The sequence below is a fragment of the Haliotis rufescens genome, unplaced genomic scaffold (genome assembly GCF_023055435.1).
Source record: "Haliotis rufescens isolate VD_foot unplaced genomic scaffold, xgHalRufe1.0.p SCAF_15, whole genome shotgun sequence".
NCBI classification, from domain to species: domain Eukaryota; kingdom Metazoa; phylum Mollusca; class Gastropoda; order Lepetellida; family Haliotidae; genus Haliotis; species Haliotis rufescens.
The window spans coordinates 17,633,670-17,777,848 of record NW_025963835.1 but is presented as its reverse complement, the minus strand read 5'-3'; the positions used below and the strand labels follow the sequence as shown (position 1 = coordinate 17,777,848).

At 41.6% G+C, this 144,179-nt stretch overlaps 7 protein-coding genes across 15 annotated transcripts in view; 3 read left to right on the top strand and 4 right to left on the bottom strand.

The window, feature by feature from the left end:
• LOC124138666 (transmembrane protein 134-like) overlaps window positions 1-13,015 on the top strand; it is a 14,323-nt gene extending 1,308 nt beyond the window's left edge. The window contains exons 2-7 of the mRNA XM_046505426.2: window positions 1-12; window positions 727-825; window positions 1,970-2,046; window positions 2,847-2,891; window positions 3,627-3,680; window positions 7,811-13,015. The exon at window positions 1-12 is cut by the window's left edge and continues 41 nt beyond it. Coding sequence (XP_046361382.1) covers window positions 1-12; window positions 727-825; window positions 1,970-2,046; window positions 2,847-2,891; window positions 3,627-3,680; window positions 7,811-7,890 — 367 coding nt within the window. The 3' untranslated portion in view covers window positions 7,891-13,015. The remainder of the gene's footprint in view (window positions 13-726; window positions 826-1,969; window positions 2,047-2,846; window positions 2,892-3,626; window positions 3,681-7,810) is intronic.
• An 18,007-nt stretch (window positions 13,016-31,022) lies between these two features.
• LOC124138667 (TRAF-type zinc finger domain-containing protein 1-like) lies at window positions 31,023-55,595 on the bottom strand. Its single transcript, XM_046505427.2, has 12 exons — window positions 55,511-55,595; window positions 53,005-53,137; window positions 49,415-49,607; window positions 44,288-44,777; window positions 43,585-43,770; window positions 42,010-42,077; window positions 40,983-41,158; window positions 40,280-40,394; window positions 38,095-38,659; window positions 37,017-37,128; window positions 33,100-33,241; window positions 31,023-31,624 (listed from the first exon to the last, which is right to left on the bottom strand). The coding sequence occupies exons 2-12, from the start codon at window positions 53,043-53,045 to the stop codon at window positions 31,580-31,582; spliced, it is 2,133 nt and encodes a 710-aa protein (XP_046361383.2). The 5' UTR covers window positions 53,046-53,137; window positions 55,511-55,595; the 3' UTR covers window positions 31,023-31,579.
• A 72-nt stretch (window positions 55,596-55,667) lies between these two features.
• Window positions 55,668-59,900, top strand: LOC124138668 (mitochondrial import inner membrane translocase subunit Tim10-like). The gene is made up of 2 exons (XM_046505429.2): window positions 55,668-55,832; window positions 58,944-59,900. The coding sequence occupies exons 1-2, from the start codon at window positions 55,756-55,758 to the stop codon at window positions 59,146-59,148; spliced, it is 282 nt and encodes a 93-aa protein (XP_046361385.1). The 5' UTR covers window positions 55,668-55,755; the 3' UTR covers window positions 59,149-59,900.
• A 3,264-nt stretch (window positions 59,901-63,164) lies between these two features.
• Window positions 63,165-69,633, bottom strand: LOC124138669. 7 transcript variants are annotated; one of them, XR_006861675.2, is made up of 5 exons: window positions 69,279-69,632; window positions 67,938-68,109; window positions 66,580-66,702; window positions 63,791-64,336; window positions 63,165-63,756 (listed from the first exon to the last, which is right to left on the bottom strand). XR_006861675.2 is itself a non-coding variant. In XM_048396240.1 (5 exons), the coding sequence occupies exons 1-4, from the start codon at window positions 69,557-69,559 to the stop codon at window positions 64,124-64,126; spliced, it is 789 nt and encodes a 262-aa protein (XP_048252197.1). In that variant the 5' UTR covers window positions 69,560-69,633; the 3' UTR covers window positions 63,165-64,028; window positions 64,097-64,123. The 7 variants fall into 7 exon arrangements, 3 of the variants coding, with proteins under 3 accessions (XP_048252197.1, XP_046361387.2, XP_046361386.2); XR_007221041.1 differs by having other exon boundaries at window positions 63,825-64,336; XR_007221042.1 differs by having other exon boundaries at window positions 63,859-64,336.
• Window positions 69,634-77,939: 8,306 nt separating this feature from the next.
• Window positions 77,940-120,742, top strand: LOC124138670 (N-alpha-acetyltransferase 25, NatB auxiliary subunit-like). The gene is made up of 28 exons (XM_046505432.2): window positions 77,940-78,003; window positions 85,256-85,341; window positions 86,109-86,247; window positions 88,030-88,226; window positions 88,843-88,948; window positions 89,629-89,709; window positions 90,555-90,666; window positions 91,796-91,885; window positions 92,874-93,031; window positions 94,910-95,022; window positions 96,557-96,625; window positions 97,417-97,552; window positions 98,092-98,181; window positions 100,214-100,324; window positions 101,189-101,258; window positions 101,577-101,676; window positions 102,840-102,887; window positions 103,086-103,189; window positions 103,803-103,855; window positions 104,322-104,394; window positions 104,831-104,873; window positions 106,442-106,642; window positions 107,410-107,533; window positions 108,452-108,511; window positions 109,365-109,462; window positions 110,030-110,140; window positions 111,481-111,630; window positions 113,806-120,742. Exons 1-28 carry the CDS (start codon window positions 77,949-77,951, stop codon window positions 113,926-113,928), a joined length of 2,901 nt encoding a protein of 966 aa, XP_046361388.2. The 5' UTR covers window positions 77,940-77,948; the 3' UTR covers window positions 113,929-120,742.
• A 1,166-nt stretch (window positions 120,743-121,908) lies between these two features.
• LOC124138673 (microsomal glutathione S-transferase 3-like) lies at window positions 121,909-133,711 on the bottom strand. 3 transcript variants are annotated; one of them, XM_046505435.2, is made up of 7 exons: window positions 133,586-133,711; window positions 132,071-132,212; window positions 130,673-130,737; window positions 128,574-128,631; window positions 127,784-127,856; window positions 126,217-126,349; window positions 121,909-122,789 (listed from the first exon to the last, which is right to left on the bottom strand). In XM_046505435.2, the coding sequence occupies exons 2-6, from the start codon at window positions 132,203-132,205 to the stop codon at window positions 126,222-126,224; spliced, it is 459 nt and encodes a 152-aa protein (XP_046361391.1). In that variant the 5' UTR covers window positions 132,206-132,212; window positions 133,586-133,711; the 3' UTR covers window positions 121,909-122,789; window positions 126,217-126,221. The 3 variants fall into 3 exon arrangements, with proteins under 3 accessions (XP_046361391.1, XP_046361393.1, XP_046361392.1); XM_046505437.2 differs by lacking the exon at window positions 126,217-126,349 and adding an exon at window positions 125,787-125,911 and having other exon boundaries at window positions 133,586-133,702; XM_046505436.2 differs by lacking the exon at window positions 133,586-133,711 and adding an exon at window positions 133,170-133,335.
• Window positions 133,712-138,243: 4,532 nt separating this feature from the next.
• LOC124138672 (4-hydroxy-2-oxoglutarate aldolase, mitochondrial-like) lies at window positions 138,244-139,622 on the bottom strand. Its single transcript, XM_046505434.2, has one exon. It carries the CDS (start codon window positions 139,332-139,334, stop codon window positions 138,372-138,374), a length of 963 nt encoding a protein of 320 aa, XP_046361390.2. The 5' UTR covers window positions 139,335-139,622; the 3' UTR covers window positions 138,244-138,371.
• Between the last annotated feature and the right edge of the window lie 4,557 nt (window positions 139,623-144,179).

The window sequence follows — 144,179 nt, the reverse complement described above, 5'->3', positions numbered from 1 at the left end:
AAAGTCTTTCAGGTAAATTGTATTCACATCAGCATGATCACAGCAGGTTTAATAAGTACCGTATTTCCACTATTAGATGCCAGCCTCTAATAGAAGCCGGGTCAATTGTTCAGTGCAAAAAATAGAAGCCCGGCCTCTAATAGACGCCGGGTCGATACAATTAATGATCCCTTTTTGGGACCTAAATTCGTGGTCATAGTGAAATGGGGGTATTAATAGAAGCCGGGCCTCCAATAGACGCCGGGCCCCTATTTGACGCCGGGTCAAAGGCTTGTCCGAAATAAATAGAAGCCTGGGCGTCTAATAGAGGAAATACAGTAATTGCTAAAAAACAATCAGTTACAGAGTTGCCATCTTCCTAATGGTACAATTGGTTGCCCACTAGGAAACACCACTTGTCCTTCCAGAATTTTCCTAGTCCCAGACACAGGAGTTCATATCGGGTTATTTTCTTGGAAATTGACTGATTGTCAAATAAAATGTCTTAGAAATTGATAATTGGTTCTGATGGAGAAGAATGTTCTTCCAAATGTCAATAAAATTATGAAAATATTATGATATATGTTGTAGCAGGATCACAAGGGGTACATGGGGTTTTATGCATCCCGCATTAGGTTTTATCATGTTTATGCAAGGAGCTGTTGGCAAGAACAATGCAGAGGTTCTCTTCAGTCATCATGATCATATAATCACTAAATGTAATCCACTACTTGTTGTACATTTCAGACCAGGGGAACTCTTGCCGGGGGGCGTGTCCACCCATTCTCTCTCCACGTGGTCAAGTGAAACCATTGTGTCCACGCGGTCATTCTCAGATAGTGACAGGTATTGTTTATGTGTATTGTTTATAATCCTAAATTCCAGGGTGAAGCTTGTTGTAAGAGCAATGGCGAACTTGGAGGAACGGGTAACGTGGTTGTTTAAGGTGCTGTTATGTGTTGTGCGGTCATTTTCAGATAGTGACAGGTATTGTTTATGTTTATTGCTTATAACCCTAAGTTCCAGGGTAGACTTTGTTGTAAGAGCAATGGCGAACTTGGAGGAATGGGTAACGAGTAACCTGGTTGTTTAAGGTGCTGTTATGTGTTGTGCAGAGTTGTGTCCCTTATTCATGCCAGGATCTGTTGATTAGGGTCCCAACCTGATTATCATTCTCAAATTCTACCAGGTCTCATGGGTGTTGACAGTGGCAAATGTCTCAGACAAGTGTCAGTTTGTGGAGTCCCCTTGCAGCATTATTATTATTATTATTTTGGTTGTTAATTGCTACACTCAGCAATATTCCAGCAATATGACTTCCTCTCACAGGAAGCTAACACGCCATGAAATAACTAAAATACTGTTCAAAACAGCTCTGAACACAACACTTTCATTCACTTCAGTGAGACTTACAAATAACGGGAAAAGTTGCAGAGTTGCATCCCTTGGGCATGCCAGGATCTATTGGCCATAGGTTCCAACTGTGACTTATTGACTTTTGCCATTGACTTATTGCATTTCTTGGTGTGAATGCTGTCCAAACTGCACGAAATTGTTTAAAATGCAATCAAATGTATAAAAGACACACACACACACTACCCCCCTAGACTTTTCCTCTTTTTTTTATCGGGACTGCTCACATCCCTGATCTTAACCAATGAATTTTAACTTAATAAATTTTAACATTTCTTAGGCTGTGAATTATTAATTTAGTATCAATATTCACAATTTGTATCACTACTACATGAACATTAAAAAATTACTGATACATCGATATCATGATATACAGCAACACTTCTACCTTTACTGGCTATAGAAGCTGCAATAGTGAAAATATTCTAGATTGTCTTGATCAAGATTATGGTGCTCTTGAATTCCTTGTTTCAGGACAGTCTCATTCTTCAGTTCCTTAGCAACACATTGATAATAATGTTCTGGAATACCTTGATCAAGACAATTATGTGCTTGAAGATGTGTTGCTCTCTTTCAGTTGGCTGAGGCACCCGAAAGTTCGAGAGAATTGGAGAGTGGTATTGGGTTCGTTCGTTCTTACCGCAATTGGTTTAGGTGAGGATTGGTATGATTATGATGATAACAGTCTTGCTTAATCTAAGGATTTAGGATTTAGCAATAAGATTGGGTACGTTCAACCTCCTCCAATAGCTCAACTTGTCATGTATTATTATGCTTACAACACTGCTGTCGAACCCATTCGACAATGTGTCACTAACATGCATCTGGGCTCACTTGCACAAAGCGATCTTAGCGCTAAGACTATTGTAAGCCTATGTTGAAGTATGGGAGTTATGATCATCTTAGCGCTAAGATCGCTTTGTGCAAGTGGGACCTGGGTCCCGTTCCACAAAGCGATCGTAGCGCTACGATTGTCGTAAGTCTATGTTAAAGTATGGGAGTTACGATCATCCTAGCCCAAAGATGGCTTTATGGAACGGGACCCAGGAGGTGAATAGCGTAAGGACACACCCAAATAAAACTTGCGATAACTGTTTACCAAGGAGGTTATCCATATTGTTTAAATTACGTATCGTATGCTTTAACGATCAGGATACCATTGTACAAAACAAACTTAGCGCTACGACTGTTGTAAGTCTATGTTAAGGTATGTCAGTTACGATCATCTTAGCGCTAAGATCGCTTTGTACAACGGCACCCAGCTTTATAAATTTTGAAACTTTAAGTAGTATGAATACCTGAAAAAGAAAATCCTGCAAATTAAAAAGTTGTTGGTCAAATTTCTCTGCACCTGTAATGGCCTGTTGATGTGAGGTGCCTGCACTTGTAATGCCATTTTGAACTTGTTAATATGAGCATGATCAAGTTCCAATGATTTCCTCCATCTTTTTCAGTATTGTTTTTTGTTGGCATTGGAATTTTGGCATCACCACAGAGAGGTGAGTCATGCTGTGTTGTATCTGTCTCTGGTATTGCTTTACAGTGTGCAGAGTTGCATCCCTTGTGCATGCCAGGAACCTATGATTGTGGGTTCGAAATCCCAGTTTGCTCAGATTAAATTTCTTGAATTGTCAGCACCATACCTGTGCTCGCAGGTGGTTTACGACCCCAACATCAAGCTGACATGCCGCAACATAGATATAACACTGTTAAAACCTTGCTCCTATTATGTATGTTTGTCTGACCTTGCTTGGCTCAATGACTTACAGTTTTGTTCCTTCATTGTTCTTTAACGCCGCACTCAGCAATATTCCAGCTATATGATGGTGATCTGTAAATAATCAAATGATTGACATCATAAGATCGATCTGTGCAATTGGGATATAATGACATGCATCAACCAAGTCAGCGAGCCTGACCACCCGATCCCTTTAGTCGCCTCTTACGACAAGCATAGTCGCCTCTTTGAGCAAGCATGGGTTGCTATCACAGATCTTCATCGGTACGATGATTACGGACTGCTGTAACATACAAGGGGTGGTTCATGGGGCAACCTCCCCCATCCCTCCCCTCCCCAATTGAAAGTAACATATACAATTATTTTGAATCCCAATGACAAAAGAACAATAACACATGATGTAGCGTAGGATGATGGTGATCTGATTGGTACATTTGTGTTACCAGAGCTCCCAGGCAGCAGATCCTGGTACAATTCCTGTGTTTTCTATTCACAGGTCTTCACTGTTTGGTCTTTTTCATCATCGGTCTGCTGTGTTTTATACCCGGTGGTGAGTATGTAATAACGTTGTCATGAATATGTACATAAAAATTCAAAACACTAGTTTTATCATCACCTTCACTATCATCACATCACGTCACGTCACGTTACATCACATCACCACCATCACATCACCACCATCACATCACCACCATCACATCACCACCATCACATCACACCACACCATCACATCACATCACACCACCACCATCACATCACATCACACCACCACCATCACATCACCACCATCACATCACACCACCACCATCACATCACCACCATCACATCACATCACACCACCACCATCACATCACCACCATCACATCACATCACATCACATCACACCACCACCATCACATCACATCACACCACCACCATCACATCACATCACACCACCACCATCACATCACATCACATCACATCACATCACACCACCACCATCACATCACCACCATCACATCACATCACACCACCACCATCACATCACATCACATCACACCACCACCATCACATCACATCACACCACCTCCATCACATCACATCACACCACCACCATCACATCACCACCATCACATCACATCACACCACCACCATCACATCACATCACATCACACCACCACCATCACATCACATCACACCACCACATCACATCACATCACATCACATCACACCACCACCATCACATCACATCACCACCATCACATCACACCACCACCATCACATCACATCACACCACCACCATCACATCACACCACATCACACCACCACCATCACATCACACCACCACCATCACATCACATCACATCACATCACATCACCACCATCACATCACATCACATCACACCACCATCACATCACATCACACCACCACCATCACATCACACCACCATCACATCACATCACACCACCACCATCACATCACACCACCACCATCACATCACATCACATCACATCACATCACACCACCACATCACATCACATCACATCACATCACATCACACCACCACCATCACATCACCACCATCACATCACACCACCACCATCACATCACATCACACCACCACCATCACATCACACCACATCACACCACCACCATCACATCACACCACCACCATCACATCACATCACATCACATCACCACCATCACATCACACCACCACCATCACATCACATCACATCACACCACCATCACATCACATCACACCACCACCATCACATCACACCACCATCACATCACATCACACCACCACCATCACATCACATCACACCACCACCATCACATCACATCACATCACATCACCACCATCACATCACACCACCACCATCACATCACATCACACCACCATCACATCACATCACATCACATCACACCACCACCATCACATCACCACCATCACATCACATCACACCATCACATCACATCACACCACCACCATCACATCACATCACACCACCACCATCACATCACATCACCACCATCACATCACCACCATCACATCACGTCACATCAGGGGACACTGGTGGCCCCGTTGTATAAGGCGCCGCAGTTCGCTGTGCAGAGTTGCGTCCCTTGGGCATGCCAGAAACCTATGATTGTGGGTTTGAATCCCAGTTCACCCTGATTATGTTTCTAGGTTTGTCAGCACCATACCGGTACTCGTGGGTTTCACCGAAGTGGTAAACGTCTGAGACCTGCATTACTTCAGCTTTCCTCCCACATTAAGCTGACACGCCATGATATAACTGTAATACTGTTAAAAACGTTGTTAAACCCAACTCACTCTCTCACTCACTCACTCAATCACATCACATCACCACCATCACATCACATCACCAACATCACATCACATGGTTGTGTTTCAGTGTATCATGTGATTGTGTTTCAGTATATCACGTGATTGTGTTTCAGTAGATCACGTGGTTGTGTTTCAGTGTATCACTTGGTTGTGTTTCAGTGTGTCATGTGGTCGTGTTTCAGTGTATAATGTGGTTGTGTTTCAGTGTATGACATGGTTGTGTTTCAGTGTATGACAAGGTTGTGTTTCAGTGTATGACAAGGTTGTGTTTCAGTGTATAATGTGGTTGTGTTTCAGTGTATGACATGGTTGTGTTTCAGTGTATGACATGGTTGTGTTTCAGTGTATAATGTGGTTGTGTTTCAGTGTATGACATGGTTGTGTTTCAGTGTATGACATGGTTGTGTTTCAGTGTATGACAAGGTTGTGTTTCAGTGTATGACATGGTCGTGTTTCAGTGTATAATGTGGTTGTGTTTCAGTGTATGACATGGTTGTGTTTCAGTGTATAATGTGGTTGTGTTTCAGTGTATGACATGGTTGTGTTTCAGTGTATAATGTGGTTGTGTTTCAGTGTATGACATGGTTGTGTTTCAGTGTATGACAAGGTTGTGTTTCAGTGTATGACAAGGTTGTGTTTCAGTGTATAATGTGGTTGTGTTTCAGTGTATGACATGGTTGTGTTTCAGTGTATAATGTGGTTGTGTTTCAGTGTATGACATGGTTGTGTTTCAGTGTATAATGTGGTTGTGTTTCAGTGTATGACAAGGTTGTGTTTCAGTGTATAATGTGGTTGTGTTTCAGTGTATAATGTGGTTGTGTTTCAGTGTATGACAAGGTTGTGTTTCAGTGTATAATGTGGTTGTGTTTCAGTGTATAATGTGGTTGTGTTTCAGTGTATGACATGGTTGTGTTTCAGTGTATAATGTGGTTGTGTTTCAGTGTATGACATGGTTGTGTTTCAGTGTATAATGTGGTTGTGTTTCAGTGTATGACATGGTTGTGTTTCAGTGTATAATGTGGTTGTGTTTCAGTGTATGACAAGGTTGTGTTTCAGTGTATAATGTGGTTGTGTTTCAGTGTATGACAAGGTTGTGTTTCAGTGTATGACAAGGTTGTGTTTCAGTGTATGACAAGGTTGTGTTTCAGTGTATGACAAGGTTGTGTTTCAGTGTATAATGTGGTTGTGTTTCAGTGTATGACATGGTTGTGTTTCAGTGTATGACATGGTTGTGTTTCAGTGTATAATGTGGTTGTGTTTCAGTGTATGACAAGGTTGTGTTTCAGTGTATGACATGGTTGTGTTTCAGTGTATAATGTGGTTGTGTTTCAGTGTATGACAAGGTTGTGTTTCAGTGTATGACATGGTTGTGTTTCAGTGTATAATGTGGTTGTGTTTCAGTGTATGACAAGGTTGTGTTTCAGTGTATAATGTGGTTGTGTTTCAGTGTATGACAAGGTTGTGTTTCAGTGTATAATGTGGTTGTGTTTCAGTGTATGACATGGTTGTGTTTCAGTGTATAATGTGGTTGTGTTTCAGTGTATGACATGGTTGTGTTTCAGTGTATAATGTGGTTGTGTTTCAGTGTATGACAAGGTTGTGTTTCAGTGTATAATGTGGTTGTGTTTCAGTGTATAATGTGGTTGTGTTTCAGTGTATGACAAGGTTGTGTTTCAGTGTATGACAAGGTTGTGTTTCAGTGTATGACAAGGTTGTGTTTCAGTGTATAATGTGGTTGTGTTTCAGTGTATGACAAGGTTGTGTTTCAGTGTATAATGTGGTTGTGTTTCAGTGTATAATGTGGTTGTGTTTCAGTGTATGACATGGTTGTGTTTCAGTGTATAATGTGGTTGTGTTTCAGTGTATGACAAGGTTGTGTTTCAGTGTATAATGTGGTTGTGTTTCAGTGTATGACAAGGTTGTGTTTCAGTGTATGACATGGTTGTGTTTCAGTGTATAATGTGGTTGTGTTTCAGTGTATGACAAGGTTGTGTTTCAGTGTATAATGTGGTTGTGTTTCAGTGTATGACAAGGTTGTGTTTCAGTGTATGACATGGTTGTGTTTCAGTGTATGACATGGTTGTGTTTCAGTGTATGACATGGTTGTGTTTCAGTGTATGACAAGGTTGTGTTTCAGTGTATAATGTGGTTGTGTTTCAGTGTATAATGTGGTTGTGTTTCAGTGTATGACAAGGTTGTGTTTCAGTGTATAATGTGGTTGTGTTTCAGTGTATGACAAGGTTGTGTTATAGTGTATGACAAGGTTGTGTTTCAGTGTATGACATGTTTGTGTTTCAGTTTATGACATGGTTGTGGTTCAGTGTAGGACATGGTTGTGTTTCAGTGTATCACGTGGTCTACATCTATTTCGCTGTCCAGGGCCGCCCCGGCTTCAGTTTCTACAACCTGCCGGTCCTGAAGTAGACAGCATGGATGATGACAGATACTGCAGTCCACAAGCCTGTGACCACCATGTGACTAGGACCAGTTTACTCCCCTCGTGGGACTCTGAATTGGTGATCTCAGCCTTCAAATTGACATGACAGTTATTACAGGGTGATCTCTGTCAGAGGTCCCTTGGATCGATCGATTCCATTATTGTTTGTTCTGATGATGAGGTTGTTGTTAATATTTGTTTTCACCGGTGTTCATTTCAAATGAAGTAACAAACATTCAAAATGTGCAAAATTGTCGATAGGGTTGAGTTTTCTTGTCCGAGACTGGTAAAATTATTTGTAAAACTGTCAGTTGGGTTTGAAATTAAAGTGAGTTTGCTTGTCCGAGACGATTAAACTTATGTGCAAAATTGTCCATAGTTAGTAAGGCATCTGTTCACGTTAAGGTCTCCTTGGCTGAGATTGTTAATGTTAATAACTGGAATACTGTTAAAAGCCGCGTTAAACCCAACTCACTAACATGGCCAGTTGGTGTTGTAAGCCCTGAAACCACTGACACCGCTCAAGGTGTAAAAACGTTGCCATGCTTGTAAGTGCTATTATACGTTATTAAACATAACTGGTCAAACAAATATCATAAAATTTAAGCCCATGGGCTTGGAAACATTTCCATTGTTCCATTTTTAGGCCCATGGGCTTAAACTGACCAGGCATTTAATGTGCATTCCTGGTAAGTCTTCACTCACTGTGGTGAAAATGCACTTTTCAATGAGACTGATTCAAGTTTAAAAACCCAAAGAGGTTTAGCTTTCTCTTCTGCTGCTGATTTCACTGTAACCATGGTAACATTTTTCAGAAAATAATGACCCCGTCATTCCACCCCTCTGATCTTGTATACACATGCTCATGTTAGTTGGTCACTGTGTTTTATGTTGAAATGTATGTTTAACGGTAATTGGCAGACAGAGTTACGTGTAGAAGGATTAAAAAAAATAAAAGAATTGATTCTCAGGCAATGACTTTTGAAAAAATTGTGCAGGCAGGCAATGTTTAGGTTTTTTTGGCTTGTGCAAACTAGTAACCAAATAAACAGTCGTGTGCCATCAACCTGGGAAAGGGCCAACCTACATAAACAAGCATACAAACTCCTATTGCCGCCATGACCATAACACGAGATGTGCAGTAAAGGGAAGTAACTCTGTGTTATTTTGTATCGCATTGTTATTAAGTATTAGGATTTAATTTTTTTCTTTAAAAATGGAAATAAAACTGAAGCGTGCAGCAGACTTTATGATGATGCAGATGGTGCCTGAGAACCAAGACTTTTTATTTTTTTAGCCTAATTGTAGTTGTTTAACAGACTTCATCAGACCGAGAACTATAGTAACACAAGTAATTTTAGATTGTTGGTAAAATGCCTCCCACCTCACATTTTTTCAAAACTTGGATGTAAAACAGGTAACCTTTGTCACTTAACATTTGACTTGGCAGTGTTTGATTTGGCATTAATAAGAGTACCTATTTATTACTTTTACTCTTAGACTCTTTTGGTGTTGAGGGTTTATCTTTGACAGAACATGTGCCAGAAAGCAGTTTAAACATTAAGAATAGCAATTAATTACCAAAGAGTATGTGCATGTCATGTGTGGGGATGATTGCCACTGTGTCAGGCGCAATGTACATGCAATGTACAAGTAGTATAAGGTGTCACGTAGGGCTTATCAGATGTCAACTGATGCTGTGTATTCCCTTTGATGGCTGGCCAGCTGTTGATGGGGGAAACACAGGAGCACTGTTGTTGAACTTTGATGTGTGGAATTTGTTGTGTCAAACCATTTGCCCCACCCAGCAAATTCCTCAAATTTTAAGATTATTTGACCTATAAACGGCAAATTGGGTGTCAAATTTTCAAATGTCTCAAACTTATTGTTTTGTTATGCAAGTACAAATTTACTTTTTCACTCAATGTTCAGCAATCTTTAATCTGGTAATGAAGGTCAGGGTTGGCATTCCCAGCATGCAACAGAAACTGAAACTATGTGCATCAACATCCAAACAATAGTTTGTATTATTATCCTTTTTAATAAGCAGCTTGGGTTGAATACTCCCCAGGGAGCTGAGAATGGCAATCGAGTGCACACTGATCTAATGACAGGGATAACAACAATAATGCTGCACTTTATCAAGCATGCACCTTTATTATTATTATTATTATTGTTGTTGTTATTTTCATCATCATCATTATTATTATTATTATTATTATTATCATTATTATTAATTTAATAATCTGTAGTGCATGTGCAATATAACTTTTATGGTGTTACAAATGCCTCAAAGAACTGTTTCAGACGCATTTTCAGACAAGAGCTGGACACGGTGGTGTACATCTGTATTTATCCTTGTAGAGTCTAAAAACAGAAGTGAACGTCAGAGTACCCTGGTAATATACTGTTTACAAAAGTGCATAGATCTCGATCAGGTGATGGATGGACGAGTCTCTCCACCTGATGCGGGTGACGTCAACTGTCACACCACATTTATTTATTGGGCCTTATTATGTATTTGTTGGTTTGCAAAACGTTTGGCCTACATTTGTGTGTAGGTGGTTGCTGAACATTGTCCTATAGCAAAGCAACAAAGCATTGATGACAAGTCCCATATGAGCATACTCACCTTCAGGCAATTATTGAGTCAACAAATACCTCTGCAATATAATATACCGGTACATATGGACTAAACAATGGCCATGAGTTCCTCCAACAAATTCTTGAATCAAAGGTTTAACAAAAACACAAACCAAAACATTTCCAAAAGTGTATATTTTGAAACACAGTATTTAAAAAAATTCACTTTTGCAGAAAATGAGTTTTGATTTATGTAAACTTGATAGTATTGTGTTCTGGCATTACAATACCTATATATGATTTCATTAAATCAAATCTGTAGAAGTTACTTGACCTGGTCAGCTTGTGACTCTCGTCACTGTACTATTTTATTTGAGGTTCTAGAATCCTCACTTTTTTTATTGAAATCTTAATAACATCTCAGTAACATGGCAGTGTTCTGTGAGTCAGTCTCGTCAGTCATTAAACACATCAGTGTGTTTACAGCAATATGACAATAGTACTTTTGAGGTTTTTCTTTTGAATTATATCGTGTGGTCAGCGATTCCTTGATCAACTGAAGACAAGTATCACTTGAGCTACATCAATCTGCTTAAATGATTTCTTGGGATGGTGTTTCGTTACGTTATTTGTTTCAAATACATTATATGAATATTGATCATAACACATCCTTGTTGCATCGATAAGTAGATACTCTTGAATCAGCCATCTTTTCTATGACAATTTCATAAAAATCAGATCTTAGTGCTCATTACCTCTACAAGAAGCAGTAGCGAGCACTCAGATCTGATTTAACGAAATTGTTTCATGATTTGTTTAAACTTGATAACTAAAACTGCGTTCGTAATAGAAGTAAGTAGAACCTTTCCTTGGTCCCCGTGTTGATTTTATATTGGCAAATTGATTATTTAATTAGAAATAATTAATGTATTATGGTCTTACACGTATTGTTTTTGAGTTTTTGTGCTCACGGACATGGAAATGTTGAAATAGCTTAAGGATTCACACAAACTGTCAACCACACAATTTGTATTTATTTTGTTTTGTTTTATTTTGTTGAAGTTGACAAATAGTCATTTGAGATGTAAAGAATATTGGTCAGTCTGAGACTATCAAGAATTCCACAAGATGGGCGCAGTGTAAGATCATGTGTGACAGCAGAATGGAGGGATTGAACAATGGACATAAGGCAGTGTGCCCATCATCTAACTGTCTTGACTGAATACTTGTCAAGCTGCAGTTTGGCGTGAATGTTCTTTACAAAAGATCTTACCATTGTTTGTTCAAATATTCTTTGAAAATAATTTCAGACATTTGTAGACCACACTTAATGACTTTACAATTATGTGTCCATCCCTTGTCATGATGTGTAATGTGAATAGCAGACGTCACAGAAGAAAGGGAGATAACTTCGTGTACTTCCTGTTTCACACTTCCTGTGCTACCCTGAATTACAAAAGTTACAATCACTCATTACAATCACTAATTTTACCTCCAAGTTACAAAACATGCAGATCACTGCAGCCATTTTGTGAAAGTACTAGTGGTCCATGGGTGACTATTTATTCAACATCATGTGCTGATGAACATGTTGCTTGGTTGTGGATGAATTGTATATTATTACTGTATTCGACATAATAAGCGCCTAGGGTGCTCTCAAAATTTGAAATAGGGGGCTCTTGTTAGAATATTATTTTGGTGAAATAAAACAGAGTTGAAAGATCTAAAATTTCGTGGTTTATGCTGACAGCCTGAAATGTTTATATACAACAGATATATCTTTCCAGAATGTAATTGCACATAATTAAGGGTGCATATAACACAAGACTGCGTATTATAGACGAATAAGTAAGTCTTGTGTACATTGATCAATCGGAAGGGGTGCTAACTGGGATTGTTCACACGCCAATATATTAGCAATAATATTAGTGCAGGGCGCTTATTATGTCGAATACGGTCATCATTCATTTCACTGATTGTTGTACTTACTATGGTATACCTCCGTTAGTGTTGAATAATGCACCATTACTACACGCAAAGTTGAGATTATGTATATTGTACCTTTGTGTATCTTGCTTTATTTATGTTGCAGCATTAACCAAAAAACACTAGCCTACTAGACTGTGTCAAGTAACATTTCTAAAGGGCTAGTGAAATGTGAAGGTCGCTTGCATTACTAGTTTGTTGATCTTGATTTTATGTTCTAGTTGACGACAAATTTGGTGCAAATTCTTTTCACATAGCTGTTTTCATTGCACACTTTTCACAGATTAGATCAAATATATTTTCAACAAAACCAAAATATAAATGCAGGGTTAGCTTTTCAGGACTAGAAAATGTTTCAGACGACTAGCCAACTTGGCTATTGTAGTTTTGTGTTAGTTTCTTTTTTGTAATCATTCCAGGGGGCACAGGTGGCCCAGTCGTCTAAGGCGCCGCGATTCCTTGTGCAGAGTTGCGTCCCTTGGGCACGCAGGAAACCTATGATTGTGGGTTCGAATCTCGGTTCGCCCCGATTATGTTTCTAGGTTTGTCAACACCATACCCGTGCTCATGGGCTCACTGAAGTGGTAAACGCCTGAGACCGGCATCACTTCGGGCTTTCCTCCCACATTAAGCTGACATGCCGCGATATAACTGTAATACTGTTAAAAGATTTGTTAAACCCAACTCACTCACTCACCCACCCAATCATTCCATGAACTTGTTTGTCATGTGTTCCTCCACAGGTAGCAATATAAGAGATAACATTATTTTCTTGTGTTGTGCGCACCTGGCATTATGCACACCTTGAATTGTAAAAGTTTTTGGAAAATTGCTTTTTTTATGTATTATGCACAGTATAAAAACTACACTGTAATGCTTCAAAAACAGGAGATAACGAATTTGGTCATTGAAAATGTGAAATTTCTGATAAAACATCACTAAACATGATCATTTACCTTTTCAATTGTGTTTCCTGTACTGCTAGGCAATGTTCTATATGCAGAGATTAAGATTACCATGTGTTTTTGTATTGTAAACTAAGACGGAAATAGCAATTAGGTGTGCACACATTTTCTCCCATATCTACCAGTGATTCAGTTAAAAATACTCAATAATGTAATTATACACAAGAAAATATGGTATCATCCAAATAGCTACATGTTTTACTATGCCTATACTATGTATCGCTTTAGAATCAGATTGTTTCCTTTGATTCAGTCAAGGTTCATACAGATATAGAACACTCAAATTCAAGGCTTTTGGTGGCGCTTCAACCAAGACCATAACTTCCTGCGTTGATCGGCAAGGGTGGAAGCTGGATTTTATACAGTCAGTTAATTCCCTTGCCTCAGGAAGATGCAGAGAGTATCAAATGAAAGTAAATTATCTGATAGTCGTGACATTGCCTTGACTTAATGATTTCTTGTTGATTATGTTCGCCAACGTGCCAGGATGTACGGGCTATAGAAAGGGCAGTTGAATTAATATCAGTAACATGCAGGGTCTTTTATAGAAAAGCCTGTTTAGGATGGATCCTCGGTTATCCAGTGCAGCATATCATCTTTCTATTGTGATAAAACCCACAGCTTCCATTTGGAAGTGCAGTTCGAATCTCCATCTCATGTACTACATACTTAGCACAGAATCTGTCCTCCTCATTAGCAGGAAATCAATAGCCAATCAAAATACACCAATGTGAGTTTTGCATATTCAAAATGCCCGCCTCATACAAGTGAATCCTCTATATATTTTGTCAATCAAATGATTAATTTGTAAATAGTCACATTTTCACTTTGTCTCTACTTTCTGTATCTACACACACATAGATCTACACTTCACTAAGATGTACACTTCCACTTTCTTTAAGATGTACACCAACACTTCACTAAGATCTACACCTACACTTAACTAAGATGACACTTCACTAAGATGTACACTTCCACTTCACTAAGATCTACACCTACACTTCCCTAAGATCTACACCTACACTTAACTAAGATGACACTTCACTAAGATGTACACTTACACTTCAGTAAGATCTACACCTACACTTCCCTAAGATGTACACCTACACTTAACTAAGATGACACTTCACTAAGATGTACACCTACACTTAACTAAGATGACACTTCACTAAGATGTACACTTACACTTCAGTAAGATCTACACCTACACTTCCCTAAGATCTACACCTACACTTAACTAAGATGACACTTCACTAAGATGTACACTTACACTTCAATAAGATCTACACCTACACTTCAATAAGATCTACACCTACACTTCACTAAGATGACTCTTAACTAAGATCTACACTTAAACTGAACTAAAATGTACACTACACTTCACTAAGATCTACTCGTCACTAAGATCTACATCTACACTTCAGTTCTACACTTCACTAAGATCTACACCTACACTTAACTAAGATGATATCTCACTAAGATCTGCACTGCACTAAGATCTACACTTAACTCCACGGTCATGTACACATATATCCACTGAAATCTTCACTCACACTCAAGAAGATCCCAGCTTACACAACCTATTATCTCTACTTACACCCAATAACACCTACACTTACACTCCATCTAGTCATCTTTGCGAACACAGCACTAAGGGGCTAAAACAAGGACTGGTCGGCTCGGAGTCAGCATACTGTGTCTGAGTGGGGGTATTCATGTTAAGCTGTGGCATGGTATCTCAGTGAGCTAGCACTATAAATCAGCATTAGTCAGGACTAGTACAAGTAGCCACACAAACACACACACACACATGCATGCACATCGCTATATCAGTGCAACAATCTTGGATGCAACGTTAAACCCAATTTCACCTCATCATTCAGACAGATAAGTCCTGCATAGATTAAGATAAGTGAGAGGGCCTACCCTTGTCAAGGATGTGCCTAACATGTCTGCCATTAATCTATGTCATTGTTACAAAAATATGTTATGAACTGAGCCTTGATCTTCCCTTGATAATTCCCTTTATAATTTAATTTGATTTGATTATTTTAATTTGATTTGATTTGATTTGATTTGATTTGATTTGATTTGATTTGATTTAATTTAATTTAATTTAATTTAATTTAATTTAATTTAATTTAATATAATTTAATTTAATTTAATTTAATGTTAAGCCTACTTGAACCCCAGGTTCACTTTATTGAGCTTATATCATGGCATACATATTGTTGGTCTTTATATTAAATTTAGCTAAACGATACTCCTTACAGTGATGTGACAGACAATGTCAGGAATGTCAGCTTGTTGAATCTTTAAAGCAGATTGTTTAGAATTTCATTTTTAAATTTCATGTTTAAAACACAGAGCCTGTCAGCTTTACTTTCAGCATTCATTATGTTTAACCAATTGTGTATGTGTTCTTTAATGGCCTCTTACACGAGTGTATCTAACATGACTAATGACATTGTATTGTATTATATTTCGCACAGAACAGGATGTTCACGTATACCCACCTATTGGCCGACTGATTAGCTGACCGTGGGTGATGTTGTAGAATCTACCAGCTGGTCAGTCCTCTGTAGTGGCCACTGGCTGGTCAGTCCTCTGTAGTGGCCACTGGCTGGTCAGTCCTCAGTAGTGGTCACTAGCTGGTCAGTCCTCCGTAGTGGCGACTACCTGGTCAGTCCTCTGTAGTGGCCACTACCTGGTCAGTCTTCCGTAGTGGCCACTAGCTGGTCTATCCTCTGTAGTGGCCACTGGCTGGTCAGTCCTCCGTAGTGGCGACTACCTGGTCAGTCCTCCGTAGTGGCCACTGGCTGGTCAGTCCTCCGTAGTGGCGACTACCTGGTCAGTCTTCCGTAGTGGCCACTAGCTGGTCTGTCCTCTGTAGTGGCCACTGGCTGGTCAGTCCTCCGTAGTGGCCACTACCTGGTCAGTCTTCCGTAGTGGCCACTAGCTGGTCTGTCCTCCGTAGTGGCCACTAGCTGGTCTGTCCTCTGTAGTGGCCACTGGCTGGTCAGTCCTCTGTAGTGGCCACCAGCTGGTCAGCCCTTCGTAGTGGCGACTACCTGGTCAGTCCTCCGTAGTGGCCACTAGCTGGTCAGTCCTCCGTAGTGGCCACCAGCTGGTCTGTCCTCTGTAGTGGCCACCAGCTGGTCAGTCCTCCGTAGTGGCCACTAGCTGGTCAGTCCTCTGTAGTGGCCACCAGCTGGTCAGTCCTCTGTAGTGGCCACCAGCTGGTCAGTCCTCTGTAGTGGCCACTAGCTGGTCAGCCTATGCAATAGTATATCTGTGATTGTTACAACAGTATACAACTAGAACCTCACTATGCATGTAGCTAGCCTCTTTGTGGCATAGGGTCCTCCATCTGTATACCGTATTTCCTCTTGTAAATGTTGAGTGTAATGCACAATCCCTAACTCCTGCTAATTGTTAAAAAACATCAGAAAGCTATGGTTAAATTAAAAATAGATGGTCATTCAGTGTTTAGCCATGCTTGTAAATAAATTGTGCAACCCTTCAGTGTATTCACTAAAGATAGTTCATTGGCATTTATTAGAGGAAATACAAATATCACCAACACTCTGCACACAGACAGGAGGCCATGAGTGGCCAAGAAGTATAAGGCACCGCAATTCACTGTGTAGAGTTGCGTCCCTTGTACAGGCCAGAAACCCAGTTCGCCCCGATTATGTTTCTAGGTTTGTCAGCACCATACCCGTGCTCGTGGGTTTCACCAAAGTGGTTAACGTCTGAGACCTGCATCACTTTCCTCCCACATGAAGCTGACACGCCGTGATATGACTAGAATAGTTCAAGGCAGCGTTAAACCCAACTCACTCACTCACTCACTCACACAGTGTTTCAAATTAAGAGTGGTCATGGGGACCTTGACATTTGCACCGTTCTTTCAGGCTTAATTTTATACATTGCAAACAAGGATTAAAGGGTCTCTATGAGTTTGTTACATGTGTATATATACATATTGTGGATCAGATGGTCACAATGGTTGATTAGCAAGATAGGATTACACATTGCTCTATATGTGTGTCTGGTCCTGCTTACTGGGATAGTGCTGAAATATTGCTGAAGTATTGCTAAAATATTTTGGTGATATTGTTGAAATATGACTGAAATATTCCTGGGATATTGCTAAAATATTATGGTATATTGTTGAAATATTGCTGAAGTATTGCTTAAATATTTTGGCGATATTGTTTAAATATGACTGAAATATTGATGGGATATTGTTGAAATATTATGGTGATATTGTTGAAATATGACTGTGGTGTTGCTGAATGAAAATGGCATTAATACAATTCTACACCTGCTCACTTTGAATGACCATGATTTGAATTGTACCAAAGGGACAAGAAGTAAATATATTCTAACCATTCAGTTTTTTTCAACGAAACTTGGCAAATGCATTACTCATCAGCTGAACTGGTGCCTTTTGCTATTTTAATTTGATTCCAAATTTTAACTTACATTTCCATGGAAACAGTTTGGTCTCAAACAACTCAAGGCTTCATTTCCATACATGTGCAATGACCACATGCTAAACTATTGCCTTTTCAATTTTTTTCCAAATATATTTTTTAAAATTTCTTGTGTTTCCATGGAAACAATTTGGACTTAAGTCTCAAACAAGTAGAATTTGTTTTGCCGCTAGACAAAGATCTGAGAACATCCCATTACGGGTCACGTCAGAACGACCTTGCACGAACACCGACCGACCATCGGAATGACTGACAAGAAGTCGACATTAGCCAATCAGAAGGCAGCTTTCTCGTGCTGTACGGCACTAATTTCAAATTGGCGACTACGCTTCAAAACATATTTTGACAAATTCTCGATTAAAAATTTGAAAGCTGAACAAAAGAACATTCTGGAATGGCAAATATATGGTCTAGATTGTATGGATTCAGTCGTTAAGCCTGTGTTACAGTTTTCGAGGTTACAAGATTAGAAATCTCATTCCGACTGTCACTTTCATGATGTGGTAAGCGAAGATGTGGTTGGTTGGATGAAAGGTCGTTCTGACGTGACCCGTAATGGGATGTCCTCAGATCTTTGTTTAGTGGTAGCGAGAACTAAGATCTGATTTTAATGAGATTGCATTTGTTTCCTGCCAAATCTCAACAGCCAATGAATATTTCTGCATGAAACCATTATCTTTCCAGGCTACAGTTTGCTGTGATTGTTTTCTGGATTTGCAAACACATTTACAGTAACAACTTGAACATTCTAGTTTCAGTGGCAGTGTTTTGTATTTACTCGAAGAGCCCCTTTAAGGAATCCATTTGTTGCCCACTGTATTAACCCGAGTGATCAAGTCCAAACATGTGTCCCTTGATTGTTGTTCAAGTTGTACAGGAAGTTACCAACAGGAGAGACCAGGTGTTATACTTCTCCTGCTTGAAGTTCACGTGCCCTATTAGCCGTATTACAGCACCGGACTTCACCAATCCAACTTACTAAGTAATCTTCATGCACCTGTAATGAGCCTGCACATGGGGGATGTTTTGTACATGACAATCTGAATGTGCTTGTGTATGACACCAGGCCCATGGGGGGTGTAATGGCACCGATTCCGAATCTTCATGACACACAAACCTAAGACAAAATTAAAATGAATATTTTTAAATCTAAACGTCTGCATATAAAATAATATTGATGTTTTGTTCTAGCAGCAGATACTCTGTCTGTATGGATGGAGACGGGTGAGCAAAATTCTGGTGAAAATTTCTTGTTTAAAAAAACCGTTTGGTGTGAAAAAGACCCCCTGCAATCCAACATTTTTTAAAAGGAATGGGTCCAAACTTAGACTAGGGCTGGGACGAGTCCAAATTTACTAACCAGGTACCTGACCCCCTATTACACAACCCTACCCGGGTACCCACTGCAAGTTTCAAGAGTTGAGAAAAAAATGTCTGATTGGTAACTGTTTTACCGCAGCCCTGGCTAAAACTATTTAGATACATGTATCAAACAATCAGATCATGCGTTCACTGAAGTTTACTGAAGCTTTATCTTTACTCAAACTTTTACAAGTCAAAAGGAATGTGTGCATCGTCAGAAAGAAATGCGAACACTGGTGACTTGTGCTTTTGTGAGTTTTTGTCATTAAACAGTATATCACGTGACTAACCACGGGTCCGGGTAGTCCTGTGGGTACCCGGGTCCTACTCAGGACGCACCTGAGTTACCCATCCCAGCCCTACCCCATCAGGATCCGCCTTTGCCCTGGACCCCCCAGCTTCTACAGGCCTGAACACAAGGGGTACACACAGACATTGAGTTTGTACTTACACCAAAGCAAACCCTTTAGCCGAATACCGCTAGAGTTTTATCATGTGAACAAGCTCATTGTAAACGCCTGTCAATTTTCTAAGTGCCCAGTGTACTTATTACGGTGAATATGGTATTTGTAAATATTTACACAATGTGTTGTGATGTACGACTGTAGAGTTGTGAAATTGCTGTTTACATGGCATCAGTATAGAGGAAGTAATATTTGGCTGTGCTCACATTGTCATTGTATCTCTCCCATTCCCAACCCAACTCTCAGAAACAACTCACCAAGAGTGGCTTGTAAATAAACTATACTACTCAAAAGACGTGAAGGACCACCAGTTTCTTTCATATCACTATCGTTAACCTGGCATGACAATAACTATAATAATCAATCTCATTAAAATCAGATCTTAGTTTTCGCTACCGCTAACAAAGATCTGAGGACATCCCATTACGGGTCACGTCAGAACGACCTTTTGCGAATTTTGACCGACCAATGAAATGACTGATAAGAAATCGACATTGGCCAATCAGAAGGCAGCTTTCTCGAGCTTTACAACACTAGTTTCAAACTGGCGACTATGCTTCAAAACAAATTTTGATGTATTCTCAGTTAAAAAATTTAAAACTGATAAGAACGTTCTGGAATGGCTAATAGATGGCACAGATTGTATGGATATAATCATAAAACCTGTAACTGTCGATCGGAATACCCCGTGTCAAATATATCATGGTTGCATGATTAGAAAGCACATTCCGACTGTCACTTTCATGCTCTGGTAAGCGATGCTCTGATTGGTTGGATGAAAGGTCGTTCTGACGTGACCCCTAATGGGATGTCCTCAGATCTTTGTTTAGCGATAGCAAGAACTAAGATCTGATTTTAATGAGATTGCTATAATATGAAAGCATCGGGTGGTCCTTAACTTCTTTTGAGTAGTAAAGCTTGGCTTAGGGCACAGTGTTGTGCAATCAGCCTTGTTGATGTGAGAATGGTTCAGTACAACCCATTCCACTAATCTCAGTATCTGAACACGCTAGTCTTATGCCCCATCCTCGTCATCCAATCCTACATACCCACCTCACTTTTTCTAAATTTTTGTCTGCATTTTATCTCATAACCCAATCTCCACATCTTACATTCCACACAACTCCTTGCAGACATCTTTCATACCATCACAGCCCCATATTAACCTCACATACCATAACCCCAATTTAACCTCATATTAATTCATACCATCACAACATTACAACATTACTTCATTGCATACGAAAAGATTTAATTCGTCAATGTTTCATAACATTGTGGGGGGCACGGGTGGCCCAGTCGTCTAAGGCGCCGCGATTCGCTGTGCAGAGTTGCGTCCCTTGGGCACGCCAGAAACCTATGATTGTGGGTTCGAATCCCGGTTCGCCCCAATTATGTTTCTAGGTTTGTCAGCACCATACCCGTGCTCGTGGGTTTCACCGAAGTGGTAAACGTCTTAGACCTGCATCACTTCGGGCTTTCCTCCCACATTAAGCTGACACGCCGTGATATAACTGGAATAATGTTAAAAGCGGCGTTAAATCCAACTCACTCACTCACTCACTCATAACATTGTGCTTATGATCGTGATGATAGTTTAAACTGCGAAACTGACAAGACAAGCTCAATTTAACAGACTTGGCAACATATTTGGATAGTTTTGTTTAGAATAAGACCAAAAAACTTTTTATTAAAATATCTGGTGTTATTAACAGTAACATCCCAAAGACCCAGCCTGGAAGTGCTGCTCCCTGCCCCATCCAATACCTGAAGCCCATACCGTGCGTGCCATTGGACCACACACCCCATCACAACCCTTTACCTCAAGTCAACTTGCCCTATCTTCATAGTCTTGCCTTCTCATGCCATCTGACTCTTCCCCATCAGGACCAAGAATTTCAGTCCACGAGATCTCATGTTGCTAATCACATGACACACCGTCTACACATCCATTCTGACACCACCCCCAACTCATCTCATTGACCCTCGCACCATCCACTTTCCCCAGTCCTCCCTCATCCCACCCCATTGATCTTCACCCCACAATGTGACCCTCACACCATCCACCCATCCAGTTTACCGAGTCCTTCCTCACCCATCCTCATCCCATCCCATCCTCATCCCATCCCATTGATCTTCACCCCCCAATGTGACCCTCACACCATCCAGTTTACCGAGTCCTTCCTCACCCCACCCATCCTCATCCCATCCTCATTCCATCCCATCGATCTTCACCCCACAATGTGACCCTCACACCATCCACCCATCCAGTTAACCCAGTCCTCCCTCTATCCACCCATCCACATCCCATCCCATCGATCTTCACCCCACAAAGTGACCCTCACATCATCCAGTTTACCGAGTCCTCCTTCACCCCACCAATCCACATCCCATCCCATTGATCTCCACCCCACAATGTGACCCTCACACCATCCACCCATCCAGTTTACCCAGTCCTCCCTCTATCCACCCCATCCCATCCAGTTTATGTAATCCACTCCCTAGATTTGCCTTGTGTGTGAGGACGCCACCACATAGCCTACATCTGGTACCTGTGGTAGAATATGCTCAGATATGTATGAGATTAATAGACATGTTTAATATAGACTTTGTTACTGTGTGTTTCATATGGCATATAGATTTCGGAGGTATGCACAATTATATCGTACATCAGGTCGTTGTTGATATATCATAATTTATATCATGCAAAATAAAAATACCTTGTTATCCACTTTGTTGTCTGTTGTTTGTAGATAACCATGGTAACGTAAAGAAGTGTATGTTTTATGTTTATTTGTTGTTAAACACCGCAATCAGCAATATTCCAGCTATATGACGGCGGTCTGTAAATAATTGAGTCTGGACCAGACAGTCCAGTGATTGACGTCATGAGTATCAATCTACGTAATTGGGATATGATGGCATGCATCTACCAAGTCAGCGAGCCTGACCACCCGATCCCGTTAGTTGCCCTATACAACATACATTGGTTTCCGAAGACCAATTCTAACCCGAATTTTCATGGAGATAAGTTTATATGAAGAAATAATTCACCAATATATGCTTAGTTTTATTTCAACCAAACCAAATTACCTGAAAGTTTGTTAAAAAATGAGAAAACAAAGTGGCATAACAAACAACAAACATTTACTAATTCAGTTGTCCTTTAATCTATAACAACTTAATTTTTTTTACAAATGATGCCTTAATTAAAGAATGACAGTATAAATATAAACTATACACCTGTCATAATCACTTGGAAAATAATTACTTGAATCAGCACACAAAGTATATTGGCAATGTCAAGCTCACAATTTGCATAATCTTTGCATTCTGTTCCGAAATCATTTCGACAAAATACAACAAAACAAGCCATTAAAACAAAATATTTACAACAGATATCCAAGGGTGCCTTAACAAACAAAATATTTCAGAATAATATATATTTGGTGAATAAACCATGTTTGGTTCTGTAAGCACAAGGATGCATAAATAATTAAATCTTTCTCGGTCATTTTTTCTCTCTTTCAAATTGGTGAGGCGGGGGAAATCAACATTTTCCTCAAATTGCGGTCAACTTATATGTATAATTTTTCCATTGAGACAATTGACTGAAACACTACACCACGTCATCAAAATATATACTACTCAAAAGAAGTTAAGGATAATCCAATAAATTCCTTAACCTCTTTTGAGTAGTACTGTCATGGGGATGACAGCAACACTGATATATGATGCAGGATATGTAACATATTATTTTTTAGAAATAAGGCAGGTGACATAGAATGACAGTTGATACATCAGTGGGCGAACTTACAACAGAACAACCAGCTCTCAGCTGTGACAAGGTAGATGTAGAGTGTACCCTCACTTTTGAGGGGTCTCAGTCAGTTGATCCATCAGAGGGCAAACTTACTACAGAACAACCAGAGCTCAACTGTGACAAGGTAGATGTAGAGTGTACCCTCACTTTTGAGGGGTCTCAGTCAGTTGATCCATCAGTGGGCGAACTTACAACAGAACAACCAGCTCTCAGCTGTGACAAGGTAGATGTAGAGTGTACCCTCACTTTTGAGGGGTCTCAGTCAGTTGATCTATCAGAGGGCAAACTTACAACAGAACCAGCTCTCAGCTGTGACTGTACCCTCCCTTTTGAGGGGTCTTGGGTTCAGAAGCCAGTTGATCCATCAGACAGTGTGCCCAGACAACAGTGAGATTCAAACCCACGATCACAGGTTTCTTACATGCCCAAGGGATGTAACTCTGCACAGCAAATTGCATTTCCTTTAGATGACTGGGCCACCTGTGTATAATAAAAGTAATCAGCCCTCTATTGCAAACAGCCTCTCTTTATATTCAGTAGCTGCATCCACGACAAAATATATGACAGTTTCCATAGTATTGCTATTTCGAGCACTTATAATGCCCTATAAATATATTCAATACATCTATAACTCTTCCATCACCCTGTTAAATCATATCAATCACAGCTTTCAGATGACAGGTCCAGCTGTTTTCTATGAAGCCTTATATGGGACAACTATTTTAACATGAAGTCTTGAATGACATTTAGAAATGATACACATAAGGAAGAGAATATATGGATGTAAACTTCTTTATTATGAGGTTGATAATAAAGAAGTTGACATCCATACATTTTCTTCCTTATATATTAACATGACTTAAAGGACCTGTGATAAGGATCTTTCTTTGAACAAGAAATTATCCAGGCAATGACAAACTATGTTTCGCTGAAGTGAAAAGATTTCACTTTCAGACATTTCTAAAGTGGTATGGATGCAAAAAGTAAAATGATGCTGCTACTGGTCTGCAAGAAAAATATGACAAAGATGTAAAATATGATTTTCTTTTTATATTTCAAAACAAAACTCCCAGGCCACAAGAAAATAAAACGTTCATTCCCTATTGTTTATTGATAATAATCTCATGATTCTATGACAAACTGCACCATGGTTACACACAGACAGAGCAACACACACACCAAACGATCAGCATATTTCTCCTTGCTGTAAGGTGTCAATTATGTCAGGTTACACAACAAACCATGGGAAGAAACAACATTGTACAAACTCCGACAAATGTACACGTGCTTACTGAAACAAAATTTATTTCAGAATATATGTCCTGAATATGACACTGTTGAAGAAATGGTATGAAAAGAATACCGTATTCGACGTAATAAGCGCCCTGCTCTAATAAGCGCCCACGGCGATATTTGCCAATATATTGGCTAGTGAACAATCTCAATTAGCACCCCTTCGAAGTGGTTTATGTACACAAGACTTATTTATTTGTGTATAATACGTACTCGTATGTTATATGCACCCTTAATTATGGGCAATTAAATCCTGGAAAAATATTTCTGTCGTATATAAACATTTCAGGCTGTCAGCATAAACAACGAAATTTACGATTTTTCAACTCAAAATAATATTCTAATAAGAGCCCCCTATTTCTAATTTTGAGAGCGCCCTGGGCGCTTATTACGTCGAATACGGTAGTATAAAACTGTGATCTCATGAAAAAAGGCAACAGTTTGAAGAGAAAATCTCCAGGCATTATTCGTTAAATCAAATCAAATAAATCTCTTGACATTGTTCGTTGAGACATTGAGTGCTACTGGTACTACCAGAACAACACAGAAACAACAGCAACAACACCTGATTATGGTTCCTGATTACAGGGCATGAGCTTCATAAAACAGTAAAACATCCGCCCGTACCCCCCGCCTCCAAATTATTAAGAATCATAAACCCTGGCTGGAAGTATTAAAAACTCCCCAGGGACTTATCTGGGATTCCACACTAAGTGCCGTGGCAGTCAAAATGGGGAAAAAACACTTTTTTTCAAAATTGAGACTTTCTTAAAAAGTCCTTATTTTAAAAAATTCAGGGGTATTTTAATGCTGTATTCAATGCAAAAATATAAAACTAAACATTAAGTCTCTTGTTTGTTGCTCCTGATGTGAAGTGCTGGTCACCTTCAGAAAGCCACAATGTAGTTACTACCATAACATACCATGGCAAAAACACTATTAAAGTTTGAAAACTTTTTACTGACAGTTGTTTCCGACTTGGGGCAGAATATCAGCCTCCAAGCAGGTGGAGATTCAGGATCATTAGGTAGGGTCAGGATCAGGTTGCCCTAACCCAACGACGTATATACGTCTTTGCCTAACCCAAGGAAAATTAGAAGTCAATCTCATTGAAATCAGACCTTAGTTCTCGCTACCGCTAAACAAAGATCTGAGGACATCCCATTAGGGGTCACGTCAGAACGACCTTTTATCCAACCAATCAGAGCGTTGTTTACCTTATCATGAAAGTGACAGTCGGAATGTTTTATCCAACCAATCAGAGCGTTGTTTACCTTATCATGAAAGTGACAGTCGGAATGTGATTTCTAATCATGCAACCACGAGAACTTTAACACAGGGTATTCCAAACGATAGTTACGGGTTTAACGACTGAATCCCTACAATCTGAACCATCTATTAGCCATTCCAGAATGTTCTTTTGTTCAGCTTTCAAATTTTTAATTGAGAATTTGTCAAAATATGTGTTTCGAAGCATTGTCGCCAATTTGAAATTAGTGCCGTAAAGCACGAGAAAGCTGCCTTCTGATTGGTCATTCCATTGGTCGGTCTAAGTTCGCGCAATGGGATATCCTCCGATCTTTGTTTAGCGGTAGCGAGAACTAAGATCTGATTTTAATGAGATTGATTAGAAGTAGGGGTTACGGTCGGAAATCTTTCCAATAATACAACACTTGTATAAACCTTGCATAGATACATTGAACCTGAAATACATCACAAACCTCATCTATTTCAGAGTCCCATCACTCACTGTGACAGACAGGGCAGCATGTGTGTCATTAGGGTGTTACATTGCACTCATGAATGGGTGCATCATAAATTTACAATCAATTGTAATTGATGATATGGTAAACAATACGTTTAGTTCAATTTCATTTTTTAATTCTGTATCTTTTCAAAAAGTTATCATTTATAAGTTTTGCATTTCAATTTCATTAAAATCAGATTTTTACTCCAGTATAATACGTCTCTGCATGACCACATGACCACACCTCCGTAGGAGGTCAAGGTCGGGTCAGGTGAACTTTCCAATCAACCAATCAGAGCTGAGGCTTCTAAATTCTCCAATCAACAACAAGGATTCAGACAAGAACATCTCATTTCTGTATAGCCTATGGAGGTGTCAGATCTTCATGCAAAGAGGTATCAAATCGGACTAAAATTCCCCAGATTAAAATGACTGTCAAATAATACAAAACCAAACTGATTTTTTCTCAGGTAGCTTTACCTTAAAGCCTGTCATGAAATACTCATTCTTATTGGATTAGGGACAATCATAATTAACCAATCACATGAGTATTCCCTGTCAGCCTGGCCACATGATCGTTTCACAAGTAAACAGTACAAATACATAGGACATTACTATATTACCAGCATACTGCAATACTCTTCTTAAAAGATCAGTATTGCAATATTTTTTCTGTGTTCCAGTATACTGGGTAGAAAATATGCAACAAGTTTCATGATCATTTGTATCGATTAACCTAAAAATTAACAGAAATTCAAAAGCCAGGACTTCCACAAAGCTATCTTAGCTCTAAGCTGATCGTTTTTCCCATACTTAACACAGACTTATGATAGTCATGGCTTATATAGTCAGGTTATACAAGGACCCACAGCCATGCAATCATAGAGCTATGGCTGTCGCTAGGCTATGTTAAGGTATGGGAGTAATGACTGGCCTACCACAAACATAGCTTCCTGAAATGGGGCCCTGTTTTTTTATTTGTGTTTTGATTTTAGGTTAACCGAAGATTACGATCATCTTAGCGCTAAGATCGCTTATTGGAACAGGGCCAAGGGCTCTGTTAGATCAAGCAAACTTTGCAACTTTCTTGTTCAATATCAGTGAATAAAATCCATGATAACACTTTAAGGTTTACAATAAATAACGCCGCAAATACTGAGAATGTCAGTGCCCGTTCCATAAAGTGATCTTAGCGCTACGACTGTCTTGGGTCTCTTTAGAAGTATGGGAGTTATGATCATCTTAGCATGAAGAGCACTTTGTGGAGCAGGGACCAGAAGCCTGATATACCAGCAGTTGTTTCAGATTAAATAACACAGTGATCATCATAACACACACAATACAATGTTTGGCATTTGGGTTTTCGCTCCATTGAGAAATGTTCACAGCCTTGTTTTGATCAAACTTATTCCAGTTACTGGATGTCATCTTAACAAATTCATTAGGAAAAATTATCAAAGATGGTTAACCTTATAACATTTGTAGGAAAACATTTACAATTAAGAGTGAGTGAGTTGGGTTTAACGCCGCTTTTAACAGTTATTTCAGTTATATCGCGGTGTGTCAGCTTAATATGGGAGGAAAGCCCTAAGTGATGCCGGTCTTAGACGTTTACCACTTCAGTGAAACCCACAAGTACGGGTATGGTGCTGACAAACCTAGACGCATAATCGGGGCGAACCAGGATTCAAACCTACAATGATAGGTTTCTGGAGTGCCCAAGGGACGCAACTCTGCACAGCGAATCGCGGCGCCTTAGACGACTGGGCCACCTGTGCCCCCTACAAATTAAGAAATTAAATAATTTGTTTGTAGCACTAAAGAAAAAGCATCTGCTAATATATTAAATATAAATACAGCACTCGTGTATGTAGTGTTTTCTTTTACATTTTTGAAATGAGTGTCACATAATGTGGTAACATCTTATTATTTCAGGCAGAATTTATCCCAAGAGGGGGACTTTCATGTATACGACTCAAAACAAGTAAAAGAACACCCACAATTGGCTGTCACAATACCCACCCGCCATGACAGATTAACTATAGTCATATGACAAAATCAGGTGTTCTTGAGCTTCTTATGAGTTGTATAATATAAGGAGGGACCAAAATTATGTTAAGTTTGGTAAAAGAATCACATCATTATCTCAGGAATACTGTTACTTTATGATGTCCATGTAGGTGTAATCGATTCAGTGAGTGGGTGAGTGAGTAAGTATTGTTTTACACCGCTTTTAGCAACATTCCAGCAAAATCACACGGGGGACACCAGGACACCAATCATTGCACTGGCAGACAAATCATTATCCCCACAGTCATATAGCTGGAACATTGCTGAGTGCAGCGTTAAACAACAAACAAACCTCTATCCCCAACATGAGATGGTCACAGTGTCTAATGATCTTCATCTCTAGGCTGTGCAGCTGAGTCGGAGTGTAGATTTATCAAGCCCAGAGACCTATATCGGTAAATGCTCTCTGCCAAGCTCACCTTGCCCATCTTCCCAAGGCAATAGAGTTAACTGACTTTAAAAGTCCAGTTTCCTCCCTTGCTGAACTAGGCTGGTATTATGGAGTTACATTTTGGCTGGACTAACGAGGCTATGCATAGTCCAATCACAATCGCGCTCCGAAATCAAAATCCGGTTCATAACTGTCATGCAGATTTCGGTCGATTGGAGGATTTGCAAAGCATGTGCACCGCCAACTCGTTGTCAACAGTTATTTTCTAAATCTTTTCATGTATTTAATCAAGGTGCTCACATGATTTGATGCACTCCGTGATGTGAGACTCGTTTTATCACAATATAGATCTTGATTATCGATCAGATCATCTTGACGGGGCGCCACCGTTTTGTTTGAAGCAAATGCAAGTGATACGAGAGGTGAAATCTGATTGGTCCATAGGAGAGGCATAGAACTCGTAACAGCCACTGGTGGCACTACGATTGAGCCCAGGAATTCCAGCCTAGTTCGGCAAGGGTGGAAACTGGACTTTTAAAGTCAGTTAACTCTCTTGCCTCGGGAAGATGATCTTGCCTGACCTGTAAGTTTGACTTACAGACAAGAAGATTTTTGTAGACAGTTGTTGTCATAAGTGACATTTTGACAGAATACGAGAACAGTTGAAATCTCGTTATTTGGCAAATCATGGACTAAACACATAGTATCTACTTGTGGTTTCTAGTTAGCCAGTCACTACTTTGAGATTTGACCGAGTACACTGAATTCCACTTACAGTCAGTGTTGGGTCATGACTTTGGAACATCCTTTCTCACATAGTTGTCACTGATATCATATGTCTGCACCCGTCAAGATAGGTACTACCAGACATTCGTTAAGGTGTGTAATGTTATTTAATGCCAGTCAGCAATGTTCTACCATATGATGATGGCCTGTAGGTAATCTAGTTTGGACCAGACAAACCACTGATTGATATTATGAGCAACAATTCATGTCTGCAACATTACTGCTTTGACTAGAAATCTAAGCATCCATAATTTTTTCAAGGATTCTAAACCAAGCGCCAATCACAGGCAAAGTAGGAAAAAAAATCATTTTGTTCAATTTGGGATTTCTTAAAACTTATTTTCCTAAATTCTGTATTTTAACCTTGCAATTATGTAAATATAAGCGCTAAAGCCTCTTTCTCTTTACTGGTCCTGTTTCCAGTGATATACAAGTTACCTCTATAAAGCCATCACATTAGATATTAACATGAAGTGGGATATTCTTAATGCCAATGTGAATATTGGCCTCTGATCAGGTCTAGATAAATCCCTGGCACAGGAATGATCACATCATCAGGCCATAATGACATACGCTCAACCAAGTCACTGAACCTGACCTCCTGGGTGCCGTTGTACACAACAACCGTAGCGCTACGACTGCAAAATTTCTATGTTAAGGTACAGGAGTTACGACCACCTTAGCGCTAAGAACAGCACCCTGATTCTTTTTAGCTCCTATTATACAAGCATGGGATAGTTGGGGCATATTCTACCCAAGAATCCCCATAGGGGACAGATTTTGTGCTGATATAGCTCACACTGTTAATTAATCAATGATGAAGCAGCCATTGTCTGACCAGCAGTAACCTAACATTGTCATTCTGCACAAGTTTGTATACACTACGTTCCCAACACCCGTGGACTGCCTCCGTGGTCTAGTGGATAGAGTGTCTGCCCGGAAAGGAGATCAGTATTCGATCCCCGTCTGGGTCTTAGGAAAGGATGCTGTCACCCTGTCTGGCACTGAGTATAAAAGGGTTAAAACAAGGACTGGTTGGCTCAGAGTCAGTAGACTGTTTGCAATGGGGCAGTCGGGTAGCTTAGTGGTTAAAGGGTTCACTTGTCACACCGAAGACCCGGGTTCGGTTCCGGACATGGGTACAATGTGTGAAGCCCATTTCTGGTGTCCCCAGCCGTGATATTGCTGGATTATTGCAAAAAGCGTCGTCAAAACCATTCTCACTCACTGACAAAAGTGCAATAATCTCCAACACAACATTAAACCCCATTCACCTCATACTCCCATGAATACATTGGGCCGACATGCTTGCCGTAAAAGGCGACTATGCTTGTCGTAAGAGGCGACTAACGGGATCAGGTGGTCAGGCCACACCAAGCAATATTCCAGCTATATGACGGCGGTAAGTAAATGATTAAGTCTGGACAAGACAATCCAGTGATTGACATCATGAATATAGATCTATGCAATTGGGGTACAATGACATGCATTGAGTCAAATCTGTAAACCAACTAAAGACAAAAGGGTTTGTTAGGGAACGTAGTGTATACCAACCCGTGAAGTACTGACAAGGACATACAATGGGAGGCAATGTGACCTTCAACTTCTCCTGGACACGACTGCAAGACTAAACGCAGGAAAATGCAAAATATTTGCTACTAAGAAGCTGACAGGTCATCGCTGGATTGGCATCTTGGATGGGCTTCATATATTATCATCATCCTCTTCGTATGGTCTCCGAGTGGGAGGCTGTAACACAGTCATCAGTACATCAGTATAAATTTGATAACTTTACAATAAATTTAATATTCCTCTTATTTGGAAAATCTTGTAGATAACCTTGAGAAGAAGATTGAATGAGTGAGTTTGGTTTTACACCGCTTTTAGCAATATTCCAGCAATATCACGGCGAGGGACACCAGAAATGGGCTTCACACATTGTACCCATGTCGGGAATCGAACCCAGGTCTTCGTCTAACAAGCGAACGCTTTAACCACTAGGCTACCCGACCGCCCCTTGAGAAGAATAAGTAGCAAGCACCAAGACAATCCAGTCATATATCTGGAATATTGTTAAACAACAAACAAACAAAACAACAGTGATATAACAAGTATTTGTCACAGAGTGACGAAATATCCCCCGCCATATACACCATAGTACCAAATATGAAGACAATCCAGCGATTAGTTCTTGAGATATTGTGGCAACACCGTTTTCCAACTCCAAAAACAGATTTGCCTGCTGTGACCTTGAAAATGGGATCAAGGTCACCAAATCTGACAGGTGTATGCGGTGTCTGTATATACACCATAGTTCCAAATATGAAGACAATCCAGCGATTAGTTCTTGAGATATCGCGGCAACACCGTTTTCTAACTCCAAAAGCAGATTTGCCTGCTGTGACCTTTAAAATGGGATCAAGGTCACCAAAACCGACTGGTGTCTGGGGAGTCTGTATATACACCATAGTTCCAAATATGAAGATAATCCAGCGATTAGTTCTTGAGATATCGCGGCAACACCGTTTTCTAACTCCAAAAGCAGATTTGCCTGCTGTGACCTTGAAAATGGGATCAAGGTCACCAAAACCGACTGGTGTCTGCGGAGTCTGTATATACACCATAGTTCCAAATATGAAGACAATCCAGTGTTTAGTTCTTGAGATATCGCGGCAACACCGTTTTCCAACTCTAAAAGCAGATTTGTCTGCTGTGACCTTGAAAATGGGATCAAGGTCACCAAAACCGACTGGTGTCTGCGGAGTCTGTATATACACCATAGTTCCAAATATGAAGACAATCCAGTGTTTAGTTCTTGAGATATCGCGGCAACACCGTTTTCCAACTCTAAAAGCAGATTTGTCTGCTGTGACCTTGAAAATGGGATCAAGGTCACCAAAACCGACTGGTGTCTGCGGAGTCTGTATATACACCATAGTTCCAAATATGAAGACAATCCAGTGTTTAGTTCTTGAGATATCGCGGCAACAAACAGGTGGGACGTACGGACGGACGTACGGACGGTCGTGAATACTATATCCCCCGCTTCGCGCTTTCGCGCGGCGGGGGATAAAAAGGAAATAGAATATGTATTTTCAAACTGGATCAAACATGTAGATGTCTTGAGTCATGGTGAACCTAGGACTTATTGGCCTGCTACACAATAATACTGTCCACTTATAGTTAACAACTTGTAATAATGTTAACCCTAGATTTACTCTCACCTTTCTCCGAGATCTGGTTTCACTATTCGGACCCCTGACCTCAGGATTAAACACCTGGGTCGTGCGATGTCTGGGACGAGGTTGACCTACAGCCTGGATTTGAAATGGTGGGGTGCTATCATCATTGAGGCTTCCATTTGTTCTGAAATCAAACAACAGTTATCATTATGTGTCATTCTAGGAATTCTTTCCCTATTCCATCATAGCCTTAAATTCCTATTCAGGTTGAGAATCACACCTTTAAATTTCATAATTTTTCAACAGACGTCCTCTTCACTGTCAACATATCTAAAAGTAAAACCCTATCCTTCGCTGAGGTAGGGCACTCTTCTACCCAGAGTTCCATGCGACCAGCATAGTACACCTGCCACAAGCCAGCACCATGTGATGATTCATCACATCTTACACAGTCCATTCAAGATATAAACCTATTCATTGGGATAGCTATTAAGTAAGAGACTTCTTTCTATAGGCATTAAGACCTATTGTGAGGTTTTACTTTCCAGTCGGTTTTAATCTCATAAACAGGGACATTGTAATGTCCCTGGGATTTTATATAATATCCCAGGGATTTTATATAATGTCCTGGGTATTTTATTAATATAACTTCCGTTCAGATTGTAACATGTAATGAAATGTAAAATCAAATGACAAATGTTTTCTTTATATTCCCGAGGATCGAACTCGCAACCTTCATATCTGTAGCCCAGTGAGTGTACCACGAGGCTACAGAGGTGTTGATAAGCCTCACTGGTTTTTAGAATGTCCTTTTCAAGATCCGTACGCCAGCAACTGATATTTTACGCGCGTTTCCTAAGGTTCATGGAAAGTATGTTCGAAACATAAAAATGTTGATAAATGTTTTAAGTTTCTTTTTTCGGTTTATAAGCATGGAAAAACACTTTTCCTTCGTTTTGGTAGACAGAGCAAAAAAACGCGGTTCGCCCTCTTGGTTTTTCCCTCTCCCCAGGGTATGCTCTGTCTACCAAAACCTCATGAGCGTGTTTTCTCCAATACATAGTACATCTGCCACAAGCCAGCGCCATGTGATGATTCGTCACAACTTACACAGTCCATTCAAGATATCAGATATGTGTTCCATCTGTTTCATTTTTTACAAGTCTACACATATAGATAAACACAGAATGGTTCATTGAGAAAATATCCTAAATGAGGGAGTGAAAAACTATTTCTATTTGCGTAGTTATCCTATGCTTACATTGGTGGTATGGCTCCTTGTACTGTCATCGAATCCCTACAGAGAGCTAGCGATACGGTAACTCTTATGTGTAAATATGTATTGTCATGCAACTCACTGTCGCAGTTGTAGTAGTATATCTATATAATTATGCAAAACATATGTAAAGCCCCGTCAAATACTTGCATTAGTCCGTTCTATTCTGATTTCTGAAAAAGCGTGTGTGTTTACAAACAAGAGAAAAGTCTGATCACGTGATATGCAAATTAGCCTGTGGCAGTAGTGTTATAAGTCACCGACTGCGCCGGAGTGTGGAGGTAGGGTAGTCGAAGGAATTATAAACATCATGGAATAATGAATAGAAGAACATTGATAATTAATTCCACAGCCCTTTGTTACACACGATCTTAAGCCTTATCCGATCTCATTTGTTTGTTGTTTAACGCCGCACTCAGCAGAATTCCAGCAACATGATGGTGGTCTGTAAATAATTGAGTCTGGACCAGACAATCCAGCATTCGATACGATAGCAACGATCCATGCCGTGGGGGTACGATGACATGTAAGAAACGAGACACCGAGTCTAACCACCTGATCCATTTGTAGCAGGGGGCGTGGAGTCATCCCACAGATGACATCCTTACCTTGTCAGCTTGCTGACGGGGTTAACCTCTTTGGTCATGTCGACAAGGTGTCCAACCTCGGATAAGAAGGTCCGTGGTTCGAATCCCATCACGGGACTCGGAAATTTTATGGCCGCTACATTGGCGCCCAACGTGGGGCTGAGCACTTTCATATTAAATTTGAGCAAAATAAGCCTCAGTACCCTACTATGCGGCCCGGGACGTGCCTTCTGTTGACGGGGGAGTATGTAGCAGGGCGTGGAGTCATCCAAAGATGCCCTCTTTACCTTGTCAGCTTGCTGACGGGGTTAACCTCTTTGGTCATGTGGACAAGGCGTCCGACCTTGGATCAGAAGGTCCATGGTTTGAATCCCATCACGAGACTCGGAAATTTTATGGCCGCTACACATTGATGACTCTTACAATCAGCAAAGGTTTAGGGGGACCAATTGTAACCCAGAATCCCCATGGAGTCGAATAGGTGGGTTAAACCACTGTCAGCAATAGTGCTGCTTTCTCAGACTGGAAGCACTTGAGTTTGTACAAAGCAAACCAGCAATTGTTTGTTTGTTGCTGAACGCCGCACTCAGCAATATTCCAGCTATTTGACAGCGGTCTGTTAATAATCGAGTCTGGACCAGACAATCCAGTGAATGACATCATGAGCATCGTTCCACGCCATTGGAATCGCTGACATGCATCAACCAAGTCAACGAGCCTGTCCACCCGATTCCGTTAGTCAACTTGTACGACAAGCATAGTCGCCTTTTGCGTCAAGCATGGGTTGCTGAATACCTATTCTACCCCGGATCTTCACAGGTCCAAACCAGCAATTGAAAGTAAGTAAGTGAGTTGTGTTTAATGCTGTTTTAAACAGACTTCAGTTGCATCACAGTCAGTTTAATGTGGGAGGGAAACTCAAAGTGATGCTGGTTTTAGATGTTTACCACTTTGGTGAAACTCACGAACACAGGTTTGGTGTTGACAAAACTAATGATCGTAGGTTCCTGGTGCGTCTAAGGGATGCAACTCTGCACAGTGAAATGCAGAATTTTAGACAACAGGGCCATCCATGCCAATGAACATCATGACATACCTTACAAAATCAGCAGTGATTCACAAGTAACCGAGGATGCTGAAATAAGTAACATGATGTCCCCTCTGATAACTGTACAAAGCCATGAACAAGGAAAGACCATGTCGTGCTATGTAAGTGCAGTGTTAGAAGCTTCTCCAGGAAACAACCAAGTGCTATTGTAAGTGAGGTGAGGTGAGGTGAGGTGAGGTGAGGTGAGGTGAGGTGAGGTGAGGTGAAATTGGGTTTAACGTCGTGTCCAAGATTATTACACTTTTATAGCAACGTTCATTCTTTTGTGTGTGTATGTGTCTGATTGTACTAGTCCGGACCGATGCCGATTTATAGTGCTAGCTCACTGAGATACCATGCCTCAGTTTAACATGAATATCCCACTTAGACACAAGTATACTGACTCTGAGCCGACCAGTCCTTGTTTTAGCCCCTTTATGCCGAGAGCCAGACAGGGTAACAACAAGTGCCATCTTTTAACGTCTTTTGGTATGACGCGGTCGGGGATCCAACCCCAGACCTTCCTCACTCTGGGCGGACACTCTACCACCAGATCACGGGGGCGGTCGCTATTGTAAGTACGACAACTCTTGTTTCAAGGAGCCGCCTGTCCACCAACTAGTGCACACTTAGTAGTATTGTATTTTGTCTTTGTGTCAGTCACCAGAAAAGGACAAACAACATGAGAAGAATGTGGGTTTTGAAGCCCTCTATTGGCAGTGCCTATCACTGCATATGCTGCCAAGATTTTAGCCACAAAAGATCGTGACAGCGTTTGCTTTGAGTCGTTGAAATGTGGAAATAGACGTGGAGTATCCCTGAATGTAGGTGGCAGCTAACCTGTCATTCAAACAACACTGGAGGAACACCAAAATGTCGACAATTTGCAGAAAGGGATCTGCGACCCCCCGATCGCCTCTCCAGCATGCATAAAGGGACTTACGACCCTCATATTGAAAACATGTAGAATTCCGTTGTAATGACATGAAACTGCTGATGTCAGTCCTACCTTCTCCTACTGGGCTTGTGACTGTTTGAAGGGGGATTGGTTGGACGGTTGAGTTCCCGCATCACGTCGCGGGCAGAGGCACTGGTGCTGGTAGCCAGCTTCTTCTTGGCACCTACAAAACACGAGTGAGTGAGTGAGTGAGTGAGTGAGTGAGTGAGTGAGTGAGTGAGTGAGTGAGCTGCTAGCATGTGCTATTTATCATAGAGCATGGACTATCTGACATAGTGCATGTACTATTTATCATAGAGCATGTACTATTTATCATAAAGCATGTACTATTTATCATAGAGCATGTACTATTTATCTTAGACCATGTACTATTTATCATAGACCATGTACTATTTACCATACAGCATGTACTATTTATCATAGACCATGTACTATTAATCATAGAGCATGTACTATTTATCTTAGACCATGTACTATTTATCATAGACCATGTACTATTTACCATACAGCATGTACTATTTATCATAGACCATGTACTATTAATCATAGAGACCATGTTGTTTGTTTGTTGTTAAACGCCGCACTCAGCAATATTCCAGCTATATGACAGTGGTCGGTAAAGTAATCGTGTCTGGACCAGACAATCCAGTGATTGACATCATGAGCATGGATCCATGCAATTGGGATCGATGACATGTATCAACCAAGTCAGCGAGCCTGACCACCCGATCCCGTTAGTTTTGCGACAAGCATAGTCGCCTTTTAGGGTAAGTATGGGTTGCCGAAGACCTATTCTACCCCGGAATCTTCACGGGTCTCATAGAGCATGTACTATTTATTATAGAGCATGTACTATTTATCATAGACCATGTACTATTTATCATGGAGCATGTACTATTTATCATACAGCATGTACTATTTATCATACAGCATGTACTATTTATCAAACACCATGTACTATTTATCATACAGCATGTACTATTTATCAAACACCATGTACTATTTATCATACAGCATGTACTATTTATCAAACACCATGTACTATTTATCACAGAATCTGCACTCTTTCGACCTATATTATAGAGCCGGTACTCTGTTTGATGACACCTGTGATCAACACACACATTACCTGTTGATGTAGATCCACGTTTAACCAAGTTGTCCTCATTTTTGGCTGCCTTCTTCTTTGAGCTTCCTACAGGGACTAGAAGGTCGTTGTCGGCATCGGGCTCCTTCAGCAACTCGTCCAGTGTACTCCGAGTCCGGGTCTCGCTGCCTCGTCTGGAGTTTCCTGTTCTCCCACCAGCCCTGTCTGAGTTAGATGTCCGACCACTAACATCATCACGTGACCTCTGGGATGGCCTTGACCCTTTCGTCAAATGTTCATCAAAACGATTGACTGCTGCACCATATTTGCTAGCAACAGACCTGGAACTTGGGGTGTTGTTCCGAGCACCACTGTTGCGAGGCCTTCCACCATTCCTTGATCCTTGCAAATGGTCGATGATCTCATCTCCCGAGTCCTCACCGAATGTTGGAAGACCTTGGTGCCGATGTGACCTTGACTCACCCATCAACATTTCTTGGGCAGTTAGCGACAGGAGGTTTTTGTTCCGCAAATGAGGTTTTCCTTGTGATGGGGTTGCTGGGGTTTGAACCCGGGGCGTCATGGTGGGGTTGAGGTCACACACAGACTAAAAATTCAACATTTGTTATAAACCTTTACAGAATACAGAACAATATTGATCTACACAATCAGGATACGATTGCTGAAGACTTATTCTTCCCCGGATCTTCACAGATCTTAACTTCAACTGCTTGACATGTGATCTAACTTCCAAAAATCAAAAGCAGGAAATTCTAAATATTGCATATTCAAATGACATAGCTTGTGTCACTGACAAATATTACACAGGTTCCACCTATGTTGTTTGTTTGTTTATTTATTCACCAGGACTGCTGTTGCTGTACTTGGCATGTTCTCTACATGGGTCAGCAGTGTTTTGTTTGTAATTATTACCGTATTTTCTTGAGTATAGTGCACACTTTTTTTTCCAAAAAACACAGCTGTGTAGAAGGGGTTGCGCATTATACACGAATTATGAGTTTGGATGTTTTTTTCCCCCATGGAAAGACATTACCGTGAGCACGTAACACCGGAAATACCATGTCAACAAATCCATACTGAAGTACGCAAATTAATCATGTAATTACACTGTCTGGCTATAAAAAGTGTTCTTTGTATATCTGGATTTATGTTTGTAACTTATTTCATTAATTTAATTAAAAATTCCTTTTAATATTGTTTTTATTAATTTCGGCGAAATCGTGTGTGAAGCGATCGGAAGATCGCACAACTCACCGTTATTAACAGCAACCACGGTCAGAATACCGCTATTGACGCCTTGAAACGAACTTTAGTTGACAGAGAATGGATACGTAGATCATAAATGACATACTTTGACTCCTTAAAAGTCATATTTGTTTTTGTTTGACGATTCTATGTCAACATGAAATTCTCGCGATCACGCGCGTGTTTATTGACAAGGTTACCAAGAACATGAAGAACAAAGAGATGAGATGAAATGGGGTTTAACAGAGTGTCCAAGATTATTGCACTTATATAACGACGTGTATTCACATGTGTGTGTAGCTGCTTGTACTAGCCGCAGTTTAACATGAATACCCAACAAAGACACACAGACACAGACTCCGAGCCGACTCCTTGATTTAGCTCCTTGATGCCAAGTGCCAGGCAGGGTAACAACAAGTACCATCTTTTAACAGACCTTCGCTCTCCGGGCGGACTCTCTACCACTAGGGTTAATAGTATTATCTCGCTAGACCGGACTAGTGTTGTTAATGTTACAGGTATCCTATAGGCTAGTAGAATTTCAAACATTTTGGAGGATATTGCTATATGCTATCACTATTTGGCTAGTAGACATAATTTCCTGGATGAAAATATCCTTACCACATTTGTCGCTAGCATATTCACTACATTTTGAAAGAGCAACATGAGTGGTCTTTTTAATAATCATGATAAACAAATTGCGTAACACTGGTCTGCATGTTCAATTCTAATGCAGTAAAACTTTGTGAACTCAAACTCAGTCAATGTCAGTTAATATTCTCAGCAGAATCCTTATTCCAGATCTTGGAGACATTAATGCAAATCTATTTTTCAGTTGAAAACCATGTTGCAATTTTCCAGTTTGTTCACACCAACATACACCAACACCCCGATATATTTACCCATGTCAAGATAATGTATACTAAACTGAACTTAAAAAAGTGATTCAATAAATTACTACCTGGTGTTGAATAAGAAGTTCATAAGGAAAAGGCTCCGCACAGAACTCGCATGGAAGAATTACCTCCCCTGCCTCATCTAAAAAGTCACCAGGGGGCGTGAGAGGTGGGCTCTCCCTGAAATGTACACAACACAAAACATCACTCACCCAAAATTATCGAACCAACAAAATCAATTGATCCTAAGTTACCATCTGAAATTAATTCCAAAAAGTTTAAATACCATTTTCTAAAATTATTCAGTCTGATGGAACAGCTGTTGCCATTATTGGCAAATAATTTGTATTGCAATGTATTATGATACTTATTGCGATATATCGGGAACTAAAGTGATTGACAATAATTAACACTGATTGTACATGCAGATCCTAGCTTCTACATACTAGAGTAAATATGGTCACTTGCCGCCATTTTGTTGTCATGGATACAGGGGAGATAACAACATGAGAGAAAAAATCACTTCAATGTTTCTGCTGTTTTGTCAGTCAATATGGAGGGGAAACATGATTAGTGAATGAATTTCTGGGTAGATTTTAGATTAAATGATATAAATAATAATGAACATGAAAAAATGAATCAGATTGAAGTATATATACATGGTATATCAGTATACCAGAAATACTGTACAGTTCTAACTGCCATATACCACTCCACTTGGAATGGTGGGATTATAATGCAGATATCACCCACAGACTTTGTCCCTACCATTCCCTCTGGATGGGGATTTCCCGAACCGGCGCTGTCCACTGGCTGTCCAGGTTGTTGATCACAGGTATTGCTATGCCCCTTCCTCGCGAACCCCCTTCCACCTCGTTGTTCCGCTCCCCCCTCCAGCTGGTGTCCTCGTTCCAGTTGCCAGTGGACAACGGGTCACAGGTACTCTGTACACAAACAAGCATTGTCAGGGTACAACACATTGTGACAAATGGCACCAAATCTTAGAACACTATGCCAGCTTGGCTCTCAGAGCCTTGACAAGGGACGGTTGGACAACAAGGGAGACTGTGAAAAGGTAAAACCTTCTCTCTCATCATTTTGCAGATAATGTCAACATGGTAACAAATATTTTACCATTTTCCCGAGGCAAGAGAGTTAACTGACTTTAAAAGTCCAGTTTCCACCCTTGCCGAACTAGGCTGGAATTCCTGCGCTTGATCATAGCGCCACCAGTGGTTATTACGAGTTATGTCCCTTCTATGCCTCTCCTATGGACCAATCAGATTCCACCTCTCAGTATCACTAGCATTTGCTTCAAACAAATCAGTTCAGTAGGTGAAAAAAATAGACAATTCTGTGATGACAAGGTACCAGGATGTGTCTGGAGTTACTTCCCCTTTGTGTCAACACTGCAATGTCATGTAAATCATTGCAGAAGCCATTCTTATTGCATATAAGTGAGTTTTGATGTCTCATTACTGAGTAGCAAGATTCCAGAAATATTTTTTTTCATATTCTATCCAAAAGATTTTCACCTCTGAAGTGATTAAAAGTATTATCTTTAAATGATGGTTTTTATTGCAACGTCTCCCCACCCTAAGAAAAGGCCTAAGTCAATGTAACGCATGGGAGTTATGATCATTTTAGCGCTAAGTTTAATGGTAGAGTTATCTCCCTTTGCCTGCACTCTTCTATATGATTGCTTATGAGTTTAAATTAGTTTTCTGCCTACTACAAACAATGGCCGAATCAAACTGCCCATCACCTACCTGATGAAGTAACTATCATCTCTTACCTGATGTTGCACCAAGATGTCAATAGGAAATGGCTCGCCACAAAATTCACAGGGAATTAAGTCATCATCTACAATGAAGAATAGAAAATTTTCAAATATATTTTATATTTATATACTTATCCTTTTTCACACTATGCATTTCTTCTCTCTTGTTTCGATCCTGTGTGGAAACGTGCTTCAAAACGTCTCCAGTTCAAAAAACAATTAACCCGAACACACCCAGCATCACCATGGTCACAACCCAAAGAAATGGGTCACACACATAGTTTGTGCATAGCGACCCATACGATCTGATCACTGGAGGAGACAGGTGACCCACCATCAGGACAGGTGTTGACATTAGCAGGGGACATGGCGGAGGAGACACGTGACACACCGTCAGGACAGGTGTTTACATTAGCAGGGGACATGGCGGAGGAGACAGGTGACCCACCATCAGGACAGGTGTTGACATTAGCAGGGGACATGGCGGAGGAGACAGGTGACCCACCGTCAGGACAGGTGTTGACATTAGCAGGGGACATGGCGGAGGAGACAGGTGACCCACCGTCAGGACAGGTGTTTACATTAGCAGGGGACATGGCGGAGGAGACAGGTGACACACCGTCAGGACAGGTGTTTACATTAGCAGGGGACATGGCGGAGGAGACAGGTGACCCACCATCAGGACAGGTGTTGACATTAGCAGGGGACATGGCGGAGGAGACAGGTGACCCACCGTCAGGACAGGTGTTGACATTAGCAGGGGACATGGCGGAGGAGACAGGTGACCCACCGTCAGGACAGGTGTTTACATTAGCAGGGGACATGGCGGAGGAGACAGGTGACCCACCATCAGGACAGGTGTTGACATTAGCGGGGACATGGCGGAGGAGACAGGTGACCCACCGTCAGGACAGGTGTTGACATTAGCAGGGGACATGGCGGAGGAGACAGGTGACCCACCGTCAGGACAGGTGTTTACATTAGCAGGGGACATGGCGGAGAAGACAGGTGACCCACCGTCAGGACAGCTGTTGACATTAGCAGGGGACATGGCGGAGGAGACAGGTGACCCACCGTCAGGACAGGTGTTGACATTAGCAGGGGACATGGCGGAGGAGACAGGTGTTGACATTAGCAGGGGACATGGCGGAGGAGACAGGTGACCCACCGTCAGGACAGGTGTTTACATTAGCGGGGGACGTGGCGGAGGAGACAGGTGACCCACCGTCAGGACAGGTGTTTACATTAGCGGGGGACGTGGCGGAGGAGACAGGTGACCCACCGTCAGGACAGGTGTTGACATTAACAGGGGATGTATTAGGTGAGACCAGGGTCTGGACCAGTGGCGAGGTGACCTACCGTCAGGGAAGGTGTTGACATTAGCGGGGGATGTAGCAGGTGAGACCGGGGTCTTGACCGGTGGCGAGGTGACCTACCGTCAGGGAAGGTGTTGACATTAGCGGGGGATGTAGCAGGTGAGACCGGGGTCTTGACCGGTGGCGAGGTGACCTACCGTCAGGGAAGATGTTAACATTAGCAGGGGATGTAGCAGGTGAGACCATGGTCTGGACTGGTGGTGAGGTGACCTACCATCAGGGAAGGTGTTCACATTAGCAGGGGATGTAGCAGGTGAGACCGGGGTCTGGACCGGTGGCGAGGTCTTCTCAATCTGGCGTATGAGGTGTCCGATGTCCTGGTCCTCCTCATGCTGGAGCCTCAGGGCCAGCATCAGGTCCTCATCCACGTCTTCATCATCTGCAGGATCCGGCTCCGAAACTGTAGCAACACATGTGTTACTAAACTATCTACCTGGGTTCCAGGCAGGACCATGTCATCTTATTTAATTCAAAGACAGAATAAAAGCATTATTACCATAATTAATAACCAAATATTGTCTGCAATATCTGGAATTATTTCAAGTGTTAAACAGTTACTTGAATAAACTTTTACACAGGGTTCAAACGCTTTTAGCATGATTAGCAAAACACATTTCCAGGGTATTATGCAAATTATCCATCGAAATAAATCACGACAAAACTTATTTACTTAATTAATTCAAACTTTATCACATTTGAACAAAGCATTTATTTGCCTGTCACTGATTGATCATCAGAAATAAAAAAAACTGGCATAAAAATATTATTTTTCAATGACTTTTCCAAATCGATTTAAGGACTGGAAAACTCAAAACGAAAGTTCCATGACTTCTCCAGGATTCAATGACCCATACAAACCCGATGCTTAATTTATGTAATTTTCAACTTCCCTGCCTGATAGAAAACCCCGACAGTACCTCTCTGCCTCTGTCTATTCAGTTCCGACTTTCTGTTGGTTGTGCTCTTCCGGGTGCGTGTGGTGTTATTATTGGTGTACGACCTGGCCTGTGTTCCCGGAACATTCCTCGGCCGACCGAACCCAGGAATATCAAGCTGGGAGTTGAGAGTCCCCTGCATCCTGGTGTTCTCCATCATCCTGGACAGTTCATCCATTGCAAACGCATTGTCAAACCCGGCATCCGCAAACTCATAACCATATTCGGGAAAGTCCACAAATCTGTCTCTATCCCGATCCCCCTCATGGCCGTTTGTGGCGGGTTTGGGGGCTGGATAGTCACAATTGCTGGCCTCGTGTTGAAGCAGGTCCTTCTTCATGATGAACTGGGCACACTTTGGGCAGGGCTCCGTCCTGGTGCCGCAGTAGTCCTGGTGGGAGTTCACGTCACACCGAGGCAGCTCCAGCTCACAGTAGACGCAACGTATTGGCCTCTTGCTACAGGCGCCCTCCTGAAAGAAAGCAACATTCGTAACTAGGGCTTTGACAGGCACATTTTAGCTGAACCACATTTTAGCCCAATCCCTAATACCTTCTCTTAGGGCCTGGACTGGTAAAATGCCCAATCGGACATTTTGTACCTATCTCTTAAGACCTACAGTGAGTACCTGGGTAGGGTTGGGTAATAGGGGTGGGTGGGTACCCGGATAGTAAATTCAGACTCGTCTCAGCCCTACCTTCTCTCCCCAACCCACCCACAACACCACACTTTGACATGACAAGCACGGGTAAATGGAAACCAGTTTACCATCAGTCTGTGAGAGGCCACTGAGTTACAAGCCTACTAAGAATCTTTCTTGTCTCATTATCTAATGTCTAATGTCCAGCCAAATCCACTACCTAACAACTGACAGTTGGAATTCTATTTTGAACCACAAATCATCAATGGCATCCATTGTGTCCACCTGATCCACACATTAGTACTCTCTATTCAGCCCTGACACCCCCCCTCTCACCATGTGCTCCCTTTGCCGTGTCTTCTCCTGTTCCTCCCCCCACAGACTTATCATTAGTACTCTCTATATAGCACTGACACGCCCCCTCACCATGTGCTCCCTTTGCTGTGTCTTCTCCTGGTCCTCCCCACACAGACTTATCATCAGTACTCTCTATACAGCCCTGACACCCCTCTCACCATGTGCTCCTTTGCTGTGTCTTCTCCTGGTCCTCCCCACACAGACTTATCATTAGTACTCTCTATTCAGCCCTGACACACCCCTCACCATGTGCTCCCTTTGCTGTGTCTTCTCCTGGTCCTCCCCACACAGACTTATCATCAGTACTCTCTATACAGCCCTGACACCCCTCTCACCATGTGCTCCCTTTGCTGTGTCTTCACCTGGTCCTCCTCACACAGACTTATCATTAGTACTCTCTATTCAGCCCTGACTACCCCCCTCACCATGTGCTCCCTTTGCTGTGTCTTCACCTGGTCCTCCCCACACAGACTTATCATTAGTACTCTCTATTCAGCCCTGACTACCCCCCTCACCATGTGCTCCCTTTGCTGTGTCTTCTCCTGGTCCTCCTCACACAGACTTATCATTAGTACTCTCTATTCAGCCCTGACACCCCCCTCACCATGTGCTCCCTTTGCTGTGTCTTCTCCTGGTCCTCCTCACACAGACTTATCATTAGTACTCTCTATTCAGCCCTGACTACCCCCCTCACCATGTGCTCCCTTTGCTGTGTCTTCACCTGGTCCTCCCCACACAGACTTATCATTAGTACTCTCTATTCAGCCCTGACTACCCCCCTCACCATGTGCTCCCTTTGCTGTGTCTTCTCCTGGTCCTCCTCACACAGACTTATCATTAGTACTCTCTATTCAGCCCTGACACCCCCCTCACCATGTGCTCCCTTTGCTGTGTCTTCTCCTGGTCCTCCTCACACAGACTTATCATTAGTACTCTCTATTCAGCCCTGACTACCCCCCTCACCATGTGCTCCCTTTGCTGTGTCTTCTCCTGGTCCTCCTCACACAGACTTATCATTAGTACTCTCTATATAGCACTGACACGCCCCTCACCATGTGCTCCCTTTGCTGTGTCTTCTCCTGGTCCTCCTCACACAGACTTATCATTAGTACTCTCTATTCAGCCCTGACACCCCCCTCACCATGTGCTCCCTTTGCTGTGTCTTCTCCTGGTCCTCCTCACACAGACTTATCATTAGTACTCTCTATTCAGCCCTGACTACCCCCCTCACCATGTGCTCCCTTTGCTGTGTCTTCTCCTGGTCCTCCTCACACAGACTTATCATTAGTACTCTCTATATAGCACTGACACGCCCCTCACCATGTGCTCCCTTTGCTGTGTCTTCTCCTGGTCCTCCTCACACAGACTTATCATTAGTACTCTCTATTCAGCCCTGACACCCCCCTCACCATGTGCTCCCTTTGCTGTGTCTTCTCCTGGTCCTCCTCACACAGACTTATCATTAGTACTCTCTATTCAGCCCTGACACGCCCCCTCACCATGTGCTCCCTTTGCTGTGTCTTTTCCTGGTCCACCCCACACAGACTTATCATTAGTACTCTCTATATAGCCCTGACACCCCCCTCACCATGTGCTCCCTTTGCTGTGTCTTCTCCTGGTCCTCCTCACACAGACTTATCATTAGTACTCTCTATTCAGCCCTGACACCCCCCTCACCATGTGCTCCCTTTGCTGTGTCTTCTCCTGGTCCTCCTCACACAGACTTATCATTAGTACTCTCTATTCAGCCCTGACTACCCCCCTCACCATGTGCTCCCTTTGCTGTGTCTTCTCCTGGTCCTCCCCACACAGACTTATCATTAGTACTCTCTATTCAGCCCTGACACCCCCCTCACCATGTGCTCCCTTTGCTGTGTCTTCTCCTGGTCCTCCTCACACAGACTTATCATTAGTACTCTCTATTCAGCCCTGACACCCCCCTCACCATGTGCTCCCTTTGCTGTGTCTTTTCCTGGTCCTCCCCACACAGACTTATCATTAGTACTCTCTATATAGCCCTGACACACCCCTCACCATGTGCTCCCTTTGCTGTGTCTTCTCCTGGTCCACCCCACACAGACTTATCATTAGTACTCTCTATATAGCCCTGACACACCCCTCACCATGTGCTCCCTTTGCTGTGTCTTCTCCTGGTCCACCCCACACAGACTTATCATTAGTACTCTCTATTTAGCCCTGACACACCCCTCACCATGTGCTCCCTTTGCTGTGTCTTCTCCTGGTCCTCCCCACACAGACTTATCATTAGTACTCTCTATTCAGCCCTGACACCCCTCTCACCATGTGCTCCCTTTGCTGTGTCTTCTCCTGGTCCTCTCCACACAGACTTATCATTAGTACTCTCTATTTAGCCCTGACACCCCCCCTCACCATGTGCTCCCTTGCTGTGTCTTCACCTGGTCCACCCCACACAGACTTATCATTAGTACTCTCTATTCAGCCCTGACACCCCCCTCACCATGTGCTCCCTTGCTGTGTCTTCACCTGGTCCTCCCCACACAGACTTATCATTAGTACTCTCTATTCAGCCCTGACACCCCCCTCACCATGTGCTCCCTTGCTGTGTCTTCTCCTGGTCCTCTCCACACAGACTTATCATTAGTACTCTCTATTTAGCCCTGACACCCCCCTCACCATGTGCTCCCTTGCTGTGTCTTCTCCTGGTCCTCTCCACACAGACTTATCATTAGTACTCTCTATTCAGCCCCCCACCCCTCTCACCATGTGCTCCCTTTGCTGTGTCTTCTCCTGGTCCTCTCCACACAGACTTATCATTAGTACTCTCTATTCAGCCCCCCACCCCTCTCACCATGTGCTCCCTTTGCTGTGTCTTCTCCTGGTCCTCCTCACACAGACTTATCATTAGTACTCTCTATTCAGCCCTGACACCCCCCTCACCATGTGCTCCCTTGCTGTGTCTTCTCCTGGTCCTCCCCACACAGACTTATCGTTAGTACTCTCTATTTAGCCCTGACACACCCCTCACCATGTGCTCCCTTTGCTGTGTCTTCTCCTGGTCCACCCCACACAGACTTATCATTAGTACTCTCTATTCAGCCCCCCACCCCTCTCACCATGTGCTCCCTTGCTGTGTCTTCTCCTGGTCCTCCCCACACAGACTTATCATTAGTACTCTCTATTCAGCCCTGACACCCCCCTCACCATGTGCTCCCTTTGCTGTGTCTTCACCTGGTCCTCCCCACACAGACTTATCATTAGTACTCTCTATTCAGCCCTGACACCCCCCTCACCATGTGCTCCCTTGCTGTGTCTTCTCCTGGTCCTCCTCACACAGACTTATCATTAGTACTCTCTATTCAGCCCTGACACCCCCCTCACCATGTGCTCCCTTGCTGTGTCTTCTCCTGGTCCTCCTCACACAGACTTATCATTAGTACTCTCTATTCAGCCCTGACACCCCCCTCACCATGTGCTCCCTTGCTGTGTCTTCTCCTGGTCCTCCCCACACAGACTTATCATTAGTACTCTCTATTTAGCCCTGACACACCCCTCACCATGTGCTCCCTTTGCTGTGTCTTCTCCTGGTCCTCCCCACACAGACTTATCATTAGTACTCTCTATTCAGCCCCCCACCCCTCTCACCATGTGCTCCCTTGCTGTGTCTTCTCCTGGTCCTCCCCACACAGACTTATCATTAGTACTCTCTATTCTGCCCTGACACCCCCCTCACCATGTGCTCCCTTTGCTGTGTCTTCACCTGGTCCTCCCCACACAGACTTATCATAAGTACTCTCTATTCAGCCGGGACATGGGTGGCTCAGTCGTCTAAGGCACCTCAAATCGCTGTGCAGAGTTGGTTCGAATCCTGGTTCACCCTGATAATGTTTCTAGCTTTGTCAGCACCATACCCGTGCTGGTGGGTTTCACCAATGATAAACCTGAGACCTGCATCACTTCGGGCTTTCCTCCCACATTAAGCTGACTTATGACTTAAATACGATTAAAATTAGTAAAATTTAAACATTTTTTACATTTGTATACTTATTCTGCATTATTACGTTAACCCCAACTCACTCACTCACTCTCTCACTCACTCACTATTCAGCCCTGACTATCCCCTCCCCCCTCACCATGTGCTCCTGTAGCTGTGTCTTCTCCTGCTCTTCCCCACACTGACTACAGGAGACCTTGGCATGGTGCTCACTGAAGTGGTCCTCCATCTCAGACCGGGGAACAGGGTCATCGCAGTGCTGACACAGGACGATGTGGCGCCGACAGTGGACCTCATGCATGGTGAAGTTGGCTGCAGAGATGTCCTTCTTGCTGTCAAACAATCCAAACAACTTTGAAACATTTATGCTTTTGCGGGGAGTTTAAATTTAAAGTCACATCAGCAGTATTTCAGCCATGATTGATGACAGAGGTGAAAAAACCTTTAATTATCAGAATGAAATTTGTCATACTCATATTCGCTTTTTTAAATTTCTGATAACAAGTCATGTTTACATTTTTGACACTTCCTGAAAAGTGATATGTACTTTTCACAAAATATTAAATTGAATAGAATGGATTATATTTTGTTTTATTTGTTTTTTTGTTGTTTAAAACTGCACTCAGCATTATTCCAGTTTTTGCACGTCTTTCTGTAAATAATTAACTCTTTCAACACCAGTCAACCAGAAGTGTTTACTGCTGGGACACCGAGTTCCCAGAGACTCTTGTGTGATAGATGAAGCCAACATTTATCAAAGAAAATACCTGCTTGTAAAATATATTTGCTACTACATGTTATACACCATTTGAAAGGTCTGATCCTATGGTTTATAATTATGAAAGTTATGTTTTTCACATTATTTAAAAAAATGCATTTACAACTTAATTAAATTCGTTGTAAATAAAAAATGTACGCTAACACGTTGTTAACATCCAGATTAAGGACCAAGGAAGCGAAAACTTGACGATTTTCGGCAAATATATGATTTCATAATATCCACGTACCTATTTCTGTTTTATTTTCATTGTTTATGTAATTGGAAAATCATTTTAAAAAGAATTATAAATAGTTTCTGTGATCGCCCATTTCCCGATAACAGCGACTGTCCGCTCAGTAAAATGAAGAAATACCCCTGTTTTCGAGGTTTCGTATGAATAACACGTGCGTCGAAGAATGGCATATGACACATCGCTGGAAAGCTTATTCCTTCATCTACACGCTCGTAACATCGACTGGTTTTTTTTCGTAGTTATAACAAGTGATTTCATTGGATTGAAATTGGTTTCTAATGACGCTTTCTTGCTGAAATCTGCTACAAGTTTCGTGATTGGTCAATTTTGAACACGTGACCTAAGGCAGCCAATCAAATTACAGCTGTGATACCAAGCTCGTGTTCGATAAATTACAGAAGTTTGCGAAAGAATTTTGTTAAATCGTGTTGTTCTGAACGTTTTGAGCAGGAAATCACGATATATATTAAAAATATGGAACTTCGTGAATGTATCGTGCTAGGTTACGAGCTGTGACAAAGATTTTTCATGCATATATTTTAGCATTAAACATCGTGTCCGAGCCGAGAATTCAAGGCGACGAAAGCCGAGATGTCATTTGACTTACATTACACGCGATCGCATGAAAAGATGGAAATAATAATATAGATGTAAGTTTGATTAATTTTAGATATGTTTTTGTTGATTTTATTTATTACTTTGTATAATATATTTAAAGATTTGTTTAAAACGTCTTTATTTTCCTCTTTGACGTGTTCGATGTGGACCCGTTGTCGAAATGTGTGTCCGAGAATTTTATTTTCAATAACATCGCGAGAAATAGTGAATAATTTTTTAATTTAACGATAAAAAATGTTAAATTAAAATGGAATATGTATTTCAGACATTGTGAAATGTGATAGATTTAATAAATGAATGACATTACAGGTAGGTCCATAAAAATATATACTATTTTGATGTGACTACGGCTTGGCCGGATAACCGGCCTGCGGTGTCTGGGGACTTGATGCTTCTTGGCCGGATAACCGGCCTACGGTGTTGAAAGAGTTAAGTCTGGACCAGACAATCCAGTGATTGACATCATGAGCATCTATCCAACAATTGGGATATGATGACATGCATCAACCAAGTCATCGAGTCTGACCACCCGATCCCGTTAGTCGCCTCTAACAAGAAGCATGGGTTGCTGAAGACCTATTCTAACCTGGGTCTCCATGAGTGGAATGGATTATGCGGTTTATGAAAGGTTCGTTATGACATTTCGTCATATTTACATAGAAACACTGTATGTACAGCTAAATATTCAGCAGCTGATTTCTAACGCTGTAAAACACTTTCAAAGAACATTGAGTTTGGATATTATCCTTTTCTTAAGAGCCTGGATTACATCCAATAGTATACTCACAACCAAAAGAAACATGAACCGTAGAAACATATAGAGAAGTATGAATGTTAAGAAGAGATGCTTCCAATGTGTGCAACCTAATTACAAAACTAACAATCAGTCAAGTACTGCCAGTGTTACGATATGCTGCATGTGATTTACATGATAAGCCAACATGTATGGTATTAACATTTCTTTTGGCGGTGAGTATATATTTGTTAGCTGTGACCATGTATTATTAAAATATATAGAACATAAATAAAAACTTCATAAAAAATAAAGAGTACAAGTAACCCCAAAAAGAAATCCACTGTCAGTACTTGACAGTCTCTCATGCACAATGTTCCTCAATCTCCAGGGAAAGTACTGGGCTGATTTACAGTGTAGCGCACCCGTTGTCACTGTCACTGATTGAGTACTTGCCGGAACCAGGTTATCTTGTGACTTTAATACACCGTAAAGCTGCCATGTAACCTATTCACAGGCGATGGAAGGACATAGTGTGTGCAAACCCCAGAAGTATTGACTATGACAGGGATTGTCTAGGCCTGCTCAGAGGACGATCAATCTCATTACAATCAGACCTCAGTTCTCGCTACCGCTAAACAAAGATCTGAAGACATCCCATTAGGGGTCACGTTAGAACGACCTTTCATCCGACCAATCAGAGCATCGCTTACCAGATTATGAAAGTGACAGTCGGAATGCGATTTCCAATCATGCAACCTCGAAAAACTTTAACTCCGATCAATAGTTACGGGTTTAACGACTGAATCCATACAATCTAGACCATCTATTAGCCATTCCAGAATGTTCTTTTGTTCAGGTTTCAAATTTGTAATCGAGAATTTGTCAAAATATGTTTCGAAGTGTAGTTGCAAATTTTAAACTAGTGCCGTAAACCACAAGAAAGCTGCCTTCTGATTGGTCATTCCATTTGTCGGTCAAAGATCGTGCAAGGTCGGTCTGACTGACCCGTAATGGGATGTCCTCAGATCTTTGTTTAGCGGTAGCGAGAACTAAGATCTGATTTTAATGAGATTGAGAGGATATTCTGACCCAAGTCCATAGGAAATGTCAGTAAATATTCCCAAATTTGAATGACAACTATCCATTTCACTTTATACAGTAATAACTACCATTACAGCTTTGGACAGGTGACTTGTATTTCACTGACAAATAGATTTTCTCCCCAAAATTGCCTGCCAAGGGCACGTCGTATGAAATCCTAGATACATTCCTGAATGTAAAAGCACCTTAGCTTATCCAGTGCTTCTAATCTAAAATTTGCATTCTTTCCTCTTTACTTCATATGTAAATCGACATACTTACCAGTTGGAGCAATACTTGGTTTCCGTGGCAATGTCAGCCATGGTGGTCTCCGAATCTCTATTCCCTTCTTCGCAGAGTATCGTCACTTGGCTAGCTTGTTGCTTTTCAGTCAAATGTTCCGTCTACAGGTGACCTGTCAGAGAAATACATGGCACATGTCATTATGGTGGGATGGTAGACAAATACATTGTAAATAACATTTTTCGGAACATTCATATTGATTGTTTGGTGCTTGACATATGCCAAGAGATCAGTTTCTTAGAAACATGTCAAGTATTACCCCTGGATGTTCTGATGACTATAATCAAGGATTAAATATTGATCTAATACCCATTTAGATTGGTAGGGAGGCGTCCTCGGATCTGAATGCAGGGGCATCAAATCGGAGAAAAATATCTGATTTTAATGAGACTGAAAGAAAGATGAACACAAAACTTTGCAAAAACATTGCATAATGCAGTTGTGGGACTACTAGTACTAACAATCATGCTTAAACTGTCTACAGCAATATGTTCAGTTTGGAGAACATATGTATACAACCAACATCAAATGTTCAGGAAGAATGTCGTGCTGGTCTGTGTTTTTATTTACTGTAGAGAATTATATATCCTGTTGCAGTTGATCAAATATTTGAGTTTCGACAGTGGTGTATATGAGTTCTTCCCCTTTCCCCTTACTATGTTGGATATATAACCTAGGGCAGGGACAGCAAAGTACATGTCTGTCCATAAGTGTCATCATAAATTTTAACAAACTCTGGACAGCCAACTCATCAGTTTAACGTCGAGTTCAAGATTCAGTGACTTGCATGTACGTGTGCGTGTGTGTGTGCGTGTGTGTGGCTGCTTGTACTAGTCCAGACTAATGCAGATTTTATAGTGCTAGTCCAATGAGGTACCATGCTGCAGTTTAACATGAATGCCCCACTCAGACACAGTATACTGACACCAAGTGGACCAGTCCTTGTTTTAGCCCCTTATGCAGAGTGCCAGGAAGGGTAACAACAAGCACCGTATTTTAATGGGGTTTTTTTGTATGACGTGGCCAGTGATTGGTCTCCAGATGGACATTGTGCCACTAGACCACAGGGGTGGTTTGTGGACAGCACATGTTTAGAATTTGCAATAGATCGGAATCTGCACCTGATATCTAAATAGCATCATGTTTGACATGACATACACCAAACTTGACACAAATGGGACATGAATGAATGTTGTTATTATGCTGTAAGGATTATGTTATAAATAGGCCCCCATCATCCTATGCCTGTCATAAGAGGCCTCTTAAGGTATCGGTTGACTTGGTCAGACTTGGTTTATTGTGAGTCTTATCATACCTGACAGTGTTGTTCATAATGTCAACCACTAATTTATCTGGCTCTATGTACAGGTGAGCAGGATATTGCTGACAGTAGCTTACAACAAAACACAAACAGACCAGGGAGCCCAGGCTTGATTAATAGTGTAGTCAACTAGGGCTGCAACGAATACACTATGTGGCGAATACGATTTGTATCGCGAATATAGGGTAACAAATATGATTATTAAATCATGAATACAATAACATGTCAGCAGCTGATGTATTATTTGTTATATTCAGTGAAACAATAACAACATACATTATTTGACATGTTTTGTTAAATATTAATATATTATACATTTATATACTGCACTAGTATCTGTTCAATTGCGACAAGGACCAGTGACCACAATACTCTCAAATCAAATATATATTATATCCATTATAAGAGTGTTGTCTTGGAAGAAATCTATGCATATAATAATTAATATGTTCTTATGGATATTTAAGGTACAGGGTATGTAAATGCACATGATTGCATATTCTTAAATATTTGATTCTAGAGGCCATGAATAACGAATTCAATTCATGAATCCATACGGTTCGATTCCCGGATCGCGAGTGAATCATAACAGCCCTGGTGTCAACATACCCGGGTGGTGGCATGGATCTTTGCTCATACTATCAATCACTGGATTGTCTAATCCATACTCGATTGTCTACTCTATTTACACCCCCATCTAGGTGGAATGTTGCTAGTGTTGCTTTAAACAAACAAACAAACAAGTTGTCACTGAATTATTCTTTTCTCAGGCACAATGGAATTTATAAGGAACATTATTTTGCAGGGAAAGTCATTCCTACTTTTGATATGATCGAGTGAATAATCAGAGGGTTGAAAAGTGAACATTGTACAAAGGCAGCGATGTCTACTCTTCAGTAACATGATCAACATAAGGTTTCCGTCATAATCATTTACAAAATCAAAGTTGCCTTTTGCCAACACATGTTGAATCACACCACACAAAACCTCAAGATGGAAATTCTAAACTTTCATTTTCGTTTCCTGGCCTCGGACTCTCCATGATTAATACACATTTCCTCTAAACACACAGCCATTTTTGTTAAATTGTGATATACACGATTATTAGAACAAGGTGATATTGGGCTAACAGAATCGATTTCTTCCAAATCAGTCAATACTTACATGATGACAAAGTTATTTTGACCAACAACAAAACAAACTTGACACCAAACATTTGTTGGCATTCCTTACCGAGTAGCGATATAGTACAGGGAGTACGATTGGTTGTACCTTACAAGAAAGCTCTCTTTCCATTGGTTATCGTTGATTGAGAATAAGGGAGATCACCCTCAATTACTACATGTTGTAACCTTGCTGCACGTGTGTTGTCCAATCTCACTGCATATTGTACACAAACATCAACAAAAATGGCAAATCTTAACGATGCACAGATGAAACTAGTTGCTGATCTCGAAATTGAAATGATGGCTGACATGTATAACAGGTAATCTTTGTATCTTCCGGTCAAAATTTCACAGTCTCAATAAGTTTAGGTACCCCACAATCATCACGAGTGAAAATGTCAATTTTCTTTTTGACATTGTTAGTCAGTGGGCGATCTTGACTGAAATCTGACTTCAGTTCAGAACCTAAGCGGGTTTGAAGCATCACAGAGACACCACCACCATTCTAAGATAATTTTTTACGATTGCTCTACAGACAACAGACGGCTAACTTAAAATGTTATCATGATACGAATGATGTAATCGTAATAATGATATGAAATCGGGATAGAGACTCGAACATATATGGTATCCAACTGTACAGAGTTACATCAAATGTCCTAGGAAAGCATCCTTTAAAGGACAAAAATATAAATCAAATCGTAACTGAACATATTAATCATTTAGTATGCTTTGGGCTATAAAAGTAATTACAGACAAGAAACAGTATTCCACTGTGGCAAATGCACAGGTTGATATACAGTATATTCCCCATTCTAATAGGGGTCGGCATTTGACTTTTGCCTGATACAAGTTCATGATTAAGACCGGACTTCCGTTCATTGAAAATATTCCCAGAGGATGCCTGACCACTAGACCAAAGATGATTTTGTCATGAAGCACAATATATGACCCTGAACAGTGGGTCGGTGTTTGAAATAAAATATATATTGACAGGCTGCCATCAGAACCCACAGACTTTAGAAGCTGCAGGTGATGACTAAACTCTTCAGGCCCTTATTGTGACAAATAAATCGACATGTAAATTTAATGGGTGGGTTGACATCAACAAATCATATCGAGGGGTGGTGAATTATGGAGCGTCTGATTTCAGTACTTTTGCTTGGACATTTAAGTACTTTGTACCAATGTAATGATTTTTTTCCCCTCGGAAATTGACTTAAGATATATTGGACAATTGATATTTGAAAAAAAACCTCAATCAATTTTTTCACTTTATTTGCCCTTTCATATTTCACACAGATTGTCCAACGTTAATCAGCTGTTAATACCCATACGATTAATAATCCCTACAAAGCTGTGTGAACTTGAATAACTATGTTATTTGGTATAACAATATTTTAGAGGCTAAAGCCTCCAGGATGGATTTGCTAGGCATTTTCTGATTTTCATTTGAATTTTACTTTGAATTTACACAGACTAATGATTTCCCCTCTGCATTACTTATTATATCGGGGGGCACGGGTGGCCCAGTCGTCTAAGGCGCAGCAATTCGCTGTGCAGAGTTGCGTCTCTTGGGCACACCAGAAACCTATGATTGTGGGTTCGAATCCCGGTTTGCCCAGATTATGTTTCTAGGTTTGTCAGCACCCTACCCGTGCTCGTGGGTTTTGCCGAAATGGTAAATGTCTGAGACCTGCATCACTTCGGGCTTTCCTCCCACATTAAGCTGACACGCCGCGATATAACTGGAATACTGTTAAAAGCGGCGTTAAACCCAACTCACTCACTCACTTATTATATCGTGTTTACAAGCCTACAAACGAAAAGATTTGTGAAAGCAATGACTTGGTGTTGTCACATTTATAAGGAATTCTCCAAGAAAGCATTAAGAACTAGCATGATTCTGGTCAATGCTACAGAAAATGAATGAAAACAAACATCAAATATTGTCATGATTGTATTCATAATTCATAATTTCTGCTCTTACTTTGTATGTGTATATGTATCTGTTATATCGTAAATGAACAATATTCCATTAATCTACAGCTAAGCAAAGCACTTGTTTGTCTTCACATGTCTTTGTAACATATTAATATTAAAAAAACTAGAAAGTGTTTGGGATATAGTGACTACTGTTTGTTTCTAACTATTTTGTTTCATTTTTAGCTTTCCTGTGATATTACTAAATTACTGTTCTAAGTCAACATGGGAGATAGTTCAATGGATATAACTTCCTTGTTGCTATGAGTGCGACGTTCGGTGTAGATACTAACACCATTACCAGCAAGTGTAAACAGTGGTGGTATCACCGTACCAACTTCTAAAGGACACTTAAAGAAGTGTTTCTAAGTGACGTTAAACTGTCTCACTCACTTACTGGTTTTAGCATAAAAATGAGTTTAGTAAAAGAGCTGTTGACACACTCTGCCACATCACCAGCTATATATAAATTGTTGTAAGGTAGGATTTGCATCAATCTCATCAAAATCAGATCTAAGTTCTCGCTACCGCTAAACAAAGATCTGAGGACATGCCATTATGGGTCACGTCAGACCTTGCGCGAACTTTGACTGACCAATGGAATGACTGACAAGAATTCGACATTAGCCAATCAGAAGGCAGCTTTCTCGTGCTTAACGGCAGTCATTTCAGATTGGCGACTGGGCTTCAAAACATATTTTGACAAATTCATGATTAAAAATTTGAAACCTGAACAAAAGAACATTTTCGAATGGTTAATAGATGTTCTAGATAGTATTGATTCAGTCGTTAAGCCCGTAACTATCGTTCAGAATATCCCGTGTTAAAGTTTTCGAGGTTACATGGTTCAAAATCACATTCCGACTGTCACTTTCATGATCTGGTAAGCGAGGCTCTGATTGGTCGGATGAAAGGTCATTCTGACCTGACCCCTAATGGGATGTCTTCAGATCTTTGTCTAGCAGTAGCGAGGACTAAGATCTGATTTTAATTGGATTGGATTTGCATGACACAATAATCTGAACTGGAGCAATCGTGAAAATCTATTGATTCCACTTGTAGAATCCAGAAAATACTGGTGCTCATTGATTATACTATCAGAATCAACAGATTCAAGCGATTTCTCCAACATAAACCATGTGATGATTGGTGTATAATTTCTCTTTAATTTTCTATAATTTTCTATAATGATCTATAGTTGCATCAGTTTTATTTGGCCAGTATAAATGGCCTGTGAATTCCTGGCTCAGAATCAAATGCAACAACAATAGCATGATGTCATCAGTGGTTTAACTACGAGGATGTCAACGTTTATGCACTCATGGCTTTTAGGCGGTAAGGAGGTATGTCTCAAAACTTAAGGAATTAAGTTTGTTGTCCAACATCAAACTTGTAAACTGCACCCTATCCACACAGCAAAGGTGTACATGTCTCCCTGTGTTTTTCAGGATGACGAACGCGTGTCAGAAGAAATGCATTCCCGCCAAGTACCGAGATCCTGACTTGACGAAAGGAGAAGCCGTGTGTATCGACAGATGCGTCGCGAAGTATCTGGAAATCCACGACCGAATTGGCAAGAAATTGACGTCCTTGTCACAGCAAGATGAGGCCACGATGAAGAAACTTCAATCACAAATGCAAAATCAATCCTAGCAACGAAATAGACATGAAATAGACATTGTCCATGGTGTATATATGAGTTTCATGTGATGCATGTACGTGTGGTGATGTGTGTAGCCAGATGTTGGTTTTCATCAGAGAGATAGATGTTGTTAGTAAAAAGAGAAGCTGTCAATCAAATGTCATACATCATGCTACATTTCCTGTGTATATTTCACACTCCCCCTTCTCCAAATTAAAGCTGTGCATTTATTGCTGACACAGCAATTTTTCTTGAAACAATGGGGAATGCAGGTGCGTGAAACACACAAGAAATTACAGTATTTGAGATGAGTGATTTACAGTTGGAAGTAGAAATTGACACTGACAACATATGGGGATGTAGGGGCATAGAACCACATCCTGAAATGATATACATGTAAAAATGTTGTCATGGCTACGCAGGATCGTTGATGATTGAATGCATTTGAATAGAATACATTTTATGTGAAAAGTAGAAGTGTGACATTTATGTCAATCAAACATGTCTTGCTGTTGTGGCAAATCACAGAGGGTCAGAATGTGGTGGTCACATATGAAACCGATGTTGATAGATGCATGTGAAGTCAAGTAGTATACTGTAGCATCACACCGTCGTCCTGTCACTCAGTGTGTGGTTGGAGAACGGCATTGATCATTACTTAGAACTTAGTCAGAGTATTTATGAAAAGAAGAAAACTTATCCTGGTATAATTGTTAGTGTCCCTATCACATTACATGTTTTGAAATAAACATCATATACAGTTTAAGTACTGTACACATTTCTGTTTTGTATAAATGAGTGAGTGAGTATGGTTTTACGCCGCTTTTAGCAATATTCCAGCAATATCACGGCGGGGGACACCAGAAATGGGCTTCACACATTGTACCCATGTCGGGAATCGAACCCGGGTCTTCGCTCTAACCACTAGGCTACCCGACCGCCGAACCCACAATCATAGGTTTCTGGCGTGCCCAAGGGATGCAACTCTGCACAGCAAATCGCGGCGCTTTAGACGACTGGGTCACCCATGCCCCCCTGTGCTTGATAATAAAAAACACTCTCATTATGTTGCTCTTATTTCACAATTTTAGTGGTGCTGGGTGCATTAGGGATCTACCATGGTATCTCAATGTACATCATGTTGTGGCCAGCGATAGAGGTGTTCCTTCAGCTCATTGTGCATATTTCTGTATTAATTTTGGTAATAGTTTGTGTTGCTTTAAGCCATACGTCCTCATACATAGGCTGACTTCAGAGGGGGATGCAATTCAGGGTTTGTGCTCCCCTATTTCTCATGCTATCACCTGGCTGGAACACACGGTAGATGCTCGGAGACAGGAGGACTGCTATCACCTGGCTGGAACACATGGTAGATGCTCGGAGACAGGAGGACTGCTATCACCTGGCTGGAACACACGGTAGATGCTCGGAGACAGGAGGACTGCTATCACCTGGCTGGAACACACGGTAGATGCTCGGAGACAGGAGGACTGCTATCACCTGGCTGGAACACATGGTAGATGCTCGGAGACAGGAGGACTGCTATCACCTGGCTGGAACACACGGTAGATGCTCGGAGACAGGAGGACTGCTATCACCTGGCTGGAACACACGGTAGATGCTCGGAGACAGGAGGACTGCTATCACCTGGCTGGAACACACGGTAGATGCTCGGAGACAGGACTGCTATCACCTGGCTGGAACACACGGTAGATGCTCGGAGACAGGAGGACTGCTATCACCTGGCTGGAACACAGGGTAGATGTTCGGAGACAGGAGGACTGCTATCACCTGGCTGGAACACAGGGTAGATGTTCGGAGACAGGAGGACTGCTATCACCTGGCTGGAACACACGGTAGATGCTCGGAGACAGGAGGACTGCTATCACCTGGCTTGAACAGCAGATGTGCAGAAACGGGCACAGACATCACCTGGCTCGACCAAAACGGCAGAAGCGCAAACACGGGGACCACTGTTTTGCTAATGCAGTGTTATAACTCAGAACCAGCCTCTCCTGTTTGACTGCAGCATTGGACTCCATCCCTCCATCTGAATTCAGCAGCCATCCCTACCTGTTGTTCAACTGTAGCATCTTAGAAACATGATCAATTCGTATATTACTCAAAAGAAGTTAAGGACCCTCTTTACTTTCATATTACTATAGTTAATCTGTTATGTCAAAATAGATGAACTATAGTACCATAGTAATATGAATGAGTCGCGTGGTACTTAACTTCTTCAATCTCATTAAAATCAGATCTTAGTTTTCGCTACCGCTAAACAAAGATCTAAGGACATCCCATTACGGGTCACGTCAGAACGAACTTTCGCGAATTTTGACCGACCAATGAAATGATTGACAAGAAATTGACATTAGCCAGTCAGAAGGCAGCTTTCTCGAGCTTTACGACACTAGTTTCAAACTGGCGAGTACGCTTCAAAACATATTTTGACGTATTAAAAAAAATTAAAACTGATAAGATGAACATTCTGGAATGGCTTATAGATTGCCTTGATTGTATGGACATAATCATAAAAGCTGTAACTGTCGTTCGGAATACCCCGTGTAAAATATTTCGTGGTTGCATGATTAGAAAACACATTCCGACTTGTCACTTTCATGATCTGGTAAGCGACACTCTGATTGGTTGGATGAAAGGTCATTCTGACGTGAACCTTAATGGGATGTCCTCAGATCTTTGTTCAGCGATAGCGAGAACAAAGATCTGATTTTAATGAGATTGTAACTTCTTCAGAGTTGCATATGACACTTCCCAGGTTGTGAATGTACTGAAGGAATGACTAATATTCATGGTGGTATACAGAAGCAGATAAAGTTTATGCAGATTCTATGTAAATCTAGAGATATATATAGATTTGGAATGTAGTTATGAATTCTAGACATACCAGACGTGAAATATTAATTTATATAATATTACAGAAAAGTGTGATTTCCCTGTTGTTATGTAGATATATAATGCTGTCATTCCATAACATATTTTGACCAGTGCATTCATACTGTTTTCCACTTCACAATCTGATGCTGTTTGTACAACTGCGCAATAATAAAAAGATTGAAACTGTAGTTTGTGTTCTCGTGTGTGTGGCTGCTTGTACTAATCCAGACTTCTGTCGATTTTATAGTGCTAGCCCACAGAGATACCATGCTGCAGTTTAACATGGATACCCAACACAGTATACCGACACTAGGCAGGGTAACAAAAAGTACTATCTCCTAACGGTGAGGTGAAATTGGGTTTAACATCGCGTCCAAGATTATAACACTTATATAGCGACGTGCATGCACGTGTGTGTGGCTGCTTATACTTGTCCGGACTGATGCCGATTTATAGTGCTAGCTCACTGAGATACCATGCCGCAGTTTAACATGAATACTCCACCCAGACACAGTATACTGACTCCGAGCTGACCAGTCCTTGTTTTAGCCCCTTAATGCCGAGCGCCAGACAGGGTAACAACAAGTACCATCTTTTAACGTCTTGGTATGATGCGGATGAGGTATCTCCTAACGTGTTTTAGTAAGACATGGCCAGGGATCAGACCACAGACAATCTGCTCTCCAGGCAGACACTGTATCCACTAGACCAACGAACAAGGACATAGACATAACAGCTCCTTTCTGTGCCCTCTTATAGGGTATTGCATGTGTGTTGCACACACATGGAACCTCCTGTTTGATACTATAAATAGAACTCGCCCTCTCTTTTGCACACACATCAACCAAGAGGTGTGGTACTTTTATATAAACATGGTAATTTTAAAATATATATTTGGATATTTTTTCCCATGGAAACAATTGGAACTTCTAAATCAAAAGAACGTTTGATCTGTTTCAGAGAAAGAAGATAATAAATAGTTAACACGAAAATATAAACAGTAAAACATTTTTAAACATTATCACTGTTTTGGGCGATTGCAAGAAGAACATAAATTATTTTGTATGTCATTCTGTTTGGACTGCTCATGAAAAAATGTCTCTAAGAAAATAATGAAGACATCACTTTCTGATACATTTATTGCATATGAATATCAACAAAATCATGTGTAATAACAATAAACTTTTCAACACAATGACATGTATCCATCCAAAAATGCTATTTGTTCATAAGTTCAACAACAAAATGTCTTCTTCAGTTTTAAGGTAGCCTAATGCACAGAAATGTGAAAGTAGAAACTGAAAAATTCAGTTTGTCACAATAATTGGTATATTTGTGTTTATTTCATACAAAAGTATGTATTGCCCCTGGAATCGGCTGTAGCTCACCTGGGTATGTAGTCAACAGTTTAAGATGTCAAAGAAAGTCACTTCATAAAAAGAACTGCTGAAATTTTATATTCAAATATTTTCTGCATAATACAGATGAAAAACACATTACTCCTTGCACATGAGAAATATCACATAACAAATTCACACTTAAAACTTCTTTTTAGAGTTTTCACAGTTTTTATTAAAAATGTATACTGCTAAAAATGTATATATAAAATGCTTTTCAACAATGAGAAAATAAACCAGATCTAATATGTCATCACCACTGGGAGTCAATATTCAGCCAACTTAAATTAATTTCAGGAGAAGGTCATGGACCAGTTTCTTCACCTCCAGGAAACAATACTTGGCCCAGTTTCGTCACCTCCAGGAAACAATACTTGGCCCAGTTTCGTCACCTCCAGGAAACAATACTTGGCCCAGTTTCGTCACCTCCAGGAAACAATACTTGGCCCAGTTTCGTCACCTCCAGGAAACAATACTTGGCCCAGTTTCGTCACCTCCAGGGGACAATATTTGGACCAGTTTCGTTACCTCCAGGGGACAATACTTGGACAAGTTTCTGCATCTACAGGAGAGAGTTGTTAGGCCAGTTTCATGATGTTGAGGAGACCAGAGTTGGCCCAGTTTCATGATGTTGAGGAGACCAGAGTTGGCCCAGTTTCATGATGTTGAGGAGACCAGAGTTGGCCCAGTTTCATGATGTTGAGGAGACCAGAGTTGGCCCAGTTTCATGGAAGTCCAGGGCAATCCTCTGTGCCACGGCCTGGTCGGTGACGTTGTAGACTCTTTCACTAGGGGTGTGGATCTCCCACTGACCCTTCTCGTTCAATACCTGATGTTGCTCCTTCACAAATGGTGTAATGTCTTCAATTTTCACAATGAATTGCTTTCCATACTTCTTTAGCATCTGGATTAAAAATATAAACATGTATATGGTATAATTCCTTAATGTCTGCATAATGACGCACCATCTAATAGGCCTAACCTTCTCTCACAATAAGGGAGGCACTGGTGGCCCAGTCGTCTAAGGCGCCACGATTCGCTGTGCAGAGTTGCATCCCTTGGGCACGCCAGAAACCTATGATTGTGGGTTCGAATGCTAGTTCGCCCCAATTTTGTTTTGAGGTTTGTCAGCACCATACCCGTGTTCGTGGGTTTCACCGAAGTGGTAAACATCTGAGACCTGCATCACTTTGTGCATTCCTCCAACATTAAGCTTACACACCGTGATATAACTGGAATAATGTTAAAAGCGGTGTAAAACCCAACTCACTCTTTCACAATAAACCGTGTTACGGTTTCTTTCTTTCTTTGTTTGCCCGTGCTTAAAATATGTGATACGTATTACTGGCTTGCATGGTTGTTGTTTAACGCTGCACTCAGCAATATTCCAGCAATATCACAGCAGTCTATAAATAATCAAATCTGGACCAGCCAATCCAGTGATTGACATAATGCGCATCGATCATTGGGATTTCATGTCACCCTTCAACCAAGTCAGAGAGTCTGATCATCCGATGCCATTAGGCACCTTGTACAAAAAGCAAGGGTTGCTAAAGACCAATTCGACCTGGACCTTCATGGAGGAACTAGGAACTAAACTACCCACAGCTTCATACAAGTACAGGGAAACACGTCAAGCTTCCTCCCTGTAGAAGTGAGAGGGTGAATGTGTTGGTTTACACGGCAGCTATAAATATTCTTGTTAAATTATGGCAACTGGTAGAGAATCAAGAACTGATGAATCAAACCAGTGGTTGATGTCATGAGCAGCTTCCCACATCATCAGGATATGAAGACACACAATCAGCCAGGTCACCTGGTGTAACCATCTGATCCTCATATAAGTGAGTGAGTGAGTGAGTTGGGTTTAACCTCGCTTTTAACATTATTCCAGTTATATTGCAGCGTGTCAGCTTAATGTGGGAGGAAAGCCTGAAGTGATGCAGGTCTAAGACGTTTACCACTTCGGTGAAACCCACGAGCACAGGTGTGGGGCTGACAAACCTAGAAACATAAGTCGAGCGAACCGGGATTCGAACCCACAATCATAGGTTTCTGGTGTGTCCAAGGGATGCAACTCTGCACAGCAAATCGCGGCGCCTTAGACAAGTGGGCTGGGCCACCCGTGCCCCCTCCTCATTTAAGTCAACTCTCAGGACAAGCATTAGTAAAGAGGACCTATTCTGTCCTGAATTCCCCAAGGGGGTATATAAAAGGAAATAACCTATCAATACATATACACAGTCAAGTCTCGTTAATCCGACAATCAGCTTTATCCGACACTAATGATGGGAACTGATTAAATCAGTGCTATTTAGACCTGTTAATCCGACAGTCTCGCACTCGGACTCAGACACATCTAATTTGCAATGAATTACCAAAATCACTCCTTAATCAGTCTGTGATGCAAAACAAGTCGGCTGGTAGCTGCATATTACAACGGCTGCAGAGATAAACTTGCTTAACATTCAACAATTAGTGCTTTAAATAAAGAAAGCAGGTTTAATCACATGCTTAGATTACCTCAATCTCATTAAAATCAGATACAAGTTCTCGCTAACTCCGAGGACATCCCATTACAGGTCACGTCAGAACAACCTTTCGCAAACTATGACCGACCAATGAAATTACTAACAGGAAGTCAACGTTAGCTACTTAGAAAGTATGCTTTTAAAATTATGTTGAATAAGTCATAGGGTCCGTAACAGTAGTTTTGTGTTAAGCTTTAGAGGTTGCATGATTAGAAAACATATTCCGCCAACAACGTAATATAACAATATGAATATTTTTTTATATTATTTTTTTATTACATGTTTCAATCGTTATCTATCGTGTAGTTGTCCGATTTTCGATCACGAATGTTGATACTACTTAATTTCATTTACCCGTTAATCCAACATGATCATATGCAACCAACCATGTAAGATCAATGGGACTTGACTGTACTACAAATGGATATAACCCAATATGATATATAAATACATATTATCTAATAAATAAATCGATATAACCTAACATAAGATATATATGCATATAACCTCATCATGCTCAAAAATAAAATGATATAACCAAATATAATTCGTAAATGGATATGCCGTATTTTAATATATAAATTGATACAGCCCAAACCAAAGACAAAATAATTACATTTCCTTTGAGGCCAAGCTGAATAGCCCTTCGCTCCACCTTCCCTCCTGAAGGAGTGTGATCAGGGTCCCACTGTAGTCGTACTTCAATGTCTTCTGTCCTTACATTGCGTGACTTCTGAAACTGATTGCAAAATTTTCTTCTGAGATTTTGTAAGCGAGTGAGTGAGTGAGTATGGTTTTACGCCGCTTTTAGCAATATTCCAGTAATATCACGGCAGGGGACACCAGAAATGGGCTTCACACATTGTACCCATGTCGGGAATCGAACCCGGGTCTTCGGCGTGACGAGCGAACGCTTTAACCACTAGGCTACTCGACCGCCCAGATTTTGTAAGTACATGTATACTCAAAGCCCTCTAAGTAGGGACCATGTTGGTTGCTAATACGACTTAAATCTATGATTGGTGACTGAATTTCATCTACTGCTCGCCACTTTGGCTACCTAAAATATATGTAACTGGCGACTATATCTACCTATTGCACACTCATGCATAAAGTGCATACCAAACTTGGGATGCAATATTTTGAAAAAAACAGAAGATGTTTAGATTTCTCACTACAAAACCCATGAGAACCTTTGTTCTTTCTCAGGGGGCGTAGTGGTCAAAGCGTTCACTCGTCATGCCGAAGACTCTGGTTCAATTCCCGACATGGGTACAATGTGTGAAGCCCATTTCTGGTGTCCCCTGCTGTGATATTGCTGGAATACTGCTAAAAGAGGCGTAAAAAAACATACTCATTCACTCCTATCTAAGATTCTCAGTCTGGTTTCTTGGAAAATTTTAAAGGTTAGCGTATAAAAATTAGGTTTAGCTCCTAAACATTTTAAGAGCCACTTGGCTCCCAAATAAAAAAACAAACGCTGCAAAGGCAATAGAACATATCTTAGATTGTCATGGCAATACTGTTTCTAATAGCTGTAGGGGGGACGGGTGGTCCAGTCGTCTAAGGAGCTGTGATTTGCTGTACAGAGTTGCGTCCCTTGGGCACGCCAGAAACCTGTGATTTTGGGTTCGAATCCCAGTTCGCCCCGATTATGTTTCGAGATTTGTCAGCACCATACCCGTGCTCGGGGGTTTCACCGAAGTGGTAAACGTCTAAGGCCTGCATCACTTCGGGCTTTCCTCCCACATTAAGCTGACATGCCATGATATAACTGGAATAGTGTTAAAAGCGGCGTTAAACCCAACTCACTCACTCACCTTACGTGTTAAGGTTCACCGGATGGCTATTTTTAACAATTATCAGTCTTGAAACGAAGCTAGGGTAGTGCACTGATCTGGGATAATCAAGGATTTCTCTATTAATTATGAAAAATGTCCACACCCTTCAAACATTCTACTTATGTGTTCTTACATGGACTGTGTAGGCATTTGCGAGTATCTCCTCAAAGCCGTCGCGTGTTAAGGTGACGGCAAGCACTCTCTCCTGGTTCTTCTTCGCGACCCACCCGCATCGATACATCATCCACAGGAAGTTGGTCTTGATCCATGACATGCGCGTGTAACTGAAGCTGTCACCACCAAACCTGAAACAGTAGTCACATGTGAGATCCAGGGTCAAATAGGTCTTCAGCAACTCATACTTACCGTAAAAGGGGACTATGCTTGTCGTAAGGGTCAGGTCAGGCTCGCTGTTTTGGTTGATTCATGTCATTGATCCCAATCACGTGGATGTCAATCACTGGATTGTCTTGTCCAGACTTGATTATTTACAGACTGCCGCAATATAGCTGGAATATTGCTGAGTGTGGCGCTCGTCACGCCGAAGACCCGGGTTCGATTCCCGACATGGGTACAATGTGTGAAGCCCATTTCTGGTGTCCCCCGCCGTGATATTGCTGGAATATTGCTAAAAGCGGCGTAAAACCATACTCACTCACTCACTCACTATGTTGGACAATAAAAGGATAGCATAGACTAAAATCTAGTCTCTGAAATGAACATATCGTACATAAAAAAACAGTTGTTTAGTTATCTTAATAAAAATATAATAAAAAGGAGCCCAGTGACTCTCTTCATTTTCGGATACTGCAGTGATCTAGACTTGCCAAACATTATAGACTTGCATGGGCTGTATTTGATATATATTTGTATCAGGGTCTGTAAGACAGACTAAAGGATAGCAGTACATTCCTACAATTTTGCAGCTATGTTTGGGTTTGTTGTGAACCAAAGCAAGTTGGAATTAATTGTTTTGCTTGTTCAATAACTCATGTTGTATTGTTATACAGATAAATCAAAATGATTTGTTTACCTTTCTACATAGTCCGCCCAAATGGCTGTCAGACCTGACTAGAATCCAGCCTTGCTGAGAGCCGGGACGGGGTCGGAGAGTCAAGACGTGGGTCATGTAATAAGCGCCCACGGCGATATTTGCTAATAAAATAGTAATATATTGGCTAGTGAACAATCCCAGTTAGCACCCCTTCCGATTGATCAATGTACACAAGACTTATTTGTCCGTGTATAATATGCACTCGTGTGTTATATGCACCCTTAATTATGGGAAATTAAATTCTGGAAAATATATCTGTCGTGTATGATACGCACATACTTTTCTTTTGTATCACTTCAGGCTGTCAGAATAAACAACGAGCGCTTATTACGTCGAATACGGTATACATTTTTATTTACCGACCAATAATGAGTTCATGTGGTCTTAGATTATACGTTGGTGATAAAGATGTACACTTACTCCTGGTGCTCCACTGCATAACTGGCGATAGACGGGTTGAAAGCTTGATACACAACCACTGAATTCTCGTCGTACTGGGCCACAATGTGACGGCCGCTTTTTGGCCAGTGTTGTTTTTGATCGGCGTATGGCTCAGTTGTCAGTTGTTTCTTAACAGAAGGGGTAGCACACGCCATTCCGAAAGATAGTCCTGTGTTAAGTGCACGAATAGCCAGCTGACAACAAACATATGTACGAGTACCGAATGTCAACCGTTTGTGCAATATATTGTGCAAGACCATGAACAAGAAGCAAATCTACCTGTGTAAAATAGCGACGACCCATACGTCAAATGCATGCAGAGAGAGTAACAGCTCCTTGCCGCGCTCTTCGTATCAGGCGATTGGGTTCACATAAATTGGACGCACTGCGTGGAGTATGCGTTGTTGCCGAAGCACATGCAACTTCCCGTTTTGATACTATAAATAGATGTTAACATCAATTACTTGGTAACGAATCCACCAAACATGCACAGCGTGCTTCAAAAATTCATGTATTAAATATATATATATATAGAGAGAGAGAGATTTTTGCTTTTTTCCCGGGAATCTTTTAACATTTCGCTTTATACCCGAAATATCACTAGTGAGTGAATATTGTTTAACGTCAGAAATATTCAAACTATGTCTATAAATAATTATCCTCGATTTCTGATAACTATTCAGAGCATTATATATCCATTCTGTTATGATAATTAAATAGAAAGGATATATGATACACTTGGATTTTGTATGGAGACTGGATATTTATTTAGGCTGCAGCTAACATTTTTTTTTTTTTTTAAAAACACAACTTGCAAAAATGTATTTCAGGCATAAACATTTTTTTCAAGAATATTCTGCGACTTATTACCAATGGGGTTAGAAATAACCGAGTTCATAAACATCTTATGTGCACAAATTCAAATATCACATTACGAGCACCAATGTATTGTTTGCGTCATCTGGTCGTAATGACGTTATACTAGAAAAGACGTCATACCTGAAGATTGTTGACGTCATTCGACAATTGTGGTTTTCTGAGACGGCGGTCGTGATCGTTTTTTTCTAAAAGGGAGCTCAATAAGAAGTATTTGGTAATAAAGAAATTACCACACTTCCATGTGTGTCATACTGATGTGCAAAGTACCTTCGCATAACTGTTACATAGAGAATCTCAACAGAGTGTCTTTTGATATCAAATATATCAACACGAGTTGATAAAAGTGGGAAAACTCTGAGGCTTGCCGAGGATTTTTCCACTTTTATCAACGAGTGAAAACGGCTTGCCATAATATCGCTTGATCTCACCAAAGCGATATCTCCTGTGGGAGCCAGTTTTGGATGATAAAATGTGATGTCAGCATAGTATGACGTCATAGCCATTGCAATGTGACGTCATGACCAAGCATGACGCATGGGCGTGAAATGTACACTATGTACGCATATGAACAATAAGTTCCTTTTATAGGCGTTCGTGAGATACGTTCATTAATTGTTTAACAGAGTTTAGGATTGGTTGAAATAAACTCAACAACAAAAGTTCCTGTGACACCAATGTTTTAGTGTATTTTTCAAACAAGTAAAGTTTGGGTTTCAATATTGTAGTACATGTATGGAATCAAGTCAAAAAAACGCAACTGCTTCAGAAAAGCATGCTTCCAAGCAAAAGTTTACTTTTATGCAAGCCCCATGCATTTCACTAGCCAAGAATTGGTATAAAAACATGTGCGTTAACGGGATTCCATATACATTGTTTAGCATCGTGCTGACAACAACCACTCAGAAAAACAACAAAATTACGCAAAAATTAAACATTACGAAATGCCTAGCTTGTCCGAAAATGATCGTCTGCGAGCTATTGGTATGCTTGAAGCAGGATCGAGTCAACGTGATGTTGCAAGACAATTTAACGTCCACAGAAACACCATTTGGTGTTTATGGCAACGTTGGCAACAGACGAATGCAGTAAGAGACCATGTATCCTCTGAGTGGCAGGCCACGCGTAACCAATAATCGACAAGACAACTGGACAGCGTTATGGTATGGGGTGGAATTACAGCAAGACAGAGGACCCGTTTGATAGTGGTAGAGGGAAATCTCAATGAACAGCGCTACCGCGACGAGATCATCAGCCCTGTTGTTCTACCGTTTTTGCGTCGTCAAGGCCCAGGCATTACCTTCCAACATGACAACGCCCGACCTCATATTGCTCGACTTGTTCAGGAATCTTTTCAACAAAACAACGTGAATGTCATCCCCTGGCCGGCTCGCTCCCCTGATCTCTCACCAATCGAGCACATGTGGGATGAGATGGATCGGCGCCTTCGACGTCAACCACGTGTTCCACAGACACTCCAGGAACCTCGGAACATGCTAGCAGATATGGACAGATATCCCACAGGACTTTGTGCGACGCTTGGTCCATTCCATGAGACGAAGATGTGCTGCTGGCATCGCAACCAGAGGTGGACACACACGCTATTGATTTGTAAATTGACATTTTGACATGTTCATGTTTTTTTAATGAAATCACGCATTTTCTGAAGTCAGTATGGCAAATTAAACCATTTGAACACTTACAGGAGTCTTTTATCTGTTGCAAACCGAATTGTTTCAGATTTGGTAAAAAACATTACTTTGCATTAAATCCTATTCAAAGTCACAGGAACTTTTGTTGTTCAGTATATATTCATGAACAGTGTCTCTCTTGGCGAATTGATTTTTGATCTGTTCATAATTTACAAATTCCATTTCAACACCGATCAAATCATTTTTAATCACTGTATTATTCGGATCTTTTATCTGTTGTTGGTGAACAATAACACGGTCTTTTAATTCCACTCCAGTTTCGCCAATGTAATTGGCACCACAACCGTCACATTCTGTGACATAAATCACATATTTATTGCGACATGTCATATTACCTTTAACCTGAAAACATTTTGTCTGTTTTGGAATGAAATGTTACTGCCTCAATTATAGAAGGGCGGTCGGGTAGCCTAGTGGTTAAAGCGTTCGCTCGTCACGCCGAAGACCCGGGTTCGATTCCCGACATGGGCACAATGTGTGAAGCCCATTTCTGGTGTCCCCCGCCGTGATATTGCTGGAATATTGCTAAAAGCGGCGTAAAACCATACTCACTCACTCGCTCAATTATAGAGGGAAATGTTCCGCCACGCCGAATATCAAACTTATAAATTATAGATTTATACGGCGCATCTTTTTCAGATACTCCCAGCTCAAGAGCGGTCAGCCATATGGTCTTTGAAGAAGATGGTCTTGAGTGTTGACCGGCAGCAGCTTATATCCTAGGATTTCCTGATATGATGTCCACTGGAGACTCATCATGTAGAGCAACACCAGCTCTGTTACAATCTCATTAAAATCAGATCTTAGTTCTCGCTACCGCCAAACAAAGATCTGAGGACATCCCATTAGGGGTGATGATGATGGCAATTAATAGTTTGAATCCTAGATAGAGCTGTGTATCATCAGCATCCAGGTGAAACTGAGATCATTAGATCTTGCAATTCTTCCATCTCGTTGGGTGTATATAGTGAAAAGTATTTGGCCAAGAACAGATCCCTGTGGCACTCCAAATTTCAGTTCGCCTCGACTTATGGCGTCCTGTGAGATGAGATGTGAATAATCCATGATAGCGTCTCACCAGTAACGCCCGCCTCTGACTCCAGCGTCTTGAGATGAGTTGAGTGATCTATTGTGTCACATGCTGCTGATAGATCCAAGATGACAAGAATTGCTGCTCGCTTTGAATCAACAACGTGAAGGAGGTCATTTTGCACACGTAGTGCTCAATGCTGTTTCTGTGCTGTGTCATGTAAGCCGATTGCGAGAATGTTGTCGTGCATGTGTTTGTTCAGTCGAGCCGCTCAAACGGAAAGGAAATGTAGAATTGGGACTAAGCAATAGTTTTTAAACACTTACTTCTCGAGATACTGGCTAACAGTCTTTTCTAATTTACGAAAATTATAATTTTATGGAAACAACGATCTTGTTAGATTCTTTGGCTGCCTTGTGCTGTGAATATATTAAACTTATTAAACAAGCTTTCATCTTTTCACTTTGCTCTAGTACTGGGGTATTAGAGCGAACAACGGGCATTAAGTTGCAATTTCTAGGGCTACAGGTATATCACACACAGAATAGTTCTGTAGTTCTGGGTCTGAGATGTTTTTGTTTTTTTATCACTTCTTTTCTTGGTATTCCCAAAGTCTTAGGAAGGAGGTAGGAAGTTAGTTCCGCCAGTCGTGAATCGCGCGTATATGCGTCTGACACAATACATCATATCCTTCATAGCCATACTATACGGAATGTAAACATTTTTACATGGCGTGGATGAGACGTTTGAAGCTAGATACTGATGAGTGTCTGTAGACTTGTAAACATATCTGTCTTAATTGCAGTACCAACTTTGATAACCCTCACATCTAAACATGCATTTTTTTCGTTTTTGATTGACGTTATTGATTATTGATGGCAAGGGCGGAGCCAGTATTTTCAAAAGGGATGAGTCCAATAAATACCTGTGTGTGTGCGTGCGCGCGTGCGTGTGTGTGTGTGCGTGTGTGGTGAGGCGTCTACAACATACTTCTGGACTCCCAGTCGAGTAGATCGATGTTCATGATGCCAATCAATGGTTTGTCTGGTCCAGACTCGATTATTTACAAATCGCCATCATACAGCTGGGGTATTGCTGAGTACGGATTATTGTAGTACATATTTGGTATCTTCTCTGAGGTGCTATTAGATTGACATTCTATAGACGTTGTTGAGTAAATAAGAAAACGTACAAATTAATGCATAACAACTCCTGGTTTATTGCTGAATGCAATATACCAGAACTTCTCATCCATAAAGTTGCACGCAATATACAAGAAGTTTTTATCTATAAAGTTGCACGCAATATACCAGAAGTTCTTATAGATAAAGTTGCACGCAGTATACCAGAGGTTCTCATCCATAAAGTTGCACGCAATATACCAGAAGTTCTTATCCTTCAAGTTGAACGCAGTATACCAGAAGTTCTTATCCATAACGTTACACGCAATATACCAGAAGTTCTCATCCATAAAGTTGCACGCAATATACCAGAAGTTCTTATCCTTAACGTTACACGCAATATACCAGAAGTTCTTATCCTTCAAGTTGAACGCAATATACCAGAAGTTCTTATCCATAACGTTACACGCAATATACCAGAAGTTCTCATCCATAAAGTTGCACGCAATATACCAGAAGTTCTTATCCTTTAAGTTGCACGCAATATACCAGAAGTTATTATCCTTCAAGTTGAACGCAATATACCAGGAGTTCTTATTCATAACGTTACACGCAATATACCAGAAGTTCTTATCCTTCAAGTTGCACGCAATATACCAGAAGTTATTATCCTTCAAGTTGCACGCAATATACCAGGAGTTCTTATCCTTTAAGTTGCACGCAATATACCAGGAGATCTTATCCTTCACGTTGCACGCAATATACCAGAAGTTCTAATCCATAAAGTTGTACGTTTACTCTAAGTATAGTTTCAGTCTTGAATTATAATTAGAATATCTCTTAAATATTTGTTGTCCCAGTGTAGGTAGATGTATCTATTACGGTTTAATATGATATAAATGCCAATATTTATTAAACGTCTGATAATCTTTTGTTTGTTTGAACATAGAAATTGACATCCATCGTGTAATGCATCTCTTTTGTCATTGTATCACACTGCATATTTCCTTTGGCGAATAGTGAAATAATCTTTATGACAAATTTATATAAATAGGTTAATTAAAAAAGCTACATCATTCAACTTTATTAAAAGAAGTAAATATATATCTGAAGGAATTCATCTAACTTTCTTTTTATCAATATATACAAAAGTATGGACAAAGTATGCATTTGTGTTACAGTTTTTTTTTGATAGATTGATTGACAGAATATTGATGTCTGAGGTTGCACCAGGTTGGATTTGTAGGGGCCGACCATCTGAGGTTCTTTGGTGGAGGCGGGTGTGTGTTTGCTGGTGTCGATAAAGCCTAACACTCTGTTCTTTCAACAGAAGAGTTTCTATATCATGAACGAATAGTAGGGGAAATCTATTATAATGTTACTCTAGTATTTGTGGTACTGATTTACCGTGTGCGAAATACGCATCAGTCGGAAAGCGCACGTTAAATCTCCAAAGTAATAAGTAAGGTACTGATTTCGTCGTTTCCAGGAAATAGTTTTAAAAAAACACCAAAAAGTATCTGATTTCATCGATTCTGCTGGAGGCAACTGAACACAGGACATTTTCATGTTTTCTTATCGGGCATCCTTCAATAGTATTACAACATTTGAAATATCTTCAGGACATTTTTGTGACAATCATTGAATATCCCAGAAACGGAACCGATGTTAACCCTGGGTATCAATGTCGATAGCTCTGGGGGAACATTTGGATTACTCCCGAACAAAGAAACACCATAGAATGTATACTATGTACCACGGTTTGTTTGTTGTTTAACGCCGCACTCAGCAATATTCCAGCTATATGACGGCGGTCTGTAAATAATCGAGTCTGGACCAGACAATCCAGTGATTGACATCATGAATATCGATCCACGCAATTGGGATCGATGACATGCATCAACCAAGTCAGCGAGCCTGACCACCCGATCCCGTTAGTCGCCTTTTACGACAAGCATAGTCGCCTTTTACGGCAAGCATGGGTTGCTGAAGACCTATTCTACCCCGGATCTTCACGGGTCACGGATACAATCGCTTACAGTTAAGCATAGCGGAGTTATGCCCCTTTTAATTTGTACACGCGTTGACCTCGCCGCCCTGTTTTGGCTCTATAGCATGATTGCGGAAAATTGATTTTCGGCATTTTCACTACTACAAAAAGGAAGTTTTCGTATCGAATGTGTCACGTTAAACATAGCCCTACAACTCAAATATACATGTCGTTCAGTATTTTGTTCGCTCGCATTTTACATGAAGTTTCCAAATAAAACTTTTCGTAGCACTGATCGTTATCGGTGTATTTAGAGTTTTTTTCGTTAGCAAAACAGAAACTTGAACAACTTTAAGCACTTTCTGCTTTTCAAATCTTAATTTTACACCATGGGGTATAAATATGTACGTCTGAAATTTAACTCGGCCACCAGGATTCAGCGGCGAAATTTTAGTCGGAAGATCTCCCTGTGACTGTCGAATTGTATACAACTTTATTTCGTGCAGTTAGTTGCACACGACAGTTGTTAAGTGTGAATGTCTTTTAAAATAATATTTATTATAATGATTACAATTACCAGAGTAATTTGTTAAGAACCATAGTACTTAATTCTGAATTCATCGACAGCCGATATAAAATCAATCTCATTAAAATCAGACCTAAGTTCTCGCTATACGCTAACTAAGATCTGATTTTAATGAGTTTGATATAAAAATATATGTTTGTAAGCACTGAAAGCAGTACCCATACTAGGGTACCGTGCCGCTGTACAGAGCGATCTTAGAGCTAAAGTGATCGTAACTCCCATACCCTGACATAGACTTACGACAGTCAAAGCGCTAATGTTGTTTTGTACAATGGCACCCTGACCTTTATATTTGCATATTTATCCGTCAATGACCCCCACAAGATACCGTCTTTATCCACTGGCTTTGTCCTGCCCAGAAACCTAGACATTATGAAGAGAATCTCACCCATGTGACTATACATATCAATATATCTCAAAACGAGTCGATGATATGAGTGTTGATACATTCGATATCAGAAGACACGGGTGTTATTAAGCCCCAGTTACATTATCAAAACCTTTGATAAAAAAAAAATATTTTGGTCAAAGTCCTTTTTGACCAAGTGTTTGATAGAGTATCATACCGTAAAAGACTTAAAACGAAACCTGTTCATTCTTAGAAAGTTGACACAGGCACTGGAATCCTCTCTTGGAAAAGAGTACCGAATAGGCACTAGGCTGGTGCCTCCTCTGTAGCCAATCCCGTGACCACATTTTCCTTTGCCTACCCGGACGCTGCCTTCTCAAGTTTTCTTTGACCAAATTTTGTTATCCAAGTTTTCAAGGGTGTAACGGTGGCTTTACCAGTGTGAAAGGTACGGCTAACCAGCTTCGGAGGCAGGGGGGTTATTGATGACATTTAATTGTGACGTCATGGTAACCGATGAAGTCACAATGTTCAGCACTGTGATGCAATTTCATTGTAGCAGTATCTCCTTGGTGGTCAATATGGCTTCTTCTCACCCAAGCGATATCTACTGTAGGAGCCAGTTTTGGAGGATTTATATGATAGTTTTGATCGCGCGTGGCGCTTGGCATAACTTGGATAAAAGGAGGTCTTTGGCCGTTTCTCCCAGAGTCATACCAAGTCCCTCACTCACTCTCACTTCGGCGCAGTCATGACTCCCAAGGAAAGAGAGGGCTCACTTTTTAAAAAATCCGCGATACTATAAATAGACTAGCCTCTATTCAGAATGGCGTAGCGTTTCAAAATATGTAACGGTGTGTGTTTTATAATGTCTTTTCGGACCTTTCCCTATTATCAATTGTCAAATGTAAATGATAATTAAAAAAAGAGAATTGTATATAAAGTCTCGGCACGTTTGCGAGATCCGGCGAGACGATTATCCAAAATGGCGTCTCGTAGCCATGTGGAAGTGAACGAAAGGAGACTGCGGCTTATATATGGTAAGACACGTGAAGCTTATCACTTATGTAAACGGTTGGATGGAAACACACTGTCCGAATGCCCAGGGGGTGTTTCTGTGTGATTTTCTCTGAGCGATTTCAATGACTATGGCGATTTCCTCGGAGGTTACTGAGTCCCAAATTGTGTACTGCGAAGTCATACCAGTTACTATACATTCGACATGAACTGATCCTTTATTCCATGTTTCGCATGTTATTTCGTGTGCATAACGTTACTGTGTATCACCGTTTATGGTGCCATGATATGCTATTGGCCTCAAAGGAAGGCTACTTTCGGGCCATAGTTTCTGGACTTTCTTTGAATGCTGGTACCACAAGACGTCCGAATGTTGACACTTGCATAGGTTATTATCATGGTTACAAGATAATGATTGTTCCTTTCTACGATTGTAGCATGTTAGGTAGTTGTTATGGCGGGATAGTGTTTGTGTGACCTGTTGTTGAAGATATGCCTTCTGCTATTTTGTCACAGATGTTCATAACAATAACACCAGGTATCTTGAACCATGGAAGCTGTAAACATGGTAAAAGAGGGCTGCAGGCTAAATTGGCACCGATTTCTCAAGTGAAAACAGGACCTCAAGTGGAAACGTCTACTAATTGTCAGGCGAAAATGCCACCTCTTTTTTTAATAATGATAACGATTTATGTAGTAGTATGTAGACTCTATGCTATATTTACATGCTTTATTATGTTATATTGTAGTATTTATGCTACATTTACATTGTCATTGTCTTGTCTTCCACAAATACAGTTTCAGCTTGACATTGAGTTAATTTGAAATTTGAGTAAAGGTACTTAAAACTTCAAAGCATGTAATGTTTTCACTATAAGTTTAGTTGCACCTCCCAATTAGAGTGGACGAGTAAATTGAGTAGAGGCTAATTTCTAATGTAATCTTGTTTTAACATTTCACAATTATTTGACCATTTGCATTTGACCATGTGAAATGTCATTTTTTTCAGTACCAAGGTTAAAAAAAATATGGTGCTGTATCGCCAGGCAATAGTTGTTGTCTTCGTTTTAGGAAAGGTTGTGTTTTCGCCAATCAGTGCTGTTTTCACTCGGTGACGTTTTTCTGAGGTGCTGTTTTAGCTATAACCCATAAAAGAACCTTATACATGTTAGAAGCATCACATAGATGATAAAAGGGATTGCATCCACTCATCCTCTCCTAACCTCTTTCCAATTGGGCTATCATCAGTTCTAACACATGTGTATGTATCACAGGATTCAAATACTACTTTACCATGGTTGACATGTCTCCTCGTCTACCAGATAGGATGAGCGAGTGAGTTAGGTTTAACACCGCTTTTAACAGTATTCCAGTTATATCACGACGTGTCAGCTTAATGTGGGAGGAAAGCCTGAAGTGATGCAGGTCCCAGGCGTTTACCACTTGGGTGAAACTCACGAGCACGGATATGGTGCTGACAAACCTAGAAACATAATCGGGGCGAACTGGGATTCGGACCCACAATCATAGGTTTCTGGCATGCCCAAGGGACGCAAATCACGGCGCCTTGAATCTCATTAAAATCAGATCTTAGTTCTCGCTGCCGCTAAACAAAGATCTGAGGACATCCCATTACGGGTCACGTCAGACCGACCTTGCGCGAACTTTGACCGACCAATGGAATGACCAATCAGAAGGCAGCTTTCTCGAGCTTTACGGCACAAATTTCAAATTGGCGACTACACTTCGAAACATATTTTGACAAATTTGAAACCTGAACAAAAAAACATTCTGGAATGACTAATAGATGGTCTAGATTGCAAGGATTAACCTTTAACTATCGTTCGGAATACCCCATGTTAAAGTTTTTGAGATTGCATGATTAGAAATTACATTACGACTGTCACTTTCATAATCTGGTAAACATACTGATTGGTCTGATGAAAGGTCGCCCTGACATGACCCCTAATGGATTTTAATGAGATTGCGGCGCCTTAGACGACTGGGCCATATGAAGAATTACTCGTATTCTAGATATATTAGATTGGTTCGATGCACAAAGGAACATACTGGTATGTTGTGTGAACAGATGCTTATGAACGCATCACATCACGTCATAGATCCATGACTCAAGATGCACCCTTTGTCTCGTGCAAGATAAAGTTTTCTGAAATCACGTGCAGCATGTCGTGATAAGACTAAAGACACTGTGGTAACACTTGACTTATTGTAAACTGACAGTCTTAGCAAATTTGATTCAAGGTCCTGAAGGGGCACAAATGGCCCAGTCGTCTTAGGCACTGCAGTTTGCTGTATACAGAGTTGCATCCCTTGGTTATTCATGAAACCTTTCATTGTGGGTTCGAATCCCGGTTCGCCCCGATTATGTTTCTAGGTTTGTCAGCACAATTCCCACACTCCTGGGTTTCACCAAAATGGTAAATTTCTGAGGCCTTTCCTCCCACTTCAAGCTGACACGCCGTGGAATAACTGGAATACTGTGTAAAGAGGCGTTAAGACCAACTCACTCACTCAAGGTCTTTATGGGTTATGTTAGCGTGATGGTCAGTCTGTGAGCTAATGGTTATGCTAATTACAGACACCTGGGTTCTAATCTGTATTATGCTTCTCTGAATGCAGTTCCTTTGTCTCCCGGGCTAGCATTTCGATAAACCTACACAAACCCCTGGACCCATCCGGGACCGCCTTCGCTGTCTAATGGTAGAGCGGAAGGTCCGGGGTTCGATCCCCAGTCGCGTCATACCAAAAGACGTTAAAAGATGGTACTTGTTGTTACCCTGTCTGGCGCTCGGCATTAAGGGGCTAAAACAAGGACTGGTCGGCTCGGAGTCAGTATACTGTGTCTGAGTGGGGTATTCATGTTAAACTGCGGCATGGTATCTCAGTGTGCTAGCACTATAAATCGGCATCAGTCCGGACTAGTACAAGCAGCCACACATACACGTGCATGCACGTCGCTATATAAGTGCAATAATCTTGGACACGACGTTAAACCCCATATCACCTCACCTCACCCTGGACCCATCCAATCTGATTGGCTACTCTACAAGGTCCAATGTACCGATCAGAATGCGAGTTACAAATTAGCCTCAATGATGGGTTGGCGATTACAGCATAGCTGCCAATCCAACTGATTACGATTGTGCAAGAAATGTAACAGTGAAAAACTGACTGACACGTAAAAGAAAACCCTCAAAAATCTTTTTGATGGCAAGGATGTCATTGTGTCCATCAAAACAGGCTGTAGCTTTGGTTTCTAGGCAATACAAGTTGCCTCCCTTACCCATGATCTTTTTCCTTATCACAACGTTTGATTGGTCAGTAGAGTGTTAAAGAAAATCAAAGGCAGATAATTCAAGATTGCGAGGACCATGGGGATAGGTCTGTAGGTTAGTGTCGGTTTTCGTAATGCTAGCCATAGTGATCTAAAGGATGCTCAGAATGCTTCATTAGCTCATACAGAGAAATTAGAAGCCCCCATGTGGATTGGCTGATTTGTAGAGGTGTAACAATATGGCAATACAGTATTGTTTCCCAATACACAACACACGGTATAATACATAAATTTACAACCCCTGTATCACGATCCATGTGGTACATTACATTCAGGTTATATTGGTATAAACACAGAAACAGTTCAACCACCAGCTTACACAGATTCTCTAGTTCCCTGTTGGTTATGGTTCCTTCTTGCATAAGTATTCTGTCATCATTATACCTGTCAGTATTTACATAACGTTTATAAACAGAGCTGCACTCTTAAAGGATGTGTGATATTCATAGTTCACTCAAACATACTATTTATAATGTTAAACAACTGTTGGCAATATTTGAAACATGTACCACATTTTCTTGCAAAAGTATTAGGTCATCAGATAATTATGTTATTCATGATACTTGTCAGTATTTACATAAAGTTTATGAACACGGAACTGCACTTTTAAAGGATGTGTGATATATATAGTTCATTCAAACACACTATTTATAATGTTAAACAACATGTACCACACTTTCTTGCAAAAGTATTAGGTCATCAGATAATTATGTTATTCATAATACTTGTCAGTATTTACATAAAGTTTATGAACACGGAATTGCACTCTTAAATGATGAGTGATATTTATAGTTCAATGAAACATAATGTCTCAATGTTAAACAACTGTTGTCAACATTTGAAACATGTACCACACTTTCTTGCATATGATTGTACATCTGCCTTTATATTAGCGTAAGCGCAGTACATGTTAATAAAATCAAGCGTTTTTTATGGGCCTTTGGCCTTTATACTGTAATAAAGAATCTGAATAGCATTACATTCACAGTGCCCTCTAGCCTATATTTTGCCCGCATATTTGACATGTTTGATCTCTCCCAAAATTAAAAATACAAATCATTCAAGGTTGTGATTCACCTGAAAAAAAGTGAGAATATCAACTCAGGAAATAAAAGTACAAATCATGTTGCAGCCATAGCATTAGGACACAAATCATCATCAGAACCCCACCACACCTCTACTGATTTGAATGTAAATTATATTAATGTTATACTGATTTGAGGGGCCCAGTGGTCTAAGGCGCCGCGATTTGCTGTGCAGAGTTGCATCCCTTGGGCACGCCAGAAACCTATGATTGTGGGTTCGAATCCCAGTTCGCCCTGATTATGTTTCTAGGTTTGTCAGCACCATACCCATGCTCGTGGGTTTCACCGAAGAGGTACACGTCTGAGACCTGCATCACTTCAGGCTTTCCTCCCACATTAAGCTGACACACCGTGATATAACTGGAGTACTGTTAAAAGCGGTGTTAAACCCAACTCACTCACTCACTCTACTGATTTGAATGTAAATTATATTAATGTTGAGCTACGAGCTATAATGATGATAATTCTTATGGCAGAGAGAGATGTTAAATCTGAGTGAAAGTTCGGATTTTCATGAGGTCTTCATGCCCAGCGGGGCATTATGTCTTGTACTATATATGGGGCTGGGACAATACACCAACAGTGCGATCAGAATCAATATGTTTGTCTTACTGTGCTACTGTGATCGATACTTGTATCGAGAAGTAAAAAATCGAGATCTATCGACGCAATGATGCATCGTCCCACTAGCTACTACTTGTAATTTGTATTCAGCACAGCTTCATGGTGTTGAGATAAATGTAGTGGTAGATGGTCAATAGTTTGGGATTTCTAAAAAAAATACATATTTTTCGAATTTCCCTGGCAACAAGTCTTTGACTTAGGCTGGAAATGTCAGTTGTGCTCGTTTCGGGAGCAGATCTTAAAAACTGTTCACTATTACATTTTACCAAACTTGGCATACAGATAGGTCTAGTGGTGAATTGGTGCCTTTTGATAGTTTGGGATTTTATTTTTTTTATATTTTGTCAAGTTTCCATGGCAACAACCTTGACTTAGATTGAAAATGGTGGTAGTGCTCAATTCTGGAGCAGAACTTGAAAAGCGTACACTATTTCTTCCCCAAACTTGGCAACAAAAATAGATCAAGGGGTTAACTATTACCTTTTGAATTTGTGGGATTTTAAATATTTTTTTTCGAGTTTCCATGGTAACAAGTTTCATATGTATATATTATGAATAAAAAGTAGGGGATATTTTAGTTATAGGTTATTCTGATAATCAGCTTTATCCGACACAAATGATAGGAACCAATAAAATCAGTGCTATTTATACTCATCAATCTGACAGGCTCGCATTCCGACTATGAGATATCTAATTTGCAAAGAATTACCAAATTCACCACATTAATCAGTCTTGTTACTCTGACACAGTGATTGCGTACTCCATGGTCATCTGCCTGGGAGTACACAGGCTCGTGTTTTGATGTAAGACGAGTCGGCTATTATACCTGCATATCACAATGGTCACAGAGATAAGATAACTTCACAATAAAAAATTACCCGGGTAATGCTTTCAATAAACAAAAAAGATTTAAAAAAATCATATTTTTAACTTTTTTAATTACAATGTGTTTGTGTAGTTATCTATCGTGTAGTTGTCCGATTTTCGATTACAAACGTTGATACAACTTATTTTCATTTATTTCATGCTCATGCTATCAACCACTGGTTTGCCTTGTCTAAGCTTGATTATTTACAGGCTGCTTGATATAGCTGGAATATAGCCGACTGCAGTGTTTAACAACATGCATTGTCTCACTCAGGCATTGTTCATTGGCTCACTCCAAATCCTCTGGCTCTCGTTATTAGAGGTGTCATGGTTTGCCTACCTCACGTTTTGTTTCATATTGCAATATGGCATACATTTCGCAAATAATTTGTGATGTTTTTGCATGAATGTTTTCAATTGAAAAGTGGCCTTGATATATCACCATGCTAACTAGATTGGATTGTTTGTTGTTTAACGCCGCACTCAGCTATATGACGGTGGTCTGTAAATAATCGAGTCTGGACCAGACGATCCAGTGATTTACATCATGAGCATCGATCTAAGCAATTACGATACGATGACATGCATCAACCAAGTCAGCAAGCCTGACCACCCAATCTCGTTAGTGGCCTCTTACGACAAGCATAGTCGCTATTTGCGGCAAGCATGGGTTGCTGAAGACCTATTCTACCCCGGATCTTCACGGGTCTACTAACTAGAGGTTTTGGCTATCAACCAATTTATGCTTAAGTTTGTGATGAGTTCTAGTAATGCTAATGGCATAATGCAGTCAGACGTACCATTTGTTTCAGCAGTAGGGTAATACTTCCCCCAGTAGCTATGGTAGTTATCAGGCCACTTTATCATGGTTATTGTTGAACTTCGTAAATATTTCATTTGGAAAATTTACAGAATTAAATCATGAATCGATACAGGGTAGGCGTATGATGTATCACATGAAAATCCAGGATACATCCCTACTCTCTGTAGGGTGCTCGAGAAGCCTTAGTGGTTAAAGTGTTCACTCGCCAAGCCAAAGATCTGGGTTCGATTCCCCTTATTTCGAAGCCCATTTCTGGTGTCCCAGATTTATTAATCAGATCGTCTTGAGTGTTTGAAGCAAATGCAGGTGATATGAGAGGTGGAATCCGATTGGTCAATAGAAGGGACATAATTCGTAATCGCCACTGGTGGCGCTATGATCGAGCCACAAAATTCCAGCCTAGTGGTGGAAACTGGACTTTTACAGTCAGTTAACTCCCTTGTCTCAGGAAGATGGCCAACAAGGGTACTTAGTTTTGAATGCCAGATAAATCTCTGATCTTAGTGTATTTGTTGTTGCAGACTGCTTGGACAATGGCAACAACAAGAAGGCAATCCAGGAGGCGGACAAGGTCCTCAAGAAACAGAAAGATTTCCAGTGTGCCAAGGTAAATGACTAGCACAGATACTTCTGATTGGAAAGTGGGGGTGCATTTAACATGCAAGATGCTAGATGACCACTTAATTCAGGTGTGGGGATGGGTGTATGGATGGCGATTGTTTGGTCACTAAGAATTAAGTAATCAATTTATTTTTCAGAATATAAATTTACATTATAAGAATAGTTTAACTTTAAGTATATTTACATGTACTTGAAAAGTATCCTTCTGAAAAAGGGATGTATGCTCTCTCCCCCCCCCCCCCCCCCCCCCCCCCCAACCATCCCAATTCTGGATATGAAGTTTCTTGTTTGATGATATTGTTTGTTTTCTCAAGTCCACATGAACATGATGAACATGATAAATGATCTGCTATGGAATTGCCATCTATTATTTAATGGTAAGAGTGGTGATCCACGACAATATGTGAACTGTCCTTCCCTAAATTTACCAGTTTCAGATGAGCAGACTTATGTTATTTTTCATGCATGCTTGAAATCTGTCATCTAAGACTTGACAATTTTAATGCTATTTCACTGTTTGAACTGAATTCACAAAGTTGTCTGATAACATGTGTATATTGAGTATGTTTAGCTCAGCAGTGTCATGTGACCAAGTGACCTTTTGTCATGGCCTGTCTCCTATTACAGTGGGGATACTTAGGAATCATAGTAACCATGGTTACATAACAAGAAATTGTAGAATGATGACATTAATTCCTGTGGCCATGATTTAATATTCAGAAAAATGTGTATTTAATGACAAATGTTTTTTAGGTTCTCAAAGCACTGGCGATGTTGCGACTGGGTCGTCATGACGACAGTTCGGCAATCCTGCAGGAAGTCCATGCCCAGCATCCCCACAATGAGGCTACACTACAGGCAATGTCGATATGCTACCGGGAAGTCCACAAGAGTAAGTGTCAAGCACTGGTATCAGGTTTAGCACCAGTATCAGGCAAGTGGAATCTCAGACCACTAACGGGATCGGGTGGTCAGGCTCACTTACATGGTTGATGCATGTCATCGTATCCCAATTGCGTAAATCGATTCTCATGATGTCAGTCACTGGATTGTCTGGTCCAGACTTGATTATTCATAGACCGCCGAACCCTTGAAGATCCGGAGTAGAATAGGTTTGCAGCAACCCATGCTTGCCGTACAAGGCGACTATGCTTGTCGTAAGAGACAACTAACGGGATTGGGTGGTCAGGCTCACTGACTTGGTTGATGCATGTCATCGGTCCCAAATGCGTAGATCGATGCTCATGGTGTCGATCACTGGATTGTCTGCTCCAGACTAGATTATTTACAGACTGCTGTCATATAGCTTGAATATTGCTGAGTGCGACGTTAAACAACAAACAAACAAGTTCCTAGGCTGGTCTCAGATGGTATGTCATTTTGCAGACATGAAGCAATTATAGCAGATACAACAGATAGTGTTGCATTAAACAAACAATAGTATAGTCATTATAGTCTGAGCCACTATACGTTACTTAGTGTATTCTATCTTCATTCTATAATGATAAATACCCTCGGCTCATTTCGGAAGTGACCTCACTATCTCGTGTTCATTTGATTGGACAGCTATTTTTAACTTTTGTCTTTCAATTACGGTTTAAAATAAGGATTTGGTGGTTTTGTACACAGGATAATTGAGGATTTTAACAAAGTCATAACTTCTTTGACAGGCATTTAGAAGTTGGAGTACTAAGTAAGGATAAGATAAAGTCAAGTCTCGTTAATCCGACAATCTGCTTTATCCGACACTAATGCTGGGAACCGATTAAATCAGTGCTATTAAGACCCGTTTATCCGACAGTCTTGCACTCGGACTCTGACACCTAATTTGCATATAATTACCGAAATTACTCATAAATCAGTCTCGTCAATCCGACACAGTGATCAGCGTACTCCATGGTCATCTGCCCGTGTTTTGATGCGAGACAAGTCGGCTGGTAGCTGCATATTACAATGGCTGTAGAGATAAACTTGCTGATTAATGAACAATTAGTGTTTGTATCGTTATCTATCGTGTAGTTGTCCAATTTTCTATCACGAATGTTGATACTTAATTTTGTTTATCCGACATACTCATTATTCCGACATAATCATATGCAACCAACCATGTCGGATTAAGGGGACTTGACTATATGGATGAACAACTTCTTGATTGCAATTAAGAGTGATGTTTCTGTGTAGGTTCTAACACCGTTATCAAGCAAGTGATATACAGTGTATGGTTGACAAGTATATATACAGGTAGGAGACACCTACACTGAAACGTCACTCTTAATTGTAATAAAAAAGTTGTTCATCCATTCATCTTATCCTTACTTAACAAAGTCATGGTGGAGTGACTTGTAGCTACTTGTATATATTGACCAGTGGAAAGGGGAACAGGACCTAACTAGCCCTAAGTTATAATCCTGGGTTGAATGTTATTTTCTGTGGTAGAACATAAATACTCCATAGAGATTCCTGGGTAGAATAGGTCCCAAGCAACCTATAAGAGACGACTTTATGGGTCAGATTGTAAGACTTGGTTGATTGTGTGTCATTTGGTTCCTCATAATATCAATCACTAGTTTGCATTGTCTAGGCTTGATGGTATAAGTCATATAGCTGGAATATTTGTGAGTGGTGTTAAACAACAAACACAATCCATATTGATCCTCTTGTTTGTGTGGCACAGTGGAGCTGATTGCCGACCTGTACGAGAACGCCCACAAGTCCCGGCCTGACAACGAGGAAATCCTGTCAGCGTTGTTCATGGCCCACGTGCGCCTCGGCGACTACAAAAAACAGCAACAGACGGCCATGTTGCTGCATAAGCTGCGGCCACAGAAGAACCCCTACTACTTCTGGGCTGTGATGAGCATCATCATGCAGGTGAGAGGTTAGAGGTGAAGGTCAAGGTCTCCCGTTCCCTATGTTTTGTATGAGCTGACACACTGAGTATTCTGTGGTTACCATGGTTACAATGCATGATCTGGCTGATTGTACTGTTTCTATCATGGGCTGCTATCAACCACTGGTTTTCCTGGTCTAGTCTCTGTTACAATAAGCTGCTGACATGCCAAAATAATGCTGAGTCTCTGTTCTGTGAAATGAAGACATGTATGTTGCAGACAAGCATGTACACGTAGAGTAGTGTCCCCTCTCTGTGTGTGTCAGCCAGTGTGATATGTACATGTGTATTTTGCGGGGATGTGATATGTAAATGTGTATATTTCAGGGGTGTGATATGTACATGTGTATATTGCAGGGGGATGATATGTACATGTGTATACAGCAGGGGTGTGATATGTACACGTGTATATTGCAGGGGTGTGATATGTACATGTGTATATTGCAGGGGTGTGATACGTACACATGTATATTGCAGGGGTGTGATACATACATGTGTATATTGCAGGGGTGTGATACGTACACGTGTATATTTCAGGGGTGTGATATGTACATGTGTATATTGCAGGAGTGTCGTACATACACACATCTATTGCAGGCTCACAGTGCCACAGACAAGAAGCTAGCCACCAGCATGTACCTGCCACTGGCTGAGAGGATGACCAAGAAGTATGTCACCGAGGGCAAGGTGGAAGCTGAAGCAGGTCAGCATGTCTGCAAGCAAATAAAATCTGATATAAATTATATAAGAAATCTAAGGTACATATTTTCCTTGTCACTGCTGTGTTCCCAGTGCATAAAAGACACCATTCTTTAGGAAGATTTTGTTGTTGGATTTCTTTTGTTTGCTTGTTTCTAAGGCATTATTTGCATTCCGGTCAAGTGAGCTAAATCTGTGAAGATCCAGGTTAGAATAGGTCTTCAGCAACCCATTCTTTTCATAAGAACAGGATCAGGGGGGTCAGGCACGCTGCCTTGGTTGATGCATGTCATAGTGTCCGATCGTGGATCGATGCTCATGATATAAAAAAAAATGGATTGTCTGGTCCAGACTTGATTGTTTACAGACCGCTGTCATATAGCTAGAATATTGGAGTACAGTGTTAAACAACAAACAACATCTAGTGAGCAAGATGCTTTTTGTAGACAGTATTTACCATTACAGGGATTTTGTGGCAATCATATTCCTACAATGTACTCCCAACTAGGGGACACCTAGGCAATGGGTTTGCGGGCCTTGTGTGGAATGTGAAAGTGCTGTTAGTGTAATCTGTTCACTTTATACAGGACTTTGTGCAGTGCATGTTAACTGGTCAGAACCAACAGGAAATTGACATTGTATTTCTGTATTTGAACAATAATGATGACTTTGTGTCTCCTTCAGAAGTACTGCTGTACCTGATGATCCTGGAACAGATGGACAGATGGGAGGACGCAGCTCAGCTGCTTGAGGGGCCTCTTGGGGGTGAGTGTATATGTGCTGAAGGGGCCTCTTGGGGGTGAGTGTATGTGTGTTGGAGGCCTCTTGGGGGTGAGTGCATGTGTCCTGGAGGGGCCTTTTGGATGTGAGTGTATGTGTGTTGGAGGCCTCTTGGGGGTGAGTGCATGTGTGCTGGAGGGGCCTTTTGGATGTGAGTTGTATGTGTGCTGGATGGGCCTCTTTGGGGTGAGTGTATGTGTGTTGGAGGCCTCTTGGGGATGAGTGCATGTGTCCTGGAGGGGCCTTTTGGATGTGAGTGTATGTGTGTTGGAGGCCTCTTGGGGGTGAGTGCATGTGTCCTGGAGGGGCCTTTTGGATGTGAGTGTATGTGTGTTGGAGGCCTCTTTGGGGTGAGTGCATGTGTGCTGGAGGGGCCTTTTGGATGTGAGTGTATGTGTGCTGGAGGGGCCTCTTTGGGGTGAATGTATGTGTGTTGGAAGGGCCTCTTTGGGGTGACTGTAGGTGTGTTGGAAGGGCCTCTTGAGGGTGACTGTATGTGTGTTGGAAGGGCCTCTTGGGGGTGACTGTATGTGTGTTGGAAGGGCCTCTTGGGGGTGAGTGTATGTGTGTTGGAGGGGCCTCTTTGGGGTGAGTATATGTGTGTTGGAGGGGCCTCTTTGGGGTGAGTGTATGTGTGTTGGAAGGGCCTCTTGGGGGGCCTCTTGGGGTGCCTCTTGGGGTTGAGTGTATCTGGTAACCTTTAAGTTTCATGACAATCAAAAAACCGTAATACACTGAATCTGTTTAAACCAATGTCGTGTTTGCAGGCATTTTTTCCCATCTCTCAGCATGCTCAGTGTTCAGCTTTCATTGTCTTCTTGTTATTTCAGAGAAGTTTGTGAGTGAGCTGAACTTCCGTGCCACCAAGCTGGCTGAACTGTACAGGAAGCTGGAGAAGTGGCCCAAGGCCAACGCTGAGTACCGCCAGCTGCTGGTGCAGAAGTAAGTTGATACAGCTGCAGGGGTTATCTACACCTGTTCAGAGGTGGATAGTCGGCAGAAGTAAGTTGATACAGGGGTTATCTACACCTGTTCAGAGGTGGATAGTCGGCAGAAGTAAGTTGATACAGGGGTTATCTACACCTGTTCAGAGGTCGATAGTCGGCAGAAGTAAGTTGATACAGGGGTTATCTACACCTGTTCAGAGGTGGATAGTCGGCAGAAGTAAGTTGATACAGGGGTTATCTACACCTGTTCAGAGGTGGATAGTCGGCAGAAGTAAGTTGATACAGGGGTTATCTACACCTGTTCAGAGGTGGATAGTCGGCAGAAGTCAGTTGATACAGGGGTTATCTACACCTGTTCAGAGGTGGATAGTCGGCAGAAGTAAGTTGATACAGGGGTTATCTACACCTGTTCAGAGGTCGATAGTCGGCAGAAGTAAGTTGATACAGGGGTTATCTACACCTGTTCAGAGGTCGATAGTCGGCAGAAGTAGGTTGATACAGGGGTTATCTACACCTGTTCAGAGGTGGATAGTCGTCAGAAGTAAGTTGATACAGGGGTTATCTACACCTGTTCAGAGGTGGATAGTCGTCAGAAGTAAGTTGATACAGGGGTTATCTACACCTGTTCAGAGGTGGATAGTCGGCAGAAGTCAGTTGATACAGGGGTTATCTACACCTGTTCAGAGGTGGATAGTCGGCAGAAGTCAGTTGATACAGGGGTTATCTACACCTGTTCGGAGGTCGATAGTCGGCAGAAGTAAGTTGATACAGGGGTTATCTACACCTGTTCAGAGGTCGATAGTCGGCAGAAGTAGGTTGATACAGGGGTTATCTACACCTGTTCAGAGGTGGATAGTCGTCAGAAGTAAGTTGATACAGGGGTTATCTACACCTGTTCAGAGGTGGATAGTCGGCAGAAGTCAGTTGATACAGGGGTTATCCACACCTGTTCAGAGGTCGATAGTTGGCAGAAGTCAGTTGATACAGGGGTTATCTACACCTGTTCAGAGGTGGATAGTTGGCAGAAGTACAGCTAATGTCAGTAAAAATTCTAAAACTGGAACTAAAAATTTCCCAAATTTAAATGAATATGTGTATTTAAATGTAAACTTTTTATGTTGCAGCCCTGACCAGTGGCAGTTCTGGTCGGTTTACATCGACACAGTTTTCCACCTGGTGGACTGTCAGTGGGTGCCTGAGGAAGGTGACCAGAGGTCAGTGTAACCATGGCAACTGAAGGATTAACAGCAGTTGGGGAAGGGGTGTTGTCGTATGGTTAGGGATTTGCACAGCTGTTACCATTCATTACATGCCACATCATACGAGAAATGTTGAGAGAGGTACTTTATGTTACCGTGCCTGGTGCTCGGTGTTAGAGGTGCGCGGTATTACCAGTAGACAGTTACTCCACGTTTTGAAATGCTAATGAATACTTATATGCACGTTTGGAAGTTTACATACCGGTAAGTGACAAGTTGAATTGAAATTATGAAATTCAGAAATTAGGAACCGATTCCTGTGACCAGCTTTCTGTATATATTGTGTCCATTATGCATCATCAACGTCCAAGAACATGGCAGACAACTACGGAGTTCTCAGAAATGTGTGTGGGAAGTTCAATGTATGGGCCCATTTTGGACTTAGGTCACACATTTTTTGTTTTTCATTTCACAGGCCCGCTGCCCCTACTGAAAAGTCAGCTGGAAAAGAAAAAAAATAACACATAAAAAATATTATTTAATTATGTCTCCCCCTAGTTATATAGACCCTCTAATACAATATAAAATGTTATTGATAAATTGATTCAAGAAGCCAGCTGCAGTTTTAAAAAACTCCATGGCAGAATGACTTTCATATAAATAAATAAAGATTGACGTAGCTATGTATTTTTATTTTTATTTCGACCGACCCTGTGTGGAAAGGCTGGATTATATCTGTGAAACATAAAATTACAAAAGTGTGCCATTAAAAAAAAATCTAGTTATTTTGGTTATTTTTGTTCAGGTTCATAACGAATTACAGGTGAAAGAATGCATGTGATATGCTGTGGTTCTAGTGAGTAGGTGCGTGTGCACAGTCTGGTCACAAACACACAGATGGACACCAGGGTGCATTCTGGGATAGATCTGAAACAATGAAAGATTCTGTTCGAAACTGTTGAACACCATCTGACAGTGACGGTAATGGTGGTATTATTTTCAGCGCTGAGATAGACTACTCTGTTGAGAAGGCCCTGTCTTTCATCACTGAGCAGATCAAGGGATGCGAGAACGGAAGATTGTTTCGCGGCCCTTACCTGGCTCGACTTGAACTTATACGACTACTGCAGACCAGAGGCGAGGAAAGTGTCAGCATTGTAGGTCAGTGGATATGTTGTGACAGTTGCGGGGAAGTTCCATGCAGAGCTTGGTGCTATCATGGGTAAATTTGATGCAAGTTCGGTGCTAGTCTAAGCAAATTCCATGCAAGTCCGTGCAATCCAAGGTAAATTCTATGCAAAGTCTATCCAATCCCCGTTAAATTCCCTTTAATTTCTGTGCAATTCCATGTCAATTCCATGCAAGTTCTGTACAATTCTGTGTAAAATAGGTTCCAGCATACTTTGGTTGTCAAAAAGGGCCAACTTGGGTGGTTACAGTGTGTATTCCTGTGGGGACCCAGTTTAGAATAAGGCCCCAGTTTAGAATAAGGCCCATTTTAGAATAAGGCCCCAGTTTAGAATAAGGCCCAATTTAGAATGGGGCCCCTGTTTAGAATAAGGCCCATTTTAGAATAAGGCCCCAGTTTAGAATAGGGCCCCGGTTTAGAATAGGGCCCCAGTTTAGAATAGGGCCCCGGTTTAGAATAGGGCCCCAGTTAAGAATAGGGCCCCTGTTTAGAATAAGGCCCATTTTAGAATAAGGCCCATTTTAGAATCAGGCCCAGTTTAGAATAGGGCCCCAGTTTAGTTTAGGGCCCCTGTTTAGAATAGGGCCCCAGTTTAGAACAAGGCCCCAGTTCTCTATTGCTTGTTGTAAGAAGCAACTATAGTTAATTGGTCAGGCTGAACCAGACTGCAGTGACCTTGCTGAAATATTGCTGACTTGAAGTGTAACATAAGAAACAATGCAATGTGTGACTGGATTATTTGTGTGTCATTGTCACCTACAGGTTGGATATTTAATGATTCTATCAACCACGTGTATCTGTAGTCCTGATTTGATTCAAGCAAGCACAGTACTTTTAGGTCCAGTGACCTTGTGTTATCTATGAAAGTGATTGGTCAGCTATTAGGATCCATATTGCAAATGGTGGTCCTTATTTTTGCATCCTCACAATGTGAAGTACGAAAAAAACATGATAAAGAATTTGAATGGATAAGTATTACTTAGGACATGAGGAATGCTGAGTATTTTCATATAATGGATGATGTTATTGATGCAGTAAGCCAATCTGATAAGCTTCGTATCATGATCCAATAAATATGCAAATGAGGTCATCTGGCAGGAACTACCTTTATATACTCCATCTTGCTCTACAGCTTTTGCATAATGTTCCCCAAAAGTTTATTTACATTCCCGATGTGCTTATGTTAACAAACATGGCTGCAAGTACTTGGCACTATAGGGAATGAGAGTGGCGGTTTTCTCATATATTGTATTCCTGCGCTATTTCTAAAGTTACTATCATGAATGAAAATAGGTCTTAAGATCAAGATTATAGTTGGTCTTAAGAACCCATCCTTGTTGTAACGGCGGTAGAAACTAACATTTTTAGTCCACTAGTCCTTCTAATGATAACATATAAGCAAAACCCTAAAAAATGGCAGACTTCTACTAGTCCTTATGATACCTTAACTATTGGGTAGTGTGGCAAGGACTGGAGGACTAGTGCCAGTTTCTAATGCTGTGTGAGAGGCCACTTACGGGATCAGGTGGTCAAGCTTGCTGACTTGGTTGGTGCATGTCATCGTATCATGTGTAGGTCGATGCTCATGAATCGATCACTTGATTGTCTGGTCCAGACTCTGTTATTAACAGACTGCCATCACATAGCTGGAATATTGCTGAGTGCAGCGTTAAACAAGGAACAAACAAATAAATAAGCTTCAAATATTTTAAGACTGTCATCATGATTAAAGGGATCACCATCATTTGTTTCCATATCGTAAAAGACCTGCATAACACAATTTTTACTCCTAACACATGATATTAATGACAGAAAAACCCACTTGTGTAATATTTGCTCCTGTTTTCCAGGCTGTCCCCTGACCCTCCTCAAGCAGTACTTCGACAAGTACAGTGACAGAAGCACCTACTTCGGGGACATGAAGCTGTTTGTTCGCATCCTCAGCGTCAAGGAGAAGGAGGAGGTATGTGGTGGACTTCCCACGGTTAATAGGCACTGCCGGCCCTAATGCCCAGAGTGGTGTCTAGTTCTACAGAATGCTATTCCCTAAGCTTGCCCAGATCCCCATGTCCTGGGTTCGAATCTCAGTTACCGTATTCGACATAATAAGCGCCCGCAGCGATATTTGCTAATATATTGGCTCGTCAACAATCCCAATTAGCACCCTTTCCGATTGATCACAAGACTTATTTATTCGTGTATAATACGCACTCGTGTGTTATATGCACCCTTAATTATGGGCAATTAAATTCTGGAAAAATATATCTCTCGTATATAAACATTTCAGGCTGTCAGCATAAACCACGGAATTTATCTTTCAACTCTGTTTTTTTCGACAAAATAATATTCTAATAAGAGCCCCCTATTTCTAATTTTGAGAGCGCCCTGGGCGCTTATTATGTCGAATACGGTATGTGCTGATTATTGTCAGTAGCATGCTTAGTGAGGACTATTCCTATGCTTTGTGTGATATTACTGATACACTGTTTTTGTAGCAATTATAAAGCTCTTTTCTTTGTGGGGCAGTGGGGTGGCCTAGTGGTTAAACCGAAGGCCCGGGTTCTTTCCCCACATGGGTCCAATGTGGGTTCCTTGATATCATATTTTCATTTCAGAGACTTAATGTTAGTCAACATGAATCTTGTATGATGGTATATATACTGACACACTATGAAAACGCATAGTGGAATTTGGGAAATAATTTTCAGCAGACAGAAAACGAAGCAATTGGGATGTGGGAGTGAGGTCTGAAGGCATGCAACTTTGCAGTAATGTTGTCCGGGGTAGAATAGGTCTTCAGCAACCCATGCTTGCCGTAAAAGGCGACTTTGCTTGTCGCAATAGGCGACTAACGGGATTGAGTGGTCAGGCTCACTGACTTGTTTGATGCATGTCATCGATCCCAATTGCATTGATCGATGCTCATGATATTAATCACTGGATTGTCTTGTCCAGACTTGATTATTTACAGACCGCTGTCATATAGCTGGAATATTGCTGAGTGTGGCATTAAACCAACCAACCAACCAACCAAGTTTGAACCTCATTCTCGTTGTCATTCATGGAAATAGGCTTCCAGTTACAAGAGTCTAAATCCACTGTACGTTTTCCAAGTATTCCCGTATATGTGGCCTTGTTATGTCCAGCATCATTTACTAACTGTGTTGACCGCCTCCAGAGAGTGGATGGTCCGGGGTTCGATCCCAAGCCGCGTCATACCAAAACACGTTAAAAGATGGTACTCGTTACGCTGTCTGGCGCTCGGCATCAAGGGGCTAAAACAAGGACTGGTCGGCTTGGAGTCAGTATACTGTGTCTGAGTGGGGTATTCATGTTAACCTGCGGCATGGTATCTCAGTGTGCTAGCACTATAAATCGGCATCAGTCCGGACTAGTACAAGCAGCCACACACACATAACACGTGCATGCACGTCGCTATATAAGTCTAATTATCCATTTCACCTCACCTACTAACTGTGTTATCCACTGTCTTGCAGCTGCTGGTGTACATGACTGAGTCACTCAAACTTAACAAGCCAGGGGAACCCACCATCTATGCTCAAGATGTAAGTCACTGATTGTCTCCTGAAAATAACCAAACTAGATTAGAATTGCATATAAGTTTGAAGCATTTTCTACAAGATTATTATTTTTGCATTTATTTTCTGGAGATTTTCATCCCAATATTTATTCAATTTATTTCTGGAGGATGTGAGGATGGCTGTCTCAGTGTTCATAGCAGAGTAGCCTCCCTTATAAGTGCCAGTATCTGCTGGTTATGGGTGTTGTCCAAGATTGCATCAACTATGATCCTCTACATGGTTTCCAAAATTGCTTCTTTCTTCTTAAATATTTGTGAAGGAGAGTAACATCCAAGTGTTGTGTTTCTTTAGACATATCACCTCGAGTCAACTAAAGTACATGTATCAGACTATAAGGCTTGCCAAGGAGTTTTAACCCTTTTTCGACTTGAGTTGATATGTTTGATACCAAAAGATAAAGGGCGAGATTCTTTATATCATGTTTTTCATGCAATGTCATTCTGCCAACTTTTATAGCTTGTAAATAGTATAATAACAATGTCTTGAGTGTAAAAAGTAAAACTAATCTGCTTTAGATTAGTGATGTCATTTGATTGTGATGTCATGGTAAAACCAATGACATCACAATGGCCTGCAAAGCATTGTGATGCTATTTCATTGTAGCAATATCTCCATGAGATATCCCTTGATTTCACCCAAGCGATATCTCCTATGGAAACCAGTTTGGGGAGATAAATAAACTGGCCGAACGTTGCTTCAAACAACTGTCAGATAAAATAATGAGTTATTTTCCTGATGCTTTTTGTTTGCTACAGATCAAGCACATGCAGCGTCATATATCAGTATTACAACTTAGTCGTTACATAGGACAACACAGGGCGATGACTGACTCGGATAAAGTCACTCTAGCCAAAGATCTCTTAGATAGGCATAAAAAAGGACTTGAATTTGGTAAGTTGGTCATTTTGTATTTCATTCATCAGTAAACATACAATAGTCAAGTAAAGATGTTGTTTGTTTGTTGTTTAACGCCGCACTCAGCAATATTTCAGCTATATGACGGCAGTCTGTAAATAATTGAGTCTGGACCAGACAATCCAGTGATTCATGTCATGAGCATCAATCCACGAAATTGAGATTGATGACATGCATCATAGATGTTTGACCACCTGATCCTGTTAGTCGCCTCTTACGACAAGCATTGTCGCATGGTAGACCTATTCCACCCCAGATCTTCACTGGTCAAGTAAAGATGTGATAGATGAGTGTGTGTCATTGTAGCTAATCGCTGGGTCTTGATGCTCATGCTATCAATCACTGGCCTGGATATATAGGATATGTGATGTTGCGGTTTTAGGCATGAAACAACGATTCCACTCAGTCTGTGACATTTCTGTCTGGTGGTATTTTTGTTTTTTGTTTATATTTCTGTTTGCAGTTAAACAAAGGTCAGGGCACAATGATACACTGATTTTCTCTCGCTGTTTCAGGTACGGAACTCCTCCCAACAGATTTACAATACAGCGACAACTATCTCATTCTGGCAGCTCACCTCCTCCTGGATGCATGGAGGCAGTCAGGTGCGTGGACAGGTGCTGTCTGTAGGTGCTGTCTGTAGGCAGGTGCTGTGTAGGTGCTGTCTGCAAGCAGGTGCTCTCTGTATGTAGGTGCTGTCTGCAGGCAGGTGCTCTCTGTATGTAGGTGCTGTCTGTAGGCAGGTGCTCTCTGTATGTAGATGCTGTCTGTAGGCAGGTGTTCTCTGTATGTAGGCACTGTCTGCAGGCAGGTGCTGTCTGTAGGCAAGTGCTGTCTGTAGGCAAGTGCTGTCTGCAGGCAGGTGCTGTCTGTAGGCAGGTGCTCTCTGTATGTAGGTGTGGTCTGTAGGCAGGTGCTGTCTGCAGGCAGGTGCTGTGTAGGTGCTGTCTGTAGACAGATGCTCTCTCTATGTAGGCGGTGTCTGCAGGCAGGTGCTGTCTGTCTTTAGGCAGGTTCTGTCTGTCTTTAGGCAGGTTCTGTCTGTAGGCAAGTGCTGTCAGCAGGCACGCACTGTCTGTAGGCAGGTGCTGTCTGTAGGCAGGTGCTCTCTCTATGTAGATGCTGTCTGTAGGCAGGTGCTCTCTGTATGTAGGTGCTGTCTGTAGGCAGGTGCTCTCTGTATGTAGATGCTGTCTGTAGGCAGGTGCTCTCTGTATGTAGATGCTGTCTGTAGGCAGGTGCTCTCTGTATGTAGGTGCTGTCTGTAGGCAGGTGCTCTCTGTATGTAGGTGCTGTCTGTAGGCAGGTGCTCTCTGTATGTAGATGCTGTCTGTAGGCAGGTGCTCTCTGTATGTAGGTGCTGTCTGTAGGCAGGTGCTCACTGTATGTAGGTGCTGCCTGTAGGCAGGTGCTCTCTGTATGTAGATGATGTCTGTAGGCAGGTGCTCTCTGTATGTAGATGCTGTCTGTAGGCAGGTGCTGTCTGTATGTAGGTGCTGTCTGTAGGCAGGTGCTCTCTGTATGTAGATGCTGTCTGTAGGCAGGTGCTCTCTGTATGTAGATGATGTCTGTAGGCAGGTGCTCTCTGTATGTAGATGCTGTCTGTAGGCAGGTGCTCTCTGTAGGCAGGTGCTGTCTGTAGGAAGGTGCTTTGTGTAGGTGCTCTCTGTATGTAGATGCTGTCTGTAGGCAGGTGCTCTCTGTATGTAGATGCTGTCTGTAGGCAGGTGCTCTCTGTATGTAGGTGCTGTATGTAGGAAGGTGTTCTCTGTAGCCTGCTGTCTGTAGACAGGTGCTCTCTGTAGGTGCTGTATGTAGACAGGTGTTCTCTGTAGCCTACTGTCTGTAGACAGGTGTTCTCTGTAGGTGCTGTATGTAGACAGGTGTTCTCTGTAGGTGCTGTATGTAGACAGGTGTTCTCTGTAGGTGCTGTATGTAGACAGGTGTTCTCTGTAGCCTACTGTCTGTAGACAGGTGTTCTCTGTAGGTGCTGTATGTAGACAGGTGTTCTCTGTAGGTGCTGTATGTAGACAGTTGCTTTCTGTAGGCAGGTGGAAAATGACATAATTGACATGAGATGGAAATATCTATTGCAGGGATAATTCTAGGGTGGGGCCTTATGCTTTTAGCCCCTAAATTTGAAAAAAGGCCCACATTTTCAAATACATTGGGGCATTTTTAAATTGTGCTATATGGGCAAGTGTGGGTGTACCTCTGGAATATTTGAAATTTTCACATAAAGGTCCCATGTCAGAAAATTCCTAGAGTGAGCCCTGCTATTGTTGTGAATATTGGGCAGCTGGAGGCATTTGAAGATAGAATAGTACCTCTTGCATGCAGGCGCCGACATAAGAAGATTGCTGGTTACACAATGTGTCTGATTTTGTGTAGTCATGTATTGATAAATGCTCATGCTGTTGACCACTAGGTTGCCTGGCCCATAGAGATACAGACATGCACCTGTGGGGTTTGGGGGTTAGATATTGGTCGTAGCACTATATGCTGACTGGGTGAAATATTGCTCAGTGTGACGTTAAACAACAAACAAAATTTATTTCTTATCAGTCAGTTGAGGTGAAATAGCTGGACTTTTATTTTATTTTATTTTATTTTAATTTTACACCATGATCTGTGCAGGTAAACAACTCTACGTGTGGCAGGTGGTGACGCAGCTGGAGCTCGGCATGAGGAAGTCCCCTTCCAACTTCCAGATCAAACTCCTCCTCGTCAGACTCTACTGCATTATGGGTAAGACTGGAAGAGACATCAGTGAGAAGTCAGAGAAGAGTCCATCTTCTCATCCAAGTGCAGTTCGTCTTGATTATGTTTCTAGGTTTGTCAGCACCATTGTGTGCTCGTGGGTTTCACCGAAGTGGTAAACGTCTGAGACCTGCTTCACTTCGGGCTTTCCTCCTACATTAAGCTGACACGCCATGATATAACTGTAATACTGTTAAAAGCGGTGTGAAACCCAACTCACTCACTCACTCTAATCCAAGCGTTCCTTGTTGTGGTGCAGTACATAACGCGCTAGTTTCATTAATGAGATTGTAGTTCATGGCCACTAAAAACTGAAGGTGATGTCACAGTAATTATCTGTTTCCGTCGGACCTGGGGGTGGGGAGATGGATGACCAAGTTGTGCCCCTTTTTTGTCACAGGATCTGCACTATGTGTGGGTTTGAATAAAACAGTATTCATTCAGGGTCTGTATTGAGTTTCGGGGGAAATTAGACCAAGATGTTTACAGCCACTGACAAGTTGGCTCCTGGCTCCTGATTGTCTACCCGTGAAGATCCGGGGTAGAATAGGTCATCAGCAACCCATGCTTGCCGTAAAAGGCGACTATGCTTGTCATAAGAGTCGAATAACGGGATCGTATGGTCAGGCTAGCTGACTTGGTTAATGCTCATGATGTCAATCACTGGATTGTCTGGTCCAGGCTCGATTTTTCTTTTTTTTTTTTTTTTTTTACAGACCGCCGTCATATAGCTGGAATATTGCTGACTGGGACGTTAAACAACAATACATGAACTTAGAATCCTAATTGTAATAAAGAAGTTGTTACCCATATATCTTACCCTTACTCACTGACAAGGCGGTGTGTTTACAGGAGCCTTCGGCCCGTGTCCAGCTCTCTATGATGGTATGGAGATCAAACACATTATGAACGACACTCTTGGGTAGGTCCGGTTCTCACACTAATGAGACGCTCAATAAATATAGCCTGTCTGTGTGTGCTAAATATTGAAGAAGTTCAGCAACTTAAATATAATGTGTAATTCCTGAGTAAATTATTTGTATATCATGAGTGAATCATTTCTAAATCATGAGTGAATCGTGAGTAGACCATTTGTCATTCATGAATAAATTATGTTTTTTGCATGAGTACATCATATGTAAGTCATTGAAAGATTACTTTCAGAGCTATTTCAACATGTTGCAAGTGAAAAATTGTTCATTTGGTAAATGTTTGTCAACTCTTTCCTTTCTACGTCCAGCCATATTGTATCAAGTCACGTGGGCCGACTGGGGCATTTTGTGGCAGCTTGTGCGATGTACGGAACCATGCTGCGGTTCTTCACAGTCAACCATAAAGAGGTTTGTTTGTTTGTTTTATGCCACACTCAGCAGTATTCCAGCTATATGACAGCGGTCTGTAATAAATCAAGTCTGGACCCAACAATCCAGTGATTGATATTGTGAGCAAAGATTCATGCGATCATGAGCATAGATCTACGCAATTGGGATGCATCTACCAAGTCAGTAAGCCTGATTACATGATCTCCCATTAGTCGCCTCGTAGGACAAGCATAGTCGCCTTTTACGGCAAGCATGGGTTGCTGAAGACAGCTTTGTAGCCTTTGTTTTGGAATTGTTTGAAGAGGAAATACCACAGAATGTTATCTCTACAGGTTGTGATAATGTTCAGATGTTTGCACATATTTAATTTATCAGCTCTCATGCTCAAAGTCATTCTTTATCAGCCTTGGGAAACAGGATAGCTGAAGGGCTTTGACTGACTTGTTCATGTATACTATGCTAAGGATATTGACGTAGATGGTATCCTTCCTTGGCCTTGACACAGACACACACAGGCAGACATACACACAGACAGACACACACAAACACATGTGCACACACAAACACACAGACAGACACACACAAACACAGGCACACACACAAACACACAGACAGACACACAAACACAGGCACACACACAAACAGACAGACACACACACAAACACACAAACACACAGACAGACACACACACAGACAGACAGACACACACAAAACACACAAAAACACACACAGACACACACACATGCACAGAGACAGACAGACACATGCACGCACACAGACACACACACAGACAGACATGCACAGAGACAGACACATACGCGCACAGACACACACACAGACAGACAGACATGCACAGAGACAGACACACACACACACAGGCAGACACACACAGGCAGACACACACAGACGGACAGACAGACACACACGCACAGGGACACACACACACACACACACACAGACACAGACACACAAACCTCTAGAGGGGAATAGCACCATAAAACCCAACTCACTCACTCACTTGTCAGTGCCCTGTCTGAATGTGTGACACTGTATCCAGACATTCACACTATCGACCACTGGTCCGGACTGTTACGTCACAGGTCACCTTGACATACTGTACTGTAATATTGCCGACTGTACTTGTGTGTATGTATCATGCCTGCTATTTCTGTTCCTTTCAGACCACAGAATACCTCATATCATCCTACAAATATGGGTCTTTTGGGAAGGTATGTAGCAAAATGTCTTCATTTCTCGTCTATGAAATGTCAATGTTTTGGTTACTCTGGTAAAACAAATAAACGTTAAAGTCATTGCTCCATGTTTTTGCTTCTAGTTTTTATGATGTGACAGTGTGACAGTTAAAGCTGGTACATTCACTAATGAAATAGAATCAGGAAACGTCATGTTGTTGTTTTGTTTTTCAGATCAGGGAATTCGTTAACTTTCGAGAAAAGCTACAGAACTCTTTGCAGTATGCAAGCGCCACATCGGAGAGGCTGCTGCTAGACCTAACCCTAGAAACAGCAAGGTGAGGGGTGTTCCCATGCTCATCTGTAGGGAGACAGAAAGATTTACCACCTCATCGCTGGCCTGTAGAACAGACAAGTTGTCTCTTGTCCTTGTAATAATCACTCTGTGGAGATTCAGGTTTAGAATTGGTCCCTACCAGCCTATGCTGGTCATAAGAGGCGACCCCATGGGGATTGCAGGTTAGAATTGGTCCCCAGCAACTACTGGCACTAGTATTGAGGCACTTATAGGTTTAAGACAACATAAAACTTTATGGAGAACAACTTTCTCATTTAAGTCGTTAATGACGTTTTAATGTAGATTCTTGCACCATTTTGAAGCTGTCATTCCATCATTAAAATGGTGCAAGAATCTATATGGAAACGTCGCCAACGCAATGAACCAGAAGTGGTTCTCCATACGTTTTCTTATTTACCAATAACTTCTAGAATGCCAATCAAACAGTCACTAACAGGTGGCCCTGAGAATAATGTACCAGTTGTAGCAGTAATGATAACATCTATACAACTTGTACTCATGGTACTTTTGTCTTGTAGTCGCTTGCTTGCTGTTTAGATTGCTTTTCAGAAATGATTTTAAGATGTATTTATTTTTGTTTTTTTCTGTTTCAGTCACAATAGTACAGAACAAATGATAACGTATATGGAGATTGACCCTGAAAAAGGTAACTTTTCCATTGATCCTGTGAGTAGATAGATAATGTGTAACCCATGACTACTCCTGACCAGTCATCTCTCAACATTTAACTGGGCATGGGTGTTAGACATCTAACATGCCACAATTGGCTGTGCAGAGTTGTGCCCCTTGGGCTAACCAGAAACCTATGATTGTGGATTTGAATCCTGGTTCGCCCTGATTATGTTTCTAGGCTTCCCTGGAGATGATTAGAATACTGTTCAGTGCTGTGTTTGATGCAACTCACTCACTCACTCACTCACTCACTCACTCACTCACTCAAAATTTAACACGATACTGATTTTCGACACCATAACTGTACGACCCTAACAGTGAAACATGGTCACAAACCTCACTGTGTCACAGGATCAGGTGTTTCAAACAGCGTTGGGCCAAAGGATTAACCTCATCACAAATATTAATCCAATACTGAATTTGCCACTGTTCCCTTCCAGACAAGACCGATATCAACCAGCTGTGTGATAACCGAGACTTTCAAGTGATGAGTTGCTGGGAGCCTGCTGAACTGTAAGTTGCCGTTCCATTCCATCGTCGGTGTATCTGTAAACCTAAAAATAAAAAAGGTGCCCCCTAGGCTGAAAAACGGTAATTGTTGTCCAGTATACACACATCACTGTGCATCGCAGCCTATTCTTTCTATTAATGATATGTTTCATTTTTCAGAGCTGATAAATTTGGTGTTTAAGGCATTCATATACAAACAGCAAACTAATATTCATATTTTTGGAAATTCGGAGGAATTTGGATTTTTGGAAATTCAAATTTGGAATTTTGAGTGTCATTTGCTGCAGATTTGGCTGAATATTGGCCTCAGAGCAGGGCTACATAAACCCCTTTGCTCATCATATCAATCACTGGTTTGTCTGATCTAGACTGCTTTTGAGCCGTTGTTGGGTTATTATTATCCCCTGCCGCAACGTGAATGATTTGGTTTCTCTTTCAGGTTTGACCTTGAGACATTACAAAGACAATCATTTGAAGAGGAGGTATGTCAGCCATTGTTTGAGATTTGTTTTGTTTCATCACTCAGCTTGACGTTGTGCACTGCAGACTTATATTACACCATTGTACACAGGGGCATGGCAAGCCCCATGGCTTCAGGAACTGCAATTCACTACTTAGTTACATCCCTTGGTTGTTCCAGGATCCGCTGATCATGGGTTTGAATGTCAGTCTTCCATGATGATCCTTGGCTCATGGTAAATGTGTCCTCTGTAACTTTGATATATCACACTTTCCTCAAAGCATTAAAACTACAAGAAACCATTCTCTCTTATTCATGCAACCAAAAAGGTACCTCTTACTTAATTAATTCTTTTTCACATTTCACATTAGAATGAGATCTTAGTTTTCACTACCCCTAAACAAAGATCTGAAGACAACCCATTACAGGTCCCATCAGAACCACCTTTCACAAATTTTGTCTGACCAATGAAACAGCTAACAAGAAGTCGACATTAGCCAGTCAGAAAGCAGCTTTCCTGAGCTATACGGCACAAGTTTCAAACTGGCGACTTCCATTCCAGACTACACTTTTGACAGAGTTCTCAATTTAAAATTTGTAAACTAAACTAAAGAACATTATGGAATGTCAAAAAGATGGCTGAGATTGTATGGCAGACCAGTACTTCCCATGTGCAATGGAAAGTCTCTTGTGTCCAAATGTTTATCCGACCGCCTCCGTGGTCTAGTAGTAAAGCGTCCGCCCGGAGAGCGGAAGGTCCAGGGTTCGATCCCCGGCCGCGTCATACCAAAAGACGTTACAAGATGGTACTTGTTACCCTGTCTTGCGCTCGGCATTAAGCAAGGACTGGTCGGCTTGGAGTCTGAGTGGGGTATTCATGTTAAACTGCGGCATGGTATCTCAGTGGGCTAGCACTATAAATCGGCATCACTCCGGACTAGTACAAGCAGCCACACACACACACACACACGTGCATGCACGTCGCTATATAAGTGCAATAATCTTGGACACGACGCTAAACCCAATTTCACCTCACCAAATGTTTATCCCTCTGAAGCAAGGCATAAACGATGATTTTCACGCATTCCATCATACAGCCTGTAACTGTCATTCGGAATACAGTAAACTACGTTTATAACAAACACGCTTATAATGAACTGACGGATATAATGAACTTACTTTTTTGTCCCTAACATTTGCTGTATTAAAGCTGTATACATGCTTATAACGAACTATGGTTATAACAAACTAAAATTAGTGGTCCTTTTGAGTTCGTTATAACCGTAGTTTACTGTACTTTGTGTTAAACTTTTCAAGGTAGCTTAATGAGAAAACACATTCCGACTGTCACTCTTGATTTGTCGGATGAAGTTGTCAGGTGTGTCCTGTAAAGGGATGTCTTCAGATCCTTGTCTAGCGATAGTAAGAACTAAGATCTGGGCCCACTTGCACAAAGCGATCTTAGCGCTAAGATGATCGTAACACCCATACTTTAACATAGTCTTAGCGCTAAGATCGCTTTGTGCAAGTGGGCCCTGAGCTCAGTGAGATTGTTCACATTTGAAGCTCTGTGTGATCTGCTGTTGTCAGAAAGCATGGCTCCGGCTGCGGAACCTGATGTTGCGACTGCTGGCAGCGGCGGTGATGTTGGGACGGCAGCCTGACGTCAACCATCACACCAACAACGGCGTGTCGGAGGAGAGGAAACCCATGTCCGAGGTGATACAGGACTTGCTACAGAAGCTCACCTCCCATCTAGAGGACTGCGACAAATTCGCAAACAGCATGCTGGTCAGTTCCCAGTTTCATTTCTTTTTTATGGGTTTTCAGTGCAGCTAGGTGCTGGAGGCAGGTAAACTTTCTACTCAACCAATCAAAATTGAGGCTTCTAAATTCTCGGTACAAGTGGGCAAAGCTTTCAGAGCAGCTTCTAAATTTCTGTCCCCTGTAAATGAACCTAAATGGGCACTTCTGAATGGAGTATAAAAAGGCCTTGCTATGATATTGTTGTGGATATGTTCGCAAACAGCATGCTGGTTAGTTCCCAGTTTCATTTCTTCTTTATGGGTTTTCAGTGCAGCTAGATGCTTGAGGCACATACAAAATGTCGGGGATCATTTGGGGTTCAGTTTGAAACAAAAATACAAAGGAATCTAACAAATATCATCATTAATTATGTCTGGAAGTGTGCTCAGACGAAACATGACTGTGATCATGTAAATTGATAGGAGTGCCAGGTAAACGTTTTACTCAACCAATCAAAATTGAGGCTTCTAAATTCTCAGTACAAGTGGGCAAAGCTTTCAGAGCAGCTTCTAAAATGAAGCCTAAATGGGCAGTTCCGAATGGAGTATAAAAAGGCCTTGCTATGATATTGTTGTGGATATGTTATATACCCTGTTGTTTTTGACTCCCGTTGTTGTTTCTGAGTGCCATTGTGAGATTTCCCCTCAGACAGGTATTTTATTGGAGTAAAAGATCTGATTTTAATGAGATGGTGTAAAAAAATGTTTCTGGCTGTGAGTACCACTGGTCCCTGACTGGTTCACATGTTGCAGTGTCAGGTTGACGGCCCGTACCGGACAAGACTTTCAACGTTCCTCTCCAGCGGTCACCATAAAGTGTTCAAAGAAATGGTGCAGTGTGTTTTATATTCAAATAGTCTACAGGATAAAGGTGTAGGTAAGATACACATCGTCCGTCTCATGTCATGGGTAGGATCTTGTATATCTCATGTTGTCTTAGTGGTGCATGTGTTTGCAGGGGGACCCTCAGACAATTGTTTGTCATGTGAGGTGACTGATCGGGTGGTCAGACTTGGTGTCTTGATTCGTGTTATTGTACACTGATGGGGGCGGTCGGGTAGCCTAGTGGTTAAAGCGTTCGCTCGTCACGCCGAAGACCTAGGTTCGATTCCCGACATGGGTACAATGTTTGAAGCCCAATTCTGGTGTCCCCCGCCCTGATATTGCTGGAAGATTGCTAAAAGTGGCGTAAAACCACACTCACTCACTCACTCACTCACTTGTACCCTGATGACACGGGACGTTGCTGATATTATCAACCACTTGGATTATTTTTATTGTCAAAGTGTTTGTTAGCACCAGTGGCATATAAGAAAACAATTTTTCTTCATCTGAATTTTCGATATTTAAGGTCATCGGATCCATAAACCAAGAAATAAAAGTAAGGCCTAACACACAATCTAATGTAATGTGGACGCGAGAATATCCAGTTAAGAACTGGTCTTCAGCAACCAATGCTTGTCGTAAGAGGTGACTATGCTTGTTGTAAAAGGCGACTACAGGGCTTGGGTAAGACAGGCTTGCTGAATTGGTTGATACGTGTCTTCGTATCACCATTGCGTAGATCAATGCTCATGATGTCAATCACTGGATTGTCTAGTCCAAACTTTATTTGTTTACAAACCGTTGTCATACAGCTGGAATATTGCTGAGTGCTGGGTCTGAATCCCAGGTTCTTCCTTATGGTGATTAATGGTTTGTGAGCACCGTACAAGTACTCATAGGTTTCAAATGCCCCAGGATTTCACAGTGAAGTATTCTACGTTGTCCTTTACTTGGATTTTTTCTGTTTCAGGTAAAAGTGAAGAAAATGAAGAAAAGAGATTCACAACAGTTGTCCCTGAGTTACTGCAAGGTTTGTTCGAGTTAACTTCGTGATTATGATTATGATTGCTGTGCAGAGTTGCTTCCCTTAGGTGTGCCAGGAACCTAGGATCATGGGTCTGAATCCTACATTTTGAATCTTATCAAGCCCTGCTTGTTTCTTGTTTTACCAGAACCATACACATGTTTTGAATTTCAACAAAGTTGCAACCTTAAGTCTAAATCTTCATCAATTTCCCCCTCCCATATCGAGCTGACACAGCTTGGTATAACTGAAATACTGTTCAAAGTGGCGCTAAATCCAACTCACTCACAACAAAGTGTAATCTTGAGAGGTTTCTGATTTCATGACATCATAGTCGAGTGAGTGCGTGAGTTGGGTTTAACGCCACTTTGAACAATATTCAGTAATATCACAGCATGTCAGCTTGGTGTTGGAGGAAAGCCTGAAGTGATGCATGTCTTAGACGTTTACCACTTTGGTGAAATGCATTAGCACGGGTATGGTGCTGCCAAACCTGGAATTATTATCGGGGCGAACCAGGATTGAAACCCACAATCATAGGTTACTGGTTAGCACAAGGGACATAACTCTGCACTGCGAATGTCACCTTAGATGACTGGCTCACCTATGCTCCCTCATACACTAGCTCTGTGAATTTTGTAATCATGTTTTCGGGGCGGTCGGGTAGCCAAGTGGTTAAAGCGTTCGCTCGTCACGCTGAAGACCTGGGTTCGATTCCCGACATGGGTACAATGTGTGAAGCCCATTTCTGGTGTCCCCCGTCGTGATATTGCTGGAATATTGCTAAAAGCTGCGTAAAACCATATTCACTCACTCACTCACTCGGTATTCATGTTTTCTGTTTATTTGTTTTCTTCAGAGGCGGTGTCTCAACACAAGTGTCCCTTAATTAACAGTCCAGAGGGAGGGGCTGCCCTTAACACAGAAGTGCTTGAAAATCTTGTTCTCTGTGCAGAGGTCAGTAGGAGGTTAACTAAGGTCAAGGTCAACAATATCGCTAACTTTCATCAAGGTCATTGTAGCGTATCACAATTCTATGGAGATGAGTACTAGCTTGGTATGTCATGACTGGGTCCTGGTCAACAATTTGACAGTAATGATCCTGTTCATTCGAATACGACCCGTGAAGATACGGGGTAGATTAAGGCCTTCAGCAACCTTTTTTTGCCGTAAAAGGTGACTATGCTTGTCGTAAGAGGCGACTAACGGGTTCGGGTGGTCAGACTTGCTGACTTGGTTGATGCATGTCATCGAGCCCAATTGCGTGGATTGATGCTTATGATATCAATCACTGGATTGTCTGGTCCAGACTCGATATGTACAGACCGCCGTCATATAGCTGGAATATTGCTGAGTGCGGCGCTAAACAAATAAACCAAACCAAATCATTCGAATACTTGTATAGATATCACAGACAGTTACTATTTATCATCAAAGTGATGATAGTTTGTCAAAATTATACTGTTTCTGATATGTTTGTTGATTTCCTTGTGTTGCAACTGAAGACTGATTGTGTAATTGCAGACATTATCTTATGCAACTATCCTAGCTGGAGTGTGCAATAGAATTCTCAAGCCTCTAAAATCATCGTGGACAAAAAAGTTACGTAAGAAGAAGGACACTGCACCAACACAGGTAACAGTTTGTTTGTTGTTTAAACCCGTGAAGATCCGGGGTAGAATAGGTCTTCAGCAACCCATGATTCCGAAAAAGCAAATATGCTTGTCGTAGGAGGCGACTAACGGGATCGGGTGGTCAGGCTTGCTGACTTGTTTGATGCATGTCATCGTATCCCAATTGCTTGGATCGCTGCTCATGATGTCAATCACTGGATTGTCTTGTCCAGACTCGATTATTTTACCACCGTCTTATAGCTGGATGGTTGTTTGTTTGTTTGTTTGTTTGTTTAACGCCTCACTCAGCTTTTTGATGGCAATCTGAAAATAATGGAGTCTCGGCAATCGAGTGATTGACATCATTAGCATCAATCTATGCGATTGGGATACAATGACATACATTAGCTAATCACCTCTTACGACAAGCATGATGCAGCTGGAATATTGCGGACTGTGGCGTCAAACGACAATCACTCCCTCAGTTGCCATGATGCAGCTGCAAGGCATCTTGAGTTGCTGGGAGGCCCTGGGGGCCTTGAAATTTGCAGCTGCAATACATCTTGAGTTGCTGGGAGGTCCTGGGGGCCTTGAGATTTACAGCTGCAATAGATCTTCAGTTGCTGGGAGGTCCTGGGGGCCTTGAGATTTGCAGCTGCAATACATCTTGAGTTGCTGGGAGGTCCTGGGGGCCTTGAGATTTGCAGCTGCAATACATCTTGAGTTGCTGGGAGGTCCTGGGGGCCTTGAGATTTGCAGCTGCAGTATTTCCCGTGTTATTATTCCTGTCTTGTTTTGTGTGTTTGTCATCCCAAATTCCTATTCTGCCCAAAATTAAATAACGTTTTTTGTTTCCACTATCTAGCTCACCTAGCTTTGTATTATCCCACTCAGGAAAACTGTGAACAAATGTATCGTCACCATAAATATTTTCTGTCTGGAAAGGAAAGTAATTCAATATTTTTTAAACTTGTCGTAATATACATATGTGAAAACATATGCTTTTCAGCTGTATTCCCAAACGAATATAATTTTTTGTTATTTTCTTCCAACTATCCTCACCCAGTGTTTGAAATAAAAAATATTGCCAGGCTGCCATCAGGACCCACAGATTTTAGAAGCTGCAGGTCCTGACCAAACTCTTAAGGCTCTCATTTAAAAACTGCAGCTTGTTGTGACAAATAAATCGACACATAAATTTACTGCAAGCCATGAGGACTAATACAAATTTGAAAGTACGGGCCCGACACAAGATCTACCCTCCCTAGTTTTTCGAACACTGCCCGCACCCTCATCAGCTGGTCATTAGGATGAGACACACGATGATGTGGAGGCCTAATCAGAGGTGTTTGTTTTTTCCAGCCCTGTACATTCAGCAACTTTAATGCAATGGTGGATGGCCTGGAAAAGGGGGCATCTGATCTCCACCAGGCTGTCAAGGAGGTCGACCCTGTCTTCCTTTCCCTCAGTCTCGGCACCCTCAACCTCTCTGGGCCCCTCACAGACAGCCAGGTAGGTAACCCCATCTCCTCCTTCAGTCTCAACACCCTCACAGACAGCCAGGTAGGTAACCCCATCTCCTCCCTGTCTCAACACCCTCACAGACAGTTAGGTAGGTAACCCCATCTCCTCCTCCCTCAGTCTCAGCACCCTCACAGACAGCCAGGTAGGTAACCCCATCTCCTCCCTCAGTCTCAACACCCTCACAGACAGTTAGGTAGGTAACCCCATCTCCTCCCTCAGTCTCAACACCCTCACAGACAGCCAGGTAGGTAACCCTATCTCCTCCCTCAGTCTCAACACCCTCACAGACAGTTAGGTAGGTAACCCCATCTCCTCCCTCAGTCTCAACACCCTCACAGACAGCCAGGTAGGTAACCCCATCTCCTCCCTCAGTCTCAGGACCCTCACAGACAGCCAGGTAGGTAACCCCATCTCCTCCTCCCTCAGTCTCAGCACCCTCACAGACAGCCAGGTAGGTAACCCCATCTCCTCCCTCAGTCTCAACACCCTCACAGACAGCCAGGTAGGTAACCCCATCTCCTCCCTCAGTCTCAGCACCCTCACAGACAGCCAGGTAGGTAACCCCATCTCCTCCCTCAGTCTCAACACCCTCACAGACAGCCAGGTAGGTAACCCCATCTCCTCCCTCAGTCTCAACACCCTCACAGACAGCCAGCTAGGTAACCCCATCTCCTCCCTCAGTCTCAGTACCCTCAGAGACAGCTAGGTAGGTAACCCCATCTCCTCCCTCAGTCTCAGCACTCTCAGAGACAGCTAGGTAGGTAACCCCATCTCCTCCCTCAGTCTCAGCACCCTCACAGACAGCCAGGTAGGTAACCCCATCTCCTCCCTCAGTCTCAACACACTCACAGACAGCCAGCTAGGTAACCCCATCTCCTCCTCCCTAAGTCTCAGCACCCTCACAGACAGCCAGGTAGGTAACCCTTCTCCTCCTCCCTCAGTCTCAGCACACTCACAGACAGCCAGCTAGGTAACCCCATCTCCTCCCTCAGTCTCAGCACACTCACAGACAGCCAGCTAGGTAACCCCATCTCCTCCTCCCTCAGTCTCAGCACCCTCACAGACAGCCAGGTAGGTAACCCCATCTCCTCCTTCCTAAGTCTCAGCACCCTCACAGACAGCCAGGTAGGTAACCCCATCTCCTCCTTCCTCAGTCTCAGCACCCTCACAGACAGCCAGGTAGGTAACCCCATCTCCTCCTCCCTAAGTCTCAGCACCCTCACAGACAGCCAGGTAGGTAACCCCATCTCCTCCTTCCTCAGTCTCAACACCCTCACAGACAGCCAGGTAGGTAACCCCATCTCCTCCTCCCTAAGTCTCAGCACCCTCACAGACAGCCAGGTAGGTAACCCCATCTCCTCCTCCCTAAGTCTCAGCACCCTCACAGACAGCCAGGTAGGTAACCCCATCTCCTCCTCCCTCAGTCTCAGCACCCTCACAGACAGCCAGGTAGGTAACCCCATCTCCTCCCTCAGTCTCAACACCCTCACAGACAGCCAGGTAGGTAACCCCATCTCCTCCCTCAGTCTCAGGACCCTCACAGACAGCCAGGTAGGTAACCCCATCTCCTCCCTCAGTCTCAACACCCTCACAGACAGCCAGGTAGGTAACCCCATCTCCTCCCTCAGTCTCAGCACCCTCACAGACAGCCAGGTAGGTAACCCCATCTCCTCCTTCCTCAGTCTCAGCACCCTCACAGACAGCCAGGTAGGTAACCCCATCTCCTCCTTCCTCAGTCTCAGCACCCTCACAGACAGCCAGGTAGGTAACCCCATCTCCTCCTCCCTAAGTCTCAACACCCTCACAGACAGCCAGGTAGGTAACCCCATCTCATCCTCCCTCAGTCTCAGCACCCTCAACCTCTCCTGGACAGCCAGGTTGGTAACCCCCATCTCCTCCCTCGGTCTCAGCACCCTCAACCTCACAGGGACAGCCATATGACATAAGCACTTCCCCTCCATTGCCTGGACTGATCAGTATCTGGGCTGCCATGTTGAAAATATGTCGTGAAGTTTGGTACATGTTCTGTCTACATCATTTTTCTGTTTACAAATTAAACTGACCAGTACTAAAATCCACAGTAATTTTTTTTTTTTTAAATGTTTAAATTTAATTTTATTTGCCCAGCTTCTCTATCTTGTGAATATTTATTTCTTCCCACAGGAAGAGATGGAGATAGAGAAGGAAGTATGGTTGAAGGTGGAGAGTAGCTACCAGCAGTCTTCTCGAGCTGTGCACGACCACGTTCATCTCAAACTACAGTATCTCCATACACTCAAGTTGTGAAGCTCCGTGTCTCCTCCATGTCTTACCTCCTGGCTCACCTCCTGGCTCACTCTCTGGGACTCTGCATGTTGGAACTGAAGTGTAGGACCCGAGTTGTAGGTCATGACATGTAGGACCCGACTTGATGGACCTGATTCGATGGACCTGACTTGTTGGACCTGAAGTGATGGACCAGACTTGATGTACCTGACTTGTTGGACCTGATTCGATGGACCCGACTTGTTAGACCAGATTTGATGGACCTGACTTATTGGACCTGAAGTGATGGACCAGACTTGTTGGACCTGATTTGATGGACCTGACTTATTGGACCTGAAGTGATGGACCAGACTTGTTGGACCTGATTTGATGGACTTGATCTGATGGACCAAACTTGATGGACCTGACTTGTTGGACCTGATTCGATGGACCTGACTTGTTGGACCTGACTTGTTGGACCTGATTCGATGGACCTGAAGTGATGGACCTGACTTGATGGACCCGACTCGATGGACCCGGCTTGATGGACCTGACTTGTTGGACCTGACTCGTTGGACCAGACTTGATGGACCAGACTTGTTGGACCTGATGTGTCAGACCTTACATATTGTGTTGACCCGGATGTGTAACACCTGACAAGATGGACCTCAGGTCATCTCTTTGTTTGTAGGCCAGTTGAGATGTTCTAACAATGGTCAATTTCTTCAACCTTGGACAGGAGTGTTTCCAAGACAAATTGACGTGTGTGCAGAGTTTGTAATTTATTATACACTATAAGGGTGCGATTTAGCGAGGAAGAACCTTCTATCGACATTTATCTGACATCTCAGACAGTTCAACCTTTCATCTAATGCTGATTCTGTTCTTTGCTGTGGTGACAATCCACATTTGATGCTGGAACTGATGAAAGAAGGACCAAGACTATGGAGCGAATAATGGTAGAGTCCACATTTGGGGCTTGTACTTGTAAAAGAAGCTGTGTCGCTTTGTTCATACTAGTTTGTTAAATTTCCAAATTAACTGAAGAAAGACTTCGCTATGAATTCCTGTTTGGGGCTCCTAGGGACAAAAAAAGAGCCCCTCCTGAGGATATGAAACAGTGTAGTCATCAAATGGCAGCACATACTTCTCAAGGGAGATGTGATGATAATATTATACAAGATTACTTGCATCAAGTTCAACTTTATTCCTGTTGTGCGACACAAATCTTCAACAAAACCATGAGTTATTTTCTTGTCTGTCAGCATCATTCTGACCCAAAGTAACGAACAGCTTTCCACATGAGGCAGTGTTTGTGAATATTGATGTTGGAAACCAGTGGGTGAGGAAAATGAATATGGTCATAAATATTGTTATTAATATATTGGATATGTCAAGCTTGGAATTCCTGTTCTTCGACCTTTTTGTGTGTGACATTTAGGAGGAACTCCACTTGAAAACATATTTGTTTCCTTCAGCGTCATGCAGAAAAATCTGGCAATATTTCACCTGATTGTCAGGTTAGGACAGTTTGAAGGAGATTCACCACGGCATGTCCTTCATCAGTAATGCTGCTTCGAGGGCTCTTCATCAGTAACTAAATCACCTGCGGGCCCCTCCAGTGGCATCTTAAGTGAACCTTTTCTTGGGAACTGTGGAACTCACCTGTGGAAGTAGCCCGTGGAACACACCTTTGGAGCTGACTTGTCAGTACCCAGTGGAGCTCATCTGTGGTACTTGCCCTGGGAACTCACCTTTGGAAGTAGCCCGTGGAACACACCTTTGGAGCTGACTTGTCAGTACCCAGTGGAGCTCATCTGTGGTACTTGCCCTGGGAACTCACCTGTGGAAGTAGCCCGTGGAACACACCTTTGGAGCTGACCTGTGAGTACCCAGTTGAGCTCATCTGTGGGACTTGCCCTGGGAACTCACCTGTGGAAGTAGCCCGTGGAACACACCTTTGGAGCTGACCTGTGAGTACCCAGTGGAGCTCATCTGTGGGACTATACGACTCAACCATATCTCTCACCAGACCCTGGAACGCAGGACTTTTTCTGTGCTTGCCTGTGGATCTTGTTTTCTGACAAAATGGTAACTTTCTGCATATGAAGCCATTTTCTTCATATTGGTTAGACCTACAAGGACTCGTGATTGAACACTGTGCCTGACATGCTACAACGCAGAGGTGTGGGAGTCGAGCCTTTGCTGTGAATACGTTGATACTAATCACTTGTGTGATGGATGCAGGGAAGTGCGGGAGTTAAGGATTCAAGCCTTCGCTATTAATATGTCGGTACTAATCAGATTTGTGTGTGGTTGCAGTCCCATGTCTGTTGAGACGCTGTTTACAGTAACCTCGAACCCTATACTTTGCATTGCAATTTTCTACAGGAGTTTTCACACTGTTTACATATGCCTTTTTCAAACCAAAGTGACAACTGACGTGTTGGTCATATCAAAATACGAGCTTATTTGTGTAAGCGTTTGTGACCATGTTTGTGTGCGTGTGCGTGTGCGTGTGCGTGTGCGTGTGCGTGTGAGTGTGCGTGTGTATGCATGCGTGAGAGTAATGTTCGATTTCTCAACCAAAGGGGCTTTGTCAATATTTCTACAAGGCAGGGTTGGGATGTATCTTATCATGATTCATCAATGTGTTACGTTTAGTCACAGAACCGTGCACAAGGAACAAGAACAGGGGTACAGCGAACCTATTGGAACCTTCAAGTCAGTTCATTCAGGTTCCTTTCATTTCCCTCCAACACTGAACCATTTCACCTGAATATGCATTGTGCAGTACAAGGCAGTTTCATATACACAGTGCATGCACTGATTCAGGTGTTTGGAAAGATAAGTGCATTTTGTTATCAGATATTAACATACAGTGCAGATTATCTGTTTGCATTTCGTATTAATATTCTTTATGTTGAAAACTAATCATCAGATGTGATTGTAATAGTCTTGTGATACGTCAGAATACATTCAAGACTCCGGCCCAGATACATAGAAGTTACAGATGAGTAGTTTTACATAATCGGACAGGCCATAATGTTTTACAGATTGTTTATAGGAGAAATAGCATACATACAAAGCCTGTTTTGATATGACAGCATCATCTTTTATGAGTGAAGAGAAATAAAAACAGGTACAGGATAGCGTTCTGGTGTGTAAACTAATTTCTCAGATCATAATAACAGGGAATAAGAAATCCCCACCAAGATCTGCTTATGGAGTGTACCCTCCGATCTGATGAAGGCAAAACTTTCCAACCTGCAATCATGAAGGTTTGTGTCGATGTAACACTTCACAAGGTCACGTGGTAAGCTAAACAGCATCCCCGATCATAGGACTCGGGGCACTGGTTCACAAAGGTATACTTTGACTTCAACTTAAACTTGGCGCTAAGATTGCACGAGAAACTGGGTCCTCTATGTTTACTGCATGCACATCCAGTTATTGAAAGTGGGATTTTTCTGTTTACAAATTAAACTGACCAGTACTAAAATCCACAGTAATTTTTTTTTTTTTAAATGTTTAAATTTTATTTTATTTGCCCAGCTTCTCTATCTTGAGAATACTTATTATGTTGTTACTTCAAAATTGTTATGAAATTAAAGTAACTATGAACTTTTTTAAAAATAATTGATCAAATGCATTTTTGTCTCTGGTCTCTGTAAACCTCTTGTAAAGAGAATGAAAAAGAAATCTAGATGCTACTATAAGAATACTAAAAATCCTGCCCTTAAGCAATATTAGCATATATGTTTTACAACTCAATGTTATTTCAAATAAATAAGAAAATATTGACTACCGGTATACATTTATTTTTATTTTAACTTACTCAAGTTAATTTCCTAGCGAAAATCTCACTTACATCCAAGTCGTCCGAGACCTGCATCACTTCGGGCTTTCCTCCCACATTAAGGTGACACGCCGCGATATAACTGGAATGCTGTTAAAAGCGGCGTTAAACCCAACTCACTCACTCACTCTTACGTTCAGGTTGATGATTTGACTTTGGTTCTGTACTACAAGTTCTGCACTAAAGACAACTTGGTTTTTCATATGTGTGTGTGATCATAATGACTGCTCCCACAGTCAGCAGTACTGCAGCTTAATCATGATTCCTTGTAAAAAAAAATTGAGTCTAGACCTGACAAACCGGTGGTTGATAGAGTGAACACCAATTGTGGTACAATGACAAATGATCCATTCCACCTGTCCAGAGGCGCCAACCATTATGATGGTGATTCAAGTTCAGCTAATACAGAAAAGTGTAATATTTTTTAAAAGACGACACTATGTCATCCAAACCTGGCTTCCACAGGAGATGCCCTAGGATGAAATTGCATCACAATGCTTTGCGGGCCATTTGATGTCATCAGTTACCATGACATCACAATCAAATGACATCACTAATCTCTTTAACACAAACTTGTTAGCGGTACTTTTTACTCAATACACTTAATGTTATTGTTTACAAACTGAAAAAGTTGGAAGATAAATAAAAATATCACCCATGTTTCTTTAGATATCAAATATATCGACTCTTTAATAAAGTTCAAAATTTAGGACTTGTGTTAATAGATATGATATCGAAAGACACTCAGGTGAGATTCCTTCCGTATGTACTTTCATCAAAACCATTCAGTCATGCAAATAATGATTACAATATTTTTTAAATGACTTATTTGACACCAAGGGGCGGTCGGGTAGCCTAGTGGTTAAAGCGTTCGCTCGTCACGCCGAAGACCCGGGTTCGATTCCCGACATGGGTACAATGTGTGAAGCCCATTTCTGGTGTCCCCTGCCGTGATATTGCTGGAATATTGCTAAAGGCGGCGTAAAACCGTACTCACTCACTCACTATTTGACACCAATGTTATTAATTGCCGCTAGTTGGGGCTGGCATCTCGGCCACATCCTACTCGGCTCACACAAGCATGGGGAACAACTGGAGACTGAGCGAACGGTCTTATCATGGAGACACCAGCCGTCATCCATTGTATCCTGATGTCAAAGTATTCCAGGGTGACATATCTGTCTCACAACTGGGAATATCAACACATAACTTTTATATCATATATCATGTTTTCAATTTTGGCATGGGAGTATTTGATGCACAGAAACTGTAACATTTGAAACCTCTGGCTAACACTGCCAGTTTCAAATGAAAGCTTCTGCTTTTAAATACTCTCTAACACCACTAAATCTGAAAACTGTTTATTTCTAATTTGATGCCCACGATGATAGGGCAAAATATTGTTATCCAAACCCTTGTTCCTCTCTCTGTTTGGCTTGGTGTGATCTCAAAGATTCTTAAAACAGTGGCTTATTCCCTTGTAGCTCAAATTGTCTTGCAATGATCGGAGCCAGGCTGGCTGGATTTTTGTACTTTCAGACCATTGTGCAACATTTCAGAGTTGCCATGTATGTAGCCTTACCATTCCGAGCTAGTGTCATGTTACCTAAAATAATATACTACTCTAAAAAAGTTAAGGATCACCTGATTCTTTCATATTGCTATTGTAAATCTGACATGCCATGGCAGATTAATTATAGTCATATCAGAGGATCTGGTGATCCTTAACTTTTTTTTAGTAGTATACTTCCCAGTATTAATATATAATACATACCCTGTACCCATATGGAAAGAGATCTTTTTTTTCCACTTCTGTAGGAAGTGTTCAAGACAATCTCATTAAAATCAGATCTTTGTTCTCGCTTTCGCTAAACCAAGATCTGAGGACATACCATTAAGGGTCACGTCAGAACGACCTTTCATCCAACCAAATCAGAACGTCGCTTACCAGATCATTAAAGTGACAGTCGGAATGTGTTTTCTAATCATGCAATCAAGAAATTATTAACACTGGGTATTCCGAACGACAGTTACGGGTTTTATGATGATATCCATACAATTTAGGTCAACTATAAGCCATTCCAGAGTCTTCTTATCAGTTTTAATTTTTTTAATTGAGAATATGTCAAAATATGTTTCGAAGCGTAGTCGCAAGTTTGAAACTAGTGTCATAAAGCATAAGAAAGCTGCCTTCTGATTGGCTAATGTCGATTTCTTGTCGGTCATTTTATTGGTCGATCATAATTCACGAAAGGTCGTTCTGACGTGACCCGTAATGGGATGTCCTCAGATCTTTGTTCAGCGGTAGCGAAAACTAAGATCTGATTTTAATGAGATTGTGTTCAAGAGGGCATTCTGATTTGAGATGTTGAAGACGATTTGTAAAGTGGCATGTCTAACATTTTAGATATACTGTCTCAAGGCTAAGTAAGGAGTTATGAGCGAGTGTTGTGTTTGTTTTGTTAGTGGTTGGCGTGTGCGTGCTAGGCTTGATGAACAGAGTATTACTTGGTGGGACAGAGGCCAGGCAATTCACGTCAATGGGACGGGGTGGATAACCTGTCTGCAGATTATTTATTGTCATCAGTTCCTAATGCTGGGGTACCGATCGTAAAACAGGGGACTGGGTGGTCAAAGTAGGTGTAGGTTATGGATGGTGATTTTCTTACCAGTATTCTTTTCATCATAACTTAGGTACAGAAATGATTCATAAAGGCTTTGGAGAACTGTCGATGGTATATTGAGAACTTTACACGTGCAAAATTTCAGTTACTGTATTTACTAAAGTGCAGGCAACTCTAGAAAGCTGCCAACCCTGTCGGAAAATTACTGGTGTTTATCAGCTAGTGCTAGATCCAGTGTTTATATATTGCCTGGCACCTGTCACATGTAGCCATGTACATTGACGCGTTTCTTACGCACCGTCTAAATTACCCACATCCGTGATGTGAAACTACTTTGCATATGTACAATGAAATAAATACATTCTTTTTTAAAGAGTTTTTTTGTGTGGTGACTTGTTTTGCTTACAGCTGATTAGGGCAAAAAGGGAAGTTCCTAAATACCATTTTGTGTGGCAGATGAAGGAACATTGAACAGCCAACAATTAAACAGAGTTGTGTCCCTTTGTGGTGATGCGATCTGCTGATTTTAGGTTGCGAATCCAAAATATTCCCTGATGATGTTAGCCTCAATGTCTGACATGCTGTGATGAACTGAAATACCAGCATTAACCCTACACACATTCAACAGAGAACAGAAATATAGTTCATGGTGGCATTTACCCTACACACATTCAGCCATTCAACAGAGAACAGAAATATAGTTCATGGCTGCATTGACCCTACACACATTCAGCCATTCAACAGAGAACAGAAATAAAGTTCATAGCGGCATTTACCCTACACACATTCAGCCATTCAACAGAGAACAGAAATATAGTTCATGGCTGCATTGACCCTACACACATTCAGCCATTCAACAGAGAACAGAAATATAGTTCATGGCGGCATTCAGGAGAACAAAAATATAGTTCGTGGCCGTATTTACCCTACACACATTCAGCCATTCAACAGAGAACAGAAATACAGTTTATAGCGGCATAAGACAGCCTCCGTGGTCTAGTGGTAGAGCGTCTGCCCGGAGACCCGAAGGTTTGGGGTACGATCCCCGGCCACGTCATACCAATAGACGCTTAAAGATGGTACTTGTTGTTGCCCTGCCTGATGCTCGGCATTAAGGGGCTAAAACAAGGACTGGTCGGCTCGGGATTCTGAGTGGGGCAGCATTAACCGTACACGTTTAGCAATTAAACCGAGAAGTGAAATACAGTTCATAGCGGTATTAACTCTACACACTTTTAGCCCTTCAACAGAAGAGTGAGTGAGTTGGGTTAACGCCGCTTTTAACAGTATTCCAGTTATATCAAGGCGTGTCAGCTTACTGTGGGAGGAAAGCCCGAAGTGATGCAGGTCTCAGACGTTTACGGGTTTGGTGCTGACAAGCCTAGAAACATAATCGGGGCGAACCGGGATTCGAACCCACAATCATAGGTTTCTGGCGTGCCCAAGGGATGCAACTCTGCACAGCGAATCGCGGTACCTTAGACGACTGGGCTGACTGGGCCACCCGTGCCCCCCTTCAACAGAAGAAAAACAACATGCTGTGCATACAGACACTTTATTGGTCCATGCTGCGTGTAAATGACAAGTACTGTTCTACAGTGAAACCAGCCTGATCTTCATCCTTTTTGACAGTCAAAAATCTAACAGTAGGTCCTCCATTAAAAAAGGACAAATGTCACTGAAATAAAATGACCAACTGGAAATCGAAAGATAGATAGATATATATATATACTTGAAAATTATTTTTACCGATTCTTTTGAAAACATATCTATATATACTTGACAATTATTTTTATCATTTCTTTTGAAAACAAGCCTGAAACTACAGAGGTTACCAGATGCCAAACTACTACTACAGCCTGAATGGAGCCAATTTACGGGACTTGTCAGCAGCTAAACACACAAAGGACACTCACACCTAACATTCAACGAAGGTGCACGAGCAGGTGGCACATCTAAAGACATTCACAAGACTAGCCCTACAGGGACTTTCAATAAAATACCAAACATTCCAAACCTACCAGTTTTTCATTGACCTAAATTGGAATATGCTCTAACATGGAACACATATCATATCTGAATATTAACAACTCAAGTTCATGATTCATAACATCCAATGGGTTAATTTCTACACTGCATTGTTATTTCATGTCATGGAAATGTCCTTAAGAATTAAAATAAAGTAAAGCATTATCAAAATAGAGCATTTTTCTTCATTGGAAATTAATAAAGCTTAGAATCCGGGAATTGGTGTCTTCCCGTGGATTTCATGACCCAGTTGTTGTGCCTTCTCTTGAATCCTGATGTGCAGTGTTATGGTTAGGCAATGTACGCCACTGCTATTGACGATCGTGATATTGACGACCACCGTTCTTATTATCTAAAAGGCACCCTTCCTGTTCAGTGGCTTTTCACAGCATCTGGAATAGGACAAAACAGTTTTCTAATCATCAGAATAGCAGGAGTAAATACTGTTTAGCATCACAAACACCAATATTTCAGCTATACCATGGTGGTGTTAAATAATGTGTATGGGCAAGGCACGTTCGTGGTTGACGAAATAAGCACCTGTTGACTCCAGACACCATGACACCAGTTAACTGTGGTAACTGTATCTGTCTTTTTCCTATAGATCCCCAATCTAAATCTGCATAGCATTTTATGTGCTTTAACAAAGTGCATGTGTCGTGATCTAGCCTCAAATACAACATGTTTCATTTCTTCAGACACTTGCCTTCAAATATGAGTACTTATATCCTGCAACAATATATTTACTTATTGTGAGGTGGGTGGGTGGGTGGGTGGGTGGGTGAGTGAGTGAGTGAGTGGGTGGGTGGGTGGGTGGGTGAGTGAGTGAGTGAGTGAGTGAGTGAGTGAGTGAGTGAGTGAGTGGAGTGAGTGAGTGAGTGAGTGAGTGAGTTACTTGTTTAGTTGGGAACTGTAATGGTAAAGGTTTTGTATCTGCCATTGCGCTCTGCGATGGCGGCCCAAACATCCGGAACCTCTCAATGATTGCAACCCGATAAAAACATAGAAAGTTGCATTATCGACAAAATGTGAGTACACATATTTGAGGGCAAGTGTTTTAGGAAGTGAAACGTGTTGAAGGTTCCCTGGGATTAGGATTCATGTTCATAATGGCAGGATTGTTTTTTGTTTGTTTGTTGTTTAACGCCACACTCGGCAATATTCCAGCTATATGACGGCTGTCTGTAAATAATCGAGTGACTGACATGAGAATTGATCAGTTGATTTCAAACGAGACATTTGGAGCATAAAACCAACAATCTATCAAGTAATGTTATAATAATATGCTGAAAAAACATTCCCCATCTGAAGACAAAATACAAATAGACTGAATACCACTTGCACAAAAATAATGGAATAAAAACAGCTCAACTGGGAAGTTTAGTTTGGAGGTTTGGATACAAGAATAACGTACAATATCAAAAAAAATAATGAATGAAAAAACAAACATATAATGCTTGAAAAAAAGCAAAGGAGAGACGACCTTAAAAAAATCCTGGACTACGATGCTGGTAGGGAACTTCCAAATCAACAGTCAATATTTTGCGGATATTTTTAAAAACTTTATCTTCCTATATTAGAATATCTGACAGAGAAAATACATTCTAAATCTTCAAAATTCTAAGTAGAGAAGGTGTCGCTCAGAAAATGTGAAAAATGTTGACCTGATTAATCACCAGCCATGCTACATGAAACAATATGAAAGCAAAAATAATCGGCCAAAAACAGAAAAAGGAAATTGTGTAACTAACTAGACAGGGAAGGAAGATTCAGGTGTGAAGGACTCCGGGCACCTGCTGGGGCAACTTTCCATGCATGTATACAGCAGTGAGTGAGTGAGTGAGTGTGAGTGGAGTGAGTGAGGTTTTACACCAGTGGGGACATCAGCAATCGGCTTCACATACTGTACCCATGTGGGGAATCGAACCCGGGTCTTTGGTGTGACGAGCGACCACCTCAACCACAAGGCTACCCCACCATCTGATACCATAGTCATTGGTCATTTTGACCATCTAATCCCCACTTCAGTGATCCATAAATGTTTTTTTTTGTAATGTGCTTCTTTGCCTCAAACAACTTCAATTTTCTTCATAGTCAAAAGACAAATATACACACTTAATTGATGACATCTTTTATGATTGTAAAGTAGGCCTCATCTAATACCATACATTGCAACCTCGCTAATGAGATGCATCCTGATTGTGAAGCGACTGCTTCCTCCGTTCGCTTATTCTCCTCCATTCTAATAAAGCTTCTGACCTGCTTGGGATTGCCTACTCTCAGTCATTGGGGGAGGAAAGCCCAAAGTGATGCAGGTCTCAGACGTTTACCACTTCAGTGAAACCCACGAGCACAGGTATGGTGCTGACAAACCTAGAAACATAATTGGGTCGAACCGGGATTCGAACCCACAATCATAGGTTTCTGGCGTGCCCAAGGGACGCAACACTGCAAAGCAAATCATGGCACCTTAGACAACTGGGCCACCCGTGCATCCCCCCGTACCCCCCACCCCCCATCCACCCCAACCCCCAATATCAGTCGTAAATGATATGTTTTCCAAAAAATCCCTTCAGAAATGGTAATATGATTTAACAGTAAGTGAAAGTTAGCAGTATTCCAGCCAGATCACAGCCTTGGAAGATCGAGTCTGGGCCAGGAAAACCCAAAACAATGTGGGATTCCAACCCATGACTGTAGGTGTCAGGCACAACCAAGGGAATTAACAGGGGCAGCTTAGTCGACTTAACAGCCAGGCTTGCCCAAACAAAGAACAATGATCCACATCTCTGGGCTATGATGACACACAATCAGCTACGTCAAACAGCCCGACCATTTGCTTTGCTTGGATTGATTGCTGTGCTTGGATCGATTGGTCAACTGAATGATTGGTCGATTGAAAGATTGGTCAATTGAATGATTGGCCGATTAAAAGATTGGTTAATTGAATGATTGGCCGATTGATTGATTGATCGATTGATTGATATGGGTTTAATGCAACTTTGAACTGTATTTCAGCTATATCACGGTGTGTCAGCTTGATGTGGGAAGAAAGCCCAAGTGATACACATTTCGGACATTTACCACTTTGGTGAAAAGGGGTGCCCAAGGGACGTCACTCAGAACTACAGCGCCTAAAGACGACTGGGCCACACATCACAACTAGCTGTGGTGAAGTAGTGTCTGCTTTAAAGCCTCGTCTCTTACAACAAGCAGAAAGTACTGTGGTCCTATCCCCACACAGATAACTGCGACATCTAGCACACGTAACTTCTGACACATTACAATGCTTCTAAGCTCTGCAAATGGCAACAAATCTGAGAATCTAAATGGATGAGTAACAGCATAATTAGTTGTAGTGTTATGCAGCAGAAGCATTAGTACAGTACCCTGTCGACATCGCGCTACTTCAAGGGAACCCATCGCAGCTGGTGAGCTCCAAGGGAGATGGTATTTCCCAACAAGATGAGCATCGCGAAGGCCCCGAACACGCCCCGTTTCCGCTTCTCGGGATCTGCCAGCAACAAGGCACCACTGACCAATCACCCTCACAGGAACATGCAGAGCGGGCGACAATACGGACCTACCCTTGCAGCAAGTCTCTACCATTGTCAAGTCATAACCATGACGCAAATTTCAAATGCATTAAAAATGCTGACTAAAAAGACCGATAATGAATGTTTCTGTCATCCAAAACTATTGACTAATGTTTTGGTAGCGCTGACTTCTGCAAGTCAGTGTAGAGTCCATAATATCTCCCCAAAGAAAAGAAAACAAAAACAACAGCATCAAGCAGGCGGAAGATTATGGGACTATTACCACATTCAAAATCTCATACGACAATGGCGGTGTCCGACCCAGCCCAGCTGGTGGGCGGCCAGGGACAACACATTGCCAAGCAGCACCAACTCTGCAATATGGCCGACCGCTCCCCATCTCCTCTTCTCAGGGTCTGCAGGTGAAAGTTGGCAATGGAAAAAAACTTGAATTAATACTTATCAACTTTCTGAGTCTTACCAGTTCACGATAACCACAAGTAAACTCTGACTTCTTAGTTTAAGAAAAGAGAGTCAAGAGGTGAGGTGAGGTGAAATTGGGTTTAACATCGCGTCCAAGATTATTGCACTTATATAGCGACGTGCATGCACGTGTGTGTGTGTGTGGCTGCTTGTACTAGTCCCGACTGATGCCGAATTATAGTGCTAGCTCACTGAGATACCATGCCGCAGTTTAACATGAATACCCCGCTCAGACACAGTATACTGACTCCGAGCCGACCAGTCCTTGTTTTAGCCCCTTAATGCCGAGCGCCAGACAGGGTAACAACAAGTACCATCTTTTAACGTCTTTTGGTATGACGCGGCCGGGGATCGAACCCCGGACCTTCCGCTCGAGTCAAGAGTACTAAGGGTTCAACAGATATGAACATAGATGAACGTTTTGTCCATTCTTACAGCACTGTCCTTGAAAAAAGATGAGAACATTTCTTTGTACTTTACACGACTTTTTCTCTCATATTTAAGTAGATAAACAATCTGTTTCGGACTGCTAAACAAGAAGGTATTGCAGTGATGCAGCAGCATTTCAACAAAATAGCAATGCAACACGTTACTTCATAAGACAGTCAAACACACAGAAAGAATTGATTTTTTAAGACTGGACCTTACAGAGAACTCATGCAAAACTGTTTCCAATCTCAGAGTTTGTAGCTAGTCCTGCAAGGCTTAATTTAAATAATTAATTTTGAACACTCGTTTGTTTTCGTGCTAAGCAAGCAATATTCCAGCCAGATCACAACAGTCTGTAAACAACCGATACTGGGCCTGACAGATGGTGGTTGGTTGGATTGTTTTTTAACGTGCACTCAGCAATATTCCAGCTTTTTGACAAATAATCGAGTCTGGACCAGACAATCCAGTGATTGACATCATGAGCATCGGTCCACGAAATTGGGATCGATGACATGCATCAACCAAGAAAGCAACCCTGACCACCCGATCCCGTTAGTCGCCTTTTACGGCAAGCATGGGTTGCTGAAGATCTATTCTACCCCGGATCTTCACGGGTCGACAAATAGTGATTGATATTATGAGTAATGTCAAGGCTACGATGATACGCATTCAACTAAGTCACCCAACCACCCAACCCATATTGCTGCCCTTTAAGACAAGCATTGGTTTCTGGGGACCAATTTTAGGGTTCTCAATATTTGAAGAGTTCTGTACCATGCCCACAACGAACAGCATCTTGAAATCAAACATATCACCCTGGATTTCAATAATCAGCAAAATGATCTGTGATCATAAGCAGTGTTCAAAATGATCAATTCTTAATTTCGAATTTTGATATATCACATGATATATTGTTCCTGATTGTCTCCCCTTACCGCCAGTGTAGTAGCCGAGAGCGTAGGCGATCCTGCCGGCCAGATACACCGCTCCTGCCGCTGCACTGATTTTCTGTACCAAAGAAGAACACAGTGCACAGGAAAATCAGAATTACAAGTCACAAATTGTAGAGATGTTTGTATGGATAAATGAATGAACAATTTGAACAAGTATTTTGATTAGAGAATGAGTGATGTTTCCCTTTCAAACGCTGTTCATTTCATATAGGAATAAAACATCCAGATATTTCACTGAAGCTAAATCTCAAGAAACTAAAAAATTGTTCAAGGACATTTTTACAAAAAATAATTTGCAAAATGATTAAAATCAGTGGAAAACATAACAGGGTCCATGTTCAGCCCATCAAACACATATATAGAGTTGGTTTGTTGTTAAACAATGCACTCAGCATGCTCAGAAACATTCCAGCGGTCTATAAATATTACAGTCTGGACCAGACAATCCAGTGATTGATATCATGAGCATCAATTCACACAACTGGGATATGTTGACACTGATTTTGTGGGGACAAGTAAAGGTTAGTCAGAAATAAATGTGAAATTTTTTACATGCATTTGTTGCATGAAGACATAAATATTAGTCTGCATGTCTTAATAATAAGTTGCACTTGTGCATGTTTTATATAGCTAAATAGAGTCTGTGCCAAACAACAAAGAAGTTGCATGTGTTCAATTCTTCCAAAATACACCATAGATGTGTACTTCTCTACAAACAAAATGTTGACAGAATCAATTATTTGAAACACTTGTATAGATGGAGCAGACTTACAGGGTATTGGAGCCCTCCGACAAACAACAGCATGAGGAACTGAGGATACGTTTCTAATCTGAAACAAAACATACAAAATGGAGACAAACTAAGCTAGAGTGAGTTTAACATCACCTTGAGTGAGTGAGTGAGTTGGGTTTAACGCCGCTTTTAACAGTATTACAGTTATATTACGGCGTGTCAGCTTAATGTGGGAGGAAAGCCCTAAGTGATGCAGGTCTCAGACGTTTACCACTTCGGTGAAACCCACGAGCACGGGTATGGTGCTGACAAACCTAGAAACATAATAGGGGGAACCGGGGTTCGAACCCACAATCATATGTTTCTGGCGTGCCCAAGGGACGCAACTCTGCACAGCGAATTGCGGCGCCTCAGACGACTGGGCCACCCGTGCCCCCTGACACTTTAGAGACCAATGATACAAACAAGTGGTTGACAGCATGAGGAACAATCACACTGTTTGAGTACGATGACCTACACATCACCAAGGTCACACGTGTATACCTAATAATCTCTTTAGTTTCCACACATAATACCAGAGCTACACATTAGCAGTGTATTTGAGTAAAATACCCCCCAAAAATATTCAAAACCAATTACTTTCAATTAACTTGCGTACAGAAATGCATGCATAAAATGAAAAACTCAAATGTATAAAAACATCTCGCGTAAATACCCAATGAAGCTTTTTCAGCATGCGTACAAAGGAGCTAATTTCTGAAACACAATTACGAGCTAATTTACTTTCTGAGTCAAGCCTATATATGTTCAGAACAGTTATCATGGTTATATGCATCTAAAACATTATTTCACTTTTTAAAAATCTTAAAATGATCACTCTTTAGAGAAAACCCAATAGAGTGATGAATAGATGAGTGAAAAAATATTGGCTACCCAATGAAAAATGTAATAACCCAATTAAAATAGAAACCCTAGAGTAAAAACTCAATTGCTCAAAAAGTTATCTGAAGCTCAGATAATAGTGAGTTAGTTGGTTCTATCTCCACTGGAACAGTATTCCAGTTATATCACAGCATGTCAGCTTAATGTGGGAGAAAAGCCTGAATTGAAGCAGGTCTCAAGAGGTGTAATGATTCTTGTCAAGAATGGTAACAGGGTCAATATGACATTGACATCAATACGCTACCTCATTATTACTGAGTGAGTGAGTATGTTTTTACCCTGCTTTTAACAATATTCCAGCAATATCACGGCGGGGGAGACCAGAAATGGGCTTCACATATTGTACCCATGTTGGGAATCGAACCTGGGTCTCCAGCGTGACGAGTGAATGCTTTAACCACTAGGCTACCCGACCGCCCCTCATTATTACTGTGACATCATCAAGGTTAAACTTTACGTCAACAATGCTCTCCATAACCATGGTTACGTCAACAATCTACACTCCGTCAAGTCTGTAGTGTGTGTGAAATCACTTCACAGTATGATGTTGTATGGATTCTTTCTAACTTGCCTGTTATTAATCATATGAAAAACAGATACACTAATGCAGAGTTTGAAATTCACGCTAGTCAAGAGACTACTAAATTGTGCCAAGGACACACAAAAATCCAACAATTGCAGTCCTCATTGACTCGTGAGTGAGTGAGTTGGGTTTAACGCCGCTTTAACAGTATTCCAGTTATATCACAGCGTGTCAGCTTAATGTGGGAGGAAAGCCCCAAGTGATGCAGGTCTCAGACTTGGACCACTTCGGCAAAACCCACGAGCACGGGTATGGTGCTGACAAACCTAGAAACATAATCGGGGTGAACCAAGAAATGAACCCACAATCATAGGTTTCTGGTGTGCCCAAGGGGCGCAACTCTGCACAGCGAACTGTGGCACTGTAGACGACTGGGTCACCCATGCCCCCCCTTATTGACTGGTAGCATTTGAGGGCTATTATTCTGCACCAGTTCTCAAGGCTTCCATTTTGCTTCAAACTGGCACTGAATAAACCCGCAGAAAATGTAACCATGGTAAACATTTTTGTCTTGTTCAGTCGGAACTAGCTGCAAACGCTTTGGACTTTTGAAATGAGGTTTCAACTAATCCTCTGAACTAGCCTTAAAAAATATATTTTGGAGGCTGCTTACGTATTCTGGTGAGCCCGCTGGATACAGTTGAATTCTTTGGACGAGGAGCTGTACATCTCAGGGTACTGCAACGAACACAGACACGTCACCAAACACTTGTACACCTCATCTCAAACTAAAAGGAAATATTAGCTGCAAACTTGTGACCATGTATTGCTCCGCTTTAGCTATACAACATCCATTGGTGGATAATACATTGCTACAATTCACACCTTCGTAACGGTCTACTCAAGTCTGATGACGATTTTGCACCTACCATCACAAGCTCTATGAGAGTACAACTTACAGAATGTTGTTGGTATTTCCATCATCCACTGTTTCTGAACCATTTATAAATTTACTAGCTAGGCCCCTGTATCTAAAAATAGTAAGTCACCTTGGTATGCTATATTATGTATGTAATCACTTTCGACTAGTAGATCTACTTGGCAAATTTCCATCACTGCAAAGGTCAAGTCAAGGTCGAACTTTAAAATATCACCGAGAACAGAACATACATATTGAGCCTCACTACTAACTGCACAGTAACACTTCAACCAAATTCTGTGTCATTTGAACAGAAACCGACCGAGTAATGGCAACAAATTGGCAGATTGAGGTGTCATCAATGGTGGGATGAAGGAAACGAAGTTTCAGCTTAAAGGTTCCAGTCGTTTCTGAGGAGATGTTTATGATGGTCGACTGACGCTGGACAAGTAGGCTAAGACAAAACGCTCACTTGATTTTGAGTCAGGTAAGCACAAAATTTCAAAACTCCTTCAACAGGAAAAGGCATCAGTTCAATGTATACCTGATGTGTCTACAAAGTTTCACAAAGAAATATTGGACAGATTATAAGTTATGCACTGGAAACAATCCCTTCACTCATTCAACCCATGTCCAACTTGTTGCCCTGGAAACATCAAAAATACATTTTCTGAAACTTCTGAATTGTAAAAGGCACCAGTTCAGCACATGTCTGATGTGTATACAAGATTCACAAGGTGAGGTGAGGTGAAATTGGGTTTAACATCGCATCCAAGATTATTGCACTTATATAGCAACGTGCATGCACGTGTGTGTGTTTGTGTGGCTGCTTGTACAGTACTAGTCCCGACTGATGCCGATTTATAGTGCTAGCTCACTGAGATACCATGCCGCAGTTTAACATGAATACCCCACTCAGACACAGTATACTGACTCCGAGCCGACCAGTCCTTGTTTTAGCCCCTTAATGCCGAGCGCCAGACAGGGTAACAACAAGTACCATCTTTTAACGTCTTTTGGTATGACGCGGCCGGGGATCGAACCTCGGACCTTCCGCTCTCCGAGCGGACGCTCTACCACTAGACCATGGAGGCAGTCAAGATTCACAAAGATATACTGAACACTTTATGGCCCATCCCTGTTTACACTTACTGGGACTTCAAACTTCTTCCTAGCTCTGCCAACATTGATGGCCATCCACATGTTGACGAAGACGCTGCCAGTGCCAGCGAGCACCACGTAGCCATACCCCTCAGGGAGCGTCTCGAAGAACTTGGACATCACCATGACTCAGCTGAAATCAGATAAGGCAACACTTCCTGTATGCAACTCAACATGTTACCATTCATTCCTCATTAAGTTGTTGAAGCCAGATGGTGCAATGGATGAAAATATTTACATTCTCACTACGCATTTTCACTACTAAGTAGTGTTTGGTGTAACACTTATTTTAAGAAATCATTTAAGGTAGAATAGATACTTTTTACTTAGTGTGCGATTGTGATCGATACTTGTATAGAGAAGTAAAAAAATTGTGATTCTCCGATGCATCGGTGTATCATCCCACCACTACCATGTCCACACTTTATACTACCGACCTGAAAACTGTAATATGCTGTATGCCCCAATGTTTATCCTTCATTATGTTCATGAACACATCCACCATGATACAGTGCATGGACCTCACATAAGCTAAATTGCAACAAAAGCTTCTAACTTTAACCACAGGACCATGTAATGATAATAATTAAGAAACTTGCAGACGAGGCCTTGTCTGCGAGTTTGTAATTATTATTAGTTACATGGTCCTGTGCTTGAACAAAACAATTCGTATACATCTACAGTATCAGACACAGTAAAATCTTAAGTGAGACATAACATATTTTGTAACTTACACTATAAACTCTCCTTGCCAACGTTTTGTATCAGCGTTTGAAATTGGACCACTTGCCTGATAGCAGTGTTTAATCCTACACCCAAATGTCGATCTTAATTGATAATGTTGTTCATCCATATATCTTATCCCACAGGACCATGTAACAATAAAAAAAAGTCGCAAAAAAATCATACGCAAATTTTGCCTCGTCTATGATTTTTTTGCGACTTTTTTCATTTTTATTGTTACATGGTCCTGTGCTTATCCTTACATATTTCCTTATTTCAACTTGAATCTTTCCTTTCTATTGTAGCACAAAACTCACCAATTGTTAGTAAATAAAAGAATTAAATTTTAACCGAACAGAACACATACTGTTTTAAGGGGAAGCAAGCAACACTGCAGTAATCACCACCAACTGTTTGTCCCAAGCAGTCAGTCTTCTTCAGGGTGCAATAAGCGAATATGAAGACAGGTACGGCACTAACAATTTGAAGATAGGTTCGGACTAAAGTCCAAGACTTTGTTATCCCCAACTGACGAAATCTACTAACATGCTACGTCATGCATACCGATATCACCTCGCGTTGATACTGATACTGAAAGACACTAGAAGACCTGCACAGTGATATTTCGTCAGCTAAATTAATCAGCATAAACACAATTGTCATTAAAAGTATTCATGTCCTTCGGGTTGAGGATTGAGGTATTTGAAGCGTTATAAATAGTTCCAGTAATATTTAAGCCATGACAGGTTATATTAGCAGTTGTGCTCACACAGAGAAACTAACCTGAAGCGAAACGTGATCTGCTTCTGCAACTGACCTTGAGCCTTCCACGAGCTTTCTGGAAGGGGACGCGAAATGAGAGTGATCTCCCCTTGACCACAGAATCGATCTCGGTGCACAGTTACCACACTCCGTCGCAGTGGTGACTCAGCATAACACCACTGCCACAGGCTAATTTGCATATCACGTGACCGGACTTTTCTCTTGTTTGTAAACAAACGCGCTTTTTTCAGAAATCAGTATAGAACGGACTAATGCAAGTATTTGGGGGCGCTTTACATATTGTTTTGCATAACTATATAGATATGCTACTACAACTGCGACAGTGAGTTGCATGACAATATATATTTATGCATCAAAGTGACCGTGTCGCTATAGCTCTCCGTTGGGCTTCGATGACAGCACGTGGAGCCGTACAACCAATGTAAACATAGGATAACTACGCAAAAACAAGTAGATTTTTACGTAGTTGCATACTTTCTTAATGAAAGTTAACCATTCTTTGACATTTGTTTATGAAAATGTGTAGACTTGTCAAACATGAAACGGATGAAAAGCATATGCAATATCTTGAATGGACTGTGAAAGATGTGACGAATCGTCACATGGCGCTGGCCTGTGGCAGAGGTACTATGCTAGCTGGCTGCCGGCCGCATGGAACTCTGGGTAGGAGAGTGCACAGTTACATTAGAGGGACTTATCAAAAGTACAAAGGAGTTAAAAGAAATGTTGTCGTACCTCCTACCTTAACTTCACACCTCTTCCACATTTCAGGATACATTGAAAAACGTACACTACACATCTGAACAAGGAAATTATCAATTGATAATTACTGTCATGGCAGATCTACTTTTTAATACAAAAAATAAAGAATCAACCATTTATATATACGTTTTATTCTCAGCATATTTTAAATTCAATTTCAGTTAGATATATCCAAGTCTTCTTTAATGCAAAAATACCTCTAATTAATGCTTGTATTTGCTAACTGAATGTGAGAACAATTGATCTCCAAGGGACCTAATTAACAAAACGACCTCGCACACACTCACCTGTACGCATTGATTGGATGATTTTTCTTTTACAAATAATTACATGACAACGGTTCAGCCATATAGATCACTTCCCCCATATTGGTACGCTGGATGCGCGCGCAAACATCCAGTTTATTTCGTAATTCAGGCTACAGTACAGCTGTAAGATAAATTATATCTAGGTCACGAGACTAGAGTGTTACATCTTTGTCGATCTCATTTCAAATAATTTACATAAATATAAAGCTATTAAGCGTGGTAAATTAATAGCACAGGAGTTAAATAAATTTGTAAACGTAGTTCTACCTTATCATTTCTGTAATGAGGTAACAACATTATTTCTCAAGTAAATATATTTCTTATATACAAACCAAACATGGTATTCATCTTCTTCTAAATAAAGGTCACAGTTTGTACATACAGATTCTGTATGAGGTACAATTAACAGTAACCTTTTACGAATAATGTTGACTCGAAATTTACACATTGCTCCAACTAATCGTCTCTGAGTACAATTATACAGTAAACTACGGTTATAACGAACTCAAAGGGACCACTAATTTTAGTTCGTTATAACCGTAGTTCGTTATAAGCATATATACAGCATAACTACAGCAAATAGTCTGGACAAAAAAAAAAAAGTTCGTTATATGAGTCAGTTCGTTATAAGCGTTTTCGTTACAAACGTAGTTTACAGTATACATATAATTCAGGTTGCATAAGGGATGTTATATTAGCATCATTCACTAAAATGGTAGAACACTCTAAACTGTGGTACCATGTTTGGAAATAAATATGTGCTTAGAGTCTTCTAAATGTAGACAAAAACACGTTCTCATCACCAACATCTTGGTATAACCACACATACGCACAACAGCTATTAAATAACATTTGTCTCACATTCTAGTTTTCTCATCTAATTCTTTAAGCATAACATAACTTTGGACGGGGTATCGACGTACATTCATTCTCAAAAGCTGAATCCAGTACTTAGTTATCCTTACTTGCGTATCTATAAACACACACAATGACCCCAGCTTCACCCAAAAATAGCTTTTTTTTTGCTGCAAATTTACCCACACCAAGAAAACGTTTAAAATATAATACTTGTATCTCTTCAAATGTGACATGATAATTAATACCCCATTATTCCGAACCATACATCCATATTGGAGCAATTTTACTGCCAAGCAGTCGAGAAATCTATAAATCTTCTACTACTGAACAAATGAAAAACTGGCCCCATTGCCATTACAGACACACAGACACACATAGCGAGCCCTTTCTTCTTACCGATACTGGTTCCTGGTAATTCTTGCGTTAAGGATGTGTGATCTGATCTCTAATCTGATGTGACCTAAAACAACACTCTATGGAGACCACGACCACCCGTGTAACTGTCGGGTTTAACCTGAAAGCTACCCCTGAACACACAGTCAAACACAACTTGATCCCTGCGTATTCCTTCTTTATTCATCATTATCTAACCTCTGATGTGTCGAAATACGGTTGTTTCGAAATCATTTTCTGGTCCCAAACATGTACTTCCAGCAGACATTTACTCTGATAAGTCGACCCCGCCCCTCGACTCATCAGTCATCATGGTTCAAGTAGTGATCAACAATAAAAATAATGTTGAACATTCATTTCATTTTTCGTTGTTTGTTTGTCGTATGTTTTGTGTTACTTATTCATGTCAATCGGTAAATGTATCCCAAGTTCAATTTTAGGTTGTGTCGAACCTCGGATAACTCGAATTATGTTTTCTCGAGATGATGTAACCAGTCATGCGTGACGAAAGCACACGTGCCACGCATGGTATGCCCGTGCAGCATGCTACCCTCGAGTATCTCTAAAAGCAGTGTATCCAAACGTTAAAATTGCTTTCTTAAGTTCGGTTTTAAACAGTTATTCCATGACATTGTGTGACCATGGCACGAAGGCGATTATCAAACGCCACAAGTTGGCAAATAATAGGCATGCATAACGCAGGAATGTCTTGTAATGCCATTGGTCTTCGTCTCATACGCCCTGAACCCCTTTTAACAATTACTCGTCTGAAACAGCTGTGGTTGCCCAATCGTCGTTTCAGCACCAGAACCGCCAGGAACCGCCAGAAAGCAGCAGGATTGAGGGCTGGACGAGTCACAAAGCGTCCCTTGTTGAGAGATCACCACAAAGCTGCTCTTTTAGCATGGTGTATTGTGCGACACAACTGGAATCTGAGAACTTGGAGACGGATCCATTGGTTATTTGTTTGTTGTTTAACGCCGCACTCGGCAATATTCCAGCTATATGACGGTGGTCTGTAAATAATCGATTCTGGACCAGACAATCCAGTGAGTGACATCATGAGCATCGATCTACGCAGTTGGGATACGATGACATGCATCAACCAAGTCAGCGATCCTGACCACCCAATCCCGTTAGTCGCCTCTTAAGACAAGTATGGCTTGCTGAAGACCTATTCTAACCGCGGGTCGTTTGATCATGCGTCATCGTGTTACGCCAGCGTGTTGTCAACTACTGACCTGCATATACACCTGATGCATATAGACTACAGCTTACTATATGTCGACATTTCGTGACAATGTGTCCCCGATGATACAGGCACGTGACGCAGTATTTAAATGTTGCTCTAAAACACACTGAAATAGAGTCCTATCCCTGTCAGCTATAGTCGTGTTCGATACAAAGACTTAGGCATGACTCCTTTTTGATTTCTTACAATATTACTTTGTTCGTTTTGAGGCGAGGTGAAAAAGGGTTTAACGCGAAATTCAAGATTATTGCACTCAAACAGCGTGTGTGTGTGTGTGTGTGTGTGTGTGTGTGCGTGTGCGTGCGCGTGTACCAGTCCGGACTAAAGCCTGTTTCATAGTGCACGCTCAGAGAGATACCATGCCACAGTTTAACATTAATTGATTGTTTGTTTGTTGTTCAACGCCGCACTCAGAAATATTCCAGCTATATGACTGCGGTCTGAAAATAATCGGGTCTGGACCAGACAATCTAGTGATCATGAGCATCGATCCACGCAATTGAGATACGATGACATGTATCAACCAAGTCAGCGAGCCTGACCACCCGATCCCGTTAGTCGCCTCTTAAAACAAACATAATCGCCTTAACATTAATACCCACTCAGACACAGTATACCGACACCGAGCCGACCAGTCCTTGTTCTATCCCCGTAGTGTCGATCATCTGGCAGGGCAACAACTAGTACCATCTATTTTGTATGACGCGACCAGGGGGTCCGACCACTGACCTTCACTAGACCAGGGGCACGGATGGCCCAGTCGTCTAAGGCGCTGCGATTCGCTGTGCAGAGTTGCGTCCCTTAGGTACGCCAGAAACCTATGGTTGTGGGTTCGAATCCCGGTTCGCCCCGATTATATTTCTAGGTTTGTCAGCACCATACCCGTGCTCGTGGGTTTCACCGAAGTGGTAAACTTCTGAGGCCTGCATCCCTCCGGACTTTCCACATTAAGCTGACACGCCGCGATATAACTGGAATAATGTTAAAAGCAGCGTTAAACCAAACTCACTCACTCACTCGACTAGACCACCGAGACTGTCTAATGCAAGTCGAAGGTCTAGACGAGGAAAAATAAAAATGTCACCAAGATAGAAAGCATTTGTAATCTATAAACAAATATATCTTCAGGTTCATGGTTAAAGTTCACTTGATTAATAGACCAGTCAACACAACATAAGCCTTCTGATTAAGTTACAAACGTGAAGTTCGACCCTCACAAAAAGCCAGCACTAGCGAAAGTGTCTCTCATGGCCTTTTCTTCGGACTGTGTTAACGGCTGAAGAGGGGATCGTGTAGGCCCACCATAAAACCCGAACCATTCCATGGATTTCTTCAACCCCGCTATACCGTACACCTTCGTTATAGCGGCATTGACCTCTATCAGCCTGTGCTGGAGTTGCTTCGCTTCGTTCGCCTTCCCTTCCTTGAAAAGCCGCTCAAGTTGACACAATTCGCCACCCAGTACGTTAGCCAGGGCACACACACCTCCGACACTCCCTACTGAAAAAGCAGGGTACAGAAAACCTGCAGACCCAGACATAACCTGAAACTCATCCTCGGCAGTCTTGTACACCAAATTGCCAATTCTTGCGACGTCACCCCCACTGTCTTTCATGCCAATGACATTTGGATGTTTGGCTAGCTTGATAATGGCATCAAAGGGTAGATCGAAGCCCGTATTTGCAGGAACGCTGTACAGAATCACCGGAACGGGACTGTCGTCTGCTACGCGAGTGTAGTGTTGGATGAAAGCGTTCGAGGTCATTCGGCCTTTGTAGTAGGACGGTGTCACGACTAAAACAGCCTCTGCTCCAGCAGACGACATTTCCCGGGTCATATTGACCGTGTCACGCGTCGACTCGCAGCCTGAACCAGCTATCACCATTTTCCCCGGACCAGCCATGTCTTTCACGCGTCTTACCATCTCAAGTCTCTCCTCGGGGGTGAGAAATGTATACTCCCCGGTAGATCCTTGAACGACATACCCACGCAGGGGAATCTTGTTCCATTTCTCGATATTCGATTTAAGTTTATCCCATGCGATTGTCTCGTCTGCGTTGAAAGGGGTTGGGATAGGTGGGAAAATTCCGCTGATGTCCATAGTCGATGTGGAACTGTACAAGCGTGCCTTAGCCGAGGGCAGCATCGCACGAACTAGCCTGGATACCGTATTCATAGTTGCTGTAGATATGAACAGATTAATCCGTCAGTAGATCACTATATGGCGTTTGCTGTCAGCACCTGTCAAGTGTTCCGCGTCTTGATCCCCCAAAGCCTGGTAATACACGTCCCACTTTCAAATTCAAGACAGGTGCAACTGACCTATAATCACTTCGCCTTGTCATTAGAATTTTGCATGTAGCGTCAGACGGTCGTGACCTACATGACTTGACATATAGTTAAGCTCGATCTATCTCTCACGCAAATTGCACATGCAGAGCTGAAAACCACGTGGTCGACCTCGTGACCTAGCTGTGACCCGGGCATAAAGCTTACCCATAATTGGTTGGTTTTTTGTGTGTAAATAATTAGAAGCTACTCGATATTTTAAATCGTAGGTCTAAGAACAATTTTGCCACCGATCGCGCACATAAGTTAAAATAATACTGGGTTTTTCTAAAAGGCGAAATGTAAAAAGAGCGGCATCAGCAGATATATTCTCGAGCAGTTATCAATAGAACAATGCCTTCAGTAATGATGACGGAGCCAAGCCCAACTCCTCTTTCCATGTCGTACATCATGTTTATCATGTTAAGGTTTTGTATTATTACCTCTATTCCACAACTCCACTGATCAAAATATTACTGCACACTGACGCCGGTATTTATGCTTAATATTAACCTTTTTGTTATCCTTAAATATCGTCATCGATATTATAATAGATGTCTTATTGTTACAAAAACTGATAATTTCCATTTCTCGAGAATGTTGTTTACTGAATGGATACAATTGGAAATAAGTTAGGCCACCCTTTGTTCATATACTCCCAAACTCCACATATGTCTTTGGTGTAATTTTAATAAATTACTTCTGATACCTGGTTGATTGGTTATTTGTTTGTTGTTTAACGCCGCACTCGGCAATATTCCAGCTATCAGCGGTCTGCAAATAATCGAGTCTGGACAAGACAATCCAGTGATGAATGTCATGAGCATCGATCCACTAAATTGGGATCGATGACATGCATCAACCAAGTCAGCGAGCCTGACCACCCGATCCCGTTAGTCGCCACTTACGACAAGCATAGTCGTCTTTTACGGTAAGTATGGGTTGCTGAAGACCTACTCTACCTAGGTTCTTCACGGGTCACTGATACCTGGAGAAACGATAGTACGAGAACTCTGATGTTTCAGCAGGTGGTCACAGATAAAAGACTGTATCTGTGGTCTAGTGGATAGTCACTAAAAAGTGTCTCCCCAGAGAGAGGAAGGCCGATGGTTCGATCCCCGGTCGCGTCACCCCTAAAGGCGTTAAAAGGGTATTTGTTGTTACCCTGTCTGGGTATATGTCTGAGTGGGGTTCTGGATCTCAGAGAGAGAGAGAGAGAGAGAGAGAGAGAGAGAGAGAGAGAGAGAAGCACAGTAAAGTTCTAACTCTCAGGCACATTATGGTGATAAGTGGAGTAAGATTGAACACAGTTTTAATTGGCTAGTGCTTTTAACTCGGCCATCAGGCCATAACTGAATAACGGACATGTTATGAATAATCATGTCCGTTATTCAGTTATGGCCTGACGAGACTCACACGTGGTACGAGTTGAAAATAAAAAGTAAAATCCAAATGGAGTCCAGAACATACTTATTTTCAGGATGAGACAAGAGCTGAGGAAATCTAGACTTGGTTTAGATTAAGTTTTTAAATTATTCTCTTGGACCTGAGTGACATAGTGCTCCATAGTTTTGACTCATGTGGTTGTTACTGAAAGCACGAGGATCATATCTCGCTAGACCAGTTCTCATAAACGTTACCTCTAAGTACCAGCTAGTCCGTCTCACAGTCCCTGAATGCAAAAGCCCTATATTAAGCAAGTCTAGATTTTCTGTTCTGCATCTTCCATCTCACTGGGGCGCTTTTTAAATTTATATGGAGTTAATAATTTCTATCAAGTGTCTATTTTCAGAAACTAAGCGTTAGTCTAAGTGACATTTTCCCGCCTGTTTCACATAAATGTACGTCAAAGTAACCGAAGTAAATATCATTCTGGCACGAAACGCAATTTGCATGCCAGATTAAAAACGTTGTTTTACATCACAGAGACAAAAAACACACTGATGATGATGATATAACGATTTTCTGGCATGATGCTAGCAATAATCATGCAGCGTCATGTGAGATGTTTTCTGGAACAGAGGGAGAAGGCTGATGATGATGATGATGATGATGATGATGATGAGCTGACTACGGCTCTGCAGATGTGAAGATAATGAGAAGCCAGGGACGCTAATGATGATTGATGGTAATGATGATGACTGTAACGACAGTGGACGCTGAGCTGTGCTAATGATTTTACCGCTGATGACAATGGCAGTAGTTATTCTGCGACGGTGATGATGATGTTGTTGTTGATGATGATGATGATGACGATTACATTCTTTAAGGTGGCGTATCTACATGACTTCACACCGCCTCCGTGGTCTTGTGGTAGAGCGTCCGCCCGGAGAGCGGAAGGTCCAGGGTTCGATCCCGGGCCGCGTCATACAAAAAGACGTTAAAAGATTGTACTTGTTGTTACCCTGTCTGGCGCTCGGCATTAAGGGGCTAAAACAAGGACTGGTCGGCTCGGAGTCAGTATACTGTGTCTGAGTGGGGTATTCATGTTAAACTGCGGCATGGTATCTCAGTGGGCTAGCACTATAAATCGGCATCAGTCCGGACTAGTACAAGCAGCCACACACATACACGTGCATGCACGTCGCTATATAAGTGCAATAATCTTGGACGCGACGTTAAACCCAATTTCACCTCACCTCACATGACTTCACAAACTAAAATTGTATGGCGATGATAATAATGCAAACGGGATAAGCTTTTAAATTAGAAAACTAAAAAAATGTAATGATAAGATGCGAAATCGTTGCTAGGTAACGACTGGTAGAACTCGGACAGTAAAAGCCGAACAGGACGTATAGCTCCGATCTTTCAGATAACGCAATGTGATTCTAAAAAAAACCACTATTCGCAGTCTTTGCTCAGATGGAATTAACTTCTCTAAGGTTTTGAGGAAATTATGGTACCCATGCTACCTATACGTTCACCGCGGTCCAGGGTTAGAGAAGGTCCACGGGAAACTATGCTAATGGTACCTAGCGACCAAATGGATCGGGTGGTCAAGCTCCGAAACTTTCGTTTTTTTGTGTCATCGCATCCTGACGACACCGAACTTTGCTCAAAATTGGTTTGGCTCTTCCAGAAGAGATTATTTACACTCCTCCGTCATAAATCTTGGATATTGCCAAGTGCGATCTAAAACAACAAACATTTAAACAGTATATTAGTATATACCAGCCACAAAATGAAACTGTGCATTGTTAAAATTATTTCTAAGTTTGAAAATATAACAACAATGAAAAGTTCCCATGCAAACCTTAATAGGTGGATTTTGAGATCATACGAAGACGACAGAACAGCATGTTTAATGTCCATGACAATGACGTTACGAGTCCAAATGCGTGGCGGTGATCAAGCAACAATGTCGTGAACTCAATAAGGGTACGCCCACCGTGAGCAGCGATAACAGCAGTGCATCGCCGCAGTTTATCTAATGGGCATGGGAGGCTTGTGGAATGGCTTGCCATATTCTCTGCAACTCTGCTGCTAAATCACGAAGGTAATCTGGCAGAATTTGTTTGCTGTTTAACGCCGCGCTCAGCAATATTCCAGCTATATGACGGCGGTCTGTAAATAATCGAGTCTGGACCAGACAATCCAGTGATTGACATCATGAGCATCGATCCAAGCAATAGGGATACGATGACATGCATCAACCAAGTCAGTGAGCCTGACCACCCGATCCCATTAGTCGCCTCTTACGACAAGCATAGTCGCCTTTTACGACAAGCATAGTCGCCTTTTACGAAAAGCATGGGCTGCTGAAGACCTATTCTACCCCGGATCTTCATGGGTATTTCTGTACATTAACTTGAGTAAGATGAAGCTGGGTAATCTGTTGCACACCTGCATCAAGGATGCCCTTCGTCATTGTTTATTCTTATCAGGTTCAGTTTACATGCCCACTTGCATACAGCAGCTTCAGCAGATACAGGTACTTCCGGACAGATAACAGTTTCATATCATGTGATGCATATGCCCACTGCAGTCAAATCTCATGACCTAATTTTACATGTACTTTGTCCATAAAGTTGTGTGAGATATGACGCTGTTCAAAGTACATTACCTGTGAAGATCAGGGTTTGATTTGATCTTCAGCAACCCATGCCTGTCGGAAGAGGTGACAAACAGGATCGGATAATCAGGCTCCTGACTAGTCTGTCTTACAGACCCTGATACAAATATATATCAAATACAGCCCATGCAAGTCTATAATGTTTGGCAAGTCTAGATCACTGCAGACCCGAAAATGAAGAGAGTCACTGGGCTCCTTTTTATTATATTTTTATTAAGATAACTGAACAACTGTTTTTTTAATGTACGATATGTTCATTTCAGAGACTAGATGTTAGTCTAGCTCCTGACATGATGCATGTTATTGTATTCCAATTACATAGATTGATGCTCATGATGTCACTGGATTGTCTGGTCCAGGCTTGATTATATACTGACCGCCGTCATAAAGCTGAAGTGACTGCGGCATTAAACAAACCAACAAAATCAATGTACAGCCTGTTTGTAGCTCACCTGATCATTTTTGGAATATGTTATGTCAGTGGTCTTAAAGGGTCCACAACAATATGCAAACCAGTGGCATATGTTTCAACAGGTATCCTCCCAGCATGTACAACAGTACATAAGTTACATGAGTATCTAGTTGAATATATATATTTTTTTTATTAATAATAAAAAA

What these genes read in the sequence shown, in the direction of transcription:
- LOC124138667 (XM_046505427.2), bottom strand. Translation starts at nt 53,045, where the DNA reads ATGGCTGACATTGCCACGGAAACCAAGTATTGCTCCAACTG. An exon ending in ACCAAGTATTGCTCCAACTG is followed by an intron (nt 49,608 to 53,004) that starts GTAAGTATGTCG and finishes ATTGTTTGACAG; the next exon opens with CAAGAAGGACATCTCTGCAG. An exon ending in AAACCAGATCTCGGAGAAAG is followed by an intron (nt 31,625 to 33,099) that starts GTGAGAGTAAAT and finishes ACTGTGTTACAG; the next exon opens with CCTCCCACTCGGAGACCATA.
- LOC124138668 (XM_046505429.2), top strand. Translation starts at nt 55,756, where the DNA reads ATGGCAAATCTTAACGATGCACAGATGAAACTAGTTGCTGATCTCGAA. An exon ending in ATGGCTGACATGTATAACAG is followed by an intron (nt 55,833 to 58,943) that starts GTAATCTTTGTA and finishes TGTGTTTTTCAG; the next exon opens with GATGACGAACGCGTGTCAGA.
- LOC124138669 (XM_048396240.1), bottom strand. Translation starts at nt 69,559, where the DNA reads ATGGTCTTGCACAATATATTGCACAAACGGTTGACATTCGGTACTCGT. An exon ending in CAAATGCCTACACAGTCCAT is followed by an intron (nt 66,703 to 67,937) that starts GTAAGAACACAT and finishes TTTTGCAATCAG; the next exon opens with TTTCAGAAGTCACGCAATGT. An exon ending in AGCTTGGCCTCAAAGGAAAT is followed by an intron (nt 64,337 to 66,579) that starts GTAATTATTTTG and finishes TTTTTAATCCAG; the next exon opens with ATGCTAAAGAAGTATGGAAA.
- LOC124138670 (XM_046505432.2), top strand. Translation starts at nt 77,949, where the DNA reads ATGGCGTCTCGTAGCCATGTGGAAGTGAACGAAAGGAGACTGCGGCTT. An exon ending in CGCCAGCTGCTGGTGCAGAA is followed by an intron (nt 90,667 to 91,795) that starts GTAAGTTGATAC and finishes TTTATGTTGCAG; the next exon opens with CCCTGACCAGTGGCAGTTCT. An exon ending in CAGACTCTACTGCATTATGG is followed by an intron (nt 100,325 to 101,188) that starts GTAAGACTGGAA and finishes GTGTGTTTACAG; the next exon opens with GAGCCTTCGGCCCGTGTCCA.
- LOC124138673 (XM_046505435.2), bottom strand. Translation starts at nt 132,205, where the DNA reads ATGGTGATGTCCAAGTTCTTCGAGACGCTCCCTGAGGGGTATGGCTAC. An exon ending in GGAAGAAGTTTGAAGTCCCA is followed by an intron (nt 130,738 to 132,070) that starts GTAAGTGTAAAC and finishes TGTTCGTTGCAG; the next exon opens with TACCCTGAGATGTACAGCTC. An exon ending in TCTCGGCTACTACACTGGCG is followed by an intron (nt 126,350 to 127,783) that starts GTAAGGGGAGAC and finishes TTTCACCTGCAG; the next exon opens with ACCCTGAGAAGAGGAGATGG.
- LOC124138672 (XM_046505434.2), bottom strand. Translation starts at nt 139,334, where the DNA reads ATGAATACGGTATCCAGGCTAGTTCGTGCGATGCTGCCCTCGGCTAAG.